Source organism: Clarias gariepinus, chromosome 19 (assembly GCF_024256425.1).
Source record: "Clarias gariepinus isolate MV-2021 ecotype Netherlands chromosome 19, CGAR_prim_01v2, whole genome shotgun sequence".
Taxonomy (NCBI): Eukaryota; Metazoa; Chordata; class Actinopteri; order Siluriformes; family Clariidae; genus Clarias; species Clarias gariepinus.
In genome coordinates, this window is record NC_071118.1 from 5,399,816 (window position 1) to 5,543,994 (window position 144,179).

At 38.2% G+C, this 144,179-nt stretch overlaps 2 protein-coding genes across 7 annotated transcripts; both read right to left on the reverse strand.

Annotated features, from left to right (window-relative positions):
* Positions 1–107: 107 nt before the first annotated feature.
* Positions 108–9,596, reverse strand: nipal4 (NIPA like domain containing 4). Its single transcript, XM_053478806.1, has 6 exons — positions 9,355–9,596; positions 7,530–7,787; positions 6,532–6,588; positions 6,347–6,437; positions 4,682–4,842; positions 108–2,117 (listed from the first exon to the last, which is right to left on the reverse strand). Exons 1-6 carry the CDS (start codon positions 9,392–9,394, stop codon positions 1,507–1,509), a joined length of 1,218 nt encoding a protein of 405 aa, XP_053334781.1. The 5' UTR covers positions 9,395–9,596; the 3' UTR covers positions 108–1,506.
* A 13,648-nt stretch (positions 9,597–23,244) lies between these two features.
* Positions 23,245–110,693, reverse strand: gria1b (glutamate receptor, ionotropic, AMPA 1b). Of its 6 annotated transcripts, none has more exons than XM_053478219.1 (16): positions 110,429–110,693; positions 110,196–110,330; positions 91,079–91,318; positions 75,936–76,120; positions 74,657–74,710; positions 69,174–69,332; positions 67,576–67,743; positions 64,862–64,966; positions 64,364–64,474; positions 62,111–62,317; positions 59,368–59,831; positions 39,211–39,409; positions 38,391–38,638; positions 34,709–34,823; positions 29,273–29,407; positions 23,245–25,199 (listed from the first exon to the last, which is right to left on the reverse strand). In XM_053478219.1, the coding sequence occupies exons 1-16, from the start codon at positions 110,508–110,510 to the stop codon at positions 25,041–25,043; spliced, it is 2,766 nt and encodes a 921-aa protein (XP_053334194.1). In that variant the 5' UTR covers positions 110,511–110,693; the 3' UTR covers positions 23,245–25,040. The 6 variants fall into 6 exon arrangements, 5 of the variants coding, with proteins under 5 accessions (XP_053334194.1, XP_053334193.1, XP_053334195.1 ...); XM_053478218.1 differs by lacking the exon at positions 34,709–34,823 and adding an exon at positions 35,381–35,495; XR_008355817.1 differs by lacking the exon at positions 23,245–25,199 and adding an exon at positions 35,381–35,495.
* Between the last annotated feature and the right edge of the window lie 33,486 nt (positions 110,694–144,179).

Below are 144,179 nucleotides of genomic sequence, written 5' to 3' on the forward strand. Positions count from 1 at the left end.
CTTTCTGTTCTGTAGTCTTGTTGTTGAAAACATGCCTGTTAATGCTGTTTAATAAAAAGACAATGTTCATTATTTTTTGCATAATTTTAATAGAGATATATTTGCATGAATCACTGACAGTCATTAACCTCAACCACATTCAACAGCTGATGCATCGTGTGCCCTTAGTGACATTACATTTTTCACAGTTTCTGAAATATATTTCACGTTTTAAAACAGGACACATAAAACATTTCCATACAACATTTACCAGTTTTAAAAGTTATCTGCAATACTACTATAGTTATACTCTACTCTGACAAATGTATGGTACAGGTCCTCAGTTTCACACACTGTAAACCTCTGAAATGGTTTTGACCTGAAGCGTGTGCTTTGCTTTCAGCAAGATTTTCTTACATGCAAGTGAAGAGCAGCAGCAGCCGAATAGACAGATTTGCATTAAATTGCTTTGACAAATGTCCTTTGTGGACGAGCCAGGAGAATGCACGCAGTCGTACTTGCACGAATTTTGTAAACATATTACAACACACAGTATAGTTATTTCAGGAAAAGCAAAAAGACCAGCATAAAAAGATTTCTGTATATGTAATGTGACACCATTATAGATTTTTAAAGATGTGCTAAAAAATTTTTTTTTAAAAATTAACAATTATTTGGTCCAACATTAAATCTATACCAGAAACTTAAGCGTTCTGCCTCATTAAGGCTGATCCTCAGCAGGAACTGCATCACAAATCGCCATCATCAGAGAACACCGCTCTGATATAGCTACAAAAGTTATGAAAGTATAGGAAGGCTTTAGTTTAAAAAAAAAAAAAAAAGCGACCATGTTCAGCCAAAATATGTTTAGTGTCCAATGGTTGCTTCTGTAGTTTGTACTCGAGCTAAGAGTGTAAAGTTCTTTAAAAGTAATGGGGTGGGTGTGGTTGGGGCGACTTTTTTTTTCTTTCTAGGAAACCACATAGTTATTAAATAAAGCCAAAAAAAGATGATGTGGTTTGTGACCCAGTGGAATCTATTATCATGAGACCTCTGTATTACAGAGGTGGTCATGCTGGAAAGCCAGGTCAGCTTGTTTACATGAGATTCTATTTGTTAGCAGTCTGTCCTCAAGCCCCTGTCTCCAAAATTGTTGAAATCTAGAGGCTAGGTTAGAAGTGTATTTTAATATGGGTTTTCCTCAAATCTCATGGTTTACTCCCAACCCAATAAACATGTTAGATCAGCTATTCTTGTAATAAAGGAGTCCGTGGGTGTACTTTATAGGGTACATTCCTGCCTCAAAGCCAGAATTCCTGAGATCCACCATGACCTTGACCAGGATAAAGCAGTTACTGAAGACGAATGATGGTCAGTAATGATATCACCATATTAGACTCTTAGCTCTGACACAAAATAAACTAGCAGACATCAAGCATTCCTTGACTGATAATGGACCCGTGAATATCTAACTAGGATTTGGTCTTCAGGATTTAATAGAAATCAGTTTAAAAAGGTTTGTACAGTTCAGCTGATGATGAAGACTCTGGGGCCTTCTTCTCTCATTGGTGGGAGGCTGTCCACGTTTTCAATAAGAATGTGCTTGTCTTCCCTCTTTCCTGGGCTATTCAGGGCCTGAGGCTGGCACAGATTATTTCTCAGCTCATTCAAGGTGACACGCAGATCCTTGAAAAGATGAAGCATGCTCACACCAAGAACGATGACCAGGAAGCCTCCGATGGTGCCCACGACGTCCACGGCTGACATAGAGTTCCATTCTTTAAACAAGATGATGGAGGTGGTGAGCACCACGCTGGTGAAGAACACGTAGTAGATAGGGTAGACAAGCAGCGTGTTAAAGGTGTCCAGAGACTTGTTCAGGTAGTTGATTTGGATGATGACGGAAGCCACTAGAGTCAGCAGGAGTATCCAGGTAAGAGGATTACTGAGGACGGTGGGCTGGACGATAACTGTACGGAGGAAGATGCCCAGGCCCTTCACTGAAGACACGGTGAAGGCTCCGAGCAACGAGCAAATGCTTATGTAGATTAATATGTTGGTGTGACCAATGCGAGGAGAGAAGTAGAAGATCATAATCAGACAGGCTATGAGAAGGATGCTGGCAAAAACTAGGAAACCTTGAGGAGACAAAAGATGATGGTTAGCTCTTGTCCTTACCTTTTTCCAAGGTTTTTTTTCTTGATTTATAATCAACATATGCTATAAAATTCATTAGACATTAGGAAAAACCAAGCAACAAATCTACCCCCACACAGACTAGCTTTTGGGCTGTCTTTAAAACCTCAAGACACCTTCCTTCAGAAGTTCTTTAGATCTTTTTCAAGACAACAATAGTATGAGGGCTTTTGAAAATTAGCCCTGAAGACATCTGATGTCTTAAACTTTTTCAAGCTTGAATGGGTTCTATTAACACCATGTTATATTGGTAGAAAAAATGTTCAGCGTGAATCTACTTCATTCCTACTCCACACTGTTAGCACTACAACGACTATTTCTGCTGTGACCATCTTGAGAACGAGGACACTCTGCATTACTGCCTCAATACTCAGATTGAAGCAAAGACTTGAGGAAGAAAATGAATTGGGACATAAACTTAGTCTAATTTAAAGTTTGGCAAGATAACCTTTGCCAATTTGCTAACACTTACTAGCTCTGTTTCACATATGTTAGCAGCCTCTCTTTGCTAATTCCAGGTTAGACTAGCATCAGTTCCAGGAGCTAATATTGGGTAGGGAGCAAGTCAAATTGTAGCTAAAGGTAAAGACTGAAGGATAACTTTTTTGTGATTCATTTAACTATGTAGCATGTGTCAGAAATGAAAAGATGTTTTGTCAAGCAAAATGGCTTGGTTACTTCATACAGTTAAAAAAAAAATTAGCACGTAAGAGTTCAGTAACAGAAGTTACTTCTTACATAAAAACATGACAAACATCCTTCCATTAGTAACAACTATTATATTTTATTATATATATATATATAGTTACAAATATTAACAACCATTAGTCAATATTTGACTTTCCAATAACTTGTACTTTGACTTTAGTCTAATTTCTCAGTATATTTTCCACTGCTTTTTTTTTTTTTTTTCAGGCTTCTGATTAAATTTTTTCCACCTCAGAATTTACCCCCACTCCTAGCCTAAATGCAGTTGTTCCTCTTTGTGCGTTAAAAAAAAAAATAGATAAACAGATATTTTTACAAACATATAAATATGAATATAAATTAGAAACTGATCTGAAGGTATTGTTGTTCTTGATATTGCATTAAAATGTATGCTTCATAAAGGAATCCCATTGTCATCAACACACACGAAAGTTACTGATCCCTGTTTAACAACACCTTTACCTCGTCGCTAAATAGAACTGAGTGCTACACTCTTACACACTCATACATACTGTAGCATGGAGCTCTTCACCTGCCCATGTGCTTCTACTACTATTTTTAAGTATTACTTCTTCAGGTCTCGTTATTATTATATCCCATTCAACCCTTATTGTCTAGATATATCCTAGTCTAATTTCATCTTTAGAACTCAATTGCATTTCATTCTTTTAGTTTGCTTATGAATGCCAGTCTGCGTTCTGTAGTTAACTTCTAAGATCAATCCTTACCTCATAACATGCTTTTTATATCCTTAGAGGTTTTTTTTTTGTTTGTTTTGTCCCGATATTCTCATGTATTGTACTTAATGTTATAAAATAGAGTTTAACATCAGTCACAAATCTAATTTGTCGGGAGGTGTTGATTAATTTGATCTAACAGTTTCTCTCACAGGAGCACTGGCATCTAATAGGTCTTGGTTCCTACAGTACAGTACTCATCTACAAAAAAGGCTGCCATTTCAGAAGGGTCAAATTATTGGCCAGCACCAAGGAAAATTACTGGAATTGGTTTAAGAACAGTCCAACATATTGGTAAATTTTAGAAGGAAATAGCTGCACAGAAGCTTCACAGAAGATATTAAATCACAGCATAAACGAAGAGATCACTTAAACCCTTGGTGAAGTTTAACCCCATATTCCAGAGGATCGGAATAAAAGTGTCCAGTGTTATGATCTGGGGTTGCTTTAGTTGGTCAAATCTTGGCTGACCAATATAAAAAATGAGGTCAGCGGATGACCTGAATGTACTCAATAAGCAAGGGATAACATCCATGCATTTTTTTCTTCCCAGATGGCACAGGCATATTCTGTTATAAATTATTCCTAAAGGTATAACCATTCAGTGCTGTTTTTCACTTTGGGGCAGTAATGGCTGTAATTTGTGTCAGATCTTATTACTTTATTGCGTTGTTGATTATTTCCTTCATTCCTAACTTTTAGGGGTTTTTTTTCTCAGTGTCTCATTATGTTTAGGGTACTGTTTTGTTCCACTTCCATGTTAGTGGTTAGCCTCATCGTGGTTTGTTTGTCAGATTGCTTCTGCTTTATATTGCGTTCCATTGTCTGTCTAATCCTGACTATGAATACATTGTTAATACACATCCGGGCTTAAGTTACATTGCTAATGATTGCGTATGAAGCATGAAGATAATGAAGAAATAAACAAACAACAGAAAGGAATATATAATTTAGTGTCATAAACAGGATTAGAAATAAAGAGAGTTGTTAAAAAAAATAAAGAAATGTTTTGCACACCAGAAAGGAAGTCTATTTTTTGGAAGTGGATTAACTAGACTCACCTGGGTCCAGCAGCTTATCTGTCATCTCATCCAGAGTCGTCACAGCTTCCTCTTCTGGTGCATGGATGACCATAATAGTGCTTCCCAAAAGGCTGAGCATGCAGCCGAGCTTCCCTATCAGGTTCATCGTTTCCCCAAAAAGGTGAGAGGACAACATAGCGCTAGAGACACAGAATTAAAGACAGCGAACACAACAAAGGTTTAGTTGTTACTTGAAATTCTGGATATCCTACCTATAAATTGATCGTTAATATGAAAACTATTGGTCATGAAAATCCATGATAACAGGAAGTAAGTTCTCGTATTGTACATGCAAGGTCTTAAACAGCTTTGCATACTGTATCTTACACACCCACACCATCCCTGTTGTTATTAATATTAAAGACAATAAAGGGCAAATCCAACAGATTATACACTCACACACACACACACCATAACATTACATAATATTATCACATTTACAATGATTAGCAATTATACAGTATACCAGTAAACTGGTGACAGCATCATGGGCACCCAATATCATTCATGACCATAGGGACCAAAAGCCAGCCCATCCGGTCTGATCCCACATAAAGATTGTGGCCATGATAGAAAGGCACCAGAACACTCAGTGCACCACAGCCCACCATGCACAAGGCCCAGAGGACCAAGATCTCAAGGGCACCAACGCGGCCTCAACTCTCCCCAGATCCCAATCCAATCATTGCCAAACCAGGCATTTATGCACCAGACGAGCAAGTTCTATCCACACCTTACAGCCCACAGCACCCAGAAGATCCACTGTCAATGTCCTAGTGCCGGACACCATAGCACACCCCCAGAGGTCTTGTAGAGTCATGCCTCAAGAGGACAGAACTGTCCCAATTGCACAAGGTGAACCTACATCATATTAGGCGTAATGTTTTGTGTTGTAATGTTATGGCTGATTGCTGTGTGTGTGTATATGTAAACACATAATATATACACACACACACACACACACACACACAGCAATCAGTCATAACAGAATATATATATATATAGAACACTTTCTAACTCCATGATGGTTCCTGATTTTTATTTCTGTCTACATTGTAAAGAAATGCTGAAGGCGCCAAAAAAATGCATTAATCCCCTTTGAACAGTTAATGGTGAGATGTGTCTACTACTTCTGCTCTGTAAAGACTTCATAACGCCTCCAATCTGAGGTGCTGTTAATTGGTCATTTTTAAGGCTGATAACTCTAAATGAACTTCTCGTCTGCGTCAGAGGTAGGTTTTGGTCTCGCCCTCCTGGGATGGTCTTCATGAGAGCCAGTTTCATTATGGTGCTTGACGGATCTTGCAAATGCACTTGACAATACTGTTCTTGAAAGAACTATTACAGAAAGGCTGACCTCTGTGTCTTATAATAACAACTGTTGTTTTTCTTGTTGATAAGTAATTACCTAATTCCATATGTGTTATTTTATAGTTTTGAAATCCCCAGTATTGTTGTAGAACGTAGAAAATAAATCACTAAACAAAAACAAAGAAATTTGCAAGTGTTCTAAAACTTTTGAACGGTAGTGTAACTAATATATAATTATATAATCATATGCATGTACATATGATAGTGTGTGTGTGTGTGTGTGTGTGTGTGTAACATGTGCAATAATCTCTTCATAATAGTGTTAAGAATTACCTGAAAAGTACACTCAGTGCTCCAAGAGGGGTGACCACAGTAGCTGGAGCAAACATGTAGGCTGCGAAGTTGGCTGCTTCACCTCCTCCCACTGTAAACAAACACACACACCAAAACAAACTGTATTCTTTTTTCATACCTACAGTATACTCAGTACTTACAGATTCATCATTAGATAAACTTACTGGTCAACAGTCCACCCCACCACAGCCAGTCCTTCAGGTAGCCATGTCCTCCTTCTCCTAGACAAGAGACAGATATTATAATAAAGTTTGTTTATTAATCCTGACTGCTCAGTATGCCATCATGTATAAACCAACCTACTGCCTTACAAGCAGATCAACCATCAGTTTTAAAACTATTCACACTATAATCAAACTGCACTAAATAAATTAATTTTTTATTGTTATAATATTAACATTAACGGGCAATAATCAACAGTGGGATGTAAATACGAGTTACCATCCAAAAGTCGATTATTTCTGCATCTTTAAGAGTTAAACACTCGGAAACCTAAACAATTTTATTTTTTCAAACAATGGCATCATGCGCTATGATTTCTCATTGTGAACCAGCTGCCAAACAAGGTCTTGTTATCATTTACGTGACTCTAGCTATGAACTCAATCTTTCATTCTTCCTTGAAGATAATAAGACACAAAAAAAATGCAAACACATTCCATTTTGCAGACTGTCCCATGAAGGAAAACTAAAAGTGACATACTAACACTTGAGACTCCTTCCATAAACGTTGTATAAAATTCTTCTTATAAAACATACCAACACTAATATATTTTTATGTATATATAAATATATTGATTTGCATATTAATTCTACACTTTTCCTTGTTTTTAAATCAGTTTCTTATAAGAAGATTGCATTAGGTGACTAATCAGATTTGAGATTTGAACATCTTTATTTAAATCACATTAAGCTAGTGTTTGGAACAGAAAGCAGCATCCAAGCCTATAAAAAATAAACAACAATCTGGTGAAACTTTCCATATGGTGAAAGTTAATAATTTATATAAGAACGTTTATACAGAATACTCTGCATGCATCTCCTTTTCAACAGAAAAAATTGTTTTGCTTGGAAAGTGTTGACCTAAAAATCAGGACGTCAAGAAATATTGGTAGTGATTATTCATAACAAGTCATATGACATATCAGTTATAATCAACTGACCTGCCCTGGTTTCCCCATTTGCAGCCAAACGCAGAAGTGCCTTCTTTTTTAGGATCACGCTTCCCCCTATGAGAAAAGCCGAGAGCACGGCTAAAGTCAGGCCGATCCAAAAGTCACATTTGCTCCATTTGTCTGAAGAAAGCGCTGGCACAGCAGCGGTAGAGTTGTATTCGCTGCTCAAAGTCCAGTTGCTAGCTTTCTCCGAGTCAATCACACAGCCAGATGTGGATGATGGACAAACCAGGGTTATTACTGTCCCTATGATACAAAAAGCACTGTGGTTTAAAGATTAAAAAGTCTAGTTTGATTACTGTTTTTGTTTGAACATAACACACAATCAAATTTAATATTATTGGCACTCTTCACAGAATAGAAGAATATAACAATAAATGTTTTCTCGCCCAAATTACAAGTTGATTGGACTGCCTTCCCTGGAGAGTATAACATCACTAGATCACTTCCTGTAATGTCTAACAAGAGCATTTCATTCCTAGGTCTGTCAATGTAGATGGCTCTCTTAAATTTTTAACAAGGTCCAATCTGGATACTGAGATCATCGCAACATTGTTTTGTTGTGCACCAATTCTATAATGATTTGAATATTTATGAGCACAATGTGCTATATTTTACAATGAGCCTGGCCTTTTAAGGATGACAGTTTGCATTTATTTTAAATAATCTTTACGAGGTCAGTAAGTTTGCTTCCTGTTTTTGTAAGACAATACTATTGTGCTTATTATATTGTGCTTTCAATTAAAGGTGAGTAGTGAAAAGGAAATAGTTTAAGAGATAATTATGAATCAATTGTATTGCTGATTATTATTATTTATTTTCTGTATATTTTTTATGCAATCAGTTGTGAAATTCACTGTAACTTGTGGACGCAGTGTTGATATACAGTAAACATTGTTACCTGTGACAAGGTTTGCAATTCCCCAGTAATGATATGGCTTCTTTATTTTAAAACTTGTGTAACAGGTTTTGGGGTCTGTGTGCACTGTGAACAAATTCGGTTTCGGGGTGGGGGGATGGGTGGGTAAAGGGCTAATGAAACTATTCCGAAACTATTATGTTTAAAGATATTGTATACTGGAGTTTTGGGAATGTTGAACGCCATCAGCTTGATTATGAAAAAAAAACTATTACAGTTTAGAACATTTTATTTATAAGGTCAAACATATAAGAAAAACAAATGTGGCCTTTAACTGACATATAAAAACAAACCCAGAAGATACAGAAATAACAGAAAAACATGTATGTCTAATAAAACTATTTACTAATGGATGGATAAAGAATGTACAGTGTGATAAGAGTGTATGCTTTCTGACCCACTGGTCATGCGAAGTGGGTGTTTATTCTGTCAACATCATCAACCCATCACACACACACACACACACGCCACTTTTTTTTCCTCATTACCTCTTACCACTAACACGAGTATTCATTTTGTAAATTCATTCTAAATCTACTGTTAAAACCCAACCATGATATTAAACGCATTAACAAATTTGAAACGTATGACTTCATACTTTTTTTAAATAATAAAAAGTTCGGCGTTTGATGTCAGTTAACGACTTATACACATTTCAGTAGTTTAAAAACCAAAGAGAAACAATGTAACCAACAACAAAGAAAAAGAAACAAACGAACAAAAAACAAATCAGTCGTTTCTCCTCAGAGCTGGTGCACGCGCGCCCGCACGCGCAGGTAAACATCAACACTCTCTATCAACACGCGATTAACATAAAAAAAACGAGCTTGTCATAATGTGACAAAAACAGGGGTTTACATATATAAAATGATTTTTAATACGTAATTTTCTTACCATTCCCCTCTGAATCGGAAGTGAGGTGAATCACCAGCATGCTGCCTGCCCGCTTCCCCGATGTTATAAAGTAATTAAGACTTAATCAGCACTCAGTAAATGAGTTGATCCGTTCGACGTGATTTCCATTGAGCGTCGGTCTGATTAATGTTCACGTCAGTGCGCTGGTTTTAAATCCTGTTTAAGGTCCGCAGGGCGACATTATAGCCTCATAGAGCTTTAGATGAGTCAATGTCGGATGCAACCAGTGTGTGTGTGTGTGTGTGTGTGTAGTGACGCTACCGGCACCGCCCGAGCTCACCTACAAACACACCTTCTTCCTGAGACACCAAATCAAACCCCACACTGAATCCCCTCTCCTAACAAATACTCATATTACTAGGATATGTAACTTTTCCCCCCCTTTTTTATTCACACACATGTAAACACCCCTTCCAATCACCTGTTTGACGCTATGCTACAGTACAGTACAGTAAATGAATCAAATGCTTGTGTATGACGTCATACAGCCATCTTGTGAAGTGCTACTGTACTGTACACTATGTCCATGCTTGAGGCGATGAAAACACACAGCGTTGCCTTTACTCCCTCCTCTTCCCTGAAGCTTTTAACAATTAAACTCAAGACAAGGGGAACATGAAACGCCTGGGTGCGGCGCTGAGACTATGCATAAGTCATGGAGTCATGCTCCGTTAACCCAAAGCCTGACGTAACGGAAAGTCAGGGTGATGTGGAGTGTATTATAACACACATCACCTCAGTTTTCAATTTTCTTCTTTAAAAGTCAGAGATTTATAGTGTAACATACCAAAGATTTCCCTCTCATGTGTAAATAAAAACTGTCCATTAGCTATCCACTGTCGTCTCGGACCTCCAGGGTCCAGGTTCGATTCCCGCTTCTGAATCTGTGTGCTTGGTGGGCTTCCTCCATTTGCCATTTCTAAATTGTCTGTTGTTTGTGTGTCCTGAGATAGATTGGCACCCCGTCCAGTGTGTACCCCACCTCTCGACCAAAGTTTCCTGGGATAAGCTCCAGGCCACCTGTAACCCTGTGGCCCCAAGATAAGCAGTATTGAATGAATAACTTTTTTAATAAAACAAACATTTGGTCAAAGCGGGTCTTACCAACATGCTGATATCTTACAGCACAGTGAAGAAAAGGGAAATCTTAATTTTCTTGATATTTAATTTTATATGATTTCTGACTGCTCAAAGTTCAGTTGCTAGCATTCTCCGAGTCAATCACACAGCCAAATGTGGATGATGGACAAAAAAGGGTTATTACTGTCCCTATAACATAAAAAGCACTGTGGTTTAAAGATTGAAAACTCTAGTTTGATTACTGTTTTTGTTTGAACATGACACACAATCAAGTTTAATATTATTGGCACTCTTTACAGAATGGAAGAATATAACAATAAATGTTTTCTCGCCCAAATTACGAATTAAGCAGTATAGAATGAATAAATAACTTTTTTTATGAAACATAGTTTTGGGCAAAGCGGGTCTTTGCTCACCATATCTTGAGCAATATCTTACTTGATATCTTTCAGCACTAGCTGTTATTTGTGAGGAAATAGGAAATCTTAATTTTCTTGATATTTGGCTTAATGTGGTTTCAACTTTTTAGCAATAGTTCAGTTAAAACCTACAAATTGTTTTCAAAGCCATGTGTCCACATACTTTTGGCTATACAGTGTATGAGGAATGTTCGGGTCAAACCAGGACTTTTGATAGTGCAGAATAACAGAACACAGTTATGGGAGCAAAAACTCTACATAGTCCTCTGCCCACACTAATGCACTTATCACTATACTGTGCTGTAATGTGAATGTTCATCATAAGTCCTGGTTTGACTTGAACACTCCTTGTACTGTATATATTTGGTATAACTTGTATAACTAGGCCACTGCTAATGTTATTAAATGTGTGAAGTGGAATCCTTATGAAAGCACAATGATAAATTGTCTACACCAACATTCTGTCCAAAACAGTCTTTTATTGATCTAAGCAAAGCATTACTGTAGCATTCCCATTCTTAGAACCTGGACAACAGGAAAATTAAATCAACAAAAGAAGGCCCACACGCCTTTTCATGGTCTCTTGGCAGACAGAACTAGAAGATCCATCCGGCCAATGTTTTTACTGTTCCAGCAACAGTTTGATTGCCAGGAGATTGTGATTTACACATCATAATTTCTCTCTGTAGCAGATATTTTGTGTGGGGAGGAAGCAGAAGGGAAAGGTTTTAGTGGATTATTTAAGCATAGTGAAAAGACAGTTCCTACTCTTGCAGAGGTAACTCTTTCTTTTAGTTTGCCAAAGGCCACTGAGTCTGCAGGTGTCAAGTCTGATTATTGTCAATATACTGTACATATTATATGACCTGTTTGTCTAGTATGTCAAAGAAAACATGACTAAAGTCTGGAGCGCCTGTGCATATTTGACTAAGCCATATGGCATTACTGGGTATTTATAGTACCCCCTAGTGGTGAAGGCAGTTTTCTAAATATTTGTCTTTCTTTACTCTAGCTAAAGATACTTCTCAGGTTTAATTAAAGATGTCAGTCTTAGATGTGAGTCTACACACAGTCTACACTTGAAGTTCAAGTTCAAATCTTGTACTTGCAGATAAGAGTGGGCGCTCCTTTATAGCAAGGGCTTCTTAAAAAAAACATTTTACATGTAGGGAGCTGATGAGAAAAATATGGTCTTGTGCTCTAAAGAGTTGATTTCCTATTTATTTTAATCTAAAATGTCTCAATGCACCTCGGTCGAGGAGAGCTGTAAAAAGAGAGAGTGATCATGGCAGTGAATTGCCATCTCAACATGGGCGCTGGTGACAGGAGTAGGGAGAGGGAAGTTGTTGTTGTTTAGCCATCAGAGCAGGTGGAGAAGCTACGGTGCACTGCTGGAGGAGACTATAGTTGATCAGAGGAAAAGCACTTTTTGCTGATGATCTCGCAGCAGTTTACCTTCCTCTGTGACTCATTCGTAGTTTCAGTGTTTTAATAGATTGTTGTAACTGCCCAAGCAGTGATGTGTTTTGAAACTAAAGCAGTTGGGTACAATCATAAGAGGTTGAGTAAACAGATCCAAATTAGAAAATAGAATTGTATCAATGAATGCTCTGAGTGTGAGACATATATCAGCCGAAAGTCGGTTAGGAATGGGTGGTAGCTCGATGATTAGAACATCGGAATAATAACCAGGTGGTCATAAGTCCAAACCCCATGAACCATAAACTTCAGTATTGTCCTTTTACTACTGTAGTGTAAGTTGCTCCAAATAAATACACCTCACAAGTATTGCTATTGTACTCCTTTAATCATAAACTTGCTAAGTCTTGTATGACCAAGTCTGAATTACTCAGAAGTACTGTAGCATTAGGAGAACATTTCTCACTACTTCTAAAGGCTGAAAGACGTTTGTATGAGAATGAGCAGCTGGAGATTAATATACAGTAGCAGCCTGCTTCATCAAGACTAGACAAGCTTTCAAATCAAAGTCTGTCTTGGTTTTTTTTTTAAGCAAATGGACAAAAAAAAGAGAGAAGAACAATCTGTCTAAATAAGCAGAATGACTGTGATTGTTTGTTAGGTCGAGGAAGAACAATGATTAATTAAAAATTCAGTGTTGTTTAATTACAGACTACTAAAACATTTTTTTAACCTAACCTTATTTTCTTGCTTTTTGTATGTTTTCTTTTTTCGCTCTATTGGCCGAAGCTTAAACTAGATAATCAGATTTTTTTTCCTCCATTGTGACCTTACTGTATATACCAAGAAACCCTCTCCTGGTTCAATGTTTAGCTCTGCCCAGTTCCGCGCAGCTCTGCTGGTCTAAGGGGGGCATTTTTAAGAGCACCAGTAAATAAGGCTAAGTTAGTGTGTAATGGCTAACTGCTAACAGCTAACCTAGTCTTCTTTAGCTGTTAGTTGTTAGTTTATATTATAATTATTATTGTTATTATATAGCTGTATAATAATAATATTAATATTAATAATAATAATAATAATAATAATAATAATAATAATAACAATGCTTGATAAGTTCCCGATTGGCTTGCACATTCCCAAACGTGTTTCTTGAGGCAGTTCATTTAAAGCTAGAAACACTAAAACAGCATACTTGCAAATATAAGGTGAAACAGAAAGAACCTGAATGCAACAGAATACATGATCTTTGTTGTGTTTCAGCTGTAAAATTGCCAGACACATTTTGTAGCCCTTTAAGATTTATGCAAACTTGTTTAACAAGGGAGTATTATATGTGACCTTTAATTCATGAAAGTGTTTGTCTAAAAGAATTCTAAAGATCTCTAGAAAACCATAAAGTGTTTCTTACTGACTGCCATGAGACCAGGGTTGTAACTGAGTCTGAAGATGTTAAATTGAAAAATGCTGGTGATTTCTTTAAGGTTAATAGTTAGACAGCTGTAGCAAAGAATTTAAAAAGCCCCAGAAGACCGATCGTTTTAGCTTGCACTTTAATTAAAAGCTATCATAGCTCTAGACCAAATGTTTCTTAACAGGTCCTTCTTTGCTATAATCCACGCTCACTGTTGCTGCATACACCCCTATTTTTTATATTTAATGGAATAACTATAATATATATGATTGTTCTGTGACCTGCATGTGTGGCAATGCATAAAGTGTACCGTAGCAGATTAAGATACAGGTCCATGATTAGACCAACCAGGTTCTGCTTTCTAGGAAGAAGCCTAAGCTTGGTAGTGTCAACAAAAGCAGGTGTCAGGTGTCTGTGTTTCGATCTTCTACAGAGGTTGTACAGACTAATTACACCGGCTGCTTATCGCTGCAGATCTGTGAGCTGAGATAGAGGCAGCATGAGCTGAGCCTGGAGACCTGTAACCTAGTGCATGAGCACACACTAACCTGGAGAGGGAGTATAATATACCCCAAAGATCCACAGATTCCTCTGAGATGTGCAGAAGGATGGCCTGCTATTAAAAAAATACAGTATTTCCATAGTGATAAGTTTAAATATTATGTAACAATGCAATGCAAAGTACACTTTAATGATGAACTCGTTTGTTCTTTATCTAAAAATCTAACGCCCCCCTTTTAGGATTACAGGCTTTTGCAATAAAAAAAAAAAAATGGAACCAAGATGAATTATGTCAGATCTTTTTTTCCCCACCTTTAATGTTATTAACAATAATTACAATTCAGGGGGAAAATGTACATTTTTTGGGAGGGATGAAAGCCTGGTTGCACAAAGCAACATAATGGTAAGTCAGTATACAGTGAATGCACTTCTGTGAACATCCTAAAGATGGCAGCATATAACACTTTATAAATGAACCCTTGCTGAGGAAACTGATAAGGCTGTGCTCCAACAACATAAGACACTCTGATCATATTTTTTTTTTATTCGAAACGCTAAATAAGAGCTGTCTCATCATTTTAAACCAAATCAGTTCCCTTGAAAACTCAGCTGACGAGCGGCAGCTAAATAATAAGAGTAGCTTAGAGAAATTAATTGGGGGCACTCCATCCAGATGACCCCAGGTTTACTTTTGATTAAAATATTTAACAGCCTGACATGGCCAAAGGTTTATGGAATATCTCTAACCTTGATTCACTTACGGACAATTTATTGGTATCTTGGCTCCTCATTTTGTTGCCCTGTTAGTTTTACTCTGTTAAATATATCTCCGACAACAGCGTGGAGGCCTCAGAAACAAACTGCCTGCTATAGTTCCTGTTCACTCAAAAGAGCTGCGTTTACCCGCAGAGTTCAAAATGTGTTGTGCTCTCATACAGTACGTCTGCTCATGCTCTATTTCAGAGATGCCTTTTGTTCGGAGTGTGTGCTGCACTAATTACAGTGATCATTCAGAGCCAAGTTGCGCTCATGCTCATCACCTCCCACACACACACATACACACACACACACACATACACACAAAGTAAAAAAAAAAAACAATTCACACACTGCCATTAGGGCAGCCTGTGCGGTGGTATTATTACTTAGTCGCTTCGATTTGATCTAATGATCGAAAAATGCTAAACATCCAAACACTGCCATAAGTTTTGAAAGTCAGCTTAAATGCCTGATCTAACTAATCTTTATCTTTGTCTTCAATGGCTTGTATAACACCCAGATAAGGACTTTTAAATTAAATTTGAATGGTGTAAAGTGTAGTTCCAAATGTGCAGTTCCTCCAATGTCCACTGGGGGCTAGTTGAAAAAGTGAGTCAATCCACATGTTAAAATGACGGCTATAGTCTCCATAGCTACTGTATGATAGCATTCATAACAACTGTACAGGGAGGGATTTTTTGTAATGTAACTCATCAGTTAAAATCATATTAAGCTATAATTATAAATATTTATACATAATTAGGGGTGGCTGACTTGAGTGACAGCTGCAATGCAATGCAACGTCAAACCGTTAGCTGTCTGCTATGCATCACTTTAACTGGAATCGTTTTAGTTTAACTTACCACAAGTAATGTATTGTAAGTGTTAACACGGGACGACGCTTAGGGTTTGGAGAACGAAGTTCAATCCAATGCAAAGTAATGATAGAATATAAATTAGCCATCTTAACATTGAGTTAACATGAGTTAGACTAAAGTTAAGATAGCTAGTTTGTGATATCTGAGATACTGTAAGTATGCCGTATGCGTATGGGCCGGTTAATCAATATATATTGTTTCTATACTAAAAACTTTTAAGTACTGTATCATTGTGCTATGGTGCTACACATAAACTAAGTAATAAGTATTAAATTGAAAAACTGTTTTATATTTAACAAATATAAATGTACCATCACTTACTGTAGACTTACTGTAAGAAATGTATATTTGGAGCCTCTGAGTGGCGCAGTGGTAAAGTGCTCGCCCTATCATCCAGAGATCACGAGTTTGATTCCCGGGTGATGCTGTAACCTCTCGCAGCCGGAGGTCTAAAGAGAGCTGATTGGCTGACAAAATGGACTCCATTTAATTTAAACACATCTCCTGTTATACTGAACTACCAGTCTCACGTAGTATTATGCAGATCAATCTCTGCTATCGGTTTTCACCAAAATGAGGATGGGTTTCTCGTTGAGACTGGTTCTTCTTAAGGTTTCTTCCTATAACCATCTCAGGGAGTTTTTCCTTGCTACTGTCGCCGTCATCCTCAGCTTGCTCATCAGGGGACAATCTTATCATTTTGATTTATACACATTCACATTTCATACAAACTTAAATAATTCTTTTTATTGTGTAAAGCTGCTTTGCGACAATGTCAATTGTTAAAAGCGCTATAGAAATAGAATAGAATTGAATTGGCCGAGCTCTCTCAAAGGGGAGGAAGGAGAGTTACTTAGTGCTTCCACATTAATTATGGCTCTACAGCCAATAAGGGGCGTTTGTGAGCCCATGCAAGCGGAAGGGGCGGATGGCGTTGTCCTCCGAGTGTGTTACTCCGCCCCCAATGGTGCATGAGCGAGCAGTTCGAAAAGATGCGGTCGACTGGCGCCACGTGGTTCGGAGGAAACACGTGATAGTCTTCGGCCCTCCCGACTGAGTGGTAGTAGTAGCCTTAACGTGGGAGGCCCCTAATGACAGAGAGAAAAAAAAAAAGATGTATATTTAACAGTAAACATGAAAGGAGTTTCCATTATCAGGTCTTTGTAACAAACAAAAAGTTTTCTGCCATGGGAGTGGCATCAAAAGGCTAGTGTAACAACAGGATGCAACTTGTCGCACAGGGGTTCCTCACCATTTAGGATGTACTAAGCTGTAGTTTTTTAAATCTTATTTCATTTCACGAAAGAGAAAAAGTGATAAAGCGAGGCTGGTAAATAAATAACTGTTTAAGCTGCTAAGCACTAATTTGTCTCATTAATGTTCTATTAACTAAAAACAGATATAAAAAAACAATTCATTAGCACCTGTTCCTGGGTTGTATAAGCTCATTAGTTTATGATTGAGTCCTTCATCAACCGATCCTTCGGCAAAAACACTAAAATCCAGAAGTCTGACTGTGGATGGATACCCCGAGTGATCATGGGTAAACAGATGCCTTAAAAAGGCGCAGCTGTTTCCCTATCAGAATGAATGGACTGCAGTACAGCTGGCCTGTTTTAGCTAACAGGAAGCTCGAGATGCGCCACTGCAGCACTCCAAAGTTGAAGGCGAAGCAGTGTAATGGCTGGGGTTGGCATGGCAACCGTTTTGGGAGAACTGGAAAGGAGGAGGGGGAAAAAAAAGCGCAAAAGGGAGGGCGCGCGTTTTGCTTTCGGAACAGGAAAGTTGCTGGGAAATTGTGAGGGCAGCTAAAGAGCAGCTTCTCTTTTGAGCTGTATAGAGAGTAAAAAGAGCTTGAGATCGAGCATCCGCGCTGCTGGAAGCACAGCATTCTGCGGCACGCTGTAGGAGTAAAAAAAAATGATAGGTGAAGCCTTTACAATATTGTGCAGTGACTCAATGGTGACAGAAGGAGAGGAGCGGAAAGATGATGATGTTGCAATTGGCTCATATTTGTGTAGGGGTAGAAAAGAAATAAGATTCTTGGCGCACAAATGATCTGGCCACAGAAGGGAACGGGAGATCTGGCCTTATGTGATTTAGATTTCCTGTAAAATTCTTTATAAATTTTAGATTGATTACCATGATTATGACTGGGTCGAGCGAACAGGAAGACCACAGTAACTTAATCACTTTTTACAACCATGGTGCGCAAAAAGCATTTCAACGTGCAGTTGTAACTCTCCAGGTGACGCGGTTTCAGTATGCAATTCAGCACTGGTTAATATTCACAGCGCTCATATCAATGGAAAAAAGAAAAGATTTTGCATTCCTAGTCTAATATATTAGGTTTTTTTTAGGATTGTAACAATTTTTTGATTCTTCTTAAGTTGAAGCAAAAATTATGATCTGTAAAAGATATTTATTTATATATAATTATATATATAATTTTTTTCGTTCACAAATAATGGAGAAACTTTCACGGCATCGTTCACTGCAATAAAGTGCAGCTGAGATGACTTCGAACCAAACATCGAGTACATCTCACATCGTTTCGGGACTCAGGGTGAATATAAATCACAGAGTGGCGTTCTACGACGCTGAACGCTCAGCGAAGACGAGATGGCGGGCATATGGAGGAACATGCTGCTCTGTAAGTGTTTTCATCAGCCCCAGCATGAGGGGGGCAACCATTTGCCGGGTTCAATATCTCCTCGGGCTTCACACGAAGCGTTTCCTCTTGCTTGCTGATAAACTTGATCCGAACACCCCGCTGCACCATTTATCCAGTCGGAAAGACGGACTCGCCTAACGACGTTTATAGATTCGGTTACGGCTGGTGCGTCTGAAATGTTTTAACATCAGTTTGCTTTGTAAATGATTCAGAAAGGCTACATGTTGTGAAGCACGGCCCATTGTGTCTGCAACAGGGCGTAAAAAGAAAAAAAAAAAAACAGTCGAAAGGGGCTCACAAAGCACTTCACAATGGTCGAGCGGTTTTATTTCCAGAGCTCCTTTTACAGTAACTATGGAGACCGTGGGTCAGCTGATTGCAGAGAAATGCAGCAATGGACCATGGTAGTTATAGCTTTGTTTTTATCCCTTTTTTTTCTCTGCACTCAAGTAAAGGTTTTGTAGATTCTGTGTGATCATATACTTCATCTTCGGTCCCCTTAAAATGTTGTCTATTCTTTACAACTCTATAGCATCCAGGATATTTCTTTTAGCCGTGCTTTTGTCCCCTTTGATCCTGTAAAAGACATACAAAACATAATTCATTGTCCTCACTTCGCCTCTTTGTGGCTCAACACAAGCAGTTCACGAAGTTTTTAATGAAAGCCTATGTGTATAATGAAAGGATGCAGCTTTATTACTTTACCGCTATAACTCGTGCACAGCACCTCTCTGTGGATTATTGCTTCCAACTACGGCACATGTTACGACTGTTGGACGATGTCAAGGAAGGCTCTTGTGAAAAGTACAAGCTGCTGCCACATGCTGAGGCTGACAGTGGGGTAAAATGACATGTAGCCTTTACTAGGAAGCTCTTAAACCGTATTTAGGTGAGATGTTTTTGTCACAAAGTGCTTGCTTTTCGATATGACAGCTTTGGAGCCAGGATTCTATTTTTGGTTTTAGGGATTTTCCTCCACACTTCCATGCAGAAGGATTTAGGTTCTGATATCGTGTAAAAAAACGTCTGGAGCCACACACCATTTCTTCATATTTTGCCTCCAAAGTAGCAGACTTTCTTGGATTTGTAATGTAGTCTTGAGGAGTACTTTCTTTATGCTTCCCTAAGGACTTTTTTTTGGCTCTCATTTTCAATCATTATCAGTTCAGTCCCTTGTACCTGTCGATTTCTGACGAATGTTTTTGCTCCTTATGCCAAACAGTGACCTATTAATCAATTGTACATAAAAAAAAATTTAAACTTAAGGCAGGAGCCAGTAAGAAACAGGCGCAGATGATGATAGATGATCAGGCCGGTTATTACTGTAGTATTCTCATGTACAGGACACTATATTGTCAATAGTATTCGCTCACATGCCTTCACGTTCATATGAACTTGAGTAACATCCAATTCTTAATCCATAGAGTTTAATCTGATGTTGGCTCGCAGTCTCCGCTCTAATTTATCCCAAAGGTGTTCTATCAGGTTGAGGTCAGGATTCAGTGCAGGCTGCACAGTCAAGTTCCTCCACATCAAAAGCACTCATCCATGTCTTCATGGACCTTGCTTTATGCAATGGGGCACAGTCATGTTGGAACAGGAAGGGGCCGTCCCCAAGCTCCACAAAATTAGAAGCATGAAATTGTTCCCTTCCCACATGATTGTGCATCGGTGCACTAAGCAAGGTCCATAAAGACATGGATGAATGAGTTTGGTGTGGAAGAACTTGACTGGCCTGCACTGACTCCTGACCTCAACCTGATGGAACACCCTTTGGGATGAATTAGAGCGGAGACTGCGAGACAGGCCTTCTCGTCCAACATCAGTGCCTGACCTCACAAATGCACTTCTGGAAGAATGGTCAGAAATTCCATATACACACTCTTAAACCTTGTGGAAAGCCTTCCTGAGAAGAGCTGAAGCTGTTATAGCTGTCAAGGGGGCGGGGCTAACATCATATTAAACAATTTTGATTAAGAACTAAATGTTACTGAAGTTCATATGCATGTTCAGGCAGTTGAGCGAATACTTTGAGTGGTAGTAACAGATGAGAGGGGAAATGAGGTTGCTGCTGAAGTTGTAACATAAAAAAACAATTTTTTTAATTGCATCTTTAGGCACTTTGCAGCCTGTCAGAGTAAACATTTGTTCCTGTTTTTTTATTTTATTTTATTTAATCAAGATAATTTAATATGAAGAAATGAGGAAGGATCCAGACTTCTGCACAGTACTGTATCTTTCAGGCCATCTTGCACAGCTTCTTGCACAGCATGTTTAAAATCTATGGACAACGTGCCATTCCAAGAGATTTAGATTGTCCTTCATTGTCCTGTTATAGAAGTCAGCCTCTTAAAAGCAAATCTTTGCAAAATTTGCTGATACCTACTTAGATCCATTCTTCTATTCATCTCCACAGTATTTCCTGTGCCACAAGCTGTTACACGACCCCGAAGTACAATAGAGCCACCCCATGCTGAACAGTTGGCAAGATGTTTTCATCAAATGCTGCTCCCGTTTTCTCTTAACATACTTTGATGATTTTGGTTAAAAAAAGTTGTTGTTTTTTTTACTTCCCTACTACGTCGTACACAGTACTTGTTTATAAAATGTTTCTGGTTTATCTCCTTATGTTCTACCTTTTTAAGATGTGGGTATCAATTAACTTTATCTTCAGATCCTCATCTAACCTCAGGGCTACCTAGAGGAGGTTTATCAGATATCAAATCTTTTTTCAATCATTTAAACAGTTTTGTGGCATGCTCCTTCATTAAAAAACAAAACAAAACAATAATATATGTCCAGTGGTGACCAAAAGCATATTATATAAAAGTAAAAGTTCCCTGTTATAATTCTCAAAATTTTTTAAATAATGGTAATCAAGATAAGTTCTTAACACAACTCTTCAGCCATATACTGTAGACTAGAACTACTTAGTGAAAACTACTTGGGCTTTATGCCCCCCAAAAAGCTGTCATTTCAATAGGATCTTCAAAAAGGAGATTTAAAATTACTGTAACTGGGTAAAGAACCTTTCAACATATTCTCAAAATGTGGAAGGATAGTGCTGAACTGTAAACTTGTGGTCAGAGAATGTGGTTGGAAAAAAAATTATAAATAGGGTTTACTTGGTGTAGCTCCAGTTTACTTTGTAAATTTAAATGGTAAAAAAAAAATCAACAATAAAAACCAGAGCTATGTTAAATAGTGAATTTAACAGCATTTCCATACACACACAATGTGAAGAAAACGTACGGGATTGAAACTAAACAGCTGTAAGGCCTTTAGAAAACCACTTGTAAGCATGACGAATCAGAAAAAAAGGCTTTAACTCACTAGGGAGCATAAAGTTTGGACTTTGAAGTCCACTGTACAAGCCTCTGGAGACAGTGTTATGATCTGGGGTTGCTTCAGTGGGTACTGTACAGTAGGTCTAGATCAGCAACATTATGTGGCAATAAAATAAAGTCAGCTGACTACCTGAATGTACTGAATGACCAGTGGTTCTGGGAACATGAAGAATCACTTTCACCAGAATAACTGGCCACCACATTGTGTGCCATAAGTAACAGGCAGGATGTACAGTAATACATGGCATAAGTTGTCTTGGTTGTCTTGGCCACCATGGTAATTACGGTGACTATACTCACTTATCCACTCATCTTCTATACCGCTTTATCCTGTTGGAATATAATAATCTTCAAGGTGGTAATGACCCTCTGTTTTATGTTCACAACATCAACTCAATTATTGTCCTGGAACATGGAACACATCCTGGTGACTTTTATTTCTTTCCAGACAATGAAGAACAATGAAAAGAATGGCAGATATGTTTTTTTTTCTTTTTTTTTTCAGAAATTAGTCTGAAACATTTCTTCTGAGTGTAATGGAATGAGAGGTCTGTGTATAGTTTGACTGATGAAATATCATCTTCACAATCAAATTCCACACCTTGGTGAGTTCTGCACCAGTGCAATGGGTTTAAAAAAAAAAAAAAAAAAAAAGATGCATTCGCTCGTTAGCTTGAGGCAGAGCAATATCGTAGGTGTGTCAAAGCAGCAATATTTCCAAGTATATTCATTTACTGTGTAGTAAATGCACATCCACAGGCATGGCTTTAGTCCCAGCAGACAGCTCTGCGTTATTGAACACTGAAACACATGAAAGCCACGGGCACTTTCTGGTGATTGACTTTGGGGGGGGGGGGGGGGGGGGGGGGGGGGGGGGAAAAAAACAGGCTACTTTTGCTGAGCGGCTTGTCTGGAAAGGCCAGGTCTTCGGGGGAAATGGAAGAGAGAGAACAAATGTGGCATTTGTTGAGATCGATAGCGCATTGCGAGAGGCATCAGAAAGAACTCCGCCGCGCAAAGGTCCCGTAAATAGTTATTTTATATGAATGCATCACGGCGGTGGGGATAAATTCATCTGTTCTGCTGTTCGACTGAGCTGCTGGAGAGGAGGAGGTAAAACAGAACACCACAATAGGGAGTAAATGAGCCCGAGTGAAGCGCATAACCCTGAGCACCCAAGCACAATCCAATCTGAAACGAGGGTTTGAAGAAGCAATTGTGAAAGAATTACCACTTTCAATTCGGTTCACCTCGCTTGTGAAAATATGTGAGCGACAGATTGAGAAAGAGAAGAAGAAAAAAGAAGAAATAGAAAAAAAGAGGGAGAGAACATATTGTTGGGGGTTGAAAGAAAGTGGAACCTGTGACTGACAAACCCAGATTGTGCTTAGAAAAGTTTATTTCTGAGCAACACTTGTCAACATGTTTCAGAATTCAGACTCAACTGCGTGAAAGCTATTTCGTAACATTGACATGTGTAAAAAGTTACAAGACAGCCGTGAAAGGATTTAAAAAAAAAAGAAGACTACAGCATTAAAAAAAAACAAAAAATCGAAAAATAAAAACAAATAAACAATGCACAAGGAAAAAAAATTGCACCATAAATACAGGAGCGAAAATAAATTAAAGTAATCTATCAAACCACTGCAAATGTACGACATCATATTATTATTTTTTCTTGTTAGTGGAAATGTGTATATTTATATATGGATTTACTTCTTCTTCATCTTTTTCCTGTTCTTTTATTTTTTTACAAAAATGAATGGCAGTATAAAAAAAAAGAAAAAAAGAAAAGAAAAAACAACCCGATCTATTCTACAGGTATTGTATGCACTCCCCCTCCACGGTGTCGTGGCTACAGTGCGCCGTCGAGTTTACTGAGGAAACATAGAGAAGTTGACGCGCAAGCCCCGACACTTATGCTTAGCTGAAAAGTTGATGCTGCTGACGTTGCTGCTGTGCAAAAGGTACGCTTGTGCTTTGCAATGCCATTCTGCTCTTCGTCGTGTTACGGTATTACAGACGCGGCCCGGTTCTCAGACTTAATCAGCCAACGAGGAGGAAAAACAACGTTCGTCAGGAACAAAATGATCTTAGAACTCTTTTCGAACCTGGGCACAGAATGATTGCTAAAATCCAAAGCTCTTAGGTAAAATCTGACATCGTCATGCATTTGGTTTGTCTTTTGTGCCCAGTTTTATTTGTATCGTTTTGAGAATGAAAACCGTAAGAAGTCTACTGGAGCTACTTTTATTTTTCCCCTCGACTTCTCCACATCAATCATGATTACTGGTGTTGCTACAGGCAGGATTTCCTAATGTGGTTTTCAAGCTATTGCATCAACAGTGTACAACTTATCCCATTTCCTTTATCGTTTTCAGCATAAGCTCCGCGTGCGCTGTCATCCCAACAGCTTACAGAAAAGACACGCACGTAAAAAACCTTTGCTCACGCATGAAGGAATGAAAAAGACACGTGGAAGACGATGCTGGATGAAAACATTCAGACTGGAATGCTCTGTTTGTATATATTGTTTTTGTTCCACACGCTCTCTCTAGATTGCTCTTTCTCTGAGATCTAATCACAGCACACAGACTGTGAGCAGGTGATTCATCATGCACGCTAGGGCAGAAGGAGACAGAGCGCAGGATATGACAAGTGTGAGCGATCAGCTCGTGTTTTCTTTAGGAGGTGTCTTATTGGGGTGCTCCGGAGGAGGTTTGGCCGGTGACTTGTAATGAGTGTAATGAGACAAGCAAATGCATCATACTTTACCAGTGTTGGAAACACAGCATGGGGGAGGAACTATACACGAGCAGGTAAACAAGGGACAAAATAACAGGTTTCGTCGTCATCGAGACACTGACGAATCTTAAACAAGACCAAACAAAATACATAGTCGTATTCATAGTGCAAGTGTCACTATTTTTTTCGAGCCTCGTCTTTATATTCTCAAAAAAAAAGAAAAAAAAAAACGATGCTCCGTACAAAAACTCCCATTCAGGTTCCTTATTGCACCAGATAAGCAAAAAAACTCATCGAATGTCTATTAGAAAAAGGATTTCCGCCCCTTCTGTTGTCTCATCGTGAGTCCAGAGTGTGTAAAGAGTAAGTCCTTTTGGCTGAAGTTCACATCTTCCTCATTTTCTGCTCTGTCCCTCAGTGTGGCAGGACCATCTACATGCCGCTGGTGTTGATGCCCATGCCTGCTGCTTGCCCCATGCAGGGCAGAGTCTGTGCCGCTTTGGGAAAATCATGAGCCACGACGCGTCCGTTTTCCCCTCCGCTTCCCATGCGGCTCAGGCTGGAGCCCAGCATTGCTGCGTCGATGATTTGCTACAAGAGACAGACGACAAACACGGTTCTTAGCTACACCAAATCCGGATTTATCTTTCGATTAAACCGAATGCGTCATGTCTATCGGCAAAAACAAGCTCTAAACCAGTGTCAGCTGGCACTCGAAGCTGTATATCCACAAGCTCTGGTGGAAATTTATGCCTCGCTTGAGTTGTATGCGTCTGTCAATATGGCAGCCTTGCACAATAATTTAGCAGTCGGGAGAAAAAAAATACTTAGAACAATAAAAGAAATCATGCTAGCTGGGAAACCTCTCACTCCTGCATTAGTTTTACATAATGAAAGCCTGTAGGCTTCAAACGGGAGCTAATGATGTGGCTGTCAGGCTTTAAATTCAAATCCAGCACACTTCACTGCATCAGCGAGGATAATGCTTCCCCAGCTGATGCAGTCCAATTGGCCTTCTCCAGGAGCAGTAATTTCTGCTAAATTTATACCAAAGTGCTGCTGATGTCTTCATTCCGATTGATCAAAAATTTGTCGATTAGTTTTCTGTAGGAGCACACTGCTAATAACCATAATTCCAGATGTGGGCCACATCGCAGGTTTGCAGTATGTTAATGCACCAGCTCTAAAACCTTGTATGTTTTATGCGCCACATTAACAAATTGAACATAGTGTAAGTATGATGATGAAGTTTTCTGCAATAACATATTTATATATTATTTATTTAGTATTTGAGAATGTAGTTTTTTAGTATTTAAGAAGCCTCAAGTTTCATTGCTTTGTAAATTTAAGAGTAAAGTTGTAAAATGGAGGTTTTTCCACCATGTAAAAGTCTTCAGCTCTTTTGAATCTTTGCAGCAACATGACTACATGCAAAAAAGAACTAAATTAAAACAAGCTCTGCACTGCAAAACAGGACATGTTAGCAAGTGTTTGAATTTGCAACAAACCAAATATAATATTATTAAGCCTATTTCTAGACAAATGTAATAGAATTTCTTGTTCCATTAGCAGATAATTTAGCTGAGTTCTTCTAAAAAAAAAAAAACTATCTGTATAAACATGTTTCAAATTTTAATTACAAGGGGTGTTTAAGTCAAAGTGGGACTTTTAATGAATAAAAGAACACAGTTATAAGGGTAAAAAAACTCACTTTTTTTGAGGGTAAATTCTTTCTACACTAATGCCCTTATCGCGGTATTCCACTAGGCCTGAATACAATCAAGGTAGAAGTTTTCTCTTGTTCAGACTGCCTGCTTTATGTCTAAAATGCTGGCCTCCCAAGAACTTCTTTAGTGGCTCAAACATGTGGAAATGGCTTGGAGCGAGGTCAAGGCAGTATGATGGGGAATGGAGCAATAACTCTCAGGCAAGTCCCTGTTATGTGTAAGTGATGTTCGTGAATGTTTGTGTGTACAATTCCCAAAGACTCTTCCGTGAGTTGACGACAAGTCATCTGTGGATTTTCGGGGATCAGGCATTCCACTCTCGGAATGTTCAGAGGAACGACTGCAGTGAGCTCTGACTGTCATTCATGGAGGTACTGCCTTTGTTAAAAGGTTTGCACTATTCAAATGTTTTACTGCGGCTAAGAGTCTTACCACCGTACTGTGCTTGAAATCTTCTCTAAACGGCAATCGTTTTTACACTTTTACTCGGGAGAAAAAAACAGTCCCAGTTTGACTTGAACACCTCTTCCTTGTCCTGCTGTAGAGCTATATTTACTGCAATGAAAGATGTGCTTATACTGTAAAATAATCACCTTCATATAGTCAGCTTTAATTATTTTCCTTTAATTCTGGTATAAAAAAAACCCCTATGCAGCAGTTACGTGAATGTCAGATTCAAATAAAAAGACTGAACACATTCTAGTTAGGGATACAGCAATGTGATTACATTCATAAAATTAAAACATATCATTAAAATGATTTACTGAGCCTACCACTGATTGCTGTTCTCGAATATTAGGGAATAAGAAACCGTTTTAACAAACGGACACCACTACTTCCACAGAAAATGGCATTTTTATGGCCGCAAACAAAATTATGATTCACCACATGGTTCCACTGATAATTGAATCTAAATTTGTCACTGCGGCTTTTTTTGATGATGGCCGAAAGGCATTCTAAGAAAATGTGGTCCAAGATTAGGGGGAAAAAATAAGGAATAGGCTTTCTATATCACACTCGCCCACTGTTACCTCTTTCCCACTAACACCTTGTCATGAGAAGCAGGGTGGTCACGCTCTTATAATCACCGTGTGTATTTCACACTTGTGAACTTCATCCAAGATATAGATGTTTAATTCTGCCTTATTCTTAACGTTCTTACAAGAATATCCAACAGCTAAAAAGAAATGTCAGAGTTTATATAAAATTATTAGAAGGGGGTACTTTTTTAGACAAGATTTAGAAAAAAGCCGCATTAGGAAAAAAAAAAAACATTTATACTGTTTTGATTGATTTAAGTCAGGGCAATTTCCCACTCTGTAGCTTCACTTTTCTCTATCACATATAACAGGTAGGCTACTTTAAGGGCTAATGCTTAATAGCTAATGATTTACACTTAATAATATATATGTATCCGCACTTAAAATAGCCATATATTTACAAGAATATATTGTGTATAATTAATTTTAAATAATGTTAAATAATATTTAAAACCAAAAATTTGGCCAGTGTTATATTTATTTCTTTGACAAAATGCAACCATTAGCATAATGCTAGCAACATTAGCAAGTGCTTTACAAAATGTCATAGCATCCTCATGTTGAGCAAGTTTGCTAACAACATTAGCTAACAGTTTACCACAAAGGCCTACATTAGCCTAATGTTAGCATTTGCTAAATACAATTCCTTCTATTTTTGACAGTGCAGTTAGCTTGTAAGCAACGTGGCTAAATGAAAAAGCTATAAAGATAAATAAAAAAAAAAGGGATGAAGGTGGCTTCTCCTACTTTCTCGATTTCTATTCCAGTCATGTTCCAGAGATTACGTAAAAAAAAAAAAAAATTTTGCCTGAAATTAACAAGGTAAATATTAGTACTAAAATGTGATTAAAATTCCTGTCACCGTGTTATATTTACACGTCTAACTAATCGCACACCTGCCAATAAAATGGGATTTTACTCCATATTAGTATTATATCACTAATAATTAATATGATACAATATGTGTAGAGGTCTGGGAATGACCTTTTTTCCTACTGGTGGGGCTGGTGATAATCCGTTGAATAGGTAAATATTAGCCATGTTAGCATTTGATCTGATTGTTTGCCTCTGTACAGAATAAATATATTCTTTCTGCTCATGTTTGCCCCACATTGGGTTAGATTAGGTGACGTGAAGAGCTGCCAGGAGGGACACTTTGCTTTCACCCCGAATCGGTGAACTATGTAAGAACAACTCTTTTTAAACAGTCTTTCATCTATTGATTTGGCTGAGAATGGGCCTCTGACTGGGTCACATTTCTAACATACAGTAATAAGGCATCTACCAATCATAGATGTGACTCAATTCTTGTAACCAGTGGAGGTTATCAGAAAAGATGGGAACCTTACAGTATAGTTATGCAGTGGTACCTCAGCATACAAACACCCCACCTTTTCTGCATTTATATTATTTATTATTTTTTAATTATTTTTTATTATTAAATAATATTTATCATTAATATATTTATTCATAAAATGCATCTTATAAATGCAAAAATAGAACCATGTCAGGTTCTAGTCTTGTGATGCGAGAATAGAAATGTGACAACAGTTGGCACTGACTTACTAAAATTGGACAGATGAAGACTATATAAAAATAAATTAATAAATAAATAAATAAATAAATCACATCTTCTGTTCTCCTGTTCTGTGATTTTTTTTGTTTTCTCAAACTTGTCCAGTTTGGATAAACCTGTTTCCACCATGATTGCCTGCACATGAACGTGCAGGTGTACAGTTACTCCTATTAAAGTATTCTGCGTAAAGTGTAAAGTGCATTTACAAAATACATGTAGAATCGAAAACCAAATCAAATCAAAAAGAAGTTGATAAGCATAAAACATTAGAGCTAAAATATAGTACAGTGCATGTGTAACACTGTATTATTCTTTACTTACCTTCATTCTCCGAGACTGGATTCTGGACTTGTAACAGAACTCGACCAAGGCCACCAGCATGGCCAGCCCCAGTCCTCCAATCAGGATGTAGAAAACCCCTGCCACATTACTGAGGCTCAGGGCGCTGGTCTTATCCTGAACAGCATAGAGAATACAATTAGAAACTAATACATATACAACGCTGACACGAACATGCACATACATACTGTACACACGCACGCACACGCACACACACACACACACATGCATTCACCAAAGTCCACCTCTCTTACTAAGACTAGCAAACACATAACAGGATATTTTAGACACAATATAGTATATACAGTAGTACGACACTACAATATAATACATATTGCATTTAAATCCATCAATTTAATATTTACAGATTTGAATACATAACTAGCAGCAATAAAATTATCTAGTAAACACTTTCTAAAGCATGCAGACAACCTCATGCACAAGTCACAAGCTGGAATAACACATATCACTCTCCAGAACATGACATTTCGATCTATTTATTCTTTCTGCATACTTAGATTGAAGAAAGTCTATCAATAAACAATTAAAACATCTGTCCATTTTAGAATTGAAGCAGCCTCTATATTGGAAGTGCATATACAGTATTAGGTGAGAGGAATCGTTCTATAGGTGTTGGGAGTTACAGTACGTGAGCTATGGCCTGTGAGCTCTTTCTCTGTCCCCATGATGGTGGCCATGACATTAGTGGGGCAGCAGAAATGAGTGACATGCATGAGTTTTTTTCTGACCATACTTCGGTCTCATCCACAAGCATGCACATTGCTTTTACAGTGGCTGGCATCAGTATTCACCCTCCCTTGAACTTTCTGAGATTCTGTAAGGTATGGGACACAATTTGGATTACAGATCATAATTTTATTTAAAATAGCCCATAATACTGAAGTGATTGCTTACTCTTACCCATGCATTATAGCTCCATGGGCTTTACGATGCTGTTTATTGGTACTGTATGTTCTCTAAATAAAGCTATGGCCCTGCAAGAACAGGTACCAGATACTTAAATCACTTGATACTTTAACTGCTACACACACTACAAATGTAACTAATAATGTGACTTATGTTGTGTTTTTGCACCAGAACTAATTTTAAAAGATTCACACATTAAAAAGCTTTTTCAAAAATGTATCCAGACTTTTAAAACTTTCTATGAGCTATTTTAAGTAGACTCATGATGTATAATTCCAATTAAGTCCGATCGAGTGGACAAAATGTGAAAAAGGTGGGAAGGGGTGAATACTTACACAAGGCACTATAAAACATGGACAAGGATAGATAGCATTACTGATCTCTCTGGGGAAAAAGCAATCAGAGGACAGGGATTTCACAGCGACGCATTACTCTCCAAACTGTCATTTACTTGTATAGTATGTGGATGGATCTGATCCCCAATGATGATCAGACTTGAATAGACTACAGTACTATGATTAATCACAGTGCACCTATTAAGCTTCACAGACTTTGACATTAGGACCTATTGAATAATTTAAGCATGGCTGCCCAAACCTGCCCCTGGAGCTCCAGCACCCTGCAGAGTTTAGTTAAAGCCTGACTTTAACACATCCTGACTCCATTTCTTCCTACACAGATTACCGAGTTAGCCAGATTCTATTGTTAATGGTTTGACATGATCCTCGTTTATATAGTTTTCCTTGTAGCTGTCGCCAGAACAAGGAATCCATGAGTTCAAATCTGCTCAGAGCTAGTTTGCTCATTTTAAGGAAAATGCGATCAGACTGTTAGAGTGAATCCATGGTGCCTTATGGCGATCAGAATAAAAAAAAAGAGAACATAAAGCCTTTTTGGAACACACAATATTTAGCTAAAATCTCATGCAAATTGTCTCAGTTGCACAGTTGGCAATATTATTACTTTCCTGTTTGCCCTTAAACCTGAAATTGTAAAAATACTATTTTTCTTTTTCTTTTTCTTTTTTTTAAGGCTGTCGGTGGCATCTCCATACAGTATGTCTGATCATCTATCGCTCCATCCATTAGAGGGGTTTGGAGCCTTTCACAGAAAACTTAGGGCATAAAGCAAGGTAAACCCTGGATGGGATGCCAACCCATTCCAGGGTGCTAACACAGACACGCTAATTCATGAATACAGGCAATTTGGAAAAGCCAGTTGTGTCTTTGGACTGTTGGAGGAAACCTGGAATAGGAAGACTTCCTACACACTCACCAGAGCCAATGAACTATCAACCTTAGGAGGTGCAAGACCACCTTGATAACCACTAAGCCACTGAGCTGACTATTTTTGACCAATAATTTTTATATATATATATACCTAGAGCACGTTTCCTGCTATACATTAGGTCCCCTCAGCCAACATTTTTTGCTTTTTGCTCCATTTAATTTGGTGTGAAATAAAACCAAACTAGACACAATTGATTTGTAAAAGCAATATAATAAAAATAGGCTTAATAATCTTATATCGCGTTTGCTATGGGGGTGTTCATGTCAAGTCGGGATGAAATTTCTTGTAATTGAAGGCATAAAACCAACATCAACCAGCACGGTATGATGATGAGACTCTTCACTGGCACTGAGAAAACTTCCTACTTTGATGGTATCTAAACATTAGTGAAACACTGGGGTGAGTGCATTAGTGTAGTAGGGATTATATAGATAATATATATAACTAAAGATAATAGCACAATCAAAAGGTCCCGGTTTGACTTGAACACTATAATCTTATACAGTATTACAAATTTGACTAATAATAATTATAATATTAATAATAATAGACAGTATTTCCATTTAATCAGCTATGAACTGCATTCAGGGGCATTTCTACCTCTAGTGTAATTACAACAGAGTCTAATGTGCTTATGGTGCAATATTTAGATGTCAGGATGGTAATTATGTTTATGTAAATCTGTTTTGTGTTGTCAGTGATCTGTGCATTCCAAACTACGCTGAATGTTTCGTGTTGTGGATAAAATGGTGAATAAAATTAATCTAAATCTTATTCTGATTCTATGAGACACGTATTTTAATGTACATCGCAATTCACTTTCCTATCCTATACTAATGGCAATGTTTTGGTTAATTTGTCCTCTCATTCAAAACATACAGTGATTTTAAACTGGATAAGCACGATGCAGCTCAGCTTAGGTAGATAGAATTTAAAAAAAAAATCTGCTATGAATAGAGGTTTTTAATTAAAATATATTTTGGCATGGGAATGTGTTATGAAAATCTAATTAAGACATACTGCCATCACTGCCCCTGATATTATTGTAAAAAAGCTCACACATACTGTAGGGCAGACGTTTATTTCGAGGACTATTTACAGAATAACTCAGACTGCACTATACAGTATCTATTTAAACCCTATTAAACCATGTGTCTTAAATCAAAGTTGAGGTCAATAAAATTTTCCTTTACCGAAGTTTGTCACCCAGAATGAGAGTGTGTAAGTAACTGGGGCCAAATTTCACGAAGTTCAACTGAGACAGTCCGTTGAGCTAAATCTGGTAGGTATCTTTTTAAGTCATGCCATATGGTACAGTAGATACCCACTTGAATTAGCTCAGTGGGACTGCAGAAGTTCATGAGTCACAGCTGAACTTTGGAATGCATTTTTGCATGGAACAAGGGTTGTGGTATTTGGCCCACATTGTACTCGTATTCCAAATAAACAAACTTCACAGTCTATATGCAGAGCAGGAAAATCTATACATTTATACAATTTATTTCAAGTTTCCATTTGAGTAGCAGCATTTTAAATAGCCATTGTTAATTTATTGAGCATTGTTTTGTGTCTTTATAATCACTCAGTGACCAACATTATCAGGGACACCTGTTCACGGCTCGTTTTTTTAATACTAAAAACAGCAGTCACAGAACGGTGTGAAAATCTAGAGACATTAAGAATTTAGTGGGAGTGCAGGCAGAATGTCAGTGCAGGTGGAAGAAGTCAGGGGAGGACGGCTATAGTAACTCTTGGCAGATGGAATACGAGTTACACCTTGATGCAGGTTTTCTGCAATGGCAAAAGACCACAACATGTTCCACTTCCGTCGGTCAAGAACAGGAATTCAGAGTAGGTGAACATCAGCCTTCAACTCTTTTCCTTATTAACTGCACAATGAGTGCACCCTTCTAATCAACACAGTAATATACAATTATGAATCCTTTTACTCTAATCAACTTTACAGGTGCCACTAGAGAGCCACAGGTAACCTGGTTGGAACACTTGACAATAAATCAAGTATATCTCATCTTCACTTCAATTTCCTATACTCAATTAAAAGACAAACCAAGCAACACGGCCCTGGACTAATAATGGTCTTCTGTGGCATTAAAATAATAAATCTGTGAGCTGGAACAAAACTCTGCAGGTTCATAGAGCTCTAGGAAAAAAGCATAGGCATCTCTGGGTGAAATAAATAACCCTAATACTCATGAGTTTGTGGACATCAACTACTGTATACACATCACTATATGTTTATATTAATATCTATATGTTAATATTTTTTGTATAAGGGTCTGGTTTTAATATTTGCAGCTACATTTAAAAAAAAAACAATATGAAAAAGTTAATCATCATAAGCTTAGGAATTAAGCTATGAATTAAAAGATTATTTAACCCTTATGAACTGTGGCTTTCATTTAAACCGGAAGCTCTTAACACACCTCATATATTTGTAGAATAAGTTTACTATTTTTTTTTTTTCATGCTGAAATCCTAACTAAACGATTTGTTTCTTTGTAACCAACTTTGTAGACCTACCTTTTGTAACAGCACACAAGACGAATAAACCTGGCCTTGATTATGTTGTCAAGAAGATTGTCAAAAAAACGAAATATGCTTTCATAAGCAAACAAAAGTTTTTAACCTTGCATCCTTTTGCCTTTTATTAATGTTTTTTTTTTTGTTAGAAAAGAGGGGAAAAAAAGCATAAAATCATACTTTCCAGTAATCTCTGGAAATCCTACAGCTAATCGGTAGATATTGGTATACCCAAGGTCCTCATTCTGTGCTTAGGCTTCCTTCCTGGTAGATTATGTGGACATAAATCAAAGCCACTGGGTCATTCTGACAGCACAGTTCATAAGGGTTAAACATTCCATGACGCGAAAAATAGCTACATTTACCGAGGCGCTTATCCCCCACGTATCTATCTACTTACTGTATTTCAAAATGCCATTACCGTAAGTGATGACACAGCATGTGTACGTGTGCGTGTGTGTTTGTGTGTGCTGGTTGCATTTAGGTAAAGGGCAGATTGGAGACAGAGCACAGGCAGCTGCTACAGTATGTACTAGTGAGTGGGGTGGGGGATGAGTGGGCTTGATTTCTTTTCTTTTTTTTCTTTTTTTTCATTTTATTTTGATTAAGCGCTGAGGATTGTTGACTAAAGTGAGGCAAAGCACCAATGTGGGAACTAACCTTTCTTCCGGAGTCCTTGCTTCCACACTCGCCTTTATCGTACCACCATTTGTTTTTCAGTTTGTCTAAGACGGCCTGCTCATTGAGCTTCAACACCGCTAGGTTTACTGGGATTCTTCAACCAGGGAAATAACATAAATAACATTACCCATGTTATCTTATGTTATTCAGCATTTAAGTAAACACACACCTATATAAAATAAAATATGTACTAGTGTTGTACTACAAGTCTACAGCTAGATTGAGGGGGGAAAAAAAGAGAAAAAAAAAAAAAGCTTAATCACAGATCTGAATATAGTGTGGCTGTGCCAAAGTGATATGCATTAATACTCCATCTAGCTTTGTTGCCTTTCTCCCTAGTGCAAGATGTGTATTACTATATCACTTTGGGTAACCGGCAAGAGATGAAAACACTTGGATAGGAAAATCTTGATTTTTTCTTCTCCTATATCATATGAAATATGCAATTAGAAATTCTTTTAATATTTTTTTTTTTTTTAATGCATTGTTTATAAATGCATTGTTACGCTAATGCATCGTCTGAGCCAGATCGGTTTTAGCATACAGCCCCGTACTGTGTGAGTACGGGTCCTAGGGTGTCTGGTGTGCGTATTTGCCGGTTACCCCTCCACCGTGGTGGTTACCCGCTGGATAGCTCATACTGGGGCTGACCTTGGAATCACCTCCCCCGCTGCCGCACTCGCCCTTGTCGTACCACCATTTGTTTTTCAATTTGTCCAACAGGCCCTGCTCGTTCAGTTTTAACACTGCCAGGTTTACTCGGTTTCTTGAAATGATAATAAATAAAATAATCGGGGTCAGCGTAAGTGGTGAGAATGGGACAGTGAGGCAGAGGTTGTAGGAAATGAAACGTGAGTCAATCTAAAAAAAAAGTAATAATCATAAAAAAAAATTTAATCAAAATTAAAGGCAAACTGATCTGATTGTGTGCCTGTTTCTACAAGACCTTTTTGTTGTCTTGTTCTGTGTGATGTTCAGGAAAAGAAAAGAAAATATGTGGTGTGAGCAGATTTTACCAAGCGAGACATAGATTCCTAGGAAGGGAAGAGGAGGCGTTAGCAACGCTCTGGATTTAAGCCGGATTGTCTTGTGATTTGTCATTTGGTCAAACAGGTCGAAGGAGATCTTCCTACAGTACATGGTCCATGGTACAGTATGTCCATGCCAGAGCGTTCTTAATTCAATACGCCTGCTCCACCCTTTACCCAGTCTTCATGTGCTCCTGTTCCAGGCGCTGTTACCGGGAAGCCCCTTCCACTGCGGAGCGGAGAGTGCCGCCAGGGAGGAAAGCGAACAGACCGTGAGTCTGTTCTGCTCCCGGGCAACAGTGTCTTTCTCAGTAAAACCTCTCTTTCTGAGCCCTCCGTCTGTGTGACGGGAGAGGGTTAGAAAGAGGTCGGTTTATGGGTGACTAACAGAAAGCCAGACTACATTCGTGAGCGTTGCGTTTCTCAAGTTCACTGCTTGGGCGGAAAGAGTAACAGGCAGAGAGGAGAGGGGGGGAGAAGTACCGCATTTTCCAGACTATAAGACGTGTCTTTTGCCCTGTAGCGAGTGCCTGCTTGTATTAGTGTTTTTATTCTGGGTCTGAATAACAGGAAGGTTAGGAACGTTATAAAGCACACTTTCAGCATGGCACTAATATAACATTTGATCCCTTAAAATCGTAACAGGACTGGCTGGACCAACAACAACAAAAATCTGCCTAAAAAAATTTGTGATTAAATGTTGGAATTTGGGCCTGATTTATCTTTTATAAGATATAGGACAGAATTGATTTGTTCTGAGAAGCATTTCTATGATGACATTAGTAAAAACAGTCAGGTCAAAAAGGCATTTGTATGTGCTTGTGTCAATTTACAAATGAGAAAACTCACTAATACTGTATGAGTTTCGGCGATTTATTATATATTTCAACTTCAAATTAATGAGCTGGAAAGAAAGAATCCAAAACACATCCATGAATTAAGACAGATACAGTATGACTAGCCATTCAATTGTAGCACGCCATAAAAGCAGGTAGCTAACCCACTGCGTTGGATGAGCTGTATTACTGGAAAAAATTTGTTGCACACTACTATTAGAAGGATTGCAATTTATAAATTTTAATTTGCAGTTTTGTGTCAGCTGTAGCGCAGGTGTAGTGCAACTCTACTGTATGTTTGGTCTTTAAACATTGCTGGTAGGAATTATTTAAATAATAGATAAACGAGGCCATTTGTTTAAAAATTCCAAAAATCCTTCCAAAAAAATTCCCTACCCAGCACAGAATAAAGCACTTATTGAAGATGAGTGAATAAACATGCTAAATAAGCCTGCTTGGTAATCAATTGGTAATCAATCTTGGAGTCTGTCTCCAGTATGTGACCACCCAGTCCTGCTGACATGGAACTTTAAAGCAGACGCTTCGTTACTTTTTCGTTTGTTCCAGACGTAAACTACTGTGAGAAAGTGTTGAGCCGTTCCTCATTTCTTCAGATTAGATTCAATTAATTGATGTGGATCGCATTAAATTAAAGAAATGGGAACAAATGGTTGACTGCGACAAGCTGCAAAGATACAACTTAAAAATGGATCGTTTTTGTAATAACATGAGCGGCAACCTTATTTCTCCTCTATCACCGGCCTGATCTTCTGTCATCATCTACACCTGTTTCTCACTGGTTCATGCCTTATGTTGGATGTTTTATTATGAACATCTGGAATTATTCTGTAACTGTGTGGCTTAACAAACAAAATAGATTTTAATAAAAGACGTCTGGCTCTTTGGAAGTAAAATATAAAGAAATCAGGGGTGGCTCAAGACTTTTGCCCAGTACTGTACTGTATGTCTCTAAGCTTTAGCTCTGGAAAAACAAGAGCGATGAACTACATTAACACCAACCAAACTAGACTTAAGCAAGCGGTAGAACTCTGGCTTCCCAGTATGGAAAATAAAATGCATAATTTCATCTTTGGAGCTGCGCTGATTTACAGTGCAGACACTTATCGTCCAGAAAGTACAGTATCTGATGGGAAACAACTATAAGCTACAAAGAAAAAGACATGATGAGGAGACATGAATGAGAGTAATGGTCAACAAGTGAATCCTTTGCGATTAATATTAATAATTTCCGCCTCTTTTCAGATTAATACATTTATGCTAAAGTTAATGTGTTAGCCTTGTTGTAAATTTTTAACGTTACACTATCGATCTGTATGATGTCTGTGAAAAATGATGTTTAGCTGAACGTCATTGACAGTTCAGGATATTGATGTGGTAGTGATGGAATGGGTTGGAGTGATGTCATGGGGTGAATCCTGGAAGAATCAATAAACAGAAGAGCATAAATATGGCATGTCGACATATGAAAATGTGAGACACAAGGGTTAGAAATAGGATATCATGAATAGTGGTTGTTCACAGGACCAAGAGATGAAGACAGTCAGAAATATTAAAAAATTATCAAATTGCAGAGAGATTACTCGGGAAATCCACGCTGAGAACAGATTTCAGGGTTTTCATTACAAGAGGTCATTATGTGTTATTTGGAAATAATCAAATTGGAGAAAAAAAAGAAAAAAGTGTTCCAGGGTAATCTCTCCAGCTTTCAAGATTGTAAGTCATTATACATAATTTATATGTCACTTATATTCTGGTTAGTAAGCATGCCATTTTTACCTTAAGTCAGAACCTTTAGGAGTTGCAACCCCATACCCTTTGGAGTCCAGGTTCCCGCCCACTTTCATGGTATCACATGGTTTGCGCTGTTCGATGTACTCGTTCATGGTGGACTCGAGCAAATACGCGTATTTCCCTTTGGACTTCCGCACTCTCGCCACTCCCTCGTCAGTGGTCTTGACAAACACTGAGGGATCTGCAGCCTTCATGTAGGACCACATCTTCTCAAACACGGCTATTTTGGATCTCTGAGGACAAAAATGATTATTAAACATGTACGGTATACTATGCAAAGGTCTTCAGTCTCCTCACCCACCCCCCTACTACATTCCTTTTCCAATTTTTACTGCAACAGGCTGCAAAGTGCCTAAAAATACAATTTAAAACTTGCCTGCTTACGTAGCAATCTCTGCAGCAACCTCATTTCCCCTCTCGTCTATTCCAACCATTCAGCATTCAGCATCACTAATGTACTAATCACTGTCCCGATCGTCTTTCATCACCTGCACATCATCTGTTTCTCACTGGTTCATGTCCTAAATTGGATGATTCTTTTACGCTTGAATGATTCATTGGTCCTTGTGTGACTTTGCCAAAAATGAGAGGCAAATAATTTCCTTCAGGAATCCTGGAGAACTATACCTCAAGGCTACTTAAAAATCCAATAAAGTCTCTCTCTTTGCACAGCGCTGTACTGTATAACAATTCTAGGTGCTTGAAATAAATCAGACAGTAAATAATGAAAAATGTAATACTGTTATACTGTTGAGTGAGCTCAAGTGTGGGAATTAGCGTCAAATAAATCTGACTTATCTCTCACCCTGAAGAACTCTTTGGTCGATCCTCCATCCAAGGTGCCGTAGGAGATCTCAGTCTGCTTGGCCAGGTCTTCTGCGCTCTCTATGGGTGACACCATCCTCTCCACAGTCAGGAAGGCAGCCAGGTTGGCCGTGTAGGAGGAGATGATGATCAGGGTGAAGAACCACCAGACGCCTCCAACTATACGACCAGACAGTGATCTAAAACCATCAGAACAACCAACTATTATAAGCTGGAAAACTGGAAGGCTTGAGGAGCAGCGTTGGAAATACAGAAAGCAGGGGGCCTGTTCACACCGGTTTTCTGTCCTAATGAGATAAGATATTGCTGCAGTGCTAAACCTGTACTATGACTGAAATCCGCGTAGGTGTATAAAAAGGAAATCAGTCGTACCACCCCCCGGCCATATCAGAGACGTCTCCTCCGTCTTGCCGGAGTTATTTATTCGCCGCTATATGCATTAGAGTTCACACATTTCTTAGACTTCATCTAAAGGTGCAAATCATAAAACACCTGAGCAAGTAGAACAAAAGATGCAGAAATGTTCAGGGAACCAGAAGAAATGGTGTCAAAACACTTGAGGCCTGTTCCTGTGTTTCAAAGGAGACTCACGTCTCTTAATGAGCGAGGGAAAAAAGAGAGAGAGGGAGAGAGAGAGAGAGGATTTACGGGACAACACATGAAGGTAAAAATAGTCGAATACATTGTTTCATGCTAAGTAGCACAGATAAGAAGGCTCCTATTTAGGATTTGCCACACACACACACACACACACAGACACAAACAAAGCTGAAATTTGCCAAAGAGAAAATCCTCACCCACAGACCTAATTCCAAAGCCTTATGGCAATCATTATTCTGTAAAGATTTCCCTTTATCAGTCCTCGCTTCAGGGCTTCAACCTCTCCAACACAATGCAGTGAAGAAGCAAAACTAGGCCAGATATAAGAGAGAGAGAAAGAGAGAAGGAGAGAGGGAGCATACCCGAGCAACACTGCTAATGCCAGCCAAAAGGAGGCAAAAAACAATGAGCCATAGCCTTCGTCTCCACTTCTGCTGCTGACAGCTAACAGCCTCCATCCACTCCTCACATCTCTCTCTCTCTCTCTCTCTTTCTCCAGGCCTTCATTCTCAGTATTTTTTTTTCAACTCAGCTACAACAAGTGCACTCGTGTCTCCATCCAAAGGAACCAATCTGTCAGTCATGCCGCGTGGCCCTGCTGACGGGAACGGAAAGGGGTATGTGTTGTCGAACAGCAGGTTTCCACAAATTACAGCGAATCTGGAAGCTATCGACTCTTTCAGAGCTACTGTACTGTAGGCTGCAGGGGATTTCTAACACCTTTGGCATTATAAAATGTTTTAGACGTTATTAACCTTCAGCCAATTAACCGGTCAAATAAACAAATACTCAAATAAATCAACATAAACAAAAAAAAAATCTAAGCATCACCAGTGGTGTCTCGTGTCCAGTGACAGCAGGAGTGCTAGAAAAGCAGATAAGAAGACTAAATGTATGTGATGGCACGGGTAGAGATACTATTCTACTGTATATCACACTTTGTTTTTGGTTGTTGTTTTTTTTAACAGTTGATGCTAGATTGTAAAGCGATAGCATTAATTGATTTCACAATGTCTGGCGCATGTTTAACGTCATAGGCTTCTTTCTAACAAACAGACAAGGGATGTGTTCCGGGTTAAATCCAGCTAATGCGGATTAAAAGGGTCAGGCTTCAAATCCAAGTGTAATCAATTGCCGCCTTAGTAGTGATCACTTCCTATCAGGAAATCAAGACATTTTCAAGGAGTTTTTTTAGTGTGTACTGATAGTAATGATAGTAGAAAGAAATAGCATGCAACAGAGGATATACTCGATGCTTTTATTTATATATGATAGGTAAATGAGACTGTAAGTGACATGGATACATTAGTCACTATGCCTTAGATCAGACTCGCCTTTTAATAGCTTTACCAGTGAGTAGCGATCTAACTTTGACTGCCGATACAACTTGAGTTTGCAATCCAGATTAGCTTTCCTGTTTTGTTTTTTTTCCTGAATTGTAAAAGCAATAACCTGCTTTGAACAGTTGATATTAAGATGTGTCTGCTACCTATGGAAAGCCTTCATAGCGGCTCTAACCTGAATCTGTTGGTGATTTCTGCGGCTGGTGACTCTTAATGAACTTCTCCTCTCCAGCAGAGGTATGTTTTGGTCTCGCTTTCCTGGGAAGGTCTTCATGAGAGGCAGTTTCATCATCATGGTGCTTGATGGGTTTCGCAAATGCACTTGTTCTTGCTGACATAAAACAACTGGCTGTTGTCGTTGTTACTTAATTACCCAATTTCATGTTATTTCCGTGTTATTCCCTAGTTTTAAAATCTCCAGTACTGGTCTAGAATAAAAAACAAAACAAAACATTGAATTACTGTAGAAGTTGTGTCCAAACTTTTGACTGACACTGTGGGTCATGTGACTACGGCATCTCTACAAACAACCGCGGAATACAGAACGTTACAATTTAGTTTTAATCCTGACTGTTGCTTTGCTACTTTGAAAAGATAAATGACGAACAATGCAACAGTTTAGGATTACAACAGAGCTACAGTACAACATTACATACTACAGAACAACAGTACAGTACATACCGTAATATCAAGTTCTTTATTTCGAAGAACGTTTTGTGTCAAAGATTTTAACTGTAATTAAATGCATCTATTTATTAAACTGTAGGACTGCAATGAATTACAAAAGTGATTATAATTTAAGTCTGCGCGCTTCATGACTAGTGAAGAATACAGTAGATGTTTAGTTTCAATTTAAGATTTAAAGTATCTGACTTGAAGACATTTAATTCTCCAGAAAAAATAACCTTCTGGCTTATAGCAAACAGCTTATATATCTCTGTCTTTACTCCTGTTCTCCTGTTTATGTTTCGAATGAGATATTAAACCTTTTTGCTTTAACAGCTGTATCGGGCAAAAACCAGCAGACAGTCCAGACCGTCTCACACATCTGATTAAACCCTCGCAGCTGGACTTTCCCCAGCCATTGTGTACAAGGTCAATGCTTTCCGAGGGTCTGCGCACTACTGGATAAAACGCAGACGCAAATGAATAAGAGTGCAGTCAGTATTGTGCAGCACTTCCTGTTGATATAGAAAGGTAATAAAACCTCACACATTCCCAACAGACACTTGGAGTAAATTTCTTAAATAAATGTTTTGGTTTTGGTGTTTTAATATCACTTTAGCGTTGATCCCGCTGGTGAAATCGTTTCTATCAAACGGCTTTTAAACAGATTACCGTGCTCACTTTCAGAAAAGCATTTATCACGTCTGACTGCGTATTTCTGATCGCGTCACGGCGATTAAAACTGTAGGATTTTGCAGCTCACCACATGGAAAGTCTCTGGCATGGTCGATTTCAAGCTCTGTCAATCATCGGTCGGTTGCGCTGGAGCCCCAGAAGGGCAGCATCAACAACATGACGTCACTTATTATGTCCCATGCACAATCTCTATAGTTTATTCCTCTTTATGTTGTTTATTCCGCTTTATATTGCACATTTTCTTAGAAAAATAAATATAAGATAGACTACTATGTGTTGGGGCAGGTCATTTAAGAAGAATGGTAATAAAGACCTTCTGGTCGTTATTATGTTATTATGTTATAGTGAGTAGACAGGATAGGAAAAAAAAAATACTAAGAACATTTAAACACTAAAGTGTTCCACATGTTGTTGAATGCTGCCATGTGGAGCTAAAAGCGTACAGTAGATACGATGGCTGTGTGACAGCGCGGCATTGCATTTCTCTGCGCATTTATATTACACATGTTAAACAACATAACACACCCATAACACCATGAACACCGATATCAATTTAAAAAGGCTTGCATAATTACTCCACAAAGTGGTGGTGTATCTTACAGTCTCGTCTCCTCTCCATGATTTGCTCTGCTCGTCTGTGACTGTTCAGAGTCCTTGAAATCCAAGAACGCACAGATAAGGTGCAGGGTGGAATTTTACCAAGTGGCGGAACAGCGTGTTGCAGAAACCGGAGTAACGCACCCCTTACATTTTAGCATCTTGTACTGCACTGTCACTTTCGCTTTTAGTTTAAATACCCATTAAAAATTTTAATGAATCTATTATAATACATTTATTGTTTTTAAAGACTTAGGAATTACATTGGACTGTAAAAAATCTAAATCCAATTTTTTTTTTAAATATATTTCATTAAAAGTCGCAAATAAATATTTAGGGTTAAAAAACAGAATTTTACTAATTTCACTTTTTACATTTTATTTTTATTTATTCAAAAGCAAAAGAAACCATGCTGGCATAATGTCTATAGTTGTGAGGTTTCCATTTTTACTAGTTTTTGTTGTATATGAAAAATATTAAAAACTATATTCCGAAGTTTAACCTTGCTGTGACCTTGACCCTGTTTAGATTCATTCCACAATGGGATCAGTGATCATGCCATGTCTGTCAATCCAACAAACAGTTAACTACTCGTTCTTGAGATATCACACTCACAAGAATCACGAGGCATAAAAATCAGAAAGCTATCACACGTTAATGCCATCACTGATCGGTCTTTTGAATTGACCTAATATTAGAAATTTAGGAAAATATGAGAGTGAAACATTCAAGTAAAACTTTTGATTATGCAGAATAACAGAACAGGTATGAGATTAAAACTTCCTTTATTTCTCAATATAATTCCATGCTACACTAATACACTTATCCTAGATTTCTTACTATGCAGGAGCCATAATCTGACTGCCTGCTTCACGTCTGAAACGCTGGCCTCCCAGGAACTCCTTTAATGGCCCTTTTCTTTAATGGAAAAATGCACAGTCTCATATTGTCGATCGACTGCGACACTTTTACGTTACAGGAACTCGGCTGGGAGTTATTGCCATATCCTCTGTACACTTCTGACATTTTTCATGTTTGGTCTATAGAAGGAGTTCCTGGGAGGCCAGCATTTATATTTACGCATTTGGCTACTCTTAAATACTCTTATCCATCTTAGTACCTTACAAAAATAGGGATTTTTTTACTCTCATAACTGTGATTTGTTATTCTTCACCATTAAAACTCCTGGTTTGATTTAAGACGTCCCTCTTAATTGTGGTGAAAGTCTTCACCACCTACTATACATCTAACTTATACTGTGGAATACTATGCGCTCGTACGCTCATAGCTCCATTAAACACAGCATATCGTACCTCTCCAACCCTCTAATGAATCACTGCAATTAATTAATGGAGTAACTAATCCGCAAAATATGGGTCACTTTGATACTCCAAGCCCAAAAGCTTTCAAGTTTTAATAAGATACACAAGCCCCATTGAGACAGCGTACTTCACCCCTTCAGCTCATATTCATTTCGTGCACTTCAGACTCTCACCGGTGTCTTTACCATTATACACATCGTGAAAGCGAACGCATCAAGTGCTGTGACAAGCTGTCCTCTCCGGAGAGCCGGCGTGTTTAACAGCGCTGAACATGCCCACACGCTGGTGGTGGCAGGGTCACCTCTGCAAAGAGAAAGGCCCTGGGCTCCTGTGTGCGTGTGTGTGTGCATGTGTGTGTGTGTGTGTGTGTGTGAGAGAGAGAGAGAGAGAGATATGCTAATGCGTACGTGTGAATAGTGGTGTGTAAACAGGGTGTGGATATTTTTGAATATGTCAGCATACGAGAGGCAGAACTGAATCAACAGTGTGTCTACGTGGTCAGGCGTAACAAACCTACAAAACATACACACACACAAAGGATTACAGCGCCGCTGCACGCCAAATAAATAACAAATAATCCGTTTTTTTAATTTTCCTCATTGAAACCAGTTAAACGTCCCCAAAAGGTCAAACCTATCAGATGTTCCTGTTCTTGTAGGCACATCTTTAAAGACCAATTCATATTCAGGTAATGACTTTTCTATTTTACAAAGAACTGTCCTTGAAGCAACATGATCTGAAGACTCAAGGCTGAAAGGATCCTCTTTTCCTCCAGCACCGTAAATTTATTCGTTTCAGCGGACACTTTAATTCAAAAGCCCCTTCCGAGGCAAAGAAGCTTAGCAGTTAGATGTTAAGGGTTACAATCCATGCTCAAAGGATGAGTAGTGGCACTTTGACAGTTCTGAGAGACGGGACCTTAAACAGTTAAGTACGCGGGGTAGTTTTTATTAGATCAAGTAAAGGTAATGTGCTTAATTCAATCCTAAACACTGTGCTGGGTCGTAAATAAGCGTTTATATTACACCGAATTCACTTTCCTACCGAAGAAAATGTACTCCAGAAAAAACTATTCTCGTTACAGTTCTTTAGTTATACTGGCCGTATAAATAAAAATAAAGGTTATGTCTGTACATTGGTCAGTACTCGTTTTTTCAATGACTTCTTTACGTTTCATACATTGCACGACCAGAAACCAGTCTCAGGAACATTTCTGTCTGTATGTCTGTATGTCTGTCCAGCCGATTTTGTCACAGCATCACGCAAAACTGGCTAAACAGAATTTAATGAAACTGTGCCAGTCCTTTGGTATTTGCCGGAAGTTAAACCTACACCATAAATGAAATGAACAGATTAGAAGTGACATTATGAGCAGTTTTGTGCCAGATTACAGCATCTTGTGTTTTTTTTTTAGATATAATATAGCGCTTTTGGGTTTCCTCCAGGTACTCCGGTTTCCTCCCACAGTAAAAAGAAATGTAGGTTAGGTTAACTGGCAGTCACAAATTGCCTCTAGTGTCTGAATAAGTGTGTGAGTGTACGCTGCGATGGATTGGCACCTTGTCCAGGGTGTACCCCGCCTCGTGCCGTGTTGTCATTGTCTCCTAGCACAGGCTCGAGGCCCCCTGTGATCCTGAAAACAGGATTAAGCGGTATTGGCAATAATCAGTGTATTGCAGAGTATAGAGTACTTGGATTACTTTTTTGATGTAACGAGTAATCTAACACGTTAGGTCCGCCATTTAAGTACTCAGTTATTTAGTTACTTTTTCAAAAATGTAATCCGTAATTCCTATATTTTATGTAATCCGTGAGCCAGACAGCAGTCATTCCCAATCCGTTAGTGTGTGTGCGTGCATGTGTGTGTGCGTGTGTGAGAAAGTCGTCCTACAACCCTCGTCCCCCATAACCTGCCCCCCTCTGTTATTCCCCTATCTCACCTGTGTGTTTTGACTTTGCGAGGACCGACGCGTGGAAAGATGGAAACCTAATCACAGCGCCATAACTCGCGGTGAATCATGATGAACCGCAAAACCACGTAGGTGAGATAGGGGTATTAGTCGTTAACAGATTATGGGCCAAACTTAGATGCTTATCAGCTTTTTTTTGGATTTAACCTTTTAACAATTTCTACAAACACTTGCTAGTTTGTGACATATGACTGCTTTAATAAACCACCCACTGCACATTACAGGAACTCTAAGCCTGACCTCGGTCCAAGCCATTTCCAGATGTTTGGGCCAGCGTTTTAGACATGAAGAAGGAGGTTTGATCATAGCACCTACCTTGCACCAGCACTAGTGAAACGCTGGGATGAATGCATTATTGTAGCAAAGGATTATATAGAGAAATAAACTTGAGAGCTTTTTACTCCCATGACTGTGTTCTGTTATTCTGCACAATTGAAAGTCCTAGTTAACTTAAACACCACTTAATATTATGCTCTGTACTATTTATGAATACTGTACAGTAAAACTATTTTGTAGTAGAAGTGGCTTAGCAGCAAGCTAGCCAGCGGAGAATAGCTAAGAGCATTAGCAACAACATAGTTACAACTTTAATGTTGATGAGTACTTTAGTTCAGTTTGGACAACGTAGGCGGTGTAGTGGTTAGCACTGTCGCCTTGCACCTCCAGGGTCCGGGTTCGATTTCCAGATTTCAGATTCGTTTCCCGTCTCTGTGTGCATGGAGTTTGCATGTTCTCCCCGTGTTTGGTGGGTTTCCTCCGAGTACTCCGGTTTCCTCACAGAGTCCAAAGACATGCAGATTAGACTAATCAGCGTTCCCAAATTGGCTGTAGTGTGCAAACGAGCATGTAAATGTTGGAAATGGGAATAGTCACCATTGGCCTCCATGGTCCCTAGTTGGACTACAGAGATTCCTAGATGGATGGATGATTGGGGAGAGACAAATACTCTAGCAGCCCTACACTATTCATATGGCATTAACTAGATAACACTTATTGTACAGTAAAAAATCATGCTGCTTTATTACAAAAAAATAAAGTAAAAGAAGTGAAAGATTTTACATTGATTAGACCTTCTTTACACAATAATCTCTAACTAAAAAATATTATTTAGTCTTTAAGCTCCTCCGAATCAGTTGTCACCACCCAAATATTAATTGCTTTCCTAATTTACTAAGCATTCTCACTACATGGGATATATCATATGGAGTGCATTATAAATAGTGCAGTCCTTCGATTAAACATTTTAATCTAGTTAATCACAGCCATATTCCTTTAATTAATCATAGTTAATCTCAATTTTAAATTACTTAGACTTACTTGTATAATACATGTGCATTGTGGGAATAAAAAAAATGCATGACAAACTGGTTAGAGGAAACATCTTATGCAGTTTTGTAATATCTCAAACATTAACATTTAACAAATGTTAAAATAAACAGCTCTCGAATGGGACAGGCACTGCATGCAGAGGCTGGGTAGTATGGGGTGGGGCAGGGCTCAAACCTGGATGAGACAACTACCTATAGCCTAATCCGCACGAGCCACAACTCCCACCTTTTATATATAATATGTAATTCTTTAATGTAGCTCGAGCACACAACTTTGGTTTTATTCAAACTTTCATCATCACATGCAGCTAAGTCATTGTGCTGTGATTAAGGGACACCAATAGGGTCAAACTTGGTCATATGATTACTTTGCATAAAAAAATAATCATGCATTAAAATTTCTAGATTAATAACGAGTTGAGGCGATAATATTGACAGTCCTAATTATAAGTTCAATGAATCTTCGTTTAAGATTAAGCCAATAGAAAAGTTCAATTAAACTTAATAATAATAATAATAATAATAATAATAATAAAAACTTATTATTACAATAATAGATGAACTAATATATGTAGATGTAGATGGTTATAGATTTAGATCTCTTTAGAGGGTTAATTTAGGAAATCAGTGACTCTGATACGAGCCTTTTGAAAACTGTTAACTCGATTTTATAACGCATACGGTAAAAACGGCAAAAAAGCGCCATTTTAAAACGGGTCATTTAGTGACAAGTTTAGCACAAACTTATTTACATACATTTATATTACGCTTAGGCAACTTGGCTTGAATTGGTTAATATTATTCAAAAAAAATTATTTGAGTAATGCAATTCTTTCTCATGGCGCTGCTGCACACATTATTGCACGCTGCACTGTTATGATAATGCCCACATAATGCTTCACTGTGTAAAAATGTCAGAACAATCTAGATTAATAATGTAATGTATGCGCACATTACCATAAATCTCGGCGTATTGTCTTTAGTCGGAATCAATAAATCATATAAATGGAGACCTTTTTCTTCACAATGGTTCCTCGTGTGTGTGCGTGCAGCTTTGCGTGAACCGTTTTGTTTAGTGCTGAAACCATTAACATCGGGGGCTTAGGCCATTTGCATAATCTAATATCAGCCCGTGTGAGCTGCATGCGAGAAGACGTGTCTGGAGAGACCGGTGAAACGAACGCGTGCCAGCGGAGGCTCCGGCCATGCAAACCGTATTTCCACATGCCTGTGCGCTGAGACACCTGCTGTCACGTAATGCGTTTTGCGGTCGTGCTGGCGAAGACGGCGACGCATGCGACACAATGTCAGCATGTAGCCGATAAGCCACATAAAATCCTCAAGCATGAACAAGAAGAGAAATGGGTTATGGAACAACCTTACAGAAGTCAGCGATATAATACAGTTCCATCTGCAGCAGTGTAGTACTAGGAGAAGTGTGCCAGGCTGCTCTGCTGTGCTAGAGCCGATCTCTGCCAAAGCCTTAGCACGCGCCAGCTAATCAACTCACAACCTCACGTTATAGCAGCTTCGAGACAAAATGGCCCTGATTGCCTTCGTCGCCGTGCCATTTGCGGCCTGTCTCACAAAAGGACAAGTAGGCGGAGCATAGAGATTGTGTTGTTGTTGTTTTTTTACCATTAAACCTTTATCAGCGCAAAGGAAAAGAAATCCATTTATTTCCTTTATCAGATTAAACACCTGCTCAGAAAATCAGACAGCCTAACTGAAGTAACACAGCCAGAGGGATAGGGCCTTTCTTTGCCATGATAAGACCCATGTGTGCATAAGCTGACATGAATTACCTTGCAAGCACTGAGCGCTTTGAGTGGCAGGCCTGACATTTATCAAGGACAAACACTTTTGTTCTTCAAACGGACCGTGCCGATTCACCGGGAGAAAAAAATATAGATGTGCAGACATTACTTTTTTTTCCCCAATTACAATCATTTTCATATTACAATAATAGAATCCTATCATGGTTTTTCACAAATTATCATGATACAACTTAGTTACCCAATCAGCTTTACTGGAGCAAAGTGTTTTGCAAAGTGTTGCTAGAGGCTTGACAATTGAATCATCTCTTCGTGATTTTACACTCTCACATTATCCAGAGATGGTTACTCCGATTTGTGCCATTTGCAATTTAACATCACACAAGTTCGAGCTAAAAAACACTTCAAATAAGCAGAATTTTCTGCCTAATAAGATGAAAGATAAATATGCTGAAACGACTTAACATATATGATACTAACCAGACAGTAAATTAACGAATGTATTTTGACACCAGCAAGAAGCCTTCCTGTTGACCTTTTATCTCACACACTCTCGACTGGACTCACATACTGTAGCATCTCTACATTCTACAAAATAACTGAAGGATGCTTTGAGTTTAATAATAAAATAAAAACTTAACTGAAAAACACTGATTACTAACCAATAACCGGTCCCAAGCCCGGATAAAATGGGAGGGATGCGTCAGGAAGGGCATGCGTCGTAAAACCTGTGCCAAGGTGTAGTGCGGACTGGGTATTCCGCTGTGGCGACCCCTTGCCGGGGAGCAGCCGAAAGAACAACAACAACAACTAACCAATAAACTGGTGACAGCATCACAGGCACCCAGGGCTCATCCATGCACGCAGGGACAAAATGCCAGCCATTCCAGTCTGATCTCACAAAAAAAACAAGGCAGCACAAATCACCAGAAAAAGTTTATTGCTGGCACACGGGGCCCAGCAGGCAAATACCCGGTGTACAAAATCCCCAGATCTCAAACTGAGTCACACCCTGAGGAGTCAGAGCTGCCCTGGTTGCACAAGGTGAACCCAAGACCTGGGTGGTTTTAATGTTAAATGGTTTTAATATTATGGCCGATCAGAAGGTTTGCTAACAGCCAAGAGACTTTCCCGTTCTCTCCTGCGGCTCGGACAAGCAAGACTCCGGCGTCTTCTGTCAATCTACACTGCGTCCCCAATGTCATTAGGATGTCACGATCCAGATGTGCAAAGCAAAGGTCGTGTCTCCGCCTAGCGTCCACACCTTTTTCTTGCCAAGGTTTAAACAGCTAATTGAACGCAGTCCCATTTTCCAGACTAGGTCGCAATGCATTTTGATCGTCTTAGAAGCTCCGTGTCATGGAGACACGTGACAAGCGTGTTTACAATAGAGAGCAACAACACCGTGAAGCTCACATGTGTTTCAAGAACAAAGATTCCGCAGCGAGATAAAACATCACCATTTTTCAGAATGCCAAGAACTAAGCAATTAGCTTGACTCTTTGTGTCTTCCTGGATCAGTTGGTGAAATTCTCTGTGTTTTCTTCATGCTTGAAGAATCTGCATCCTTCATCCTTAAAGGATGGGATTTTTTTCCCCGCTAGGTTAGAATGTGTTTTGTCTTAGACCTTCTTAAATGTGAATATAAGTTGCTTGTAAGTTATAAGAAAGTTAAAAGTAATTTACTTATCCTCAAACGTTCTGGACCTTTGACCTAAGATTCAGACCTTATTATTAAGGAGTATTAAGTCTAAGAACCCCTGAAACATATTTATTAGCAGTGCTTCAAAGTGTTTCAGCCGAAAATGATTTAAATAAATGTCCAAATATGATAATATCGCTGACCCAAAAGGATTCAATGGGCTTATAATAACTTGTCAAATCTAACACTTCACAGTTAATTTTAATTGTGATGATATTTAGAAAGTGATTTAATACTCTGGGTTTGTTTCGCTGCCTTGCCCTTTAGTGCCGGTCAACACTCAGACCTTTTCAAAGAGCAGCAGATAAACAGTAAAAATGTTGGTCATGTGGACATTAGACAAATAATTGGGAAGCAGTTCTAGACTGCACCGTTGGTAACTATATAGTAAGTTTCCGACTTACGAACATTTAAGTTACGAATTTCCGCAGACAGAAATGGAGCGCGGATCATTCGTAGACTCGAAAAAAAAAAAAAAAAACACTGAAGTAGCTCACATGTATTGTACAAAAAATAGACACAGGTGTGTATCAGAGACCAATATTTACAATTTTATACAATATTTTGTGTTTTTAATTTAGGTGACTATATAAAATGTACAAAGTCCGGTATATTGGATATGTAAGGTGAATTATGTAATCCAAATTTTAAAACAGAAATTTTCAACTCACGAGAGTATAATGCGAACCAAAACACTACACCTGTGTCTTTGTTTTTTTTATGCTTTACATTGTATATATGTGCCAAAGTTGTATAAGACTCACTTTGTCTGACTTACGAACGAATCCGTCTTACGGATGTTCTCCCGGAACGGAACTCTTTCATAAGTCGGGGACTTACAGTAACTTACATCTGTCCTTGCTCACCGTAAACCTGGGATTGTGGCAATGCCTTTTATTCTTTTTTTTTATTTTCTGATGTTTTTATATTTGATGAATGTCATTGAGGTTAATTTGCAGACACTGGGTGTAAAATAGTATCACTGTCATTATAGTGAAAAAGCTCAAAGTGCTGCTTCAGTATTAATGCTGTTTGAAGAAGTAGACCATTACTTTATGAGCATTTCTGTTATATTGTTTTTATACCAAGGGCAACCTCTGGTTCTGAAAAATGGTTCAGAAATGAATACTAAAACCTTGAATGTCCACTGGGGGTTTGCTCCAAAAGCAAATCATTCCCCATATACCTAGTCTCCACATATGTTAACTCTGACAATTCTAACTCTCCAATTGTTAACTCTGACAAAGTACTGATAGTAGGTGACTTTAACATTCATGTAGATGATGCTAACGACACTTTAGCCCTCGCATTTATGGACTTACTAAATTCCTTTGGGGTTAAACAAAATATAAATGGATCAACTCACCGCTGTAATCATACACTAGATTTAATTATATCTCATGGTATAGATGTTTCTAATATAGAGATTTCACCTCAAAGTGATGACATCACAGATCATCACCTCCTGATATATACTCTACCCATAGAACAGATTAGCTGTGTCTCTCCACGTTATCGATTTGTTAGAAATATGAATCCGACTACTAAAGACAGATTCACAAGTAATCTACCGGATCTGTCCCAAATTCTTATTAGACCCCTAAATGCAGACGATCTAGATGAGGTGACTAGCAGCATGGGTACTATTTTTACCAGTACATTAGACACTGTTGCTCCCATCAGATTAAAAAAAGTCAGAGATAAAACACTTGCTCCTTGGTACAATAGTCATACTCGCGCCCTAAAGAGAGCAACCCGTAACCTTGAGCGAAAATGGAGAAAAACTAAATTAGAAGTTTTTCGAATTGCGTTTAAAGACAGTATGTGCAGCTATAGACGGGCTCTAAAAACCGCTAGGACCGAGCATCTTAGCCAACTGATAGCTAGAAACCAAAATAATCCCAAGTTCTTATTTAGTACAGTAGCCCGCCTAACAAAACCTAAGATGCCTGCAGAGAGTACTCCACAACATTTTAGTAGTGAAGATTTTATGGACTTTTTTAATGAAAAAATCGATAGCATAAGAAAGAAAATAACAGAGGTTCAACCTCTAATAGCATCTCATGATCTAGTTCAGCCTAGAGCTTCACATTTAGATTTTCAGTGCTTTACAGGTGTAGGACAGGAAGAGCTGTATAAACTTATCACCTCAGCTAAATCAACAACGTGCCTGTTAGACCCAATACCAACCAGATTTTTAAAAGAAGTGATGCTTACAGTTGGAGAGCCACTTCTAAACATTATTAATTCTTCATTATATCTAGGTCACGTCCCTAAACCTTGGAAGCTGGCAGTTATTAAGCCGCTTCTTAAAAAATCGAATTTGGACGCGAATGAAATAACAAACTACAGACCGATTTCAAACCTTCCGTTCATATCAAAAATATTAGAAAAAGTAGTATCAGCTCAAATATGCACATTCTTGCAGGAAAACAACATCCTAGAAGAATTTCAGTCAGGTTTCAGACCCCATCATAGTACAGAAACTGCACTAGTTAAGATTGCAAACGACTTGTTTTTAGCCTCAGACCAAGGCTGCATCTCAATACCAGTCTTACTTGATCTAAGTGCTGCATTCGACACCATAGATCATAATATTCTCATAGATTGCCTACAAAATCATATAGGTATTCAGGAGCAGGCATTAAAATGGTTTAGATCATACCTGTCTGATCGATACCATTTTGTAGATCTAAATGGAGTACCGTCTGATGTAATGCCAGTGAAATATGGGGTCCCACAAGGGTCAGTTTTAGGACCTCTCCTGTTCTCAATTTACATGCTTCCCCTGGGAAACATCATTAGAAGGCATGGGATTAGTTTCCATTGTTATGCTGATGATACCCAATTATACATCTCAACAAAACCAGATGAAATACCCAAGTTGTCTAGACTAACCAAGTGTGTCCAGGACATAAAAGACTGGATGGCCAATAACTTTCTTTTACTAAATTCAGATAAGACAGAGATATTGCTCATCGGCCCGAAAACCAGCACACAACAGCTTTCACAATTCAGCCTGCGTTTAGAAGGATGTACTGTTACTACCAGCTCAACAGTAAAAGACCTGGGCGTGATATTAGACAGTAACTTGTCTTTTGAAAATCATATTTCCAATATCACAAAAACAGCCTTTTTCCATCTTAGAAATATTGCCAAACTTAGGAGTATCCTATCCGTATCTGATGCAGAAAAGCTAGTTCATGCATTCATGACCTCCAGACTGGACTATTGTAATGCATTACTAGGTGGTTGTCCTGCATCCTCAATAAACAAGCTACAGTTAGTCCAAAATGCAGCCGCCAGGGTTCTCACTAGATCCAGAAAATATGATCAGATAACACCTATATTATCATCCCTGCACTGGCTACCTGTTCAATTTAGAATTAATTACAAAATAGTACTACTTACATACAAGGCTTTAAATGGTTTAGCTCCCACATACCTAACCAGTCTTTTGATACGCTATAATCCACCACGTCCCTTAAGATCACAAAACTCCGGACTTCTGGTAATTCCCAGAATTTTTAAATCCACAAAAGGGGGCAGGGCATTTTCATATTTGGCTCCAAAGCTTTGGAATAGCCTTCCAGACACTGTTCGGGGAGCAGACACGGTTTCCCAATTCAAAAGTAGACTCAAGACGCATCTCTTTAATCTGGCATACGCGTAACTCATCCCATAACCACATACTCCAGTACATCTATCCTGAATGGCAACTACGCTAATTCTCTCCATCTTTTCTGTATTTTTCTACGCATCCCGAGGCATCTGGAGATTGTGCCAGCTTTAGTAGACAAAGGCCAACCCTGCGAGGTTTCTAAGGCATCTTGAGAAGGACCTGCTCCAGCTAGATTCTGCTTTATGATGGCTGGAGCTACCATCCTGCTCCTGTGCTTCCAGTGATCCAGACCTCATCTGCCCTCTGCACCTACTGATGAACTTAATCTACACAACTTCTGTTATATTGAACTTTCACCTGCACAACACACATGATGTTATTTCTATCTGTTATCACCCAGATGAGGATGGGTTCCCTGTTGAGTCTGGTTCCTCTCAAGGTTTCTTCCTATTGCCATCTCAGGGAGTTTTTCCTTGCCATTGTCGCCGCCACCCTTGGCTTGCTCATCAGAGACATTTCATTCATTTTCATTCATCATTCATTCATCATTCATTTCATTATTATTCATTCATTCATCATTCATTTCATTATTATCTTTTTTTTTTTTTTTTTTTGTGAAGCTGCTTTGAGACAATGACCATTGTTAAAAGCGCTATATAAATAAAATTGAATTGAATTGAATATGGATTTTTCACTCATGACAGCTTAACTTTTATGTAACTCTTAAATTAAAATTATTTTAAGCCATAAAAGTATGCATAATTAGGGGCGTGCCTGATCTAAGTTACAGCTACACTGCAGGTGTCAATCTATCTACTAACCAGCTAACTGGAATGGCTGTAGTTAATAATACCGCAAGAAATGTAGGAGTTGACACAGGTTGACATGTAGGGCATGAACAATGGCATTTAATCAAATTCATTTGCATACAAATTAACCTTAGCCACCATAGTATTTCAGCTCTAGCTCCGTTCGTTCCAACCATTTGCCCATTTAAGGATTAACCTGTGGTTTAGGTGGAGTCAGCCACTGCCAAGATGGCGACAATCAGAGCTCCAGCATTTGAGCTTCAAACCCACACTTTAGACACCCTATGGGTTACGTCGTACAGGGTTTGTCCAGTTCTTTTTATACGGCCTTAATTCATGTATAATCTGCGCTATACTTGATATGCAACCGCATTGGAAAGATTTAATTCTGAGGAGCTAAATTTCTTACTACTGAATTCCTCCACGTTTCTTCTCCCTTTCTTTTCACATGACGTAATCTATGCAAAATATTCCCAGTCAAATCACCCCCGGCACGCATAATTCATCTGATTACCCATGCAAATGTGCGCTCTTTATTTGGGATCTTAGCAAATCAGGGCTCTAGAGTGTTGATGACTCCATACATACAACATGATATTGCTTGAACTCTAAAAACAACACAACAGACCCGCAGAATATATACAGAGCCTGATTTAGTGTATTCATAACCAGCTGCAACAGCTGCCAGTCATCCTCTCAAACCACTGCAGAGAGTTTGTACTGAGATTTTCATTAAAAAGAAAAAAAAAAACTGAAGTATTGCAAAAATGATTCATGTCACCCTCTTCTACATTCCCTCACTCCCCCAGTTTTACCTCATGTAACCCTCGTCTGTGTGGGTCACACAGGGCCGGAGCACAATCCATTCTCCTCCATGTGCTCCTCCGTGTAATTGCCTGATAAGAGCGGATCAATGGCTTCTGTAAAGATTTTCATAAGGACCGTCTGGTTGGCACTGAGTCCGGCCTTAATTAGCCAGTCATCGATGGACAGTGAAAACATCTTCTGCAGCTGTTGAGCTCACACAGCGAGGAGAACGGCATCAGCCCGGGTCCCTGACTGAGAGCGGAATCTAATTTGAGTCGCGCCAGCTCTCCCCTCAAGCCATAGATATATATATATGTCGTATCTAAATGTCAAACGACAGTTGAGGAGCCTGGAAGTTCCACAGGCTCTGAGAGCATCTCGGTATAATGAGGGGAGAGAACAGACAATCGAGCAATGCAGCAGCCAAACGACACGCTAATGCTCTTCATAATGACTAACGGCAAGAGAAAATAGTACGACAAGTGTCAGTTCAGCCGAAGTGACGAGACAGCTTCGGTTCAAGAGAGTGCGAAATGAAAGGTCAGGGAATACATAGCTGCAGCAAGACATGCAACTGCTATACAGAATCGGGTCAGGACTGCCACCTCGCTACAGACCCTGACGTGGATTCATGTCATGGGAAAAAAAGAACAAAAAAACATACACACAAAAACATATAACAGCTTAAACATTATTTGGATATGATTAGCTTCACTTGCCAATATGAGAATGTAATTATTTTCAGAGTATCTGTGTGATTGTTGTAGTTCTCTCTGGATCTGTCATGTCAGACTTTCTTCTTTTTTTTTTTTTAACAGACTGTGCATGCAAACATCTGGATGGACTAACCCTATCTGAGATCTTACCTAATTACACGATTCTCTCTTCCTCTTTCTCTCTTTCTGTCCACCCGTGTCAAGCTACACATGGAACTCCTGAGATACCAGTGACCCTGACCCCTGATCAATCCTGATGCCCTACTTCTGGTTGGAGTTGCTATCACACAGAGACTTTTAACTCCCTGCTGAGGATGGATCCATACGATCTGATTAAAGATACACAAGACTACTGAGGATGGTTTCACCTAGAGCCAGGAAATTGGCTTTGGAATGCATTTGATAGAGTTTTGCTTTGATGCCCTTGTGTGTCCAGGCTAACAAAAGTAAAACACACTTCCAGTTATACATTTGCGCTTTTACATAGTTATAGAAGAGATTTATTTAGGGTCACGCTATCCGGAATCACCCCAATGAGCATGGGTTTACTTTTTGAGTCGGGTTCCTCTTAAGGTTCCTTCCTCATGTCATCTCGGGGAGTTTTTCTTCGCCACCATCATTTCCTGCTTGTTCACGAGGAACAAGCTGATAACCTATGAATGCATTCATTATTTTTTTAAATATTAATTTATATTGGATGAACATTGTAACAGTTGTAACTACAATGCAATGACATTCACCCACGGGGCACACTAACTAACGTTAAGATATATATAACGTTAAGATAGTATGAAAGACCCGAACACAGCATTGCAAATACAACCTCAAAACAACAAAATTCAAGCCTTTATTTCGTGGCATTCAGCTCGATTAACGTCCAGTCGTGCAACGTTCCACCAGCTCCACGGTCCCTGAACAGGGTTTAGAATTCTGATCAGAGATTGAGATTGGGACGAACAGCTTCCCACACACAGGGTGGTAAGCACGCAACGCTAGCAATGCAGCCGCATGCATGAAATAACATCCATGACAATCTCAGTCCTACGTTTAGTAATATTCAGTACTATGATATTTACATAAATGTACAGTAAAGTACTATATATTGTTTTATCATAACAGGCTGCAAAGTGCCTAAACATACGATGCAAAATTGTGAATTGTTTACATAACAACATCAGCAGCGACCTCATTTCCCCTCTCGTCTGTTCCAACCACTCAGCATTTAGCATCACCAGTATATACCGTACTAATCATCGGCCTGTTCATCTCTTCATCATTGCACATGTTTCTTACTGGTTCATGTTGTAAGTTAGATGTTTTTTTTATGCTTGAATGATTCATAGGTCACTGTGTGGCTTAGCAATAAAAAATAAAAATTTCCAAAAGTCTGGCACTTTGGAAGCGAAAAAAAAAAAAAATGAGGCAAGACTTCTGCTGAATGCTGTATAGGGTCATGTGATCTACTCATGTTCAAGCCCAGCTTACGTGGCCTATGATAAAGGTCAAGGCTATCAGGTTGTATTAAAATGAGATGAATGTATGATGATGGTGTGTGGCACCTCCAGCTCAGTGATCTAAATCCCATTCGAGAATTGCTTTAGATGAAGTAGCATGTCCATGTGAGCCGCTGCAATAACCAGCTTTTCATATTGAAAAATGCCAGAAAAATTGAACCAACTATGCATCAAAAGGACACTTTTTTACCAACATGTATTTTTCTTGTTTTTCAATATTTCACCCTGGAATATTAAGATTCCTGAGCTTGTTTAAAGGTTTGGTGAAATAAAGTTTCAATGTTTTTTTTTTTTTTTTAAACATCCAAAACTCCTCAAAGCTCTCTTGTCCCCAGGTGCTTCTCACACTCCAAATTTGGAATATGGTCTGTGCTGATGATTCATAAATCTTTCATTACTTTCTACCTTAACTGCTCCAGCGTCCCGATTTCCCCTTATTACGCTATCTTGATTTTGTTTTTCAGTTTCATTTGTTTTATGGATGTTTCCCTTTCCGTTCAAATTAAGTCAGATTTACTGATGGATTGCGACTTTAAAATTATTACCCTGACGTTATTCTCCTTTATCTTTAGTAACCGTATGATTTTTTTTATTCATTATTGAGTTTGACTGCCTTCGTTGCTTTCATAACCATAACCATCATTCCCTATCAGAAATGTTAAGAACTTACCTGGGTGAAATATCGCAGCCTTGCTGCATGAAGGCGCCCAGGGAGAACCACAGACTGTTGAAGATGCCGAACTCGTTGGTGTGCTCGGGTGGTCTCTCTTGCTTGTCCTGCTGGTTCGGGCTTTGACCGAGCTGACCCTGCGACTGTGACTGTCCGGCTTCCGGAGACGGCGTCCGGTTCTGGCTTTGCTGCTCGCCGCCGTCCTCTGAATCGTCGCTGTGCCACTCGTACGGGCTGAAGCGGCTCACCAGGAACAGCACCACGCTGACACCGATGTACGCAAACACTATACACATCCAGATCTCGTACGCAAGCGGGTCCAGGAAGGAGAAGACGCCGGGCTTGGATTTGGTAGGCTTTTTGATCATGATAGAGATGCCCAGACTCATGAACGGCTTGGAGAAGTCGATGACCTCCTCTCGAACCAGGGTGATGGTAAGAGGAGCCACGGCGACGTCGGCTTTCTGGAGAGCAAACGCAAAATAGCTGGAATTTAATGTCATTTAAAGCAATCTGGGAAGACACTACTGCAATCGCATAACTAAAATTTATTCTCCCTGCTCAAAAGAGGCAGACACACACTACTGTAGTTCATAATAATCATCAAATAATGTTGGTGCATGAGAAGGGTGTTATATACATTATTTATGTTTATACTCTCCCTTTCATGCAAACGCATTGCATTACGAATGATTCATGTTTGTGTGAGTGAGTGAGTGTTACGAGAACCTGTTACGAGAACCCTCCGAGTGTAGCACTACTGTCCGGGCTGAATAATAATGCCAAACAATATCTAGATTACTTGAGGAAAATCCATACAGCGCTACACATAACTGGGATTCAGCCTCCCTCGCAGTCATTACAGAGATATACATGAAATCTCCAGTTCTCCTAGAGACAGCTTTTTGTTCTTCTCAAGACGGGGCGGATGACGGCTCTTATCGCGAAACATCTGTCTGTTGTGAAACCCTCAAATCATTCCTATTCTTGTTTCTGTCAATCAAAAAGTCACTCACAAAGAAGATGGCATTGCTGGGGACAGAAAAAAGATGACAAGAATGCAGAGTGATACTAGGTGATGAACGGTTAGGGAAGCACGAATCTTTGTCAAGATGTCTTTTTTTGTTGTTTTTTTGTATTTTTTTTAGAAGCTTGGACATCGCACGGTCTGATAGTCGCCCACTTTGCTGTCGCATTGTTATCCTTTTCACAAAGGATTTGTGTCAATGCAAGAAAGAGATGAGGGATGAAGAAATTCTCCCTTTAGGCAACATGAAGGAAGGCGGTTGAATATACAGAAGAGTACAGAGCAGATGTGCTCAGTCATTAACGAACGTACAGGGGCGTGTGGAGTCGTAATGCTCATTTTAATCACGGTAATCTGGTTAAATTTACAAAAGGCTTCGTATTCTAGCGCAAATAAAATGCACGATTTCCAAACTACCATGACGTCAGCCTGAACAACGGGCCCTCAGTATGAAAGCACCGTTAACCGAAATCAGGCTACAATGTACAGTATTTTTATTAATAGTTATGTTCCAGGTGTATTTCGGAGACGAAAAGATAACAGAAGGATGATCTGATGATATACTGAAGATGTGAAAACTGTGTGATTCCTCCTGGATTTGGTATCGCTTGAATGCATTAGCTCAATTATTGCTTATGGAATACGCTGTGCTTTAAGCTTCATGAATTGATGTGTATTGTAGGTACTGTAGCGTTACCTAATACTGACATTTCAAGCTTTCCCTTTAATAGCTTACTGTTCCAGGGTTAAATCCCAAATAGGGTGAAATTAAAAGCTATGCAAGGTGTTGAATCCCTTTTTCAGCACACCAAGTAGTGGCCTTGATCAGGGTTCAGAGAGGAATTTGGGATTCAGCCTTGTGTTTGAAGAAGTTTTAGACATAAGAGCAGTTACTCCTATGGGTGACGGTGTTATTTATTATCAGATGTGTTTTCTTGCTGAAAGTTGTTCCATGACCGGTTTCAACAATATAGTGAGTTGTTGCCCTGGTATCCGGCAAATAACGTCTCTTTTGCAGTCCAGAAGACCATGCCGACCATGGCCGACTGACATGATGTTTGTGAATGGAACTGACCTTTTGCATGTTTCCTCTAAACACATATGCAGTGGAGGACATTACAATTTGCAAGCACAATATACAAGGCGGCATCCATGCGAAAAAGACTAAAGCAGCACCCACGGTGTAATTTAGTGCAGGCTGGAATGCCGACTGTGTGTGCAAATGAATCCGACCCAAGGGCGAGTATTAAATTCAAATGAGCCGGTGTCCTCCAATTGAAGACAAAATTAAACCCTAACTTTATTAAACTTGCTTAAAATTACAGCTTAATGTTATTGCCTATTGTCTTTTCTCATGGAAAGACGTTCCCACCTCTGACACCGACAGCCTTCAAAGGGTTTTCAAGTCATATTCCGTCTCAAAAACACCGTTATTTGTCATTCATGTCATATTTTTGTTTTTGTCTTGCCTCGTATCCTTAAATCAGCATTACATTTGATGCTCAATTATAAAGATGTTTAAAATTCCATTTTTTTCTTTCATTTTACATAATTAACCTGCAAATTATCATATGAAACAGAGTTTTGTAATAGGGCTTCAGTGAATTAAGTCTAAGCATATATTTTTTATAAAAGTATAAAGAAAAAAATTTAAGAAAGTACTACTCGTTATCTGCAAAAAAAAGTATATTCCACCAAACTAATTTTTTAACCTACCCCATACACCAGCTCTCCAACCATCCCGTTCCACATTTTGGTATCAGGGTCTCGGGCGCCGTATTTGCCATCTGGAACAAGCTCTAGCGTGTAGTTGTAGCCCACATGCTTGGAGATCTCGGCGGCCAACTCCACGCAGTATCCCTCGTACTTATCGTTCCCCGTCAGCTCCCTGTGATTTTTCTTCAGCATCACGTATGGAGATTCCTGAGGGGCGGAGGACGCAGTGAATATAAATGTTTGTCAAAACATCCGATTTCACTACATGCCTTGTAACAAGGCAGCATCCTTAACGTGTGATGAATCCACTTTAAGGACAAATAGATTTGTCAACATGCTCACTGTGTGAAAATCGAGTGGGATGGTCTGTTGCAAACGAGGATGTGTAAACTCCCCGACCACCGAACAAGGCCAACAAACTGTGCTCCTAATGAGCAGAATAGCATCCTCGGCGGGCCACGGATGGATTTCCGCTCGTTATAAGGGCTATGCGAGGCTGCCTGCAAAACAAGTAGGGGAGGATACCGCTCTATCATCCTGCTGCTAGCCTGTATGTGGTGCAAAACTGTTGGCTCCTGAGTCACTTGTACAGTTAAATCCCTCTCTGCTGTTCCACTACAGGGATGAGCCCGACTGCTCGGGGTGAATAACAGCTGTGGACTGCCCTTAGAAAATACAGTCAGCTTATTTAAAAAAAAAAAAGCAGCAGGATTCTTCCTTTCCTCCTCTGTGAAACAGCATGCTTGTGAATTCTGTCTGGGTACACTTATCATATCGTCTCAGACACTCGAAAAAAGGTGACACAGGACAGGGCCGATTTTTGTTGTATGGACTCAAAGCTATGGATTGTTGTGGTGTTTTGTAGATGTGATGTGGTGTTTTGTAGATGTGCCACCTGAGTGGTTTCAGATTGTACAATTCAAACCGGGACTTTTGATTGTGTAATGCACGAGTGCTTGGATAAGAGCACGAAGAGCATTTCGTTAGTGTGTGTTTACGGCGCGAGTGTGTTTATTAATAATTTATTTGAATAAATATTATATATAAATATTTTTATGAATATTGTATATGAATATATATTCCATTATATCGTAAGGGGGAATTCGCTTTGATATACAAGTGCTTTGATGTACGAGCATGCCCTAATAAATAATATGCTCATAAAACTTTCTTGTGAGCAAATTGAAAACTTAGACATCCCTTAAATTATGTATGAGGCTTGTATGTAAATGAGTTAATCTGATATAGTTTACTGATATAGTTTAATATACTTTTTTTTTTTATCAGGAACTGTGTTATTCTATACATTCATATTCATCTGTCTTCTACAGTGTCATATACTTAATAGTAAATGCTACTTACTATTATGCTATAATATTAAACATGACCAAAAAACAAACAAACAAATTATAAGATGTAACTGAAGGCTGATACTCTTGCATGATTATGTGAAAGCTTTGGAGAAGTTTGTTTAAAAAGCCAAACCGTGCCACAGACATACATTTTCTGTATATAGGGAATTGCTGTATATTACATTTTCTCCATTTTGATGTTTGATATACAGTAAAGGATATCTGATCTTCTTGACCTGTATCTACATGATTTTAAGCTTTGTGCTTCTGCCACATGACTGACTAGTGACTTGGTAATTGCATGAATAAAAAGTTGTGTAGGTCTTCCCAATAATGTGCATCAAGTCTACTAATATTATTCAAAGTAAACTGCGAAAAAGCCAGGACGCGAGAGAGACCAGGCTATTGTTGTCTTCAATAATGATTCCAATGTGTAATGCTTTTGGCAAATATGCCAATAAAGCATGCTTCCTTTTGCCTCTCTTTCATACACACACACAAGCTCCAGCCAGGCAATCTCTGCTCCTAACAAACATTATCAACTAATAAGCCCCTCAGAGGAGAGCCATACCCTACAAACAGAGTGAAATCAGTGCAGTAAGTTGGGAAGTGCTGAGGGATTTGCTTCACTGATGAGACACAGTCACAATGAAAGGCTCTGACACAAGCATCAAAGCGAAGTAAATAAAAGGAAACAGGACAGACCTCATTGTCCTCGACTGAAATAAAACCTAGACCTGTCATAGGAAATATGAAGCAGCAAGCATGAGACATGTTAATAGCAAGGAACATGACCTGTGATTTGACGGAAAGATGAAACGTTAGATGCCGTCTATATTAAGCCCTCAAATGGTACATTCTGTTGAAATCAGAAATAATGAACCTGACAAGAGGCACTTACTAGAATGGTGGTGACTATGTATGTCCTATTGTGAATGCCGTACGTCTCGTTGAGCACGTGGGCGTACGTCTCCAGGCTCACGTACTTCTCGTTTTCGTTCCAGTAGCCCACCTGCAGACAGAGGAAAGGAACTTTGGTGCTGCTATTTTTAGGATGATAAATATTCATTTTAGAGGCTTAAGAAGAAGAGAGGAAAGCTCTCTCCGAAAAAACACACGCACACCCTTTTCACCCCTCCAGCGACTAACACTTCAGTCTCGCTGTGTTTCTGAGATAAGGTGAAGGCTCTAGCTACAGCTAATCACTTGCACTGGAAAGTGAAACTTTAAAACGACAGCTGAAGGAAGTACATAGATACTACAAAAAAACGATCGCAATTGTGAGTCTGGGGTGAGGCAAAATACAAAATCCCAAAAATACTTATCATGCGTAGGATGAAAGGGTTACTGACAAGAGGATAAGAGAAATCATAAAAGAGGTGTTAGTCATATAGCCCACCTTCTTGGGTCCACTCTGGACAAGTTCCATTACATTGACGGTAAAGTTTGTCCGATGTCCTTTCTCGTTAAACTGGACGTGGCCGGTGAGACCTTCAAACTGGACCTAGAGAACAAAACGTTGTACACAATTAGTGTAAAGGTTTATAATCCATGGATTTCAGATTTCACACTGCTGAAATAAATGGAATTGGGTTGAGAGATGTCCAACACTTTAAAAAGCATGAAAACCGCTGAACGATTGACTTAACTGAAAAAAAATATGGTCGGAAAAAAAATCTCAAATACAAAGTGAACGCACTGGATCAGGACTGAACAGAAACTACTTATTAGTGAGACTAATAACAAAAAAAGGCTTCAGTTTGTTTGAGATTGGACTTTGGCACAATGGAGAAAGGCCTGATGAGTTCAGCATGTCCCCATACCAGAGACATGGGTGCGTCAGGGTAAGAAGGGACGAATCAGCTGACGATCTGAATGTACTGAATGACCAGGTTATCACATCTATGGAGTTTTTTTTCCTCGATATCACGGCCATATTCCAGGGCTCAAATTGTAAAAGAGTGGTTCTGGGAATACGAGGAATAATTTTAATACGTAAACTGGCGACTACATTGTGCGTCGTAATCAAAGACAGTCGAGGCCGTCGAATAAAATATTATTGATGGACACTGTGCAATTTGTAAGGGGCATGCAGTGCCATCTGGGTTTATTTCTTATTTGTTTATAATAACATACAGAAAGGAATATATTGTTTTGAACCCTTACGAAATATGATTTTTACCATTTGTTTTTTCTTCAATTGCATATAAAGGTGGGAGAGAATTAAAAATCTGTCTGTATAACTATGAAAAAAAAATAGACAAAGATACATCATTAACGTTACTCTATGTGATAAAAATAAATAAATACAGTATATAGGTTACACATAATTTGAAATATTTTTCCTTTGTAATTTGTACATTTTCTGCTGAATTTAAAAAACAAATATTGTTTTTTTGCTCTCTGAGGGTGTACCTGGTGCCAAAACAGCTCACAGAAGAGCATAAAAAAAGCGTTTAGATATCTGCAAACAAAATTTGGGCTGATACTTTAAGGAAGGCGAAGTTTCTTAAAATTAATCATTACTGGTAACGAGATGTGGATTCATCACCACGATCCTGAGAGTGAACGTCAGAGTATGGAGGTGAAACATCCTTAATCACCGTGCACAAAAAAGTTAAAAAGTCAACCATCAGCTAAAACATTCATCATTAAAAATTTTCTGGGATTCTTAGGGGCCAGTATTGGAACATTATCCGGAAAAAGGCTCAGCAATCAATAGTGCTCGTTACAGTGAGACGCTTATTGAACAGCTGAAGCCTAAACTTCAGATTAAACGAAGAGGACTGATATCCAAGGGTGTTGGGTTCTTGCATCACGACGCATGTTTACTCACTTCTGTTTACACTGTCAGCACTCTGCGAAAACTTAGTTTTAAGGTGTTAAACAAATTTACATCCTCTCTATAGTCCTGATCTCGTACATCATACTATCACCTATTTGATCCTGTGAAAGCAGCCCTACGAGGATGAAGATACACTTCTGATGAAGAAGTAAACACAGCGGTGCATTCGTGGCTCAAAAATTTTTTGATGAGGGAAAACTAAGACTCCGTCCACACGAAGCCGGTGCGTTTCCTATCCGATCATTTTTTTGCGTAAACACGGCGTCGTCTCAAGAAATATCTGCGTACACACGAAACCACTGAAAACGGTGTAGTATATATGCCAGACCAGTATGGGGCGCTGTAATTCTGCCATAGAGATACACTATACACGGAGAAGAAGACTTTGAGCATGCGCGTAACCTTGCGCGCTGTATACGAACCAAGATGGTGTTGTCCATTATCGCTTGTTGCTCATAACAGTTGCATAGAAGCAATAGATTTTGCTGTAATAAAGCTAGTAGGCTTTGTAGCAACACGAACACAATCATGTAGTCCGTTGCTATCATGTAATCATGTTGTTGCTGTTACGTGTGACGCAACCGACACGTGATGTGATGACATCATCGTTTCACAAAATATACGGATTGGCCGTACACACGAAGACGCAAGGGTGTCGTTTTCACTTTGGGACCTGGTTTAAAAAAATAGCGGTTTCAGTCTCCTAAAACACCGGATCCGTGTGGACGAAACGGCTATACGATAAAAAATTTATACGTATACAGCGAAACGCGTCTCCGGTGGACAGGCCCTAAATCGTGTTGAAAAATGAACAACGCATTTTAAAAAAGCAAGGAAATTATGTCAAAACATGATGTATTTGTCTTTTCTGTAAGTTTATTAAACTAGATTCTAGAGCCAGATGCGGAAAATTTTTGACTCACCCCCGTATTTATTTACATATTACATTACACACGCTGCTGTAATCTCACCATCTGCACCAATTCACTGTTTACTTTAAGAATGCGAAGCACTGGAATCAATGACATTGTACTGTGATAATAGCATGGAGTTATACAGTACTGTATTCCTTCGCATCCCTTATTTCAGCTTAAGCCTCCAATCTGTATGCCTCACGAATTTCAACTCACGCTTCATCAGATTGTCCAAGAACCAATTAAATTGGGTTGTGATTGAATCAATGAAGAGTGTGTGTGTGTGTGTGTGTGTGTGTGTGTGTGTGTGTGTGTGTGTGTGTGCGTGCGTGCGTGCGTGTGTGTGTGTGTAACCTGTTGGAGGGCTCTCTGGATGTCAATGCCTTGGCCCCACGGTGCTGGAGGGTTGGCCAGACATTCGCCTGCGTTTCCCCGTCGGGAAATGTCGATACGCTGCTTCCTGAGGTTTTGGAACGCAGTGGCCATGACGCTCACACCATCATACGTCAGCGCTCCTGTGTACTGTTTAGATACAGAGAGTCCAGTGAGAAGAGAAGTGACAAGATGAGCCCGAGCTGCTTGAAATGAAATCCTGTCATGTGCTACTGAGAGATATTTTAAACAGTTGTTTTGTAGCAGGGAAAAAGGCAGAGATTTAGGAAGCAGTTGCAAATACATGATATTTCTTTATTTTTGGAATACCAGGGGAGGGAAGGATTAAATTTCTGAAATAAGATGCTGTATTTAAAAACTAAGCTGACTACGAGTCCAAAAAGAAGAAATAGTTTCACTAAAACTGCTGAATCATATCACCACTGTAGTACTCTGTACTATTTAAGCTAACAGTAGCACTCAGCTAGCTACCTAGGATTAGCTAGCCACTGGAGGATTTTAAAAGAAAACAAAACACACAAAACCTGTTTTATCTCCTTTCTTAGTCTGTTTTTGAATTAGACATGTTTAAATCAACTCTTCTTATCAAAAATTGTCAAATTTAGATGAGCTAAAGGTTCATTAATAAACAAAATATAATAATATACAAACTAAAACAGACACCAGGAATTCTCTGAGGAATACAGTACTGAACAACAGTTTTAGGCACCATATTATCTTTCATTATTTTCAAGTATAACTAATATACTGTAGATAAATAAATAACAGTAGAGAAGAATACATTGGTTCCTCAGCATACAAATCTCTTTTAATTTCTGTATTGCAAAACGCATTTTCCCATAGGAATATAGCAATATTACCAATTTCCAACACTATCATTTTAATAATATTTTTCATAATCATATTTTTGCATCTATAAACTAAATTAAGATTTCTACTGACACAAACAAGTTTTATACAACGGCCACCAGACATAACAGTGTTCGGTTCGGTCGCTTGTATGCCGAAAATGCTTTTTATTTTAGTTCTTAAGGTGAAAATTCTTTAGGCGGGACATTTGTATGCCAAGGTACCACTGTAGTACTCTACAAAAGTTTTGGGTACATACAAAAAAAAAAAAATGCCATAAGCAAAGATGCCTTTGAAAATAATTCTTTGTGTTATAAAGCACAAAAAATATGCAGTAAATTAAATACAGACAATCAATATTTGGTGTGAAAACTGTTTGCTTGAATCAGTAGAGTTAGATATATTATAGATCTGAGAAGTTTTTATAAGTTAAGCAGCTAGGAGGTTTTACTGAGCGTGCTGGAGAATATGCCTCTCTACATTAGAATTTTAGTTTCTTTCTGAAAACAGGTATGTCATAATATATGTTGCTTTCTATACAAGCATAAAAGTATTCTTTTGTAATGATATTTATTTATTATTTTGAATTTTTGGAAATACTGAATGGACTTGTACACAATATTTGTACAAACTCAGCACTCTAAGTTCCTAATCAATATCTGTTAGTGCTTGCTACAAACCCTCTTGTCGCTAATAATAATGTTCTTCACCTTGAGTCTTCTCTTAGGGCTCTTCAGGTCTTTGCTGTCAAACTCCAGCCAGTCGTCTATGGTCCTGCTAACCATGGGGTTTGTGTAGTTCATTAGCTGGAAGCCTGTGATGTTGGAGCCACCTTTCCTGAACTCTGTCAAATTCAGATCCAGAAAGCCCTAGGAGCAAATTTGATCAAAGCCTTGGCATGAGAAATCACAGCAATCCGACTTTCAGCCGCAAAAAGCAGGCATGTACTCTACTCTGCACATTTTAAACTCTATTTAAAGCAGCTTTTTTTCAGACTGCAAGCTGCAGGAAGGTGGCCTTTTGCTAAGTAATTTATAATGTTTTACTTCAGCCAAATATATAAAAGAAAAATGGTAAAAGTTAAAAGTTGTGGACATTATAAAATTTCAATAAAAAATAAGTAAATGTAAATTAATCACAATTAACAGCCATTTTGCACCAACTTAATAAGTAATGTAATTTTAAAACACTAAGCGGCAGTGAGCAAGCTTAATAGAAGCTTTATTAGTGTGAATAAAAAAATCATAACCAGAGTCCATCATGGGTAGGCAATTTTAATAACTCGGAATTCATAATTTGAAACATGAAACAGGGGTCAAAACCGGAAAATTGTAAAAAAATAAAATAAAAAAAAAGCTAGGGAGCAATTTTAGATACTAGAGGACCTGGACCTAATTGTAATAATATGGAATATTACATGAGACGAAATGCTGTCGTGATGAATATCAGCACGGTTGTGGTGCAGCCATATGCACGAGGGCCCTTCGTACAGACCTAGTGTTACCCATGCTGGCAAGTAAGTGTAATTAAGTACAGCTAGTTCAAATACAAATACATTTGTCCTAAATAAACCGTGACTTTGAAACACACCACCTTTGGAATACATTCTTGCATGGAATGAGAGTTGTGGATTTAGGCCCTGATGTACTTACTGTACATTGTTATTGCATTCCAAGTGACAAACTTTATGATAAATGTGCAGAGCAGGGACATTTACAGTATAATGATCAAGAGCTATTGCAACGTATTTTCATTTTGATTCAAGACAAACTTGATAAAAATACAAATTATCCCCTTAAGAAGTACTGATCAAAAATCTGGTGTTTAACAACAAGTAAGGATGTGTCCGGTAAGGATGTGTTTTGTGTAAGTTTTAAAATTAAGCCAGCAGCGTGTTTTAATAAGAACAGCGGATTTAGACAGAATGAAATCCTTTCTATTACTGAAGCAGATGTAGACTAATCCTACTTAGGACTTCATTAGAAGGTACGTTGGTCTTTAGAGATAAATTTCTTCAGAAAAAAATACTACAGAGTCTGCAGTGATTGTGGCAAACACACACACACACACACACACACACACACACACACAACGTGCATCTCCTAACTCTGAGCTCACATAATAGATTTTTGTTATGCCCTACTATTCATCTTCCTTAGTGTTGAAAGAAGAAAGCTTGAGGTAGAAGGAGTCCCAGAGAAAATAGACGTTATAAAATATAATAGTTAATCAATACGGCTCTGCACTACTGAATGACATAATGCTATGCAGGGGTAGAGTTCACACATCAGCGATATCTTTTTTTTTTTTTTGTAATGATGGTAATTTCCATACTGATCGAGTGTGTCGATCACATTTTAGCCTACATGTGATAACAGCTCAGTGTGTGTGTGTATGTGTGTGGGTTTCCTTAGGTGACTAGCTCAGAGTCAGATGGATCCCATGGGTCTCTCTCACTCTCTCACAAAGTGTTGCATTCTTGCAGCCTTTATTATCATCATTATTTTTAGGCTGCTACCTTTTTTTTGTTTCATTATTTCCGAGTGCAATTATGTGCTTTTGTGTGAAATTACAGTTTCTTTGCTCCTCTCACAATGCCCAATTATGAATTTCACAATGCTTCTTGTGAATTCACAGGTTGGTGTGGCCGCATGACTGTTTGTCCGAATTTTTCTGTTAGGACTGCTTTTATTACAATGGATGTTCGAGTCAAACCGAGACTTCTGATTGCACACAACAAGAGAATGCAATTATCTGGGTTAAAAAAAAAAAAAACTACCATAATTTCTCCCATCGTTTCATTAGTGCTTGGATACCATCAAGGTAGAACGTTTTCTCAAAGCTATGATTGGATTATCTGATTGTGAAACGCTGGCCTCCAATGATGATTAAAACTGTATGGGGGATGTGGCAATAACTCCCAGACAAATTCCTGTAATGTGCAAGTGGCATTGCTAAATGATTGTGGCATCTCTTCCACAAGTTGGTGTAAAGATTTTTAACCTTTAACTGATCCATACAGACACATTCTGGTAACATTTTTTTTTTATTCATTTATTTATTCTTAAATAAGTTCATATATTAAAGACCAAGACTTATTCTATGGCCACAAAGCTTTTATCTTATCTAGGTGGGGAACATCCTGGATGGGGTGCCAATCTATTGCAGGGCACAAGCACACACACACACATGCTGGGCATTTTGGAAATGCCAATTAGCCTAAACTGTCTTTGGACATATGGAGGAAACCCATGGGCACAGACTCTACACAGACTGACAGACAGACCTGAAGGTGGGAATCAAACCCTAAAAACTGGAGGTACAAGGCCATGGTGCTAAAAACGATGCCACCATGCAGCCAACATGAATAAACTAAGACTATAAAATAAAATGCTTTTTGGGGACTTTGCTGGGATTTGGAAAATAAATATGATGCAGACATACTGTAAATAAGGTGAATTTTTGTTTCAAATTGTGCAGGACTTGCAGCATTACACAGAACTACAGTAGAAGCAGCAGCAAAGATTTATTATTTATATATACTTTTTTAATATAAAAATATATATTATTTATTTATACTTACTGTATGCAAAACCTCTACTTTTAACATGGCAGTCAGAGAAAAAAGTGCTGAATGCTGTCTGAAGACTGAAGGATTTGCCAGGATGGACATTTTCAAAGTAGGTCGTTCCTCTCTAGTACGTACAGCGAAACTGCCACTAGCAGAAAGCGAGTTGATAGGCAAAGTATTTTCCGAGTGATAGCATAGCACCTGTGCTTTTTAGAATTCATGTGAGACCCCAGTGCCTTTCAACCCACTGTGCCAAAGTATTTGTCATCCTCCAACTACTTCTCATTGGATCTACATTTACACACTGCTGAACCTGTATTGCTGGCTTGGAGCATTGTGTTTTTCTTTTTTTCCCCCCACTAGTCCTTAAATCAAAAGATGGATAAACGTGTGTATTTTTTTAAAATCTAGGATAAAATGTAGATCACAGTCCACAGAAGACTTTAAGCATGGTGTAAAACATTTAAATGGTGCAAATGTTTTAAAGAAGGTCATACTTCTGTGAATGATAAACCCGGCAGAGGCGGCTCAGAGCCCACTGCAGGTTTTCCCCTGAACATTCATCAAGTGGAACACCTAATCCTTGAAAATCGACAGATACCTTGTCACCAGATTGCAGGAGAAGTGCATATGTCAGTGGGAACTGTATGCGCAATCATTCACGAACACGATTCGTACATGACAGAAACTGGGCTAATAGTCAGTGCCACATTCCTCGTACAGTCCTGACCTCGCTTCAAGCCATTTCAACATGTTTAAGCTATTAAAGGAGTTCCTGGGAGGCCAGTGTATCAGATGTAAAGGCAGGTAATCCAATAATGGCTCCGGTGTACTGAGAAAACTTTCTACCTTGATGGTATCCAAGCACTAGTGAAACACTGGGATGTGCATTAGTGTAGGGATTATGTAGAGAAATAAAGGGAGTTTTTACTCTTATAATTGCACAATCAAAAGTCCCGGTTTGATTTAAACAACCCTCGTGCAAACAAACACGTTTTGGATATTACAGAAATCATTGCTGCGCGGTATAAAATACCTGTGAACTAACCCCTGCTGTAAGAATGAAACAAAAATAAGCATGCTCATCAAATTCCGCTCAGATCAAATTAAATTCCCCTTCTTTAAATTTCAGGCATTTTTACACCTTGACTAACAAAAATAAATCTAAGACGTTTTAAGAGTTTTAAGGATCTGTGCATCCGGGCATCTTTTCTTTAAGCAATCTGTCACTGTTTGTTTACGTCTATTTCTTTTTAGCTCTGTCTCGGTCATGCTTCTTTCTCAAATATTATAATAAGTCCTAGTTACAGACTTTCAGAAATGCCTGGAAATGTTTCTTTAAAATGTACATATTAAAAAATATACATATTTTTCCCATTTTTTTAAAACACATTTATTTTAAGGAGAATTGTCTTGTTGTAGACATGTTGTCCCTCTTACCTAAGACAACACGCTCAATCTGCTTTCTTGGTTTACAACTTTGGATGGCTGTATTTAACGGCTGAATGAGATTCGCTGATGTAAGATATAAGCCATCTTGACTAAATTATTAATTCATGACAATTCCTGGTATACTATGGTCATGAGATTTATTAGAGACATACAGTAATATATGGCATCAATTCAACATATTAATTGATAGGCCACACCTTATTTAAATATAACCACCAGTGGCTGTGTAGAACCTTACTGTATAAATAATTCCAATGAGAGAAAGTGTCACTTTCAGATGAAGAAGAACAGAATTTCTATGACGCTTTTAAGCTGTGTGAAACTGACTAGAGCGTGCGTGATCAAAGTGAAAGAAATTAAAGACCGACCCAGGAGCACCGAGCTTCATATTCATGGGAATAGTTTAACATGTGGAAGGTATAAATTAGAAATCAACAACTATTCATGCAAATTTATGAAAGTCATGTTTTGTGGTGCTTCTGAATGTATAATAGATCATTAGCACACTATTCATAGCTGGTTGAATCAAATATATTGCATTAAAACCTAGCAGGCAGGAGGGAACATAAAATAATAATAATAATAATAATAATAATAATAATGTTCTTCGCTGTGACTTGCGTTTCTGTATAGACTATTTGGCTAATGATATAGAAACATGGCCTGCTGTGAAACCTGCATCCGCCGACTCGCTATGTCACACACGGTGCTTCATCAGACGTGCGAGCGAAGCGAGTGAACACAATGTCTATTTGAATGTGACGCCTTATCGAGCACTATTCAGATTAAAAAAAAGAGCTTGCATAAAGCAAAACTGCATTAGAGGAAAAGAAAATCAGATGCGACAAGCTTTAAAACAAATCACAATCTATCACCACTCCTCCTACCCCTCACACTTACACCGATACTCCCACAGCTGCAGATGAAAAGACATCTGACATTGATGCTTTCCACGCAGAGGTAGGGATGATAAGTCTCTAACTTAGCAGGCAGTCAGCAATCTGTCTGCATTGTGTTCTGCATTTAAAAGAACATGCGCTTTGACCAGATGAAGAAAAAAAGAAAGAAATGGCCGTGACGCGCTGCAATCGATTTTCCGATGTACTTAAGACAAGGCTTTTACATTTCAACAGCAGACGCCGGTTGTGTTAGATAACGCGTCTTACTCACCAGGTTTGCCAGGATAAAGTGATAATTCTTCAGGTTCTTCTTTTGAGCTGCAATCTGAAAAGCAAGACATAAAACGGTCCATTAGACATGTTCGTGCGCATATACCAACATTCTGTTGTTTATAGCCGAAATCTCTGCAGGCTCCCTGGACAGAAACTAATTAGTCCCATTTTTTTAGCAGTTAATTGCACATCTCCCGTCCCTCCCTGGGTGGGTGCAAAATTGTGTGATTTGACATCTGTCACCATGGGAACCCCAATTATGGGCCTTAATGACTACTTGCGCACCAGGACTTCACACACCTGTGAGCTATTGTAAGCCTCTGGCATCTCTACGCCTTAAGCGAATGAAAGCCCTGGTCTCCAAACGTCAAGATGTCTGCCGAAAGTGAAAAGAGAATGAAAAGATTGTGGTTTGACTGCTTTACGTTTTCATCCTTCTAAATCTCGGGGGATTTTCAAAAGACTGTGTACTGAATAGGAAGTTTAGGAAGTAGTGGGGAACCTGGCAACTGGGTTCCTATTACCGGCTTTCAATGTACTCACAAAAAAAAAAATCTTTTTAAGCATTGCATGGTCAATCACAATGAATTACCAGAGCAAGTTGTACTTTCTGTACTAGCCACCAGAGGCACCAGTGACCTCTGTTACTTCTTTCCATGGCTTATTTTTCCATTCTCATTCAATGACGCTGAGGGGGTTGAGGCTCTGGGTTACTGATTGGTGGATTGGGGGCTCAAGCCCTGCCATCACCAGGTTGCCACCATTAGGTCCTTGGGCAAGACCCCCAACCCTACGCCCCATAAATCCCAACCATTGCATACCGCCCCAGGTCTGGTTAAAAAATAGGAGGGTTGTGACACGAAGGGCATCCGGGGTAAAACCCAAACCAGAGCTCGCAGATCAAATCATTTAATGTGGTGACTCCTAGGATAAAAGGGACAAAGCTAAAAAAATTATAATTTAATGTTGGATATTACAAAAGACAATGCAACCAACAATATACATTTTTCTTCTATTTTTGTGCCTTCTACATGAGTGGGATAGTTTTTGCTAATCAAGAGACTACGCCTTAAACCTTTAATCTATTAAAAAATTAAGTTTTAAATAGAATTCCCCAAAACACTTAAATATCACATCCAAACACGGAACAGCAGAGCATTCACAACTTCAGTAATTCATTTTACAGGGCCAGATGCAAATTAAGGTCAGCCACATCTTGTTTTTTTTTTTGTTTTTTGTTTTACGATTGTTCAACAAGACATAAAATGACAATTCACCAGGTTGAGAATGCTGTTAAGTCTCTCCAGCTCGCAGTCCAGAATAATCTTGTGCTCTTTTTTGCTGTCCAGTTCCTGGATGGAGTTAATGAAGGCTGCCTCTGTAAGAGTATCAAAGTTGATGGATGTCACCTGCCAGCTCTTTTCTGCAGCTGTGTCCAGGATCTTCTGTAGCACAGTCAGTCCTAAAGGGAAAAAAGGACCATTTTAAAAAAACAGGGAAGGAGCATTCAAACTGTTCTGGCATCAATTAGTGTTGCACATCAAAAAAAAAAAAAAAGTTTATTTTTATCATTCTTATTTCAACTTTGTGCAAATATGTCCCCTAGCTTGAATATTCCAAATATGTGACTTCATGGTTTTCTGAATTGAATCTTATGTCATATTGGTGTCGCTATTTGCTTTGGGGCCACGGTACTTAAATTTTTAGTATTTTTGGTTTCTCATCTCCCAGGTAGGAAGCTGGGGTCAGAGCACAGGGTGAGCTACAGAATGATACAATGCCCTTGGAGCAGGTAAAGTTCAGGGCATTGCTCAAGGCTCAACTGGCTTGAACCCCCGACTAACCTAGAGCCATTACCGTTTGAGCCTCCACAGCCTAAGGACAGTTTTCTTTATATTATCCAGAGTTCAAATCCCAGTTGAAACGCCACGCCTGCATGTGTCTGAGAATCCTAGGTAGTAAGATTGCTCGTGTTCTCAGATGGCATGCATGCATGGTCACATCAATCACAGCAAAACTAGCCAATTATGGGTGTCTGAGAGTTCACGCAGGTACAGAATTGAATCATGCTCTCCTTTGAGAGAGCTGATAGGAGAGGAGGAAACTGGCTACAAAAAACTTTTCACTCCGCAAAAAGTCCACAGATGTAAGACGGTTGAGAAGGTTTTGGCCCAAGCTGCTTCTCTCTTTAGCAATCATAAATATATTCTTCAATGTCAAATCAGAGTTCGAACTGATATCAGATGATAGTATGCTTTCACATTCTTTAATAAGAGCTGGCTAGGTGGGGGCGGTAGCCCTCTCTTACCTGGCAATTACATCAACACTTTTACAGTTGTGGATGTATATGAGCTCAGGAATGAGGAAGAGGTCAGATCAGAGAGTATTCCTCCCAGTGTGTTCCGCAGCTCTGTGGCACAGCAGTTCAAAATGAACTGGGTGAAAATATGGACCTTTAATTCTTCCAGCAGGGTGAGGCAAAGTCACATAGTCTAATAAATATCCTCTCTGAAATTGCTCAAACTATTTTTCACAGTGAATCTCTTTAACTTGGGATCTGCTGTTCCAGCATCTTGACCTGACAAGCTCTAAATTTCACCAGAGCTTGAACTTGATTGGTAATTACAAAACGAAACGTAGTGTTTGGTGAACGACATGGAAGCTGCTTGACCTTGTTGCGCTAATTTCCTTGAGAAATACTTGACGTTAGACACCATGCTGTGATTTTGATTGGGACTTCATAGCTCTGCAGAGTCTGTCTCGCAGTGCGGCACAGGTGCTACAGGAAAAACGAAATCCTGCTTTAAATCAGCTATGTTTATCATCCAGCTGCTAAATGAACTATTTGTTCTTGATCTGTTCAGTTTAGGCAGCTGATGGCTTGCTCCATATGGGGGGAAAATGAGAGAATGAATTGACTGTTCCTTGCACACAAGTTATTTCCCAACCATGACAGCTTGTCTGCTGTGTAGCAGACACTCAGGTCTAATTAGGTTTATTAAAGCAGCCCTGAGAGTCTGGGTCTGAAGGAAATTGAGATGATGAACCCGCATGGAAATTTACTACCAGTGTTGCCAGGTCTGCGAGACGACAGCGGCGCAATGGTCAATAAAACCAACTCAATAGTAAAATCTGTCCGAAATTGCTTTTGAAGTCTACCATGATGACTGTTCTTATTCAAATGTATTGTGGTTACATAGAAGGGTTTTTTTTAACAAAGTTGTTAAACTGTTTTATATTACATATATCGTTGTTAGAGGTGTAACAAATTAAAAAAACTACAAAGTAGAAAATAAACTCCTATACATGGTGTATGCTATAAAATACATACTGTATGCTATGAAAGTAAACAACAAACAAACAAACTACAAAACGTCTCAAATGCATGATAACACGATAAACCCAGCCATACTGTACAAACCTGCTAAATCTTAATGCTGAACGCTAGCTAAATGTTAGTTTATAACAGCAGTTAGCAGACTGTGATGAGTTTTAATTCTCATTCGTCCATACAGATTCGTTAAATTTTAGATTTCTTAGAAATATACATCATTGAGAGTGACTGAAGTCAACTTAAGAACTAAGACAAATATATGATTATAGTGAAATGCAGTGAAAAATGTACTGAGCAAAAAAAAAAAAATAAAAAAAAAAAAAATTTTGTTTTTGAAATGCAGGTTGCAAAAGTCATAAGTCAGAGCTAAACTTAAAGTACTGTAACAGTAAAGTGAGTGTACTTTGTTATGTCCCAAAGAGCTAGCGGAAGGTTTACAACATTTGTGAAATCCCCTGTAAGATCTAATAGAAACCAATTGAGAACTCCAATGTTTTAATATATTGATAAATATTTATTCATTGTTTACATTTTCATTTAACATCTATATGTATTAAAAAAAAAAACCTTAACACCAGTTTATGCTCCCTAAAAACCAAGACCTGCTAATCTGCGATACAACATTCTACTATGGTAAACTATAGAAACCATGAACTCATAATATACCGTAGTATAACAGTGGTACATCAGACATTACCATGGTAGGCTTCATAGGACTTGGCACTTTATTGGGTACCATTGTAGTACTATGGTACAGTATGTACAGTACCAGCATACTGTGCTTTGTTGAATACCATGGTAGGGTCTGTGGCACTTCAGTGGGTACTGTGGTAGTACTATTACAGTATATGTTCCACCATACTTAGTAAATGCTATGAAACTTATTGTACCATATACCACACACTACTGTAAATATCAGCAGGTATTTATTATGGAATTTTTGTAAACACTGTACCATAATAATGTAGCTACGGTATGTTAGTACATACTAATAGTATGGTATAGTACAGGCAGTAACATATTATATACCTTTTGTAGCCACTGTGGTACCCAATAAGTACCACTGTATTCGCCAAAGTATAAAATATACTGTACAGCCATTCCTGCTTAGTAGAGACAGTAGCAAATAAATGTGGATTTTTGTTATTTTTTCATGCAGATCAAATTTTTTAATATTACTAGGATACCCCAGAAAATGTCAAAACAGTCCAACAACATTGCAAATTGTGAAGTTTGACAAAAATAAATACGAAGAGAGAAATCTAAAAAGGTGACAGCATCATCTTTCCAATAGCATTCAGTTTAGCGAGTTTGAATGGGAAAAAAATTTCATGCCTTTCCCTACACATTATGCCCATTTTCTGCTGAACACAGAAACTGTTACGTCTTTATGCATTCTCCTCATGTTCGAACACATCCTCTATCAAAATGGGATTCTTTTAAGCTGTAGGCAGTTTCTAGCTGCTCGCTCCAACTAAATTGGATAAGTTTCTTTTTTTTTTTGACTAATCATTTGATAACAGCACCAATGATTCTGCATTTCAACCAAAAATACCATCACACTTGAAAAAATGTATATAAAAAATATATATATATTTTGGGCGGTGCATTTTAATGATTACCAAATTGGTCAAAATGATAAATACAGAAAAAGAAAAAAAAAAACAGTTGGATTTTGATTTCTACCTGAGGCAGATTGCAGTGCACCTGGGAAGCCGACAGCTGATCGATAACATCCCGAGCTGTATCGTAGAGCAATATTTGTAAAAGCTGCCATCTGAACAGCCCAAAGACGAGGAATATAAATGAGCCAGCCAATCAGACACGGCTCCCCGATCACCGACCTCGCTGAATTATGATGGTATGCAAGTTCAGCTTTGGACATAAATCTATCCCATCTGGCACTCATGATCAAATGCTTCTGAGTATAATTCATAAACATGACATACACGGACTACTGGAGAGACTAAGAGAATCAATTGATAGTCAAATTTATGCAACGAGATAATTCTGCATTTATCATGGACTTAGACGGCGCTTCCTGTTATGGAAATGAATAGTGGCACTAGTAGTAGATAATTACAGCTGTCGTCTTCTGCTGCCTGCAAATCGAGTCTGAGTCTTATATAATCTAAGTAAAAGAAGCTGCATGAGTTGAAGTTCAACAAACATGAAGCTGATCTGAGCGCTCATAAGATTCTTAGCTAACGGGAAAAATAATAATAATTATACAGAATATATATAGTTGTGTCCAATCCGATTCCCACCCATCATTAGTGCACTCCCCCATCAAAGCTACTACTACCAGTCAGGTACAGTAGGGCCGAACCACATGTGACCAGACAACCACATCTTCTCAAACTGCTCACTCGCAACATTGTGAACAGCGTAACAGGGGGCTGGTGTCGCCAAAAACAAGCCCAAAACATCACCCCTCCACCGCGGTGCTTTTTATGGGGTAAGAGGTGTTTATGCTGAAATGCAGTTTGGCTTTTGCAAAATATCCCGCAGGGCATTAGGGCCGAACAACTCCACTTTAGTCTGATCTTCCACTTCATGTCCCAGAGACCTTGTTCAGATGCAATTTTGATAACCTTAGTCGTGCTTCCATGTTCTTTTTAGAAAGACAAGGTTTCTCCAGGCCACCATTCCATACAAACATTTAACATGCTCAGTATGGCCTATAGGGTATGAGATGTAGCTCTTTATCTGTTTGTTAGTTGTTGTTTTTTTGCATTTTTTTTTTCCATTGCATGGTCTGACCTTGCGGTTAATGTGCTGGGACGTCCACTCTTGGGATGATTGTCAACTGTCTTGAATGTCAACTTTTCGCTTGTGAACAATCTTCCTCATTGTAGAACGCTAAACGCCAAACTGTCTGGATATGGTTTTATAACCCTTTCAAGATTAATGTGCAGCAACAATTGCTTCTCTACAAACACCTGAGTGTTCCAGACCAGAAAACTGCTCGTTAAGACATTGTTTACATATTTTACCTGATTTCCTTATAACTTCTTCCAGTACTTAATACTTTTATATTACAATTTTTAATTACACTGTAATAAATGACATATTTTAAATGAAAAGGTCTTGACTATAGTCATATGTGTTGTGCCAAACAAATATATGTTTATTAAACCCATTTGTCCCATTTGTGATGGTCAGGTGTCCGGAAGCATTTGACTATGTAGTGTATAATGTATCGCTGGCTTTTCCTCAGAGTGGGTTGCATGGGCAGGTTTTGGTTAAATATTAAATAGTAATGCTTCAAGCTAGGGTTCTTTGCTTATTTACTTGATGATTCATTGATTTATTGGCAGTATGGTCCTGCTTAGATTTAGCATTTAGTAAAAGAGTCAATGAAGGATTAAGAAGCAATCTTATCTCCACCTGATAATTTACATATTTTAAGGGATAGCGACTTATAATATAGATTGCTAAAAAATAGACCATTAAATATATCTGGCTCTAATAATTAATCATCATTTTGATGTTCAGGATGTAAGTCCTGTTTCTACTGTAATTCTTTTTTTTTTTTTTGCCCTATAATTTAGCCCTACCAGACATTCACTGATTTTCCAATTAACTGATAAACTTTAGGTATGTGAAAAATGTCCAAATCGATCGGTTTAAACTGCTCGTAGAAGGAACAGTGAGTTAGCAAGAGCTTTCGACATCATTCATTAAAAGAATGTGTCAGACTGTGTATCAAAATGCCTCCCCGGTTTTGGCCATGTCTGAGCTTCCTTCTCTCCAGTCGTCTGTGCACGACGGCACATTTGGGCAGATCTCGGCAGCTGTGAAATTGTTTCACACCGGAGAGCAGACCGGCTTTATCACCCACTGAGCAGCACTAAACTGCAGATAAGGCGAGAGAGGAGAAAAAGAGAGAAAGAAAGAGAGAGAGCATGTGAAAAAGGAATACCCACGTTCTATGTGTCTCGCCTTAGTGTCCAGCCACGTTACTGCAGCAGCGCCGATAAGAAAGGAAACAGAAGGACATGAGCTAAAGAACTGGTCGAGAAGAAGAAGAAGAAGAAGTCTGGGCCAGTGTCGTCGTGTCACTCAAACTCAACCAACTCCTCATACACTAGCAGAACGTCATGCCAAAAACAACATGTCTGAAGCAGATCCAGGGGCTGGTTTTATTTCTGTCAATGAAGCCATCTCTGTTTTTAAAGCCGGTTTGATCGGAGTGCGTTTTCTGAATCTTTATTGCAAACGTTCTGAATAAAACAGTCTTGGCAAGTGGACATCGACAGCTTGTTTAATTAGATTCAGTCTGCTCGCAGTATTCACTTTCCCATTCCATTACTGACACATACATTTACGTAAGTACTGACATTTCAGTCTACCTGTCTACTTGTAAGAGCTAGACGAAAATGCTAAAATGGAACTGCTTCATTTTCAAACACACACACGTGTGTGTGTGTGTGTAAACAGAGGACTCACTTAAAAGTTTGAAAATAACCGTGCGCCCGAGCACTGTGGTATCTAGGCAACAGGAGAGCAGTGGGGAGGTTCCAGAGGTGTTTTCTAGCTGAGTGTCACAGAGCGCTCTCGAACCATGATCTGTTCAGTGATGGTGAAAATTACACCCGCCCTCCCCCACACACACACCTCTGTTAATAATTAACGCATCGTATTAATGCTTTTATATACGAATGCAGGAAATGTAAGCTATCTGTTTTTTTGTTTTGTTTTGTATGCTGTGTCGTAAAGAGCTCTTCTTGTTCATTCATGTAAGCAGAAACTGAATGAAGAAATCTCAAAAGGGCATTTAACTTCTTACACCTGTGAGGAGATCAGGCGTCACAAGTTGTTGTATCCGTCATCATACAACATGTAATATTTCCTTTTGATTATGGGGTGCAATGATAATTCAGTACATTCAGATTGTCAGATGACTGAGGCTAGACCTGACCAACTGACCACTATGCATGATGGGTGCCTAGTTTCAAGCGCTTACCTCCTCATCCTGACATGCTTATCGCAAGTTTAAATCCCGGTTGATGCTGTAGCCTCCCGCAGCTGGGGGCCCAGAGACAGCTGATTGGCTAAGCTCTCCCAAGGGGGGAGGGATGGGAGGTACTTAAAGTAGCGCTCTCAAATCAATCACGTCTCTACAGCCAATCACGGTCGTCTGTGAGCTCACGCAAACAAAGGGTGTGGATAGGGCTGTCCCTACGCTTCCCCCACATTGTGTGAGCTCACAGTTAGAATAGATGCAGACGAGTTTCCTTAGGTGGATAGGAGGGAACACATACTAGTTTTTGTCTCTTCCTGGTTGGTGGTTGTAGCCTTGATGTAGGAGTGAGGTGGGTATTGGTCACAGCCAATCGGAACCAAATGTGAAAAAAAACTTAACAACTTCACCAAGTGTTTAAGTGATCTCCAATCACAGATTTTTTTTCCTTGCACCACACCTCATTTCTTTATTTTCCTCCAAAGAGACAGACTTCCATTAATTCAAATGTACTCTTGAGCAATAGTTCTCCTGGCTTCGTGACAGACTTTATCTCATTTGGCAAAATTTTGCTTATCATTATCACTCGAGGCCCTGTAACTGAGCAGTTGCAGAGGAATATATATAAGGTTCTGCACCTTATTATATATATATATATATATATATATATATATATATATATATATATATATAAATAGATTCATATATATATATGAATCTATTTATATGAATCTATGACCTATGAATTATTCAAGCAAAGCAAAAATTTGACATTAGGCATGAACCCGTGAGAAACAGGTGCAGATGATGACAGATGATCAGGACGGTGATTACTGTAGTATACTGGTGATGCTGAATGCTGAGTGGTCAGAACAGATGAGAGGGGTAATGAGGTTGCTGCTGAGGTTGTTACATAAAGAACCGATTTTAAATCGCATCTTTAAAATTGTAGTAGGACAGTACGGTATAACATTTTCTTTTTAATTTCTTTAATTTAATCCACATAATTTAATTTAATTATTAATGAAGAAATCTCCTTAGTTGTTTTCTTTGCTTGGTACAGGATATAAATTTGACCCTTCTTAACCGTGACGTTTTTTTGGTCAGGTTGTGTATAATATAAGATATCTCATATAGATAGACATTGTGCTCTTCTGCATTCTCTGAATAAATACTTGTGTTACTCTTGCCCTTCTGTCAGTTCGAACCAATCTGGATGTTCTCCTTATTAATATAAAGCTTATGGATGGATGGATGGATAGATAAATAGATAGATAGATACAGTAGATAGATAGATAGATACAGTAGATAGATAGATAGATAGATAGATAGATAGATAGATAGATAGATAGATAGATAGACATTTTCCCCTTTTATTACTCCCAAGGGGAAATTGTAACATTACAGCAGCCAGTTTGTGGATTATACAACAAGATAATAGCAAACAAGGTATAAAAGAATATTAAAGCCTAGAAAGAAAGTCAAATTTATATTAAAAATGTATAAACTGTTTACAATAGTGCAGTCAGATGGCTTTCTAAGAACTGAAAAAAAAACATACACATGGAGTCTATAATTTTTACTTTAGAAACCCACATTCTAATAAACCCAGTTTATTAATGTAGATCGTTTTATTTAAAGTGTTTATAATAGTTTTACAGCTAGAACTGTTTGATAGTGCTCGGGGTGTGTGTGTGTGTGTGTGTGTGTGTGTGTGTGTGTGTGTGTGTGTGTGTGTGTGAGTTTTACAGAAGTGTGCAGGCTTAACAGAATAACTGATTATGTAATTGTGAGAAAGTCTTTCGAGCTACGCCATAAAGTTGACAACGTGTGAATGAACCACATTGTGTTTAGTCATAGGTGAAATCAGCTGACTTAAACATAAGATAACAAAAGTACCTGGTGCTAATTCCTGCAATTATATTCCATATTTGCTGATGTACAGCCATAAACAGGATTTATGTAAAATGCTCTATTCCTGTAGCCCCTAAAATCTGAGCATTTTAGACATTATTTGTTTTGCTGTTTTTTAATAAACATATATAATGTACGTTATGACTCATACATTCCAGGACGAATCATTTAATGTGGTACTTTCCATACCCGTCCCATTTCTCCGATATTACACCAACTGATACCTACTCGTCGGGAACATTAAAGGAGAGTGTGTTTTCTGAAGGTCCGCCTGCATTACACAAGCAAATCGTCTCCTTTTGCAGGAGTCTGCAGAACTGTAGCACAGATAGAAATGATAATGTGTTTTAATGGTTGTTTTCGGTTGTTTCTATGACCAAAAAATAATAAAAATATTATAATTTTGAGAGTTCTGAGTTTTTGCCATGTCATACCTGTATTCGCGGTAGCGGTGAGTAAAAGTGAAAATACACATTATGAAAGTGATTATAACTTTTGTACTACCTGACAAACTGAAAACCCAAATACAGTTAAATCTTGGATTGCGAGCATAACTCATTCCAGAAGTGTGCTCATATATCAAAGCAAATTTACCTATAAAGAATAATGGAAACTCCTATGATTCGTTTCACAACCCAAAAATATTCATAAACAATATTTCATACAATATTTGAACCTTACCTTAGAAAAGAATCATGGCTAGAGTAAGACAAGAGTGGAGAGGAGAAGGGAGGGGGCTACTGTGTGGGATGACTTCCATTAACACGCACACACTTCAAAGGAAACACTGCTCTGCCGGGAAGCTTCCTTAACAAGGAACCTTTTTAATGACACTCGTGCGCGCACACACACACACACACACACACACACACACACACACACACACGTACTAAAGGAATCACTACTCTCAGACAGAGAGTCTGAGACTGGATCTTTAATAAAGAACCTCTCTATTAACACTTCCTTTTGCTTTACACACACATGGTCAAAATGTTATATTAAACAATACAGTACACGTGCACACGGATGTTGACTATACAAGTGACGTACGCACACTGTGACTGAGCATGGGAGACGATTACCCATAATCCCGTAGCACATGAGCGGGAAGAACCGTTGGCTTAGTTGTGATCACACATTTACATTTTGCTCGTGTTGTAAAATGCTCGCAGACCAAGGTTCCACTGTAAAGCCTCCCTGTTAACACACACCGACAAGGCTTCCATATAAGCACTTTTTTTTTTGTTAGCGCAGTTAACCTATGCTGTGTTGCCGGCACGTATCTGTGCCACTTAAGTTTTGTACAGCTGAAATCTATTTTTCTACTTTTCTGAAATCTGTGCTTCAGTCTGTCATTGGCCTTCCAGCTATCCACCAGTGTAACTCAGCTCTAAAAAGTGCTGGAGTTTTTAAAAAATGATCAATGGCACAGCAGTTTAATTTGTTTCCTAAGTGTCACTTCCTTTCCTTTTAAACTGTGTTTAAATCTACGTCAGCTGTCACAGAATCGTGTCGTGATGGATTCTTTGGAAAGCTTAAAATTCAGTTTACGTCCGAGTCTGTTAGACGGACAAAGAAAGCAACCAAGGAGCATGAAGCTGCTAGCTAATTAAACTGTCTGTTATAATGCCAGCTACATCATTCAATATAAAGCCCCACTATACATTAGCATAACTATATATTATCAACGTGCAGTGTACATTAACGCCTTAACACATTTACTCAGAATGCGTTTTAGTATTCTTCCCCAGAACCTCACCTCATCTTCAACGTTTCATTTTATTCAGAGCAGAGACCAGATGCCTTATCGTATTTTCCTCACTCTTTTAGATTTAGTTCTGCACCTTATTAGAGTAAATTCATCATTTACAGATTAATTAAGGTAGCTCAAGTGAATCAAGGCACATAAGCCATTTGGCTAAAGCAAATTAGCAGCCCCTGTACCGTGGAATTTCAGCGTAACCGGGGAGCCATAACTGAAGTCGCTGCGCCAGAGACAGTGGAAATATTACACTACAGTAGAAGATCGAGTCTCTGTGCCAAGCTGAAACAGCATCGTGTTTATCCTCACTTTCTACATTATCACTGCAGGTTCCAAAAAAGCTTCTCATTACAAATCAGTACATCCTCCACTCCAGCTAGGAGCCCGCCTTACTAAAAAAACTAAATAAAAAATAAATAAATAAATGAAAATAAATTATATATATATATATATATATATATATATATATATTTTTTTTTTTTTTTCTCTTTGTGCCATATCGGATATCAGAGAGGACAGAAAAAAAAGCTTCTCATTACAAATCAGTACATCCTTCACTCCAGATATATATATATATATATATATATATATATCCTCTATGATATATATTTATATATTTTCAGTAAGGCGGGTTCCTAGCTGGAGTGAAGGATGTACTGATTTATAACGAGAAGCTAAATAAATAAATATATGAATCATAAAAACAGAAAAGCAGCCTGTCCTCTATGATATCCGGTATGGCACAAAGAGAAAGATAAAATCAGCCCGGAAACACTAGTCACCTTAGGCTTGTTCTGTTTTTCCCAAACAGGTCGTTGGAGGGATGAAATGTCATACATATGCACAGCCCAGCCATATTTTGGTTATCATAACACAGGTGCATAAATAATCTGCAAGATCGTTCGAAGAGAATTGATTGGTATTTTTTTTTACCACAATTTTCTAGTGTGTGATATCAAATGAAATCAAATGATCCCGTTTCCTATAAAAATGACATGCAATGTATGGGGTTTCTAATTTTCACTGGTCAGTAAGTGGAATAAAATTAGTAATCCACGCCAGAAGTGTTTCAGGACAGCTGTAATACCAATTCAACAGTCTCATGACATTTTCTGTATTGATCGGGAATTACTTCAGTGTTGCCCAAAGGACTCACTATATACAATCTCGGTCTCAAATGAGTTGAATAAATAATGGGTATTTTGTTTTTACTTTGAACAGGCACACAGTATGGTAAGAAATCCTTAGCAAATCATGCACCTTCAGCGAGCTCAAAACCAGTGCAAGTTAGAGAAACTAGTTCTAAAACATCTGGTCATTATTAAAGGTTTTGTTATACTGTATAGTATATCTAGGATCTGAATATATATGATTCACAAACACGCATTATATTTATAGGTGTAATGCTGGCATAGGGCTCCTGAACAATGCCCCACGCACTTTTCTCCAAGTGTGGGCAATGAATATCCATATACTCCTGTTAAAATCTATATACTGTACAATTTTCATTTCATTTCATTTTTTATATGTTTCTTGCAAATAGCTGAAAATGTAATAGCAATGGAAAATGTATAGTTGTTACCTCCGATAACCAGGCATACAAACACGTACACCTATTATACAGTAAGTGCGCTTAGTACTTATAATAATATATATATATATACTGTAAATACGGCTTTGAATAAGGTCCAAAAAATATACACACAAAAAGGAAAAGATCATGTTTTTGCAGACACCCAAAACATGATCTACTAAACCAACAAATAATTCTAAATGCACCTCACAGAACCAAAAGACAAAACAATTAAACTCTAGTTTTATTAAACACGCAATCACACTAAAAAGCTATTAAATATACGGAGCACACCAGTGCTGTTTACTTTCTTTACTTATGAATGAGGGCAAAAACACAATCAAACTGTAGATCCTTGGTTTAAATTAATCCAACAGGTTTTATTTTGAAATCTTTTAGACTTCTCATCCACAGTCTCTATAATTTAATATGCAAAAAAAATGGATCCATGGATTTCCCCCTTCAGCCATTGTAATTGTTATATACTATAATTCCACCAAGACGCAGATTATTATTTTTTTTGTGACGCTAAATAAATGAGACCTTCCTCACGCAGGCATAGTGCTGCACCGATCTAATGAAAGATTGCACCGGCTAATGATAGACCGAAGTCTGATTGCCTATTTAGTTCATCAATTTAAAATTCATCATTAATCAGGATCAAGTTTAGAGATGGTCAGATAAAGCCTCAGAGAAAACCTCTACATCAATAACTGCAAAAGCAGAGAAACGAACTGACTGGATGAATTTACTTTACTCTCCCAGGGTCCTAAAGACACAGCGTTTCCCACACATAGAGAATACTTTCCCGACCTACTGAAACGATGCCATCTGCTATATATTAACTAGACCTGGACAGTTCCCTCTCGTGCTACCGCTTTCTACCTGTTTATACTGTTACCGCGAGAGCGGTGTACTGAGAGGCAGTAAATGCAGCGGATGGCAGCTGGCAAAAAAATAATAAGAAGGGCGTACTGACAGTTGGACTTGCTTTTTAAAAAAAAAAAAAACTCATGCGGCGCAGATCCGTGCAAGTCAATAAAAAAAATTATAATAATAAAAAGTGCTTATTATTTGATCACAGAAGCAACCTAAAACAACCATAACAACAAGTGATCTTATGAATTTCTTTCTTTTTTTTTTTTTGCTCAGTCTGATTCAGTGCATCATATTGCCTAGATTGTGCTGAAAAAAGAGGGGACGGTTTGTAGGTGAGATCTCTGAAAAGTGAAATTTATATAAATATCACTCACTCACACTCATTTACTCACTCACTCATGGTCTATACTGCTTTAGCCTGTATACAGGATTATGGGGGACCTGAAGCCTATTCCAGGAGACTTAGGGCATAAGGCGGGGTACATCCTGGACAGGGTGTCAATTCATCACAAAGCACACAGACATCATACACTTACACACTTGTTCACACAATAAGGGCAATTTGGGAACGCCAATTAGCCTAACCTGCATATCTTTGGGACTGTGGGAGGAAACCGGAGTACCCGGAGGAAACCCACCAAGCATGGGGAGAACATGCAAACTCCATGCACATAGAACCTGATAGAAATACCAAATAAATCTGTGGGTCTGTGTAGAAAGGATGTGCCATGTTCAGTTCAACTGGCATTTACTGCAGATTTGTCTTTGAATCAGTTAAACTTTTCATTTTGCTACAGTCAAGGATGGCCTTTAAATTTTTTTATTTAGCTATAAAGAACAAAAAAAAAAAATCAACCTGGAATGAATAACTTCTGGAAAAAGATTCAAGAAAGCTTGCACACTCCTCTGCACCGCAAGCAAGTGACAGAAAAACTGTTAAAAAAAATAAATGTTCTGTTGTGCATATGGATGTAAACTTGGCTTCATCTGGGTTTATACATTTTTTTTTCAGATTAACAAAGTCTGCTTTCTTTACCTGCTTACACATCCTTACCCTGTACCTCACAAAGCAATGCAGACATACAATATGTTATATCTGCTTACTATTTCAGTGAGGTATTCTAAAGATGGATCACAGAAGTAGTGACACACACAACCCCAGCTTGGAAGAAAAATTAGGAGTTAAAATACTGCGAGGGGGGTTTAAGTCAAACCAGAAATGACATCTCTTATGATTTACAGAAGTACAGTGATAGGACTCTTACTGTAGCTGCAGTAAAACATGTGAATGGTGCAAATGTTCTAAAGAAGATCGTACAGCCACGAATGATGATCATGGCCAAGGTGACTCAGAGCCCATTGTGGGTGATCCCGTGAACATTCACCAAGTGGAATGCCTGATTCCTGACAACTGAGACGCATCTGTCTGTGGGAACCGTACACACAATTCTTCATGTCCCCAAATCAACATATACAGTAGTCCTGACCTTGCTCCAAGCCATTTCCACATGTTTGAGCCATTAAAGGAGTTCCTGGGAGGCCAGCGTTTTAGACATGAGGCAGATACTGAAATCATGGCTTCGGTATACTGAGAACTTTTTGTACCTTGATAGTATCCAAGCACTAGCGAAACGCTGAAATAAGGTCATTAGTGCAGAAGGGGATTATATAGAGAAATAATGAGAGTTTTTACCCTTTTTATTCTACATCATCAAAATCCTGGTTTGACTTGAACACCCCTGGCCTTGGCTCTCTACCTAAGAGTGGATGCAGCAACATTACAGAATTTTCCCCATCTGATTTTAACTGTCACATGCCCTGTCGTGATGCTCCACCAATATCAGTAAAGGCGAATTTATTCCTAGCCAATGAAATTATAAACATCATACAAAATTATTAATACACCACTGGTATATCACATCGCTACAGTTGTACTTGCCCCAAATTATACTTTTACCCACTAGATTAGCTTTCTTGGAGGAAACTACCTACCTGAATCTGAGCTATACATGTAGACAAATTTGGTCCATTTGTAGTGTTCCACAAGGCCGATCAGAGCATCCTGGAGCTGGGGCCTGAGCTGGATTACAAACTGATTGTTGGTGTCGATTGGGAAGCTGGGCGTGACGAAGCAGACGTGCAGAGCCCCGCAGAAAGACATCAACATATTCATGGTCTTCTTGTCATATAGGCCGATGATGGCGTAGACTCCTTTAGAGAACTGGGAACAAACTGTGTAGGAAAAAAGAAGGAAATTAGGTTGGCCAGGGGTCCACGTCAAATATTTCACAAAATCCTATATTGGTTCATTCAAACATATCGTACATACTTAGCGCCGTACCGTATGCTAAGAAGGACACATTAACTCCAAAATAAAAAAAATATATATATTGTCATTCCTCTATAATCCTACAGGTGGCGCAATCTAAACTATGGCAGCATGTATGGTAGGAGTGAATGATTAGTTAATTATGTTTAGAATAGTAACAACAAACACTGTGTAACCCAAATGAATATGCACACTCTCAAAAAGTGATGGAATCTCGCACAAGAGACCGAAAGTTTTCATTCCAGTTATTCCTAGAAAGATTAAGATTAAATTAATTTGGTTTAATTAAACACAAAGCCCTTTGTGAAATATCTGAAATATTTCAAAGCGAGCCTGGCTGATCCCAGTCCCAGGGCTCTAATGAATCGTAATGGCTCCTGGAACAGTTTTACCCAAAGGTTTAAAACCACTGCCTTTACTCACTGGACTACAGAGTCATGTAAATATAGTCATATATCATATCTACAATATTATAAAATATAATATAATCTTTAATCATACCATCACAGTTCTGACAGCAGTTCAGCCTAAGGTTTATATTAATGCACTCCTTCTAATATGTTATTGTTTCTATGGTAACAGCTCATACACAGGGACTTGGCATGCTGAATGCTTCACATAATCTAATTCTGATAATTAATGGATTATTATTATTATTGGTAGCAAAATGTATAATCCTTGATCTGATGATGGTTTTTGTTAGGAGACATTTTGTCAAGTATATTATCACTTAGCCCATGAGACTTATCATAGGCAAAGATTTACTAAAACTGAATATACCTAAAGACCTAAAACATACCAGATGATGTTAATAAATTACTGTAGATTCCTGCTCTGGTCAGAAAGGAGTGTTAGACTGTTGTGTGCGAACTTCCTGAGAGATCAGCGGTTTCTGAAATCCTCAAACTAGCCCCTCTGGTACTAATATCAATTCCACAATGATGACAGTCACAGAGACCGGTTTCTGTATGATTTGCTTTGCATTGTGCTCCTGCCATATGTTTATGTGGATAAAGGCATAAATGTGTTCCTAATAAAGTAGACGGTTATTGTATGTGACTATCACTCTCACTCATCGTCTATACCACTTTATCCTGTATTCAGGGTTGAGGAGGTCCTGGAGCCTGTGCCAGGAGGCTTAGGCGCACGAGGTGGCGAGGTGGAGCACACACACACACACACACACACACACACACACACACACACACTTAAGATTTAGAATCAATTTAGAATCGGCAATTACTCTAATCTATTTGTCTTTGACAGCCCAAAGAGCAAGGTAAGAACATGCAGACTCCATGCACACAGAGACGAAAAGCAAACCTGACCAGAAATCGAACCCTAGAGGTTTAAGGCGACTAGGCCACTGTGCGACCTGTACGCAACTATTAATCGTTAAAAGATGCGTTTCGTCATAAAGCGATATAAGTGACACTCCAAATTATTGTGTTTTACAAAAAATTATTTGGACTCCAAAATCTGCATTATTAATACCCTTTCATCCATCCATCTACTGTAGGAACCTCTAGTTCAACTAATGGTAACTATTGTATTTATCCCACTTTATGACTGTTGTAGAACCTTCAGTCAACATTTACACACACTACAGACAATTTGGAAACACCAACTAGCCTAATCTGCATGTCTTTGGATTTTTGGAGAAAACTGGAGTACCCAGAGAATTCCCACCAAGCACGGGGAGAACATACAAACTCCACACACACAGACCCTATGGCAGGAATCGAACCCTCGACCCTAGCAGTCCAAGGCGACAGTGCTAACCACTAAGCCATCATGCCACCTGTTACAGTAGTATCACTATTAAATTAGACTTCATAAAGGGTTTTGTATTACAGTTAAGGAAATACTGGAACAAAACACAAAAGCTAACTAATGCTTTATTCTTGAGCATTTAAAACCCTTTGATGAAAGCAATGTTGCATAGTGCAGACCTTATTTTAATCCTTATAAACTCCAAACCTAACATCCATCAGACCTGGTGCATTTACAGAAACTCTAATATTCCACTAATAATGGGAATACAAGCCCTCACAACAATCCTCTCAATCAGACTAAGAGGGGGGGGCAGGGGAGGTTGTAAACATTTGATAATCAGTTTAGTATGTGAATATTTGCCATGTAAACATGTGATCCAATCGTTTCCCTCTCCAAACGTTTCCAGGAAGGGAATTTGGCTTCCGTTCCTGATTAGTACTCACTATTAGAGCAACTCTCTACCAGCAGTCTTTACTTCAGATTTACATGTACCAGGTCTCTGGCTGAGGAAGTGGCACTGATTGGCTCACATTTCATATGTAGTAAAGCATTTAACCGATCCTAGATAAGAATGCCTTTTTGTATCTAATCAAAGCACAGAAGGCGAGGTTTATTGGGAAGGATTTATTGGAAAAGCCTTTGAAGTAACTTCAAAGTTAAGGAGAAAATCTGTTACATTGCCAGCAGATTAAATGTTTCACATCAAGCAGAACCACTTCATACATCAAAACGGTTATATTCTGATTAAACGCTTTGATCATGTAAACACATCTTATTAGTTCAGCATCCATGTCAACAGTTAACATTTAATCCTTTTTAATTTGTCATCATTTTAGATGTTTTGAAGAAAGTAAAAAGGAACTAGGTGGCATCAAAAGATTTCAAGATTAGTTTTGTAACATGCCAACGGATGGCTGCACGCACAGTCACAGGGAGCACAAACTTTCATAAGTCAGTGTGCCAAAAGACATCATCTGGTGCAGCTAATGCTATTCTCACCACGTGCATTACCACGTCTGCTATTTCAACATGGACAGCAATGCACTGCCCGGGTAAGCATACCTGCTGTTTTAGTAGTGTTAAGAATCAGCACTGGGATTTAGATCAAATCTGGCCTTGCCTTAGTATTTTTTTTTCTTACTTAACTGTCTATCATTCTTGCCTTCACTACCATCACACATACAAAGTTTGACTTCGTACCTCCAGGTGAGAATGCATTCAAATATCATCAGTACAGCCCAAACTCCTCCGGGATTAGCTCTGCAAGAAGCAAACCTCGACTTTTTCACTCACCAGTCTCTAAACTCAGCTCTGGTCATACATCCTCCTCCATACAAATCAGCAACATCTTCCTTAACTGACTGCACGGATTAACAAATGTCCTATCATTACTTTAAGATTCATATCTTTTCGCTAGTGATAAAACACTTTCGCATGGCTGCACAAAACCATTACTTCTATCATTTGAAGAGATAACAGTACCAATTGCATGGACTGTAGATGTGGCATATGCAGTATAACGTGGTATATATATTGTACATGAAATAATGATAATAATAATAGTAATAATAATAATAATAATAATAATAAAATGAGATAAAATATGGGTTAGAAACTTTACAGCAGTGCTTACAGCTTGGAAGGGTTTACAAGGTGTTATTTTGGCAGAATTGTGCGCATATGGGGGTCCAGAGTGCAGTGGAGTGAGAGAGGAGAGAAACAGCTTGCTTTTCAGCCTGAGGCATTCTCACCGATGCTGAGATGTTTGCGACAGACTGCTCCAGAGGCGTGCAAGCCTTTCTGATCCCACTCTCCCTTGTGAAGATTTGAGGACAGGGCTGTATGGGTTTGCTCTGGCAACCTCTGCACTGTATCTGCTTTATGACTTAGTCATAGCTAATTCCCACCTGCTAAATCTCTCCTGCATGGGTAAGCTGTTTCCGAAGAGACATTTCAAGTCAGTCGTTGTATCATTTCATACTGCTGTTTACCCACCATCACCTTAGAACTCCAGCTCTTCTACTTTGTATGAGGTCGAGCCTAAGGCTTATACTTCCTTATACTTCCTTATTACTTAGTGCGTAATATGGCATGCATGCTGTAGCTCTGTACCTTAGACCTGCACCTTTAATCATTAACACTTTCTTGTGCTCATTTCAGGACTCTTATTTACAGTAAACATGCACATTTATAATGAAAATATGCACAATACATAATACAATATTTACTATATGGACAAAAGCATACCAAGACATCTTGGACAATGCTTTGCTTCTAACTTTGTGCCAACAGTTTGGTGAAGACCCTTTTCTGTTCCAACATGACTGTGCCAAGACATGGTTTTATGAGTTTGGTGTGGAATAACTTGACTGGCCCTAACACAGAGCCCTGTGACCTCAACTTCATCAAGCACCTTCGGGATAAACTGGAACGGAAATTGCGAGCCAGGCCTTCCCAGCCAACATCAGTGTCTGACCTCATCCTGTAAATGCTCTACAGAATGAATAGACACGATTTCCCACAGAAACACAGCAAAATTTTGTGGACAGCTTTCCAAGAAGAGTACAAGCTGGTATAGCTGCAAAAACGGGGACCAACTCCTACTAAAATATCTGTATTTGGATACAATGTCATTGCAGGTTTGGCCAAATACTTTTGACCATGTGCTTTGATTTACGAGTGTTCTGGAATACGAGCCCGCCCACAAATTATGCTCGTAATCCAAGGTTCCACTGTACATCATATAATCCGATTATTTATTCCTGGATTCCTGTAAAGCCTATTTTTGACAATATCTATTGTTAAATATGCTATACACATAACGCTAAATTATATCTAAAAGAACATAAGTAAATAAGGCTACAAATTGTCTTGCTCCAATTAGATTAGCAAATTTTGTAAATTTTTATAAACTGGTAGTTATATAAGGGTTTCTAAACAAAATTAGCTATTGTCCCTCCTCTGCCCATCATTATCATTATTATCAACAAGTCCTTGTTCAGACTGTCAGTCTAAGCTGATTATTGTCATATCCAGAATGGAATCAGTTTAGATTGCTTGCATTCAATCTGAACAGTAAAAACCCACACTAAATCTGATTTTTACAAAATCCAATTAGAACCAGATGGTAAGGTGGTTTAAAATCAGATTCCTAAAGATATTTCTCTGGATGGGCTACTCACTCAGATCAGATTTTAAACTCTCTTTTAAGTCCACACAATTACATAGCATGGGACATGGATCCATGGTTGAAAAACGAGAGGGAAGACAATTGAGAAAATTATGTTGAAATTATATATATATATATATATATATATATATATATATATTTATATATATGACTAAAAGCCCATAACCATAAGACCATAAGCCATTGGTTACCATATTCTTTGAAGTGCACTATTTTCCTTAATACAGATATACTGTACGGTTGTGGTGGATTTCATTACCATTTCAGAAGACATATAGAAAGCAGAAAAATGGCTGTCTGTGTAGTATATGATAAATATGTTTTTTCAGTGTTTTGTACCATATATCATATATCTCTTAGAGTGGTATTTTATGAAATCCTAGCCTAATATAAAAATTCATTAATATACATTACAGTACCATCATGGAGTGCAAAATCACCCTGAAATAAACTATGATTCTATGGAGTCTTTAATACATATATCACTTAAAACAAAAATAATTATAACCTGTCCCATAACCTGTTACCCAGTAAAAGTTTGTTTCTGTATAATTCTTCTGTATACATTTAACAAAATAGCAGAATTACCCTGTTAACTTTATACAGTACATTCCAGTATAATAAAATACAAGACTGTATGAATAGAGAGGAGTATGGGTCAAGTACTAGACAACAGTGTTGGGGGACGTTACATTTAAAGTAACTAATCACATTACAAAATTACTGTCTTTAAAAAGTAATCAAATACATAAATTGTCTAAATAATGGATTACATTTTTGAAAAAGTAACTAAATAACTGAGTACGTAAATGGCAGACATACAGTAATGTGTTAAATTACTCGATACATCCAAAAAATAATCCAAGTACTCTAACACGTTACACCCAACACTGCTAGTCAATTACAGGTTACGCTCTAGTTAGACCTTATTAACATTTATAATATTTAATAGATTTTAATTAGTAGTGTTTAAACAATGTTTATGCTTAATGCATCTAAATAAAGTAGAGTTGGTACGGTTGGTACGGTACATATTTTTGCACCTATATATGTTGTATTAGCTTCATTACATCGCAGCCCTTAAAAAACACATTGATTGACCAATACCCTAAATTTCAACCATGAGATCTGTTTTTCTTAATGCACTCAGACTTTATATTAGATTTGCTAGAAGGGTGTTAGGAGTGACGTGAAATTATCAGGATTATATGGTCTATCCAATGACTTGGTCTGCGCGTTAATACCTGTACCAAAACAATAAATGTAAATGCAATCTTTTGGCAAAAAAAAACAAAACAAAAAAATTGTGATTTACATTGTTCAGCCATAAAATTTAGAACATTAACATTTAAACCGGCTAGGTTTTGGGTTTCCCTTGTGCCCCTGGGTCAGCTGTGGCCCCTCAGGGTGTGTCTCCCCAGCGGCTCTGTGAGTGTACTGTGATGTCTAGCACCAGGATATTGGCAGTGGGTCCTATGGGTGTTGTGGTTTATGGGGTGGGGCCTTAGTGGATCAGACTTTTTTGTCCGGTGCATCCCATGAATGTTTGATTTGTTTGAACTTGGGATCTGTGGAATTTGGAAACCGGGTCTGTGCCCTTGGGCTCAGGGCCCCATGCATTGTGTTGAATTGGTTGTTCTGGTGTGGCCAGCATTGACTTATTTTATTTTATTTATTTTCAATGTTTTTTATGCTGCATTGGCGTTTCTATGAGATTGGATCGGATGGGTTGATCTTTGACCCAGGCAGTTATGGGTGAGCCCAGATCCTGCCACCATTTTACTGGTATATAATTGATAATCAATGTTGTGTCAATGTGTGTCTGAGTTAATATTAATGTGTCTTAATGTAATATTAAAAAACAAGGATAAAATGAACGTTTTGATTTTGCTGATACAGGCTGAACTCTGACCCGCTCATGAAAACAGAGTCGAAATCAGCAAAATACTGATGTAAAATAAACAAAGGGACAGGTTGTAGTTATTAGAGCCATCTTGCTGCCGACAAGCTGAATTATAATCTCAATGAAAACGCTGGCATGTTTTGTTGGCTTTCACTTTGTATGCCTGTTGTCAAGTAGCCTTTGAATTAAAAGGGACTAGAGCTGAGCATCTCCCGCTGGCTTAAAAAGAGAAAAACAAGACACTTGTGATCTACTGCAATGCAACCTACTGCAAATCACAGCCTTATCTTTAAAAACACTTTCATATCTCCTAGTCCAGTTTCCAATATTGCAACTGCGTCTTATCGTCCCATCTAATGTGTTTTCCTGGAACAGGCACCACATGTACTAGAACCATGACCTGGATAAAGCACTTATTGATATTAAATTAGTTATGGTTATGGGTATTGTACTGTGATAGCATGCTCAACTAACTCAAACCAGCAAGCGTATAACACCAACTAATTATATTAATAGTAAATAATTTACTATGTTAACAGTTACAATTGTTTGTTTGATTTAAATGACAGGCTCCATAGTAGGTCCTGCTGCTTTGGGGTCTGTGTGCATAAAGTTTCCATTAGTGGGTTTCCTCCAGTTACTCCAGTTTCCACCCACAGTCCAGAGACATGCAGATTAGGCTGTTTGGCGTTCCCACATTGCCTGTAGTGTGTGAATGAGTGTGTCTATACTGTATGTGTGTTTGCCCTGCGATGGATTGGCACCCTGTCCATGGTGTACCCCGCCTTGTGCCCTAAGCGGTATAATGAGATGAGAGTAAGTGAGCTTCATACTAGGTTCCTTGGCAGATTAGCAAAGCAAGATTGCTTTATGTATCTATCTACGTTTCTTCCAAGTGTAAACATTTTTACACACAGTTAGCAAGAGGTCATGTATGACAGGAAAAGATTTTCTTCTATTTTTGCCAGTCTAAATGGGAACTAAGTGCAGCTAGGGAGTTAAAGTTTAAGTGGCTGAGTAGGAGTTGAAGAAATGTAGAAGGATACACACTGTAGAATTGGTGTAAGGAGTCATCTGGGGATTTTTGGACATTTAGATTTACCATGGTGGCGTGGTGGCTCAGTGGTTAGCACTGTCTGTTTGCACCTGCAGGGTTTGTGTGCATGGAGTTTGCATCTTCTCCCCGTGCTTGGTGGGTTTACCTGGGTACTGTTCTGCTGGTTGGGCTAATTGCCGTTCCCAAATTGCCCGTAGTGTGTGAATGGTCACCATTGGCCTCCACAGTCCCTAGTTTGGCAACAGAGGTTACTAGATGGATACGTGGATAGAGATTTACCGTGTAATTACTAATTTGCATTGAACTGATGAAATCCTGATTTATTTATTTTTTCCCATGTCACAATGTCGCTTGATTGCCTATGGCATGCTAGTGTGAACAAGGCTGCCTATCACCGTGCTCCTCCTTGGAAGCAAATTCATCACAGCTAAGTGAGTAAAACATTTACCAAATTCGATCATAATAAAATCCTTTTGCTGTAATTGCGTCCAATTCCCACACCACATTATTGTGTACGCTATGCCAGTTTGCTGAGAGCTACAGCATCGCATTCATCCCATGCTATTAGTGAAGGACAAAGGTCATTCAGCCCCTCAGAGATGCACATCAAGGGATAAAATTGCAAGGCAAATCCCCAGCTGCTTTAACCGTCCCCTGAGGTCAGTTTCCTAGTGACCAAGCACATCAAGCTCATGAAATCCCTGTCCTACATAATCAACAATGACACTCCTCGAGCTAAGCTATACTGTACGACAGCCCTTACTGCCTGACTGGGCGTTTATATCGCAACCTGGAAGGGCTGGAAGTCCTTGCTAAAAGCTGTGCAGCTGATCCCAGACTAGAGAAATGTAAACCAGAGCTGAGGTCAGAAACTAGGCGTCACATTACATGTTTACACATTGGACACATTTTCTCATATGGTCATAAGGCAGGTAGCATCTCATCAATACCCCTCGGAAAAGCCATGTAATCTACACAGAGGACACACAAAGGACTTTTTGTTCTGAGTCATGGTTTGATGAAAGCAGGCTCAATGGGTTTCTTTGGAGCCAGGCTGATTGACATGCTGCAGACATTTGGCCTGGCTGCCTGTCAGGGTGACAAAATGGCTGATATTCTTAAGAACAGCGGGGCAAGAGGTCTCGATCACATGATCACAGAGCAGCCGCTTCTAAAGCCTTGTCTAATCGCTCACGATGCAACATTTTTATGTTTCGCGCAAGGGCTGCAACTATATATCTTTAATGATAGCTGAGCAAAAAAAATTTTATATACATAGTGCTCAGATTTGTATTTAACAGAAAACAAAGAACAAAATCTTAACATTTGCAAAATTGCATGTAATCCTTTTTGCAGTTCATGCAATAAATTATTTAGAATATCACTTATTGTCATATATAAGATTTGTGATTTTGCATTATTGTCTGACTTTTATGTCCACATTTGGACATTTTTTATGTTGATTGCATATTTACTATGTTTATAATTATTATCTCCAATAACTGTCAATTTCTGACTTTTGTTCAGATTAAAATTAAAATCAAAATCTTAAACTTTAAGACGGGATGGAGTTGGGCTAGGGGGGGTCATTAATATCAAAACACCTGTAAAAGTTGTCCCAGATAAATATGTCAGCTCCTTTGGGAGAATTTTGTGTGATAATGCATAGGCTCATGCATAAGTGCTCGTGAAATGATTAAAAAAAGTACTTATATTCCATTAGGTTTATAAAGGGCAATAATCTATTCATGATATCTATCTATCCATCCATCCATCCATCTTGTAACAGTGCCACCTGCCAAGAGTCGAAATGTATTACACAGTGAGTAAACCGTTCTCAAAGATGATGTGTTGAACCCATGAAAAAAGAGCAACTGACAAGTGCCAAATTGTAATTGTTAGACAACTGGGTCAGAGCATCTCCAAAACAGCAGGTGTTACGGGGTTTCCCGGTATGCAGTGATTACTACCATCCAAAGCGGCCCACACTGAATCAGCACTGTTGTAAACTAGGACAAATTGGACAGGGTCCTATTTGCCCAACGTTTGATGATATGCATGAAGAGCAAGGGTTAGCTTGTCTGGTCTTATCCCACAAAAGAGCTGCTACAGCACAAATCGCTAAAACGTTAATCCTGACAGAAAGGTGTCAGAACACACATCACATCAAAGTTTGCTGTGTATAGGGTTGTGTAGTCAGTCACAGAGCGATCAGAGTGTCCATGCTGTCTACTTGTTCACTGTCCTGGACCTTAGAGCAATGGAAGAAGGTGGCGTGGTCTGATGAATCACATTTTCTTTTGCATCATGTGGATGGCCAGGTTCGTGTGTTGCTTACCTGGGTCAGAGATGGCACCAGGATGCACTATGGGAAGAAGGGAAGAAGACAAGAAGGCGTAGGCAGTATGATGCTCTGAGCAATCTTCTGCTGTATGTGGATCTTACTTTGACTCGTACCACCTACCTAAACACACTGCCTGGTTGTGGACCAAGTACACTCCTTCATGGTGACGGTATTCCATTATAGCGTTGGCTTCTTTCAGCAGGATAATGCGCCCTACCACGACGCAAAAAAAAATTCAGGCACGTTTTGAGGAATATAAGGAGTTCAAGGTGACCACTAAATTCCCCAGATCTTAATCTCCGATCAAGTCTCTATAGCATGTGCTGAACAAACAAGTCCGATGCATGGAGGCCTCACCTAACAGCGTGCATGATCTGCTGTTAATCAGATGTCTTGGTGCCAGATACAGTACCGCAGCAGTTCTTTAGAGGTCTTGTTGAGTTCATGCCTCAGTGGGTCAGATTTGTTCTGGTGGCACACGCACAACCTTAGGCATACAGTATGTTTTAATGTTATGGCTGATCAGTGGGAATAAATATATTACCTAATTTCTTTATTGCTTCATTACACTAGCTAGCACTGCTCACTATCTGAAACAGTTGGAAATCCGGTGGTGTTGTTTACAGAGACTGTTGAGTTTATCGCATACTGTGGTACGCATACAAGCATCATTTATCATCGATCCCCATGTTCTGTCAGTGAGTTTACCATTCATTATTCATACCCTAAAACTACAATTAACATGCAGGCTAGTCACATCAGCATGGAATTGTCAAATCAAAGAAAACATGCACATTAAACTCATATTAAAAAGAATGCTGTGTATATACATAGACATATGCATATACTGTATATCATCCATCCATTTAGAAACCTCTGTAGGCCAGCGAGGGGCCATGGAGGGCAACACTGTGTGTACAGTATTCCCATTTTTATGACCATGGTTGGACCTCGGGTCAACATTCACATGCACAATCACACACTACGGGTACATTCGGGAGCTAGTTAGGCTAATCTACATGACTTTGCCCTGTGGGAGTACCTGATGGAAACCCACCTAGCACGGGGAGAACATGCAACCTCCATGCACACATACATAGATATATACACACACAGCATTCATGTGATGGTAGCATCATATCCACAGTATATATATGGAGCCACCATTATACCTAAAATGTAAATAAACACAACATAAAATATTTTAGTTCTAGTTACTCGGGTAGTCTGCTGAAACCTTTCATATGTTTTTTTTTTTATTCTACTGATGATTTTCTTCACTTAAATGATTACGATGAATTAAATCATGGGCTTTTCTTAACCTTATTACCTTTCCAGATATATTGTTTAAAAAGCTCTATCTGTCTTAAGATAAAACTTGAATTACAGTAAGCACTAGAAGTCTATCAGTTTGAATTGAAGTGATGTTAATAGGATTCTCTTGACACGTTTTTCTTGTTTCAGAAAAGGAATAAAATGATTGTGCTGCCACGCTGTCAGCCGTTCTGTTTTAACTAGCGGGTGCTGAAGGCAAGAAAGCTCACATTTATCACAATAATTGTTATGGCATCTGAATTATTAATAAGTATTTCTACTCACAGGCTGAGACACAATTAAGGCCAAGCCATCTGTTTGTCCTCGTTGAGATACCTAATGCGTCTTTGCTTAAATCAAAATTAGCATACGTAACATAAATCGGAATAGACACGCGAAATTGCTTTACATGTCGAGGAATGCTCTTGATTGAAATGGTTTGTGGGTAATGGGTAATATCCATTGGTTTAGCAGCAGCAATTACTGTATGATTATTGCTAACCCTTTACTACAGTATGTCGATAGCAATGTCAGGAAATGATGCGTTTCCGCTTTCCCAGCTACTGTATGTGAGCAGTCAGACCTAGCGTAATAAGGTCATAGCCAATCGACTAAAAGTTGAAAGGTGGCATGTTGATGCCAGAATCCGCGAGCGGCTCAAGTTCTCCCAGTGATTCTCATCATCACATTCCTACAGTATTAACCCGACTACTATCCATTCAATTACCCGTTCCATCATGCACACACCATATAAACACAGACTCTGGATGTTTATCAAGTGCAAACTATTTTTTTTTTGTGTATTCTTATATGGCGTGCCAAGTCTTTCTCTCTGTTTATGATATTCTGGTGTTGACTCATGCCTGTTGTTCTGTTTTATTTTTATTTTTTTTCAGTTTGGATCAGTTTTATTACGTTTGTTTATCGCCTGAACCTATCCCTGCTTTATGACCACGATCTCGTTCGATGTTTTGGCACGTTGCGTTGTTCACCGGTTTCAGAAAAAAAAGCCATTTACCTTCAACTGCAGGAGCCGCCGCTGCCTGACAAAAGGACACAAAAGACTTTAAGTGGATTCTGACCCACAAATACACAGCTCTCTTCTGTCCATATGTCCATGAGCCAACAGGGGAAAAAAAAAAAAGAAGCAAATCGTGATCATACCAGGCTATTGTGTTGCTATTTTTAACGTACGTCTGGGGGATAATCATTAGCACGACATTCTCTCCCAAGAAATTAGATCTACTTGCTGATATCACGTGATCAAATAACAGTCTGTCAGGATCTGAGTGGGAGAAAACGTCAAAAGTGATTTGCTAATAATTATCATTTATTATTTATAAATAAAAAAAACACTCATCTGAACAGTTTCTAGTTAAATTTTATGTGCAAGAGACAAGTTCGTTTCTATTACTCCATAACAGACGTTAACACTCACTGGGCCCTTAAAGTTAATAAGACAAAAAAATTGCAGCTTGTCATGCGTGTCAAAACGCAACCTAAAAACCCTCTCTACAATGATGGAACACTTGCTAACTGTTACAAAACGTTACATAAATGCCTCCTAACAGAAAACTTTTTAAAAATATTAATAAGCTGAGATTATATAGATGTCCTACATACGGGTTCTTGTGTACAAGCAGTACTGATCTAAACATATAATTTACGTTACAGCTGAGGCTATTACCAGACCTTTTGGGTTAAAAAAAAAAAATTAACTTTGATTAAATGTAAATTCAACATTTAAGATTTTAGTTTTCAACATTTTCCTTTCATTGTATGCAACATGCACAATTTGACAACAAAAGCAGTTTTTGTCGTTAACACACAAAGTTGTCTATAACATAAGGGTTAACTTGTTAACTCTTAAATAGCCTTGTTTTAGACACTTTAAACTTCCAGATTTTATACACGTAGCTGCCGATACTCCGTAACAATTCAATTGCACTGCTTCTTTCCGTCACGTGATCAGTGAAGCGAAATGTGTTTAAAAGGTTTTTGGAGAATTTTGCCACCAAGAAAACGGCCTGTTCCTGGCACCGCAGTCAGCCCAGCAGTAATAAATCACAAATATGCATCGTTTAATGTCTGCGACACACTCTGTGAAATAGGATTTGGATGTTGCTCGAACATCATCTTCTATACTCAACAAAACTATAGGAGATACTGCGGTAAGCACTGTTGTGAGGAAAGATAAAAACACAAGCAGTGTGTGTACAGGAGACATTAGATGCACACGCTGTATTTGGGAAGCTCTCGCGTTTGCTTTGTCTGGTTCAGTCCGTTATTACTGTAATGCGATAAACCTTAGGGGACGACTGACGGATATGAGCTCAGCTGATGCGTGAACAGACGGTAAATGGTGCATACCTTTACAATCATACGGAGCTCTCCTCAAGTACCAAAGTGAAACTATTGCAAACTGAATTTATGTTGTAAACCAAAACACAATCACAATCAAACTAGGTATTTGCTTCTTTTTTATTAAAACTCAACCAAAACATTCCTTATACTAAATTGCATACTTAAATAATCACAAACACGACAGCGTATTCATTGTGACATAACTTTGAGAGTTTAGTTTTTTTGTTGTTGAAAAAAAAATCACACTTATATAACCCAAACAATTTTTATTAAATGTTTTGGCATTTGTGCTTTTTAACACCCTTATGAAAAAGAAATATACCCAGAATATTTTAAATTTGCAACACATCTTTAATACTGCATTTAAAAAAACTTCTCAAAATTGCAAGAGAGTTATCTTCGTTTTGCTGTCAAATTGTTTAAGCGCATATGAACTGGACACCCACAAATTTTTATTTTGTAACAATTATATAAAGCAGGTTCATACACTCAAGCTTGTTGCTTATGAATTCAAGAATTTATGCAGATTGAAATGGAATCAATTTAACCCATGCAAGTGTATTATTCATGTTATTAGCCTGGAGCTGTACCACACACACACACACACACACACCACACACACACACACACACACACACACACAGAATGGAAAAAAACAACTGTGGTGTTAAAACAAAATTTGTTTTTACACTTTTTTACAGTTTGCCAAGAAAAGAACACGAGTGTTAAAACAGCACAAATCCAGACATGCAACACAGAGGCATTAATGTCCCGTGAATATATTCACTATGACATTACATGCATACAATGTTATTACAGCTTGTACGGCTCTAATTCATAACTTTCAACACTTGCCAACTGTTCTGTATAATTTTCCATTTTCCAATGCTGTATTCTGTTATTGCAAGTACACTGCGGTATGTCACAACAATCACTCTGATATACAATTAATATTCAGTATTCGAATAAGATGCTCCTTATTTAGTAGGATATAATATGAATATCCCTGAATACTTATAAACAACCTCATCTCTGTCATTTATACTACAGGATATAAGAAACGTCCTGGAAAAAATACACATCTGGAACCTCTACTAAACTTTCCAGCTCTTGCTACGTGATCTGAAAATGTTCTTGAAATGGCATTTTTAATCACTTCTTCAAAGACGAATGTCCTATTCGGGCACAATGCCATGTTTGCGCACAAATGGAGTTTTAAAAACTCTCCTTCTGTCTTCTGTATCGCAGTATTATGACAGCAAGGACGGGGAACTGCTACTCACGCAGATCCGGAGAATAAACTTCGGAAAAATAATCGTTTCAGTTATGAGACGATGAATAATAGATTAAAAGAATGTGGCACACGCAGGCTGTGCCAAGCGATTAGCGCAGCTCCTCTGAGACGCAGCCACTTAGACAGGGCTTAAAAGCTGCCACTGGAGCAAAGTTGCACTGCACTGTGAACAGTCAGGATAAGTGGACTCCTTCATGTACGTACATGCTGCTGGCCTTTAGATGTTGTACGCGTCATTTTTATATCATGACAAAGCCAGATGTGAGAAACATGCACAGGAAAAAAAAATCCAGTTGACTTTTCAGATGCTTGTAAGAAAAAAAGAAATATCACGAATCAACCTGCGCCGAAATGCTTATAAACAATCGGGTTGATGCAAGGACACTGCCTGTATCTATTTTATGTCTGTTTAATCCTCTATATATTTATATTTGTATCTTGATTTGTTGTGTTTTCATTTGCAAAACCGTAATAATATTCAGCAGCCTTTTAAAACATTTTCCCCCATAATTATTCCAAGGTATAGTATAGCCATTATATAGCCATAAGATTTGTGAACACCTGATGATCATGTGCATTTGTTTCTGTCCCTCTTTGCAAAGTCAGCTCTATGAAGACAAGTTTGGAATGGAAGACACACTAGTGCCCTGGACAGGATCCTAACCTCAAACCCAATAAACTGGGATTTACTGTAGGCTGCTATAAATTAGCCCAGGAAGATACTAAGGATGATATAAACGCATCTTAAACCAGTGCAACTTTTTTTGGCCTATCCGCCCCATATACGTTGTCTGCTTGTGGGAATAATGTTTTCATATCTTGCTATGCATTCTGATCAGGTTCTACTTTAACGTAAACAACTGTATAGCAACTAATGTGCCCAACAGATCATGCACAATCTACAGTATCGTACATTGGTTGTTTTCTTTTCCTCACCTTCAATGACAGATTATGGTAATGCATATCTTCATTTGAGGGCATCGAGACTTATACAGGCCCTCATTTGCATCTGCATGTCCGTTTAATTTTCCGCAGGGGATCAGGAGTTCAGGAAGGTCATCAAGATGACGGCCACATCATGCACATTACCGTAATATACTCTGTACTGCTTGGCTGACATTTTCAAGCCATGAATTGGCATTTTTAAACTGTTTGGGACTCATGTTGAATTCCTAACAAGGCAAAATACCTATTTAATAGCGCTGTCCTTTTGGTATTTGCCAACTATGTTTTTTTTTGGATAGCAAGTGTCATTTCAAAGCATGCAAACACAAAGTGCAAGGATGAATATGCAACTTTGGAAAAACACCCTAAAAATTACAACCTTGTCTCAGATGACAGACATCATATTTATCAAGGCCGTGTGCTTGTTTCCTCACCACAACAAACAGACAAATGTTTGTGGACATGGCTGATGAGTTCATGGAATTACATCAGCCAGACGTCTAATCAGGCCTTCAAAACACTCAAGAGTTCCCCCATGCTGCTTTTATACCAATTTTCAGACCATACCCAATAAAGTAAACATGATTGACATCTTATTTGGGATCTTATTACGGAGGCAAAGAATTCGTTTTGATGGTGTTCAGAGCAGACTCTTTCATCATGTTTGGTATGATGAGTTAGGCCAGAGAGTTGCACACAATCAGGGCATGAGACTCAAAGCAAGGAGCGCAAGCACACCCTGATGAGAAGACTTCTCTGGTCATGTAGGTAATTAGCTCTGTGTAATTGCTTTCACTTTCCACAGATGTTGTAGATACAGGAGCGCACTTTAAAGAGCACACTTCCCCCAAGACGCACCACGTTCCCAACTAATGCAATCATCCACGGGATCAATCACAGACATTTCCAAAGTACTGATGGCCAATTAAACTGCCTTTCCAAAAGCTTTGCAGGGCATCATCAATGTGCAATAAAAAATAAATAAAACAGGCTGAGCTTTTTAAAAGCAATCGGGCTGCTTATTGTTTAGCAGAGGTGCCGATACCTTAGATTAATCCTACCTCATCCTAAACGCACCATATACCAAATATCAAATCATCATAATATATCACATCCACATCATCAGGGCATTTTGCAAGTGATATGAGGATGGTATACACTTTAAGGCACCCTGTCTAGCGCTGGCATAAATAATGCCGGTTGCCTGACATAACCTCAGACTTCAAACAAGAAGAAGTCGCACTCGCTTGCAAGTAAGTCGAGGTGAGGATTTTCTCATCATCGAAGTTGTCAGGAACTAGTAATATCAACGGGATTTGGAAACGCAACACATGCTGAACACACCTCTCGCCTAGGCTCGTGAACACAGTCACTTTTGATGTTAAGCAGCAGTCTTCTAATGACGCAACAGAATGTTTTGTCCCTTTTAAGGAGTTCACAGAACACCATGTCACTCTGTCTAATAGAAACAACACGCTTAAAGATTTCTACAGCAAATCTTCCAATTAATGTAAGCAGAAACTTCGTTTATTTCTTTAAGCCACATTTAAGGTTGCATTGACACTGTAGGATATCAGGTATGTGTGTTGATATCACAAACTGGCATTTTTCTGTTGTTTAGGGTTTTAAAGCTTGAGCTCACGTTATTCATGATGTAAATTTGCCTATGATGCTGATAAATATGACACGGATCATGCACATTGACACACATCACAGACTGCCTGTGGTGTTTTGCATAACTTAGCAACAGATGCTTGCAAAAAGCATGCATGATTACAAACAGCATATTAGTGTTGTTGTGAAAATGGAAAAATGGGATTTTGCGCGACCAGGATCTAATCTAATCCTGTTGCACTGTTTTGATAACCAATCGAAATATCACTCAATCAAAATTTCACTCCTGCTTAATCCTGTATACAGGGTTGCAGGGGGCCTGGAGTCTTTCCCACAAGGCGGGAAACACACTGGATGGGGTGCCAATCCATCACAGGGACTGGCACACAAACACACTCATTTAGATACTACGGGCAATTTAGGAATGCCAATCAGCATGTCCTTGGACTGACTGTGGGTGGAAACCCGAGTACCCGAAGGAAACCCACCAAGCACATGCAAACTTCAAGCACACAGCACCGAACCCAGGCCATGGAGCTGCAGTGACAGTGACAGTGCTAACCACCAAGCCACCAAATCAAAATATATGGAAATAAAAGAAAAGAAAATACATTTATGAATAAGGAATATAAGCTTATAGTTTAACCATGAAGAGCTGGCAGTGGACAACTTTAACAGTCATGGCTGTGACTTTTTACTGCTCACTCTATCCTAAAGGTTTTCTAGGCTCATCTGTCCTCATCTAACCAGAAGTCACTCCGTTTCACACACACACACACAGAGAGAGAGAGAGAGAGAGAGAGAGCACGGTGGATGCGCATCATTTCTCATGATTAAGACAAGGAGTTCGAAGGCGCGTGCACGGCGCGAGCGAACAGGTGCTTGATACAATGTATCATTCATGTGCTTTGTGCGTAATGTTCAGATCTTAAAGAGAGAGAGAGAGAGAGAGAGAGAGAGACATATAGACAGAACTTACACGCGTAGGTCATGGCGAAGCTGCTGCCCACGTCCACCATGTCCACTTGTGGCACCAGTTTGGGAAGCTCGTGCTGCTGAGATAGCGCGAATCGGAACACCTCATATTCGTGCGAGTCGGTCGGGAACAAACCGCCTGCCGAGACAAAAAAAAAAAAAAAGCAAATACCGTTTCACATGCGATGCACAAGTTCAGAACACAAGTAAGTGTAAGACGCGCGCGGGTTCACTCACCTATATTAATGTTACTTGGGAAATTTGAGCACGAGCACCAGCCGAGCAAGCTAGAGAGCACTAAGGCCAGGCTTGGGTCCATGTTGTCTTTTGCATTTGCGAAAATTTCCCTAATGTATATATATGTGTATATATCCCACACTGATGTGCATCCGCCGGGTCACTTTACAGCGCGGCCATAAGCGCGTCGAATAACGCGAGCGCGCGCTCCGCTCCGCACCGCACAACACAACACCGCACCGCACCGCGCACACTGTCTGGATATGCGGCGGGATGAGAGAGAGAGAGAGCGCGCGAGAGAGAGTGGCAGCGCTACGCACGGCTACGGAGATTTAAACACGTCAGCAGAGACCTCAACAAGAACACACACACACACACACGCACATACGCGTGTGCGTCTCTCCCCCAGCAGGATGAGTGCGCTCTGGCGGACAGTTTCCCCTCCCGGCTCTGTTCTCCACATCAGAACGCAGGTGTTAGTGCGCCTTTTGGATGATGCATGCTCTGCCTATTATATACGGGACAATATATTAGATTTTATTTAATAATAAAGAAAAAACAAATAAAACATAAACCAAGAACAGAAATCTAATTATTATTATTATTATTATTATTATTATTATTATAGTAGTTGAAGTATTAGTACTGATCCATCTAGAAACCTCTGTACACCTCTGCAGGTAGTCCAACATTCACACGCGCATTCACACGCTACTGGCAAATTAGGAACGCCAATTAGCCTAATTTGCATGTTTTTAGACTTTTGGGGAGGAAACCAGAGTACCCGAAAGAATCCAACCAAGCACAAGGAGAACATGCAAACAGTAAGATTCATTAATTTTTCAACACCTCTTAAAAAGTAGTCGTTGTAGTCATAGCAGTAGCCTAATAGTAGACCTATTAATATTAATCCATCCAGCCATCAATCAATCCATCTAGGAACCTCAGCAGCCCATCTAGAGGCTGTGAAGGCCAATGATGAGAATTGCATTTATTCCCATTTTTACATCATGGTATAACCTCCAGTCAACATTCATACACTAAAAGAAATTTGGAAATGCCAGTCACCTAATCTGCATGTCTTTGTACTGAGTACCCGCCAAGTAAACCCACCAAGCACGGGGAGATCCTGAAAACCAGACCCTGAGGCAAGAATCGTACCCAAAATCTTTTTCTATACCAGGTTATACTGAGTTGCAGGAAGCCTGGAGCCTACTATCACAGAAGACTTTGGACACGAGGCAGGGTACACCGTGAACAGAGTGCTAATTTATCTCAGGGCAGTCATGCACACCCGGCCCCCCTTCACACACTATTTGCAATTTACAAGCTTAATCTGCTCGTCTTTGGATTGTGGGAGGAAACCGGTGTACCCAGGGGAAACCCACCAAGCATGGGGAAAGAAGGCAGAAATCAGTTCATCAACCCTGGAGGTGCGAGGCAGCAGTGCTAACCACTATGCCACAGTGCTGCCTTATTTGTTTGTTTGACACTTTGTTTGTTTCTCCTGTGCTGTTGAGCTAATCGGGTGATTAGTTTAGTTTTTTCTTATAGCAATGCTTGTTTGCTAGCCCGTTAGCCATAAGCATAGGGTTCAGGGCCTCTTCCACCGAAGCAACAGTGGCTCAAACCCCTACTAACTACTAGTAGTAGTTATACTCATAACATTAATTGTAATTGTAGTAATAGCCATAAAAGCATCAATAGAAATGGTACAGTAGTAACAGTTGTACTCATAGCAGTAGTAGTAGTGGTCATAGTAGCAGTGGTAGAAGTGATTATATTGTGGGTGTTGCTCCTGTTGTCATGATTATTTTTTATTTGTAGTAGTAGTCCCAGAAAAATGTCCAAATTGTCCATTTAAACACAAAGTGTGGGCCAAGGTTACCCCTTGCAAATCCCTCAAATAGCCCATTGGCCCGATATGGGAGCATTCCCACCTGAGGAAGCCACTGGGGATTTGACATTGGTATGAAATTGCCCACACAGCATTGTCCACCCCACACTGGGCCAATTCTCTGTGGCCAATGTCACACCAATTTGTAGATACCTTATCCTGTAGGTCAATGTGGACTTCTACCTTCTCACTTACTCACCTATTTACTTTTGCTAGTGCGAGGTTCAGTTCTGAGCTTGGGTTCCAGTTTGTCTGGAGTTGTGCATGTTCTCTTTGCATCCACATGAGTTCCTCTGGTTCTGTAGTTTCCATAGGCAGGAATAAGTGTGTGAGTCACTGTGTCCATGGTGCCCATTAATAGAGTGGCATTCCATCTAGGGTGTCTTCAGACCCCATGGCCAGTGTCCCAGGGATAGCTTCTGGATCTGGCACACTCCAAGGTCATCTCAAGCTGGCAATCTTGAATGAGTTGATAATTATACTACATTAATCAGGGGCATTCTATGTTTTTTCACAGTGTGGAAAAAGTTTGAGAAGAGGTTAGGGAGGTGTGGAGGTGAAATTATTTTGTGTTCAACTAAGGAGCATAGCTGGAAATTCTGTGAAAAAATAAAGGAACACTCCATCACCCCATTGGACTTCTTACACAGAAGGTCAGGAAGGGTTCATTAAGCATGAGTTCAGCATGTTCAGTTTTGAGAAAAGAATTTAACTAGCTGATTAGCTGGCCAGCTTGTTCCTAAAAGAAAAAGCATGTATTCATGAAGGATTTCATGTATTGTCTCACTTTGTGGCTCAAATACAGAGAACCGAAAATGATGCAAATCCCTTCAGAAAAGATTTTTTAAGTTTAAAGACTCAAGAAAAAGCCAAATGCACCATTAGGGCACCACTGTATTTTGCATAACATCTGATTTGTTTAGCTATATGATTTGTCGACAATACTATACAACGCTATAATTTTAATCAACACAATCTAGATATGATTCACCAAGTCTGCAGGAATTGTACAGAAAAAACAGACCACCCAGGGGTGAAATTTGAGGTTGTAGGTAGGGTGGAAAACAGTGCCATACCACTGCGTATGATTTGTGTTAATTTCTCTAAGTTTTCTTTTATAAGTGATCCAAAGGCACACACTGGTGTTTTAAAGCAAGGTCAACAATTTAAGTTTTCAAGTACTTTCCATACATTTCTAAGCTCTGGGAAAATACATTATCTGCAAGTTTCCTGTTATCTCCTGAAAATGCAAATGGTTTGAGCAATGCCCTTTAAAGCCTACAGTACATCCAACTCGTGGCTCTACAGTCTACTATTCCTTTCTACTATTCCTCTAGAGGAATCCAGGCACTCAGCTCATCAGTTAATGAGCTGGGATATCACCAATCCGTTCTAAACTCTTTTCTTCTGTAACTTCATAAAACTGCAACTTATGATTAGAAAACAGAGTGGTGACCCAGCACATCCATGCAATGTAGGGCAATGAATGTGTTGGGAATACATTTCACAAACTCCACATTAATAGGTGCAGTCATTAACTGGACCCTGCTGTAGTGGCCTTGTCTCTGCCGTAATTATTTGCAAATAAATCTCAAAAGCTCTTCAGGGATTCTTCGTGTGGAAAACCCACCAATTCATGTGGGGTACCGTTAAAGCTCTCTTTGTGCAGTTTTCAAGACTTTTAATGAAATGGTTATTTTAATGAAAAAATAAAGTAATTCCTCTGTTGATGGCAAACCCTCCAGTCAGTTGTTCAGGGGTACAATTCTAGACAAGATATCCTTCTATGCCCCACTTGGGAAATATGTGGGGTTAGTGAGTTAAACGTGTGCCGAGACCCAATACAAGCAAATTCATTTCCACTGGTGAGAACCAGCATGGTGTACCCAGTCTCCCATTGACAACATTGCTTAGATCATTGGATGGTCTTAAACAGGACCAGCCTAAGAGGTTTATAAAAATCCACTAGATACCTACTGGTGCCATCTTAAATAAATAAAATATATTGACTGAAATCAAGAATCAAAGAAATGCAATAAGGGACAATAAAGTTATATCATTAATTAGGAAAGTAAAAATCACAGCTATGTTTAACAGTGAACGTAAGAGCCTTAACTCAATGCTACATAAACTCACAAACACTCAATGCTACATAAACTCACAGGATTGGGACGAAAAAGATGTGTGCCAATAAGAAAACCACCTATTAAGGAGATGGAAGGAGAAAAAAATGCTTCAGGTTCCTCCTAGGTCAGCAGCCTGAGGAGGAACTTAGCGCATGTTCAAATTGCACGTGAGTATTGCTTGAACTGGTTTGGTGGAATATTTTGATATTTTCAGGGGTTAAGCTCTTTAAAGGTCTTCCTGATCTCTCGTCATCCTCCAATGATGTTCTTCCTCTCTTGAAGTGACTCGTGAAATCATGCCAATCATCTCTATGGAAGATTTCCCCAGGTTTACACAGAATTTCACCTTCGCTCTCTGTTCTACCTTGATGAAACCATGATGAAATAGTGATCATGTTTTACAGTCTGTTCTCCTTAATATTTTTTTAGGATTTTTTTGTTTTCTGTTTTCCTCTTTCTCCATAACCATGCCTAACAATACCCCATGGTCACTGTTCCAAAATGCTCTTGTTTATCTTGTTTGGTCTCATTACTCAGCCCGGATTTACCCCATAGTCTGTGTTTACAGAGCCACCAGTTTGTATGAGCTTATTCTGAAGTCCTGCTAGTTTCTTCAGTACAGTACAGTATGTCTTATAGCTACTGTATGGTTTCCAAGTGTCGTCCATCTTTATTTCTTTTTTCCTTTTTGGTAACTCTAAATCTTTGGTCTTTTTCTTCTCCTTTTTTTTTTTTTTTACCAGTCCGCATTCTTGTTTTGGAGTCTTCTTATTCTAAAATCTCTGCTTGTCCTTTAGATTTATGAGTCTGAAGTTACCTTTGATAAACATGTCTGGATGCCTTTGACCTCACCTCTGTATGTTTCCGAGATAAGCCTCAGTAAAGGGAATCTGCAATCACATCCTGACTCTTGGCTTGTGGTTATTCCACAACTGATATGTAAAATAGTTATTCTATTTAAAAATTTTAAAGAAAAAAGAAAGAAAGTCATATTTCTGTGCTACACTGTATGACAGAAGTCCCACTTGTGCTTTTCGATTCAGATATAGCAACTTTCTAGCAATAACTCTTTCAGCTAAACCATAAGGCCAAGCCAAAGAAGCCACAAGAGATTTCACCAAGTCTGAGTGTTTTAGGTTGCATATTACATTAACCACAATATTACTCAGTCATCTAATATAACTGTGTAACTTATGAAACACTTTTGCAAGGTGCACCAAAAACAGGAACAGTAAATTAATATACAGTACTAATAAAATACATGCTACAAAAGCTCAGCACTAATAAATTAAAACTATAACGCAGAGTGAGATGTAGTTTCTATATTAAAAACAAAATTGTATAGGCTACTATCAGAGTATGGAGGTGCCAGTATAATGCAATATATTATTTCACTCATCCATGTATAACAACGAAAAGGTTCTTGAGTCTCGGACTTGCAACTCAAGTCACCCTCTTAATTTTCTGTCCTGACCCGAGAGGAACTCAATTTGCATGCATGCCAAATGTTATTCATTCATTCATTTTCACTAATTCATTTATCAGTATGTTTATTATTCTGGTCTTGGTCTAGGAACACCTATCTAAGAAAAAAAAAATGGCACAAGGCAGTATCATTCACACACACACACACACACACACACACACACACACACACACACACTTCCAGAAACTTTTACACTTAGATTGGCCGAACATCTCAGTTTTTAAAGGTTGGGACAGAACCTGGAGGAAACCCACTAAGGAAAGCATGCAAACCTCTACACGCACAGCAAAGCCAGTTTTAGACTGTGGAATGTCAGGAGTCTTTTTAAGTTATTAGTTGTCACAATGGTTGACGTCTATAACAGAATGTGGGATATTGTAAGTTCTTAGTGTCAGATTCAATGCAACTGAGGAAAAGTAAAGGATAAAAAACAACACTGCTTGCATCAGGGAGGTCAGGGCATTTGCAGAAAAAAAGTCGCAAGGTTATAAGGATTTTTTTTTTTTTTGATTCTATTAAAATTGTTTATGTTTTGGTCCCATATTTGTAGCAGTCCCATAATGTTTTTTTTCTTATCTTATCTTATCCTGTCATCCAGCATTAAGTCTCAGTCTTTAGTCATTAGGGATGGTTATTATGATATGCATTTAAAGTAAAATAAATCAATTTAATCCGTGGGCTGCACTTGGCTTAATGGTTAGCACTGTTGCCTTGCAACTCCAGGGTCCGGGTTTGTGTGAGTAGAATTTGCTCCCTGTGCTTAGTGGGTGTCCTCGGGTACGCTGGTTTTCTCCAACAGTCCAAAGACCCAAATTGCCTGTAGTGTGTATGTTTTTGTGCCCTGTGATAGATTGGCACCCTGTCCAGAGTATACCCTGCCTCATGCCCTAAGTCTTCTGGAATAGGCTCCAGGCCCCCGCGACCCTATATACAGAATAAGTGGTATAGTCGGTGAGTGAGTGAGTAAATTCAGTCCAGAAACTATTCATTATTTAAACACAAAGATAGATACACACTTCAAAAGAATAAATACAAACATTTTTTTCTGCACAAGTGATGCAGACTCAAAAATGCACCTAGTATGAGGAATAATATTACACTCACATAATAGAACTAGGACCCATAATTTGAACATAATTTGCTTTCCAAGGTGCATTCAAGTCAAACCGTGAATTTTTAGTTCCAGAATAACAACATAGTTATCAGAGTAAAAACTCCCTTTATTTCTCTATTAAAAGAACCTGCACTTATCCCAGGTTTTTATAAGTGCTCGGATACAATCAGAGTAGAAAGTTTTCTCAGTAGCCATGATCTGCCTGCATCACATCTGAAAATGCTGGCCTCCCAAGAACTCCTTTCATGGAGTTCCTGTGATATGCAAGTGTCTTTGGGTTTACAGTTCCCAGAGACAGAGCATATCTTCTACAACTTGGTGACAATTTATATGTCCATTTTCAAGGATCAGGTGTTACACTCGCTGAATGTTCATTGGAACGACTGCAGTGAGCTCATAATCACCTAAGGCGGGATCATCATTCACGGACATACTGTACGGCCTTCTATTAAAAGTTGCACCATCCAAATGTTTTACTGCCTCTAAGAGTCTCATCAGCATAAAGGTAAATGTCAATTGCTTTTACAGGCTTCATTCACATGAAATTTCATGGCATGTCCCAGTTTGACTTGAACACCCTTCATATTTAGAGCTTTTAAGAAGTCATCATCACGAAGCAGCTTTGCATAAATCTAGTCGCTAATCATCAAGTCGGATGTTCCGGTGGCAGGAAGAAACTCCCTAAAAACATTATTAGTAACTCGGGTAATAAAGGACTATCAGAAACAACAGTTGTTAATGCTAATGCGTCGCTAATTACAAATCATAGCGTAGCAGGAGGTTAAAAAGTAGGTGTTGATTGTCTATGACGTCTCCAGGCTATTCTTTGCATTGATTGCATAATAAAAGACTTTAGCGGAGTTTTGTCTTAGGAAAAGAAAACACAATTTTTTTTCAAAAGCTTTCTGCGTGGCTTTATGGATATCCCTCTGGCTGTTGATTAGCATTAACTGTTTTCTGAGTATAAGTGCTTGAATACATAATTTAATGATGATAGCACGTTATTACACGATTGTGCTGTTATCATATTTAAGATGTCACATCTCTTTCGCTGTTTGCTTTCTATTGTTTAATGTACATATGAGTAAAATATGTTAAAACTGATTATAAATAGAGTATATTAAGTTTTGTGATAGTATTTGTATGTCCTGACAGTTTTTTTTCTGCAGATAAATAAAAATATTGTTTTTCATCCCTCTAAAACCCCAAACCTTAAAATAGTGTTTTAATGACACTCTGGAGTCCAATAAAATGCAGTTTCATTACAATGCTGTTAAAGAATCCGGTGGTTTACACCAGTTCAACCGCTCCCTAATAAAAATATTTAATCAGACAATCACATGGTGGCAACTCAATGCATTTAGGCATTAAGTTAAGCCTTTATTTGTCACATATACATTACAGCACAGTGAAATTCTTTCTTTGCATATCCCGGCGTACCTGGGGTCAGAGCGCAGGGTCAGTCATGATACAGCGCCCCTGGAGCAGGTAGGGTTATCGGCCTTGCTCAGGGGCCCAACAATGGCAACCTGGTGGAGCTGGGGATCAAACCACCGACCTTAGCAACTCGGTGCCTTAGCCCGCTGAATCACCACTGCCCCCAACCAGGACTTGTCAGCGAATGCATTTAGACATGTAGATGTGATCAAGATGATCTGCTGAAGTTCAAACCGAGCATCAGAATGTCCCAGAAAGGTGATTTAAGTGAAATCGACTGTGGCATGTTTGTTGGTGCCAGACGGGCTGGTCTGAGTTTTTCTGAAACTCCTGATCTACTGGAATTTTCACACATTGCCATCTCTAGGGTTTACAGGAATGGTCTGAATACGAAAAAGAAAAAAAAAACATCCATTGAGTGGCAATTCTCTGGGTGAAAATGCCTTGTTGGTACCAGAGGTCAGAGGAGAATAGACAGGCTGGTTCGAGCTGATAGAAAGGCAACAGTAACTTAAATAACATCTTGTAACAACCAAGGCATGCTGAAGAACATCTCTGAATGCACAACACATCGAATGTAAAGCAGATAAGACCAGCAGTAGCACTTCTGTCAGCTAAGAACAGGAAACAGAGGCTGCCGGTCACATGGGATCACCAAAATTAAACAAAATATGGGGGAAAACATTGCCTGGTCTGATGAGTCTCGATTTCTCCCATGACATTCAGATGGTAGGGTCAGAATTTGGCATAAACAACTTAAAATCATGGATCCATCCTGCCATGTATCAAAGGTTCAGGCTGCTGGTGGTGGTGAAATGTTATTCGGATATTTTCTTGACACACTTTGAGCCCCTTCGTACCCAAGTATTGAAGTTGACCAATCCCTTTATGACCACAGTATACCCACCATCTGATGGCCACTTCCATCAGGATAACGAACCATGTCACAATAATTTAAACCTATATTCTTAAATATGACAATAAGTTCACTGTATGCAAATGAATTCTGCAGTTACCACATCTCAATCGGATAGAACACCTTTGGGATGTGGTGGAACGAGAGATTTGCTGTCATGTCAATAGGGACCAAAATCCATAAGGAATGTTTCCAGCACCTTTTTGAATCTCTGCGAATAATTAGTTTCTGAATAATCTAAAGGCATAAGGGCGGCACAATGGCTAGTTAGCACTGTCGGCTTGCACGTCCAGGTCCTGGGTTCGATTCCTGCATCGAGTCTGTGTGCATGGAGTTTGCATGTTCTCCCCATGCTTGATGGGTTTCCTTCAGGTTCTCTGGGTTCTACAGTTTCCTCCCACAGTCCAAAAACTTGCAGATTAGGCTAACTGGCGTTTTCAAATTCTCCTTAGTGTGTGAGTGTGTGTGTGAATATGACCGGAGGTCCTATCACAGTTGTACAAATGGGAATAAATACAAGGTCACCATTGGCCTCCACAGTCCCTTGTTGGACTTCAGAGGTTCCTGGATGAATAGAAAGGCATAAAAGGGTCTAACTCAGTACCATCAAACTGTACTGTACCTGATAATGTAGCTGGTGAGTGTATACCTATTCCAATATTTTTATTATTTTTTTATTTAGCCACATGCAAACTTCATCAAAATGTAATTAAAAAATTTTTTAACATGATCCTCTTGACTATTTGTTGTCTAGCAACCTCTGTAAAGGTAGGAATCGTAGAGGTCAATACTGATTACCATTGTATTTATTCCCATCGGACAACCATGGGAAGACCTCCAGACAACATTCACACATGCATTTATACACTCAATTTCGGAACGCCAATTACTACGCTAATCTGCATGTCTTAGGACTGCGGGAGGAAGCAGAATACCCGAAGGTACCTGTACCACACCAAGCCCTGGAAAAAAATGCATCTTCATGCACACAGAACCGAGGCGGTAATCGAACCCAGACCTGGAAGGTGCAAGGCGACAGTGCTAACCAATAAGCCACTCTGCCACCAATAATGGCTTTTCTGGGGGGTTTTGTTTGTTTGTTTCTTTGCTTTTTTCTCAAAAATGGTTCCAAACATATATACGGTTGTGAAGAGAGTTTATGGGAAAGAGTATTTCTGTGACAACAAACCTTCCCCCATCCCCTCCACCCCTTTGTGGCCTCCCTAAAATGAAATTATGTTATCTTTATAGCTTGACTCCATGTTACAACTCTGGTGAGAAAAGTGGCACTGAACAACAGGGGGAAAAATATATTCCATTAGACCTTCCATTTTCCTTTGTAGTGCATCAAAAGTTTTATATTATATATATAAATAAACATATCAAATATAAAAATAATGTTGTATAATGTTATGTTGTATATAATGTTAGTTAGACCATTTATGTAGCAATGACTTAATCCTTTTTTCTATATATTTTTTTGCTTTTACTGTAAATTTCTAACAAAAACAAAGAGAAAGAAGAACGTAGTGTAGTCCTTCTTAACGAAATTATGCAGAAAGTCAGACATCACCAGATGATTCAGGTGGGGAGAGAGCCAAGCAACCAGGAGAGGAAGAGAGAGCAGAAAGACTTGTCAGATGGAGAGTTCAGAGAGTGACGCTCCGGGTGATTTAGAAGCTGAATGTGGGACAGAAAGAACAGTCATGTTTGTCCAGTTTGTAATGTCGAATAAACCACGTTTAGTCTGTTCATATTCTTAAAAAATATCCATCATAGCTACAATAAGTCTTTTAACAGAACAACTCCAAAAAGATCTCCAACCACCACTGATCACAAATCACATTAAATTAAATTAAATAAATAAAATAGGGACAACATTTTTTAATTCATATTTTGAAATATAGTCTGCAAGTGTGTTTATTATCTTTCTTGCACCTCTCTTGCACATGCTGTAAACCATATTACGAAAAAGGAAACCTACATAGTATTCGATGTGACTATAATTTAATCAAAACCTGAATGGACCAGTGTTCCACGTCAGCAGCCTTCAGGTAACTATTTAATTCCGCCACTTCCTACAGGACATATAACATGGTGAATAAATATACATAACTGGTCCTGGGAAAATGGACAGACTATTGCCACGTGTGATGAACTCTCATGGACATAGTGAAAGACAGGAAAGATGGAGACGGGAGCAGAAATTACCCACTATAGGTCAAAGATAAGGTGTGATATAAAAAGCAAATGGCTGCAAGCTTTCCTCTACGGTGCAAGGAGAGTAATGCAGGGGGCCGTGTACATTCACATAATTACCCAGTGAGTCATGTGGCGGCCGTGCAAGAGCTTCAGTTAATGTTCACGTCAAAAATCAGGATGGCAAAGGAGAGAAAAAAAAGCAATCTTGGTGACTTGGATGTTGGTGCCAGACAGGTGGGTTTGAGTAATTCAAAAAGTTGCTTTCATTTTGTTTTCGTAGCCTCAGATTCTTGTTCTTGACTAGCTAGGTGTACTCCTGTGCCATCGTGGATCCATTTACCTTGGCATTATGTCCATTCTGAGATGCTTTACTGCTTACCATAGCTGCAAAGAATGGTTATTTGAGTTACTGTAGCCTCCCTGAGAATTAAAACCAGTAGTTCCATTTTTTGACCTCTCTTATCTACATGCCTGCATTTATGCATTTCCAAAAACCAGTGTACTGTACGTTTTGCACGTTTTACACTTCTTGGCCAAAAAACAAAAAAACGTCATACAGTACGTTTACATGACAACGTTTTAGTTCGATAAATCGTGTTAGCCCAACTAAAACTGGACTTTTAATAACAAGTAAACAAGTTAGTAATGCAACACATTACGCCACACAGTTCCCACACTAGGAACTAAACTGAATGCAGAACAGTGGGAAGAAGCCGCTAATAATATGGTGGTGTTGTTTGCATTCGCATAGGACCATAACCACAAGGCAGAGTGTGAATCTAATTTGTACAGAATTAGCATAAAGCAGGTACGAAATGTAAAGCGCTGTAAATTTGTCCTTGGCTCAATAGCTTGGCTTGACTGTGCATGTGAATATACTAACTAGTCAAACTATTGGCCTGGATTAAGCAAAGAAAACTAAGGAGGTCACTTAAATGTTGGGTGACAAAAAAATAATAATTACAGTAAAAATCTGAGCAAAGATGTAAGAACAAAAAGGCATCAGGGTAATAAGGGCACTAATCATGTGGTGGTGTTATGACCTGGAATGGCTTCAGTTGCTCAGGTCTAGACTCACCAATGTTATGTGGCAATAAAAAAATAAGTCAGCCTAATGTCCTGAATGACTAGCTTATAACATTTGTGGATTTTTTCTTCTCTGATGGTGCAGACTAATATTCCAGACACATGAACTGACCACCACTGTGTTCTGTAATCAAAGTTAAAATTGGTTCAACGAAATCTTAGCGTATACGACTTATCTTATACAGGCAGTGTATTATCTAGACACGGTTAAAGTACTGTAAAAATACAGTACAGTATGTATTTAGCAGAGTGAGTTATGGAGGTCAGTTTAATTCATCGTTTACTCCTTCATACTACATTTTATCCCACATCCCCCTTCATCTGTCGTCATGTGTTTACATGGCTCAGACCAGCAACGCAGAATACATTGTCCCTGTAGATGGCATGGCAAAAAGCATATTAAAATGCATGTCATCTGGTACGATATATGATAAGTGATATATTCAAGGTCTCTATGGGGCCGTTTGTTTCCACCTGCTCGCTCCCAAAGCAGTTCTGACCAATCCCATCTGCTCTTATAACTGTTTTTTTATTTGTTACCATCTGCAATATTTTGAATATTATGAGTAGTTTCTAGCTGATTCTACGTCCCAAAATATGAACAAATTATTAATCTAAATCAACACAACCCTGACCAGGATTACTTGAATAGAGAATAAATGAATGAACAGAGTAAATGTGTAAACAAAGTAAAGCTTAATTGCTCAGGAACAAAACAGTTGTTTTTGCCTTACTGCATACCTTTGGACTATGGGAGAAAAAAAGGATGTTTTTTTAGACATAGATGGAAGAAGTATCTGGAGGAAACCCACCGGGAGAACATGCAAACTCCATGCACACAGCTCCCAAAACCGGACCCTGCTAACCACTAAGCCACCAAATCAAAATAATGCACACTGGAAATAAGGAAAAAGAAAATGCATTGATAAATATACAGTAATCTCATAGAACCTGGAGGTACGAGGTGACAGTGCTAACCACTGAGCCGCCATGCCAAGTATGTCTCATATGCAAGTAAATTATTGTCATTTGTTGTTTACATTACCTGTAAAATGAATAGTTATTTGTTTTTTTATTGAAAAAGTTAAACCAATAAAATAAAATGGTACCAAACATAATGTCAAACAAATTACTGAACATAAGTTTCCCTGTACCTACTGTACATCCTGTATACCTGCACGGTGGCTGGCTTACTTCTCAAAACTGACACATAATACTTTTTTGGTTACTTTTATGTTCAAGATATTTCTATTATATTTTTTAGCCACAGTTTCTTCAATAAAAATGCAGCTGCAGTGACATTTTCACACTTGACCAGTCAGTGCAATTCTCCAAAAAGTATTTAATAATAAAAAAGAAGAAGAAGAACCTGTGGAATCAGTTGAACGAAGCAGGCTTCTAAATAAACAAAATCCAGGTGCTACTGGGTTGCACATTTTTAAAGCAAGTTCCAAAACAATGTTAAGTTTTAGGACATAATTAAAATTTGAAATTGTTTATTTTAAACCATGCAATATTATCTATTTGCACATTTTTCTATGCTGCTTTAACAAAGACATTTCCCGATTATGGGACGAATAGAGGCATATCTTGTGTTATCTTGTATCTTATCTTATATTTGACGCAAATAATAAAAAAAATATTCAAGTTCAAACTTGTACTGAATCCATAGCAATAACAGTGAACTGAGAACCAGCAGTGCCAGTTGAGGATTTAAAGGACTGCGTTAAGTATTTCAAAGTACAGTATAAAGGGTGTTCAAGTCACATCAGGACATCAGTAGACTCCAAGTACAGTACAGTGAAGAACCTACTAGCTGCAGTAAAACATTTAAATGGTGCAAATGTCCATATGTCTGTGAATGACAACTGGGCCTTTGAAGGAGTTCCTGGGAGGCTAGTGTTTTAGACATGAAGCAGGTAGTCAGATCATGGCTTCAGCGTACTAAGAAAACCTTCTACCTTGATAGTATCCAAGCACTAGTGAAATACTGGGATAAGTGAGTTAGTGTTGCAGAGGATTATATAGAAAAATAAAGTTAATTTTTTACTCTCATAACTAATAAAGTCGCATTTTGAATTAAACTCCACAAGTTTAAGAGAAAATAGGAATTTGATATCAGAATGCAAGGCATTTCCGGATTTTAGAAGACAGAAGCTACAGTAGACCACAAATACAGTATTAATAGTAAAAGACAAACAATATGATGCTATTTATATGATCTAACTATACACTATATCTAACTTTTTTAACCAAATAAACCCACATGCATGCATTCATGCGCACACACATGATTTTCCCCTATTATTGCCTTGTAAAACCAGCCCCAAGCCCAAATTTAGTTGTGTTAGCTAGGATTGCTTGTTTCTTGGCTGTTGTTCCCAGCAACCTTTTTTATATATATATTTTGAATAAGAAATTTCTTGATGTGACAGTTCCACACAATAAGTCAACAAAAAAACAGAAGCCCGGCAGCCATCTCATTTTCATTTTACACAGAATGTGAGAGCAGGATACCCAAGAATAATAAGGGGAAGACATACAGTATGAAAGAAAGAAAGAAAGGAAGAGGCTACATGTGAGGATGAAAAAGGATGAGACACAGACTGAGACAAAGAGTGCAAATCAGGACAGGTCTCTATCATAAAAAAAGTAATCTAATTACAGATCATTTGATTTGCTTAAAATCATGTGTGTTCTTTACATGATATATAATAAATAATTAGCTTTTAAACTTGCATTTCTAAAATTTCTAATTTACTTAACTGAACTTTCAATAGTAGTAAATGTGCAGATAGAGTGTAGAAATGTTTTTTTTAACATTAATTTTATACAGTATCATTTAGCACAAGTATGTTAATCAAACCATTCATATATCATAAGTATCTCAATCAAATTAACATGCAAAGAGTGGAAGGTTAATGTCTTAGGCCTAAGACTCAAGGCATAAGTCTGAGCAAACAAGTGGAGAGTGCAAAAGAAAGAAAAGAAATAGATCTTCAAACTGGTGGAAGTAAAAGAAGAGGCAAGTGTACAATAGCACATAGACAACTTCACTAACAAAAAGCTATAAACTGATGCTAGTGGCTCAGTGGTTAGTGGTTTGATTCCTGCCTAAGGTCTGGTTCTCCTTGTGCTTGGTGGGTTTCCTCCGGGTACTCCGGTTTTCTGCCACAGTCCAAAGACGTGCAAATTAGGCTAAATGATAGGATTGATGGGAATAACTACAATATTCACCATCGGCCTTCAAGGTTCCTATTTGGACTATAGAGGTTTCCAGACAAGCATGAGAAAAAAAACAATAAATTGGAAGTAAAAACTCTAAAAAAAAAAAAAAAAAAGTTAGGATGCTCTTCAAATCACACCTAAAAGAAAAAAAAGAAGAAAAAAAAATCCAACGTCAAAGTGCCAAAATGTGCAGTAACTAAAATGTCCACTTGGACCTGGCTCTAAAGGTGAGTTAATCACTATAGTAAAATGTTCAACTTTACAACAAAAATCAACATGTTTGCAGCCTGAAACAAAAACAGTTTTGGTCTCCACAGCTGGATTTCCCATTTTTGACAATTGTACAGAAGTTAAATTTCTGTCAAAGCGCTAGCTGTCTGCTATGCATCACTTTAGCTAACCAGCTAACTGGAATTGTTGTAGTTTAACTTACTGCAAGAAATGTCGGTTTAGACACTGGACAACTGGAGTTCAATCATGGCACATGCTTAAGCCATAAAAGTTGAAAGACTTACTTTAAGTGCATGGTTTAGTGCATATTATTACCTCATAACATATAACAGCCTATCAACTTACATTATGCAAATTTTCTTTTATTACTAGCCAGTTTAACAGCAGAAGATGGAGGGAGGGCATGCAGGGCTTTCACATTCGTGCAGTCTGGAGATTATCCGCCCTTTTCTGTTGTTTAATGACATTCTAGAAATACCACGACAAGCTATTTATTATTCTGTGTAGAAGTTTAGAAAGGGAATATCATGAATATCATAAATGTGATGTAACATATTTTATAAATTGCCAGAACTTACAACAGTGTTGACCTGCTGCTAAATTCTGCAGGCTATTCATTTTAAAAACAGTCATACAGTGAGATTCTTTTGGGAGAATTGTTCCTTGAAAATGACAGCATGCATTGATTCAGCTGTCGAATGTATTATTAATCAGGGCCAGTACAAAAAAAATAAATAAATAAATAAAAATCACTGAATAAATGTAAATAAGTTTAGAATAGCTGATGGTGGCTAAGAAAAAAGAAACCCAGAATAAAAAATTCTTGGTCTTTGGAGAAATTGACATTGCAGAGGAATTGCATTGAAAGGGATTATCTGCCGATGCTGAAAGTTTGTTTTACAGTTTACAAAGCTTTATATGAAATATAATTCTTTTACAGTAGAGAAATCAACAGGGATGAATACAGATCATGTGTTCCAAATGGTTACAAGTACAAATACATTTTTTGAAAGCTTGCCAGAAGGTCCACAATACATCTGGTTGAAAACAGAGGTATACACTGGGACTGTGTTACCGCAGGACACAGCAAAACAGTTCAGCAAGATGAAGTTTTATCTACTGCCTGGTCAAAAAAAGTTGCACATTTGCTTTTGCAGTTGCAGGTGAAGCAGATGAACTTGATTGACTCCAACATAAAGAGCATTTCAATAATCTAGCCGCAAGCTAATAAAAGCGTGAAGGGCTTTCTCCAGGTCACTCAGATTCTGAAAGGGCTTGACCTTTGCCAGGAGGCGAAGATGGAAAAAGCCTGCCTTGGATCAATGTGTATCTGTAAGTTTAAACTGTCTAAAGTCACCCCCAAATTTATAACTGCTTGGCTAAAATGAGGGGGCGAGAAATCAAGACCAGCAGCAACAAAACTGGGAAGGTTGGAATACATTCTGTTTTATTCTTGTTCAGAGACAATTTAAAATATATACAGTCATGTTCAAAAGTCATCTTTTTTACACAGTGCCATAATTTATTAAACAAAAATGAAGCAATATATATATATATATATATATATATATATATATATATATATATATATATATATACATACATACTGCTGTGTGTACATCATGTGTGTACTACTGTGTGTATCCCTGTAGGCCAGGGGTAGCTCAGCGGTTAAGGCATTGGACGAACCCCACAACCACCAAGTTGCCACTGTTGGGCCCTTGAGCAAGGCCCTTAACCCATGCTCAGATGTATAATGAGATAAAAATGTAAGTTGCTCTGGATAAGAGCGTCTGCCAAATGCCTAAATGTAATGTAAATTTAATAGCCTGTAGTTCCCCTTTTAGCAGCAATAATTTAAGGTAATCATTTTTTGTATAAGTTTATCTCTCTCATTTTTGTGGAGAAATTTTGGTCCATTCATCATTTTAACATTGCCTCAGTTTACGGTGAGTTCATTTTTTTTATGCACAGCTTTCCTACGGTCCCACCACAGCATTTCAATTGAGTTAAGGTCTGGAGTTTGCCTAGGCCATTCAAAACCTGTGATTCTTATCAGCATTTCTGTTGATTTACTGGTGGGCTTTGGATTGTTGCCCTGTTGCATAACTAATTTTGACAAAGGTTTAACATATGTTTGACATATGGCCTCACATTTGCATCTACTAGAATACTCTTTTATACAGAGGAGTTCCTGGTTGACTTATCAACTGCAAGGTGCAGTTAAAGAGGTTTTACAAGAGGTTTTTGCCTGGCAACCCTTCCAAGCAAACCATACATGTTCAATTTTCCTCTAATTGTGCTGTCATGTACTGCATGGACTGACCTTGAGGTGAATGTGCTGGGCCTCCACTTCTGGAAAGATTGGCATGCGCTTTGTCTTGAATGAGTTCCACTTGTGAATATTCTTTCTCACTAAACTCCAACGTGTTTGGAAATGGTTTTATAACCCTTTCCAGATTGTTGTGCAGCAACAATTGCTTCTCCAAGACCATTGATTATATCTTTCCCACTTGGCATTGTGTTAACAAACACCTGAATGTTCCAGACAAGCAAACTGCTCAGACTTTGCTTTTTCACTGATCTGCACACCTAAAGATGATCAATTAATCAATGGCTTATAATTAGCTGAACCTGGATGCAACTTCCCCTCTTAAGTCATGTGGAAGCAGTAAGGGAGTACTTGCAATGCAAAAAAAAAAAAAAAATCTGTTATGCATGGTAAAAATACAGAGAGCAATCATTGTGTTTAGTGTACAGTGTGTACAGATTGATTGGATGTCTTTTAAATTCATGGTGAGGTAAAATTGCTGAAAAAAACAAACAAATTACGCCCAAATCTAGTTGTTGTTGAAAATGCTGATTTGAATTGGTATTCTGTGGACAGGTAAGAAAAGGTGTTATTTTAAAAGAAAATATGAGAGAAGATTTCCTGGAATGTTCCTGCCCTGGCCCACATTAGCAGCTGGAGATTCTGACTCACCTTCTTTGGAAGCTATACATAACCTTTTCAGATTCCAGAAAGCTTCATGGGGGATTTGGTGGGGAAGAGAAAACACTTTTAACAGCAGCTCCATCCAGATGGAAAGGTTCTGCCATGTCTCTGCCTTCTCTTTTGAGTTTTATGAAAGTCATGAAACAGCTGCTCTAGGAGCTCAGAATATTTCACCAAGCACTTACAGTACATTCCCTCCAAAGAGTGCCAGGTCTATGCTGGAAAATATAAAAAAGAGGCTCTTTTTTTCAATCCTATTTAAATTGCGGGTGGTGGTGGGGGGAAGGGGGGGGGTATTGGTGAGAAATGCAATGGGCAGCATGGAAAGGTCATTCTCAAAGCTAAAACTGGTTACATCCAGACTAAGGAGTCTCTGCGGACAGCACAGACTGCCTGATGTAAAAGAAAGTGAAGGACATTCCAATAAGCAAAAGGGAACGTCATTAACATATTTGGAAACTCCGTTTCTTATAAACGGCTACTGTAATAAAAGTAGGTCCAGTATAAATATGCTAATTCAAACATGACTTTTAAAACCAGTGTGCCAACTTATAAATTTGATTTCCTTTGTTATGCTTTATTGCAGTGATTATCCTAGTTATATTATCATATTTAATGTGTAACATGGCATGGTGATTAATGGAAATTATGTTATTGCAAAGTTTATGGAAATTATGCAAATGCCAAGGAAAGTCATATTTCTTGTTAGATTTACACAAATATTGTAAAAATAAGACAGTCGCCACTGTAAGAATTCTTGGGGCAAAATACAGAAATCTTCTGCTTATCTGTATGCTATGGTGCCCTGCATTTGTCGCATAATAATAATAATAATAATAATAATAATTGAATGCACAGTTTAGTAAAAAGATGTAATGAATTAAGTAAAAAATAGTAATGTTTTTCTAGTTCACTATGCGCAAGATTAATTAAAATGAGCAAGTAATAATAATAATAATAATAATAATAATAATAATGATGATAAAATATTTGTCCACTTTTGGGCTCAATATCAGAGCAATTTGTTCACAAGAATTTCATTTTCTATGGTTAACTTGAAGAATTAGACATGTGCATGTCTTTCTTCTTTAACGAATTAAGAAACATAAAATGTTACGCTCCTAACTGGCTTAATGTTTATCTCCCATTTTTTTGTAAACTTTTAAGCAGCAAAATCCATAACATCAGACACAAAAAAATTAATTGAATCCTGGAATCCTCTTTAAAAATCCCCTGTTGTTGCAATTGATGGTGTCCCACTGCACTACATAATGTTTATGGAGATGAGACCACTGACAAAACTAATGTGCACAGATGGATACAAAAGTTGGAAGGGGAAACCAGCACTGAAAAGAAACCATGCAGTGGGAGACCATCGACTGCAACAAAAGGGGATTGTCAAACTGGATTCCATAGTTGGATTTAACAATGAATCGCTTGTAATGGAGACGATCCTACCGCTCAAAACTTTGGGATCACTTGAAAGTTTTTTTTGTTTTTTGTAGTGATTTATAGTCTACATTCTACAACAATACTGGGAATTTCAAAATGTAAAATAACACATATGGAATTAAGTAATAATGTAACAACAACAACAAGAACAACAGTTGTTATTTTTAGATACGAAGGTCAGATATTATAAAACAGTTCTTGCAAAAACAGTATTGTGTCAAGTGCATTTGCAAAACCCATCAAGCACCATGATGAAACTGGCTCTCATGAAGACCTTCCCAGGAAATGAAGACCAAAACTTGCTGCAGAGGAGAAGTTCATTTAGAGTTACCAGCCTCAGAAATCACCAATTAACAAACAGCACCTCAGATTAGAGCCGTTGGGAAGATTTGACAGATCATCTGTAGCAGATACATGTCAACATCAACTGTTCAAAGAAGATTATTGCATATTTTGGATGCCTTCAGCACTGTTTTACAACATAGAAAGAAGCAAAAATCAGGTAAGACCATGCAGTTAAAACCTTTGAGTGGTAGTGTGTGTTGAGTGTTACTTCTGTAGTTACTCTGCCAATACTGTATGTGCAGTTTGAACCATCTATGTCAGTTATTAAAAACGTTATGCCCACTTATGCAATACTTTTGGTAGTCACAGCTCGTTATTTGTGCTCAATAATTTGATATTTTTAAACAAGATGTCATTACTTTAATTTTCAGTTTAATATCTTAGAATTTCAAGTCGTTATCTGACCTCATACATAAATTGGGAGGATTCTGTAATGACAGGAGTTGTTATTTTGTCTGTTTGAATTTGACGTACCATAGCTGAACATGTGTAGGTAAATTACTGTCACATTATGAGTCAACTGAATTTCACTAATGATGTACTTTATATCTGGAAAATGATGTACAGAATAAGAATTCTATGCTAATAGTCAACAAATTAGTCCCATCAACTGATAGTTGGGTGCTATTTAGTCTAACAGTGTTGTGAAATAAAGAGATTAATATACTTTAAATAATATGTTATAAATTTGAAATATTTACTTATTTTGTCAAAAATAATGAGATATTAAATCCAAGCAATGACAATATCTGGAATTAATAACTTATTCATTCAACATGATGACATACTGTAGCACTTCTATATTCTTTCCTAAACTTGCAGTCCAGGGCTTCTATAATTTATATCCATCATCCCAGTCAGAAAGTTTTTATATAACTTATGGCATTAAAGTGGGTGATGCTTTTTTAACACTTTCTGGCAGTTTTATGTAAGCATATCAAACCGAGAAATTGCTACAGATTTTTTTTTCTTCTTAGTGAAACAATAAATAAGAAGTGTAATACTCCTATGTGAAGTAAATGCTCCTGGCAATACATAACTCCAGGAAAATGGTTTTGTCGACACTATTTTGGTCTAATGGGGATGTTATAGTTTTTATTTCTCATAGCGGTGCTCGAGGAAAGTCAGGACTACCAAAGGGGTGAATTTTACATATTTGAGATGTGATGTTTAAACATGTTGATATTAAAACTGATCCATTGACCCCCAGCGCTTGTTTTTAACAAACTTTAGACAAGGCTGACCACATCATGGAATGTATCCATGCATATCATTAGATTTTGTGTACTCTATATGGCGATATGGATGGGTGAAAAGTAACTAGGTATTTAAAAAATTTACTACAGTCCAAATATAACAATGCAAAATGTACTTTATTACATAGAAAAACAAAAGAGTGAGATCTGGATTTTCTTGGAGGCCATTCTAGAGGTCTGTGTTGTCTCAGCCAACGTCCTGGAAAATGTTGGCCTTACCACACACGCACAGTAAGAACAAAATGTGGTATTCCACCATGGGATGGTGCTTTAGTCATACTACAAACTTTAAATCACATCCATACGTGTTTTTGAACATTACATTCTAAATCTGGTCACCCAGAAAAGGTTCCACACTTCTAGCAAGGCTTTTCGCTAGATTCTGGAGAGATGCTGTGGAAATATGCATTCATTCAGTGACAAGATAATTAGTCAGATTAGGCAAGGAGGCCTGGGATGAGTCAGCACTCTAGTCATTCCAAAGCTGTTCAGTGGGGTCGAGATCAGGGCTCGCAAGTTCTTACACTCCAACCTTTTTAAACCATGTCTACAGTACATGGAGTCCAGGGCAACAGTTTGGGGAAGACCTGTATACAGTGCAAGTGTGATTGTTAGGTGTCCATAAACTTTTGACAATATTGTTGTGTGTTTTATGTTTTTTCTTTTTATAAATACCAAATCTCAGGATCAATGCAGGATAATTTTTGTAATAGTCTCTTTTGTAATATTTTCTAGAACATAATTTTTTTTTTTTTGTATAAATGTGTTTACAAAGAACAAAACATTTGCTTTGATTATATTGGACTAAGAAAAAACAAATATAGGTGTTGACGGTGGTTTTATTTAACCAATTATAGTGTCAAGAAAGAAAAATGCTGAAAACGTTTGTTTCTCAGGTAAACACTATTGATTCTTTGGTTTTTATTTCTTTTAAACTGAGGTGTGATGGAATAATTACAGCAATTCCCTTTAGCTTTAGACAAAGACAAATGACCATCACAAAAAAAAAATAAATAAATCACACACCAATATACTGTAAGCATCATGCTTTCTTAAAAGCATTTGGATTTGCTTGTTTAAAAGCCGGTCTCTCAGGTGCTGTTAGGGAGGGACTGTGTGTTTTAGTTCTGTAATGATTTATATTATATACGGCGTAATACACATATATTTTTCTTTGCATTAAGAATTGCACAAGCCAAATAGTAAGTAAATAATCTTCAGACTGTTTTGTTTTTAAGCAGTCCATATAAATAAATGATAAACGTTTTCCTAGTCACTACATCATATGTAAACCTTAGGAAACTGTGAGCAATTTGTAAATTGTAAATTCATTACGCACAGTCACAAGTCTGTAATATGCATATTGGGCTCATGATGTTGAATTTCCCTGTGTCTCTTTGTTGATTTAAGCAATGAAATAAACACCTATATATATATTTATACTTGATTATCATACATAACTGGTTCTAACTCCTAATGTTCTCATAAATTAACATCTTGAATTAAATGTTGCAGACACATTCCACCGGCCTGCTCATAATGCACTAGAATTAGATTATATGATCCATTTTAAGACAAAACAAACAGCTCTGTGTTTTTGTTTGGTGCCATCAAATTAACGTCCATGACGATAGCTAGTTATGTTTTGATGGCCATCAGGTCTCCCGTGCATCATACCTCAAGCAAGAAATCTTATTTGGCATTTCACATTACTCCCTAGGTGCGGAACAATGTCTTATGCAAACTGGATATATGCACTGTAAGATGAGACTTAATTAATAAATCAGGTAATAAATAATGCATGAATGTTTTGAATAATTGAGTCCTGTATAAATGTTCCAGCTGTGATTGGAAGGTGTGGTGGAAAACATCAGATTCCACTGTCATGGTCCTTGATATGCTTACTGTAGATACTGTATATAGTCAGAATGCAAATGCTTATTGTAACTGAAAGTGAAATTGTTCATGGGGACAAAAAATTGTGTATATTTAATAATGTTATTTTATTATAGTCATTATTTAAAACTTCACACATTTTAAATTCCACTTTTTACATTGTTGAATGACCAACGTTTTTTTTTTTTGTTGTTTGTTTTTTTTAATGTTGATATTTCATTGATATGAGCTAAGGTTCCATTGAGTTAGTCACTATTTTTGATATTGGATCATGTTGGTTACACTAAATGAATGAAGAAACACGCTCAGTGGGAATAATTGGGTGACAAAATCTTTAACCCCATGAGTGCTATCGTTTTTTCGAAACAATTTTTTATTTGTTCAAGACAACATTGGTTAAGCATGCACCAAAAACACTTATAGAGGCCCACTAGGGCAGGAACTATGCTGCTCCATGCTTGCTCTGTGGACATTTTAAAAGTAGGAGAAGAAGTGGACAGGACATTAAATGACAATGTTGCCAGATTATTGTTTCAAGAAATGCTTCACATAGACCAACATCTACTGTAAATCTCCATAAATGAGCCAAATCTGCAGACTTTGCCTAGAGGATTATAAAGTGGATGTCCATGAGGAATTCACACGCACCATGTTGACCTTGTTATGCACAGAAAGGAGAAAAAGAAAGAAAACTTTTAAGTAATTTTTGAGATGTTTTTCAGCTGAAATGTTTGCTGAAACCTGCTAACCCTCACGCTTCATGTAAGAACTAATCGAGGTTCAGTCGAGACTGCACCATGCTTTGATTTTCCCTTTTTTAGAGAAGGCTGTCAGGATACTTTGATTTTCACCAGTGGGATCGATGTGAGGATATTTTTTAGAGGCGTTTGCTTGGAAACTGTGTCAGATAAAATTTCACTCAAATTCTCCTCCAATCTACAGTACATGTGTATGCTCAGTAAATTTTATTTTGTTTTTGCTTGGGCAACAAGTCTAACACCATCACTATTCCAGGTTACTGTTGCTTGACTATAGTTTTGTAACAGTTTATAATTGGTTGAATAATGTTTTTTTTTTTTTTCCACAATGAGTTTTTGTCATTGTGTACTCATTATATGGTGATGCTAAAAGTCTAAAAATGACATGCGGCTATTTCCAGATCTATTTGATGTTGTTCTAATGGGGTTCAGAGTGCCGATGGTTTAATGTCGATTTAATGGACTTAATAACTGATGTCTGCAATATTCAATCCCACATTATAATGATGTTACACTTTAGGAATTCTGTAAGAAAACAAGAATTTACTTTTGATGTAAATGGTGCTTTTGGTGATTTAAAATTAGATCAGTTAAGATACAACAACGTCGGTAATAACTTGAATATATTTTGGATTTGTAGCCGCCTTGAGAATGATTTCTTAAAAACTAAAACCATTAGAGCATGACAGAAACAGTTAAGAACACATTTTTCTTTCATCTGTGAACATTAACTAAAGCTCTTGACTTGTATTTACATTATTACATCCACCAAACTGCTGCAACACGAATGGATTATCCCGAAAATCAGCAGTGTTCCTAAAAATCAGTAGTGTTCTTTATGTCTTGGTTTCACTCTGCAAAGAGGAGTGCAGCATTACTAAGTGTAAATAGCTCTGGAAATAGAATGTCTTTGTTCATATGCAGCTACACGTCCTGCAGTTTAATGTATCTAATCAGTGTACAGACAGGTGGATAAAATATTGAATAGATGAATATTGAAAACAGATCCTTGAATAAATCCAATTTCGTTTAGAAATGTCTATACTTCAGTTGAGTGTGTACGTTTGTTTGCTGTTCAGGAAATATCCACTTACTGTAGACATGGCAGACATTTTTACTTTATTATCCTTTTTTGTGTGTAGCTGATTGTTAAAGGCGACCAAGGCATGTCAAACTCTCCAGCGCTGGGTTTGAACATTTACATTCCCATTACAACTTAAAAACCATTGACCTTTGAAAGGCAGACAGAGAAGCAGAAGGTCTAGGAACAGGAAGCAACGTAGCCATTACTGTCATTATAGCGCGAAGCTGTGTGAACTGACACGGAAAAATAACTTCGTTCCTTTCATGTTAATTTTGGCTCTTTGTGTCAGCTGTCAGGTCTTATTTATTATAGGGGTGAAAGAAAAAGCAAATGTTTGTTTGGAAAGGTGGTGAGCAGTCAAGGATAAACTTAGAGGCTAAAAAAAGAAATCTGCATGTGCAAACTGCATGCTTTACCGAGGTGAGAGGGTTTTACCAGAGTGATGACCTACTTCAGGGGCGAAAAAACACTTGAGTAATTATAGTCTTAAAAAGAAAAGGGACTGGAGATTTTCAAAGTACTAATCTAGAAGGTCACATGTTCCTTACATCTGTCCAATAACTGTATGCAATTATCAGCCTAATGGTTTTAGCATCCATTCTTTTCTGTTTAGCATCTAAGCCTAACAGAATACCTAAGCCTGATACTCAATAAAAACCTAAGGATAAGTGCCATTTATAAAAGGATTTCAATATTCTGGAGTAAGCAAAAACATATAAAATTAGGAGATTTTTTTCCTCCCATTAAAACAAGAACTCCATCCAGTTTAGAATAATTATGTTAAAGTAAATACACATTATTTTCTAGAAACGCCTGGCTGTTTTTACTGTAGCTAAGCTAGCTTGTTTTCTTTGTTAACACAAGGTTTCTTTGCTAACACTAGGTTTCTTTGCTAACACTAGGTTTCTTTGCTAACACTAGCCTTGGTTTTAGTAGCTAGCATAATTGGCTGAACAGCAAACCAAATTCTAGCTAAATAAAATATAAGGTATATACAGTATTATGGTATATATTCCCAGATAGCACACACACGTCGCGGAGACGTCTATGCGACGTCATCTTTTTCATCTGGCAGATGTCTGGCAGAGGGCGTTTGCTCATTTAGCAGATGTCGCCGAGACGTCCGTGCCAGATGTTAGAACGACGCTTGGCCTGCGTATTTAACACGTTAATGAATTAAAACGTCCCTGATCCGCTCTTTAGACGATGTTAATCAGATGTTTATACATCTGCCAAATGTCTGATTTATGTCGGATAGATGTCAGTTCATTAAAACACCCCCTCCCATTATTTTAATTAAATACCCTCGGTTAATTATAATTAACCATGGTCAACAGAATTCTGTGAAAAAAGGAAGCATAAGACAAACAGGATAAAACTGAGATTTTTTATTTTATATTTAATAAAAACCCTGTTTTACACCAGCAGCAACTTACAATTGAGGTCTCAATTTAAAAAAATGTACAAAACATAAAACACCACAAATAAGTATTAATCATAAAAAAAAAAATTAAACACAACAGAAATGTTTTGTACTTTAACTGTACGTTATGACTTTTAAATATGACCGTTAGATACGGTTGGTCAGGAAACTCCTGAAGTCAGATTCAGACAGGACACTTTTCAGTCACAAACTGCTGTGAAAAAATACAGAGATAGAGATTCAATTAAAATTCATGATACTTAATTTAGCAAATTAACAATATTTATACTTTGTTCCTCTCACTTCACGACTTATGAGAACAGACCGAAATGAGAACCGAACCGCAGATTAAGCACGCGCAAATAACCGTCGGAAATTCACGTATTTCCCCTTAAATCATTCAAGTCATAGCTGATGCTGCAGCTTCCCGTCCACATACCAGCAAATTTCGGATGATAAAGATACATCGTACAGACGTTGTATAGATGTAAAGACGATGTATCATTTAACAGCTCAAACAGGCGATCTACAGGCGATTAAAATACGACTATAAAAAAACTAACGCAATGTTTACCAGATGATACGCTCTTTAGCAGACGTCTCCGCGACGTACCTGTGCTATCTGGGTTTAAGTTTACTATAGTCCTAACATGGTACTTACTGAAGTGCCAGAGTATCTACCATGGTATTTACCAATGTATGATGGTACACACCATAGTACTACCACAGAACCCACTGAATTGCCATAGTACATTGATAAGTACCATTGTAGGTACTATGTCACTTCAGTAAGTTTTGTGGTAGTACATTTGTGTGAACCACAACAACACTTGGATACCATGGTATTTATTGGGTATCATAGAAGTAAAGCTCAGCAGGTATATCATACAGTATGTTTAATAAGTATAAAATTCATTATCAAAGTATCTAGTATTTCCCTTGGGAAAGTACCATAATACGTAAAAAGAGGTTACTATAGCAGGGATAGTGTAGGGTACCATGAAATTTGGAAAAGTACTGTATCACAGTGACATCAAGTTTTAAGAAATAAAAAAGCAACACTTTATTTAACGCATTATTTTTCCTTTTGCTCATGAAAGTAATGCAAGTAGAACCTTTTACCATACTATAATACATGTACCGTTGCACCAATGGTATACTATTGTAGAAACATGTACCATGGTACATGTACTAAATTAGCTAATAAGTACCATGGCTTTGTCAAAAATACAATGATATAATATAACAGGTAACAGGTAACATCAGACAGGGGTATTAACAGGTTTATATTTCACAGGATGAACAAATAATTACATTACAGTAATTACATACAGTGGAACCTCAGACCGTGAGTAACCTGGTCTTGTTACTAAATTTTGACTTGAAAAAACGAGCAAGTTTTCTCGTGATCACAACTGAGCCAATTGGTTTTCTCTCTCACACGTTGCGGAATTGTGGGTAATCGTATTCCCTGCTCGGTCTTAGTACGCGTCTCTCTATGGTATAATTAACATCCGTGTACGTGTGTACTGTTAACTATAACACTGTGACCACGTGTGTGCAGGTAAAGCATGTTTAATTTTGTTTGTATGCGTGTGAGTGTAAACATCATGTAAAGCAAAAGCAAGTCTTATTAAAGAGGTTAAAGATCCATTTTCTCTCTCTCTGTGTCAGCCTGCACTGATTCAATGTGTGTGTGTGCATCATTAGTCGCCATGCCCCTCCTCTCCTCCTCTCGCCTTCACACACACCCCTTCACCTTTCACCTTCACACACACACAAATAGACTCTTAACAGAAACACTGCTCTGTCGCAATTCTTTTTAAAAGTAAATGCAGGTTAATTTGTTTTATTTTCACTTTACAGCAGCGATTCCTTTAGAGTGATTTGAGTGTCATTAGTGGTGCTCCATCGTAATTTTCCCCATAAAACAGTGTTTTTGTTAATGTGTGTGTGTGTGTGTGTGTGTGTGTGTGTAAAACTCAAATAAGAGAGAAGGAAGTGTTACTGTGTAAGAGCAGAGGGAGAGAGGAGGGTCTTATTCCTTTCCTCTTACTTTAGGTTCACTCACACACACGCACACATACACACACAATGCCTGCGCGCACAAACACACAGACATATACACAGGGACTGTGTGCACAAATACACACACACATACACACAGCACCTGCACGCACAAACACACATCCACATGCACACATACACAGTGCTGTACACTAAACACTAACGAAAACACTTATCTGTCGGGAATATACTTTTTTCACAGGTGCAGGTTAATTTGTTTTCTTTTTACTTTATATTTTGTGTGTATTTATTTGGGCTGTGGAACGAATAAATTGAGTTTCCATTATTTCTTATGTAGAGATTTGCTTTGATTTACAAGTGTCTTGATATACAAGCCCACATTTGGAACAAATTATGCTCGCAATCCAAGGTTCCACTGTACATTTAATGACTAGGTGCAACACACACACACACATACACACACATAAAACTACTCAGCTAGTGAGTGAGCAAGCATGAGTCTGCATTTCAAAATCCAGTCTTGGTGCTACTGTTGCTCTGAGCAAAAACTTTAAATGCTTAAAAAATGTTTAGTTGTTTTCTTTTGCTTAATTGTAGGCTTCTTATTTACATGCTAACACACACAATGAGCTAAATGTGAAGAAAAAGCTAGAAACGTGCATTGACCACCAGATGTGACTGATGTAAGAACTAACCAAAAATCTTTTTTTAAATGGTAGCCCTGCCCTCGGACTACCGTGTTGCCTGTACAGTACTTTGGTAAAATTTCTCATGTGGTGTTGAGTGGTTATCTAATATTTAAATGAGTTATAAATATAAAGGTTTTTACAACAAAGCATAACTTTAAGTTTGTTTCATCAGTTCAAAACATTTACTGTTTACTTTTTAATATCCGAGTACATTTTGGGCTGAAAACCACTTTTAATTAAGTATGATTTTAACCCATTATCTATAAATTTCTTGTCAGATATTTTTCCAACCCCCACGTATGACCTACTTACCTTCTCTATCTCCAGCTTTCATCTAAGAGGCAAATAAGGTGCTGCAAAGAAAGCAAAAGTGGGTTTTGTAATATCTTTTTGCAAATTATTTGCCTACAGACATAAGTTCAGGTAATTGCTGTGACTAATCTTGTTTTACACAAAGCTTTTCTGTTAAATACTTGTTTTTTTTTCTAGACTCAGCATTTTTTTTTATTTCACACACAACAAATGGGGTAGAACAATTTAATCTGTGTCCCTGAGCATCCATTTCATATCCTAATCCTCAGATACATGACATAGTTTGGCCATAAATGCTTTTTTTTTTGTTGTCTTTTTCTTTTTTTTTATGATGTTAGGGCTGCTACTCCAGTTTTGTTCAAATTGTCCCTACTCAAATAAATAATTCATGATAATTTTTTTCTTCTTTTCCCCTGATAGCTGGCGACATAACCCAAACATGGAAAGAAAAACTTATAGGTTGTGAATGTACGCTGAGTGAAATTTGAACTCTTGTTTATTTTATTTGTTTATATTGGAATTTAATAATTTATTGTCCAGGTCACAGCCATACTGTCAAACATAAATATAAATTGGAGTGTGTATTAGTCACACCGAGGAGTAGGTCTGTATAAAAATAGTCAGACCTTAGCTGTGAGCAGGTTTTATACAAATACACACACACAGATCAAATGAAATAGAAAATTTCACATTTTAGGGTATTTCTTCTTATTTAATTTTTTTTTATTTTAGAGCAAAATATTTGTTACAACATACACACACATAATATTTATTCAACATTTGTATAGGACCAGCATGCATAATGTTTCACAATATAATGCATGACTTCAATACTCATAGGACAAACAATCTAGGAAATACAGCAGCAAGGTTATTACATACTACATGAACAAATCATATTATTTTTTTATTATAATTTTTTAAACTCCAACATTGGAGTAGATTTCATTATTTGTTTTACTGTAACTGGTATGTTAACCTTACAATTCTTTTGTATTATTTTTATGTTTAATTTACATATTTTTTTATTATATACAGTATGAGGGGTCTAACAAGGACATTCACAAAAGCCTTTACAGAAGCGCAGTACTCTGACAAGACTCTTAGCCGCAGTAAAAAATGTTACAAACGTTTTACAGAAGGCCGTACTTCCGTGAATGATGATCCCGGCCGAGCTGGCTCAGAGCCCACTGCAGTCGTTCCTGTGAACATTCAGCAAGTGGAACACCAGATTCTTGTACATTGATGCCATCTTGTTACCATCTTGCAGAAAAGACGCATCTGTCTGTAGGAACTGTACACGCAATCATTAATTTTACAGAAACCACCATTTTACAGGAACTCAGCTGGGAGGTAGGCGTGAAGCAGAAAGTCTGGTTCCGGCGTCCTGAGAAACAGTGCAGGCCCTTTCTAGCTTGATGGTATACAAGCAATAGTAAAACTCTTGTAGTGTAGCAGAGGATAATATGGAGAAATAAATGGCGTTTTTAACTTTTTATCTGTTATTCTGCACAATCAAAAGTCCCAGTGTGACTTGAACGCTCCATATATTTTTATATATTATATAAAATTGTAAATGTATATACATTTTTTTTGCTATTATTTATTGCACATTTATTTGTATTTTCGTTTGTGTCTTTTTTCCTATTTTTTCCTTTTTTTTAACAATGTTTATAGTGCTACACAAATTATAATACTTATTATTATTATTATTATTATCATTATTATTATTAATTAAACTGACAAGTCTTTTCTATTCTTCCTAAGCCAGTGACAAAAAATATATTATATCTAAATAAATTATAAAAGTTATATAATAATAATAATAATAATAATAATAATTATTATTATTATTATTATTATTATTAAAACCTATTGGAAATAGAACTTATAAATCTGGATTAAAAAGAGAATAATGATAAAATGTCTCATAGCAAAGGTAATTGGTTTCTTCAAATCCACCACAAAAGACACAGTTTACAGGTCACACCAAAAAAGGTTAAAGATCTCGAAGTGAATAATACATCAGGGTGAATCTGTAGATTGTGACTGCAATTGTGGCCTTGGTACGACACACACCATAAGACCAACTGATGAGGGAATCAAATTTGGTCTATCTAGACAATTTTTGAACAGACAAAGCTTGTTTCCCCTCACTTTCTTTTCTTCTAATTTCATGTTTTTTGTAAGGTTTTTGCACTGTACCTGTTAATAGGTTGGACGTTTCATTAAATCCTGACAATATTTTAAAATGTATTGCCTCTCATATATATTTTATTAAACCCAGCTGAACAAACATAGGTTGAACAAAAACAAGCTGTTGAATAACTGCATCATGTCATCTCTGATCTGTTACAGGATTACTCTAAAAATTCACAAGGTAGTAGCCTATAGCATAGGTCAAGACAGTGCAATAACCTCTGGACTTATTTTTCTTTGAGTCTTTGTCATTGTTAATGTCATCTTTTCTATAAAAATCTATGTTCGCCAGTCAGTGCTGAAGCTCATAATCCTGTTCACTGCTGATGGTGAACTTGTGAGTAGGAATCAACATCATATCACTGATGGAACAAGACATCCCTGTCAGTACTCATACCAAGAGTGTATACATGGACATGAAGTGCCATAGCGGAGTTTACAACCTGACTCCAAGCACTAGTCATAAATACCTTAGGGCTCTTTTTATGTGTAAGCTGAATGTGAGTAGATTAAAAGCTCCAAATGGGTGAACAAATGACCTGTGGCCAGTTTCAAATGTACAGTATTTAATGATTTTTCCCATTCGTGTGACCCGTTCTATGATATATTAATGATTTTTAAATTATGTCTGTAAAACTCAAACATTTACTCACTGGCCACCTCAATGTGTATACCTTGCAAGTATTGGGTTATACCCCCTTTGCCGTCAGAACTGCCTTAATTATTTATTTTTGAGATTTAGTAACTGTGGAGGCCATTTGAGTACAGAACTCACTGACATGTTTAAAAAAACAGTTTGAGATGTTTTTAACTTTGTGACATGGCGTGTTATCCCATGGTGGCAAAAAAAATTCCCCCACACCATTACACCACTACCACCGGCCTGAACCATCAATACAAGGCAGGATGGATTCATGCTTACAAATTCTGACCCTACCATCTGAATGAGATTCATCAGACCAGGCAATGTTTTTCCAATCTTCTATTGTGCAATTTGGTGAGCCAACGCAAATTGTAGCCTCAGCTTCCTGTTCTCACTGGCACCTGGTGGGGTCTTATGCTGCTTCAAGGTTCAACATTGATGTTGTGAGTTTGGAGTTGCTCTTCGAAAAAGCTTTGCAGTAACAAGATAGTATTCAAATTAATGTTGCCTTTTAAATAACTCGAACGAGTCTGGCCATTTTCTTCTGACCTCTGGCATTAACAAGGCAGTGTCACTCATTGGATATTTCTCTTCTTCATATCATGCTTAATAAACCCTAGAGATGGTTTTGTGTGAAAATCCCAGAAGATCAGGAGTTTCGGAAATGCTTAGACCATCCTGTCTGGCACCAACAACCATGCCATGTTAAAAGTCACTTAAATCACCTTTTTTTTTGCATTCTGTTGGTTGGATTGAACTTCAGCAGATCACTTCTGCCATGTCCACATGTCTAAATGCATTCCACATGTCTAAATCATTTCCGTTCCTAAAAAATTGAGCAAACTCAAAAAAGGTTAAAGCACGCTTTTTTTATAATTCATTCAATGCATTTTCACACCTATTGGTCCATTTGCAAAATTGATCCACCTACTCTGTATCTGCTGTTTG

Excerpts from the sequence above, each read along its gene's own strand:
- nipal4 (XM_053478806.1), bottom strand. The coding sequence starts at position 9,394 with ATGCTGGTGATTCACCTCACTTCCGATTCAGAGGGGAATG. Across the intron at positions 6,589-7,529 it reads AAATGGGGAAACCAGGGCAG|GAGAAGGAGGACATGGCTAC; the intron begins GTCAGTTGATTA and ends TCTCTTGTCTAG. Across the intron at positions 2,118-4,681 it reads AGATAAGCTGCTGGACCCAG|GTTTCCTAGTTTTTGCCAGC; the intron begins GTGAGTCTAGTT and ends TGTCTCCTCAAG.
- gria1b (XM_053478219.1), bottom strand. The coding sequence starts at position 110,510 with ATGGACCCAAGCCTGGCCTTAGTGCTCTCTAGCTTGCTCGGCTGGTGC. Across the intron at positions 91,319-110,195 it reads CTTCGCCATGACCTACGCGT|TTTGTTCCCAGTTCTCTAAA; the intron begins GTAAGTTCTGTC and ends TTTCCTACACAG. Across the intron at positions 74,711-75,935 it reads TTAACAGCATTCTCAACCTG|ATTGCAGCTCAAAAGAAGAA; the intron begins GTGAATTGTCAT and ends CTTGCTTTTCAG.